Source organism: Pholcus phalangioides, unplaced genomic scaffold (genome assembly GCF_987345545.1).
Source record: "Pholcus phalangioides strain wild (caught in Gottingen) unplaced genomic scaffold, Ppha-v1.0 ptg000017l_1, whole genome shotgun sequence".
Lineage (NCBI taxonomy): Eukaryota > Metazoa > Arthropoda > Arachnida > Araneae > Pholcidae > Pholcus > Pholcus phalangioides.
This window is the reverse complement of record NW_028301610.1, coordinates 39484411-39593170: the sequence shown is the minus strand read 5'-3', so window position 1 is coordinate 39593170 and position 108760 is coordinate 39484411. Positions and strand designations below refer to the sequence as shown.

The 108760-nt window shown below is 36.8% G+C and overlaps 3 protein-coding genes, 1 long non-coding RNA gene, 5 other non-coding genes and 1 pseudogene across 9 annotated transcripts; 7 read left to right on the top strand and 3 right to left on the bottom strand.

Annotated features, from left to right (window-relative positions):
- Positions 1-11763: 11763 nt before the first annotated feature.
- On the bottom strand, positions 11764-16957 carry LOC149073050 (uncharacterized). Its single transcript, XM_089247264.1, has 2 exons — positions 16876-16957; positions 11764-12687 (listed from the first exon to the last, which is right to left on the bottom strand). Exons 1-2 carry the CDS (start codon positions 16900-16902, stop codon positions 11764-11766), a joined length of 951 nt encoding a protein of 316 aa, XP_089103390.1. The 5' UTR covers positions 16903-16957.
- Positions 16958-18578: 1621 nt separating this feature from the next.
- Positions 18579-23292, top strand: LOC149073048 (uncharacterized). Its single transcript, XM_089247384.1, has 2 exons — positions 18579-18606; positions 22764-23292. The coding sequence occupies exons 1-2, from the start codon at positions 18598-18600 to the stop codon at positions 23244-23246; spliced, it is 492 nt and encodes a 163-aa protein (XP_089103510.1). The 5' UTR covers positions 18579-18597; the 3' UTR covers positions 23247-23292.
- Positions 21396-21681, top strand: LOC149073049 (signal recognition particle RNA; annotated as a pseudogene).
- Positions 23293-27518: 4226 nt separating the features above from the next.
- Positions 27519-32402, bottom strand: LOC149073047 (uncharacterized). Its single transcript, XM_089246656.1, has 4 exons — positions 32300-32402; positions 30494-30884; positions 28960-29358; positions 27519-27776 (listed from the first exon to the last, which is right to left on the bottom strand). Exons 1-3 carry the CDS (start codon positions 32309-32311, stop codon positions 28976-28978), a joined length of 786 nt encoding a protein of 261 aa, XP_089102782.1. The 5' UTR covers positions 32312-32402; the 3' UTR covers positions 27519-27776; positions 28960-28975.
- Positions 32403-45762: 13360 nt separating this feature from the next.
- On the top strand, positions 45763-46066 carry LOC149073046 (signal recognition particle RNA). Its single transcript, XR_016194545.1, has one exon.
- Positions 46067-46664: 598 nt separating this feature from the next.
- On the top strand, positions 46665-46967 carry LOC149073045 (signal recognition particle RNA). Its single transcript, XR_016194544.1, has one exon.
- A 1995-nt stretch (positions 46968-48962) lies between these two features.
- On the top strand, positions 48963-49265 carry LOC149073044 (signal recognition particle RNA). Its single transcript, XR_016194543.1, has one exon.
- Positions 49266-51261: 1996 nt separating this feature from the next.
- Positions 51262-51564, top strand: LOC149073043 (signal recognition particle RNA). The gene has a single exon (XR_016194542.1).
- A 1292-nt stretch (positions 51565-52856) lies between these two features.
- LOC149073042 (signal recognition particle RNA) lies at positions 52857-53161 on the top strand. Its single transcript, XR_016194546.1, has one exon.
- Positions 53162-57225: 4064 nt separating this feature from the next.
- Positions 57226-87505, bottom strand: LOC149073041 (uncharacterized). The gene is made up of 4 exons (XR_016194439.1): positions 87466-87505; positions 63342-63366; positions 58372-58438; positions 57226-57314 (listed from the first exon to the last, which is right to left on the bottom strand). It is a non-coding gene; the product is annotated as an uncharacterized LOC149073041 (long non-coding RNA).
- Between the last annotated feature and the right edge of the window lie 21255 nt (positions 87506-108760).

Sequence of the window (108760 nt, the reverse complement as noted above, 5' to 3'; positions counted from 1 at the left end):
ACTGTCGAACAGTCGTACTGATCGCTTTAGACTTCGAAGCACGTTTTAAAGGCTATTTATAGGTATCATTCCGATTACAGCGCCATCTGTTAACATTTTTTGTAACTAAAGTTTCGAAATTTCTGTACAACATTCTTACAGTTTTGCTAATAAACGTACCGTTTACCGCATAATTCTATTGATCTTTGTTGTAGAGATATTTAATTTTGAAATAAGGGCTTATTCGCTGATCACCCTGTATATGTAAACGTGTTATGCATAATCATGAATTGTATCAATAAAAAAAGCTTGATTTGAATGATTTAAAATTTTACCACATTCATGACTTTCATCTGCGATTATGCATAACTCCTAAAAAAAATGGAAAGTGTGATAAATATGGAGAAATTGACATCCTTTCTTCTCTTCATTAAACCAATTAATAATTTTTACCCGTACATACCCACGCACTACTTATTTTGCAATAAAAATTGAATTAAATTAAAATAAGTGTGAAGAAGATAAAAAGCCATTCATAACAATATTATCAATCTTGTTATGTTGGCTTTTTTCACACCGTATCAACAGAACTAACATTTTCATCCTGAATCACCATCCTGGGCCATAGTTATGTTCTGTTAATCAAGTAATTGATTACTGGATTATAATATTTACTAATACGGGCTTGGGATGCGGGCTTCTCAACATAATCACCATTGAATATGACAAATTCTCGATTAATGGACAAAAATTAATAAATTAGTCTTGAAAAAAATTAGAGTTCGTTTGATTTTACTGTCCGCTAACGGGGAGTGAAATACATCAAAACCATATTCCACGGGTCCGGGGATCAACGAAGTGTCCGTTAGGGGAGGTTCCACTGTAAAAATACAAACTCCAGGGCCACAACAGGTAAATTGCCCAACAAAGTAAATGAAAAAATAAGGTCAAATATGAAATATTAAAAAAAAAAACACGAAATTTTAGAAAATATGTTTCATAACTCATCCAATTGCTTTTATCATGTTGCGCTGTTATCGTAAGCAGATATCCCATAACACTAGATTGTAGACGCCCACGTAGAGGGTGCGGGTTACCGAAAAAGTTAAGGTACCGTTAAGAAATTCCAAACAAATTGGTGTGTGACGGATAATGTACATAGCGTTTCAAAAAGAATCACCTGATTTGAAATGCGTATATTACGAAAAATATTGAACATAGACACCTAAGATTAATTTTATATTACATGGTTAATCAAAGTTTTTTACAAACCAAATTAAAGGTGCTCAATATGTCCACCATGCATTTGTATATAAGTATACAGTAGTCAAATTCGTCCCAAACTTTTGCGAGCATGTTTGCATCTACTGCTTCCACGGCTGCTGTTATGCGTATCTTTAGTTCGGTCAATGTAGCTGGAAGGGGAAGCACATAAACGTAGTCTTTTATAAACCCCCACAAGGAGAAATCGCACACTGCGAGGTCCGGCGATCTTGGAGGCAGTGATGTTTAACTGAATCTCACCAGGTCCCATACGGTCGATCCAGCGTTTAGGAATGCGATTGTTCAAAAATTCTAGAACGTCCAATCTCCAGTGTGGTGGTGCCCCTTCCCGCTGGAAAATGAAGTCAGGAAGGGAGCGGACCATACATGCTTTCAGAACTTAATACTATTTTTGAAAAATGATTAGCACAAACCCAGTTATAGTGAAACTGCAAGAGGATGCATGTAAATGGAGTTTTCTTATTTTTCTCAGTTAGGTATTCATCTTTTCAGTCAATGGAGGCAGGAAAATAAAATAATTTAACGTTTTTTAGTTTCTTTTTAGAGGAACAAATGTCATTTAGGAGAATAGGCGCTAATGTAAGTAAAACTTTGATTAGGGGAAGCAATCGCTCCCCCTGTTTCCCACCCCTCCCCCCTGCTACGCCACTGGAAAAAATATATGTTAGGCATCAAAAGGAGAGACAGAAAACGAATCACTTGGATAAGAAACCACACAAAGGTATATCATATCATGGAAAGAATTAAACGTTTAAAATGGAAATGGGCTAGACATATTGCAAGAAGACAGGACAACAGATGGATCACAAGTATTCTGGATTGGTACCCCCGTGGTGTTAAACGTCCGAAAAGGCGTCCCCAAACAAGATGGATTGACGAGATCTGAAAAGTGGCTGGAGTCAACTGGATGGCAAAGGCATGAGACAGAGTCAAATGGAAAAATTTAGAGGATACCTTCATCCAGCAGTGGATTGAAAATGGTTGATGAGATGATGATCACCCAGCTGAATGAAGAATATAGTGGGGTAGTCTGTATTTGGACCACGCAATGCACACATCACCGAAGAGGCTTCAGGAGCCGAAAAATCTTACCATTGCTAAAAAAAGTCATTTCGCTGAACGTTTTTCTGAGCTAATGTGTTTATAATGGACATTTCAAAAGGAGCCATAGGCTAGAAAACACAGTGAATGTGACATAGGAAATTAAGAGCAAAAATCATGGAATGACTAGCACCATTACCAACTATACCAGGCTGTTATACGGGCTGAAAATATTGTGCAGCCCTTATGAAACTATGTACCGGCATGACAGATTGAAATCGTACAAGTTAATCGTGATTCGATGATGGCATATGGTGCCGTCTTGCCCTTTTCCTATGAAGTTTATTTTTCTAACATTTATTTTAATAACGTGATCATTACGGTTTGTCCAGGGAATTAAATTAGACCCGTTGTTCCCAAACTATGCTCCGTGGAGCACTAAATGCTCCGCAAAGAGATTAAAAAAGTAAAATAAAATCAATTTTTCTAAGTACAGGACGTCCATAATTAAAAGACCCTATTTTAAAGTAGCCTACAGGCGAAACCAGTCATCAGAAAAGTGTGAAATTTTGAGGAGGACTTCATGAAGTGATGGGAATTTGTTTCGGGGGAAAAATTAGTTGTACATGTCGCCACCAGAGGGCATTTCACTTTGAATACCTGTAGTAAACATGTAAATTTATGTGATGTTACGCAGAGCTGTTATAAAACCTAGAAACATTCGCGGAGATCTTGTTTCTCAATGTGTTCGCTGCTCACATTGACGATAAGTTTACGAGATCGCGCTTTCTTGGTCAAATTGTTTTACCAAAACAGCAATTCCGCAGTAACTGTGGAATTGCTGTTTTGGAGATATTGGACGGAGATAACAATCTACGGAGATATTGGACTTGGAAGAGGATTCGAAAAGGTCCAATGAATGTTAAAAACCTTCGGAGTATGATAACGGATAACGGAATTTTAAACCACAACAAGGATCGTTGGCTGTTCGTCCTGGAAGAAGAAAACCCGTTTCTGTAGACGGGGTTGGGTAGATAGTATAGGAGGTTTCGCTTCATGTGGAAGAGGACAGAGCTTCAAATTCAATGTCAGGCGTTTAGAATAGGTCACGTTCAACTGTCCATAAGATCATGCGGAATATCCTCCGCTATTATCAGTGCAAACTTTTACTTGTGCAGCGGTTGCTTCCACATGATTATGACGCTTGACTCCGGTTTTTACTGCAGTTTCTAGCTCGCGTTGAGGTCGATTCAGAATGGCCTTGGAACATCCTCTGGACAGACGAAGCGCATTTTCACTTATATGGTGCAGTCAATACTCACAACTTCCGAATTTGGGAACCAGAAAATCCGCGCGCAATCTTAGAGGTTCCGTTGCATTCACCAAGAGTGACGGTATGGTGTGGATTTACTGCATCATTTATTCTCGGTCCCTACTTCTACGAGGAGTTACGTTCTACAGGTCCAGTGACACGTTCGATCATCGGGAAACGATATGCATTGGTGTTACAGAACGAAACTGTTCCGGTTCTGCAAGCACGTCACTGCCTTGCAGACACAATCTTTATGCATTCTCCTCCACACATTGTAGTGTGTGTTAAGAATGTTCTTAAAACACATTTTACAGAAGAACGTGTTATCAGCCGGCACTTCCCTAATTTATGGTCTCCCCGATCCCCGGACCCATCCATGCGATTTTTGGCTTTGAGGGCCATTTGAAACGTCTGGTAAGTCGTGACAATCCAAGAATTTTACCTGACCTTAAAGGCAGCAGTTCACGCCACGTGCTAAACATTTCCCGCACACACTTCGGTCAGTTGTGGAACATGCCATCTTGCGATTTCACATGGTATCTGAAAATGATGGCCATCATGTGGAACATGTTTTGTTGCAGGAACAATTGTAAAAGTGTTTAAAAATTGTTAAAATTGCAAACGTTTGTCTAAATGTGTAATTTCTTAATAAAACGGCCTCTGGTGGTGACATGTGCAACTAACCCCCCCCCCCCCCGAAACAAATTCCCATCACTTCATGAAGTCCTCCAAAAAATTTCACAATTTTCTGATGACTGGTTTCGCCTGTAGTCTACTTTAAAATAGGGTCTTTTAATTATGGAGACGCCCTGTATTTCAAAACCATTCAAAGCTTGGAGCTATATTCTTTTTGAATGAACGAAAGCAAATGTTTTTAATATGATGAAATGTATCGGAGCAAACATCGGAGGCTTTGTTTTTGAACTGAACTACATTTATCCAACCAGACGGTGACAAATTTACGGAGTTATTTCTTCTAGAGTTGGGTCCATGCGTTTATGCTTCCGGTACCACTGGGACATATGCCCCCTGGGAATTTTTTATACCAATGGCGCATATGTGTTCCACTAAAAAATACCAATGGGACATTGGTATGTCTCTCCCCGATGATTTTTTTAAAAAGTTTTTCAGCAAAAGGAATGTATTTTGGGCTAATAGAACCTTTTGAAAAAGTTCGGGAAGACTACCATTTTAAGGTAGTCTTCCCGACAATTTTGAAATGCTTATCGCAGCATCGCCTTTCAGAGCATGAGCCATTAAACATTAAAAAAAAACAAACAACCGCCATCTTTTGATGATGTGAGACACAGAAGTTAGCGAAACGTCGAGTGAAAAAAAAAAATTACAACCCGATTCCCCACTCGCCTGTCTCATGTCTAAAACATGTCTCCATTCTCCAGAACACGATCAGATACTTGTCAACTCCCGAAGGTACACAGTTCGCTACACGATTGAAAAAAAAAATATCGATTACTTCGCTTCGATCGTTATCATTACGTCACTGCCTTTATTATAAGCAGCGTTTGTATTTGCGTGTCCCACTGGTAGAGATTGTCACGCGCATGTTTTGTATTCAATTTCATACTACTCATTAAAACAAAAGCGATAGATTAAAAAACAGCAATTACAATTAAGAATCCATTGTTTTCGGCGATTCAGTTAATTACAGGCTTAAACATTCAATTAGTGATTGCAGAGCTATCTGGTCAATCAACAAAGTTTCATACACACGTGCATGATTATTTCGGAACAGACCACTGGAGTGAATTCTGTTTCGTCAGCGAAAAAAAAAAAGACGCTGAGCCACGCATCTATTTTCTTTCCCCCTACAGTCTGTCTTGTCCATCTTATTATTTTTTTAATATTATATTATTGAGGTTGTCTGCGAATTGAAGGTACCGCCTTTGTTTGACCTCCGGTAAGGTCTGTAGGTTGATGCTGGATTGAAAAACCAGGTCACTTTCTCTTTCAGTGGAAGATCCCGCCCTGACCCGAGGCCTAATATGACGCTCGGTTTTTTTTTTACTATCTGGTTGTGAGTGCCACTTGTTGAAAAGAAATATAAGAAACTCACAATTCAGCTTTTTCTTCAATGGAATGGGCAAGACAAACGAATCAAAAGTGTTTTCTAACCTTTACCGAAGTAATGGGGGTTGGTGCATTCAAATTTTCCAAAAAAACACATTTTCGAATTTTTCAATTTTCAAATACTCTAAGAAATTTTCTGCGTCTAACTGTGTTCGAGTTTTTGTTCTGCCCTGTGCTAGAAATATTTTTAAAATACTTAAAAACTGCTGTCAGGCATTATATATGCTAAGATAGGGAACATTTTTTCGCACACCAGTCATTCAAGTGTCTTGAAATTTTCTGTGTCTCTCAACACTATGGTTTTACATACTTTAACACGAGGATTTTTAATTGAAATTATTTAAAAACATTGTTATGTCACAAAACATTGCTAAATTTGAAAAAAAGACTGAAAAAGTAGCATGTGTTGTGTCGAAGTCAAAAATTCGAGAAAAAAAAACCCATCAATTAAAATCTTAAATGCTCGTGTTGAATTGTATAAAAATATCTAGTATTTGTGAAAGAAAATGGAGTGCCTAAATTGAATAGAAAATTTTTAAATGTTCCTTAAAGGAAGGAGATTATCCCCATAGGAAAGCATGGAAAGCCAAGATCGTACACCAAATCTCTAAACCTAATGCTTTATAAGCGCACAAACAGAATTTCGGAATAACTATATATATACAGTGCGTACGTATTCTGATTATGGCCGTCTCTTATTCCATCTGCTATCTACCAAGCAGGGCCGCCCTAACCAGACGCGGGGCATCCTTATACCCGGTCTTTTGCTTCTGTGAAAGAGGGGAATCGAAAATATTCAGAAAATGAAATCATGAAAATTCCGAATAAATGTATGAAATAATTTAGCATCCACATGAAAATTCAGAATAAATGAAAGAAATATTGTTTCAATGAAAATTTTCAAAACTCCAAAATTATAATAAAAATTGAGAATCAAAGAATTAAGGAATTGATTTAAGTTCAAAATTGCAGATTCGATGAAAATTCAGAATTCCAATAATGATGAAAGTCCAGAATTCCAACAATGATGAAAGTCCAGAATTCCAAAAATGATGAAAATTCAGAATTCCAACAATGATGAAAATTCAGAATTCCAGAATTGACGGAAATTTAGAATTTATTAAAAAAAATAATTCCAGACATGGTGGAGATTCAGAATTTATGAAAGAAATAAAAAATGCAGATTTATAGAATTGATGAAAATTCAGAATTTATGAAAGAAATTTATTGTTACCGTAAATGCAGGGGCCAGGCCATGGCCCCCACATCCTGTAGCGGGGCCCCTAGGCTGGGATCTTTTGCGGGCCCCTCAGTCAGACTTTTAACGGGCCCCTTCTGTAGTTAATTTGTAGCGTGAAAAAGTAAAAAAATTATGATAACCGTCCCGGGCCCCAGGGCTAGAGCCCTGTCAGCCCCCCCCCCCATGTGGGGGACATGGGCCAGGTGCGACTACACCTGTCACACACTCCTAAGGGCGGCTCTGCTACCATGTGGAGCTATGAATATAGTTTAGTTTTGTTTTATTCCTCCATGACTCTACCTACTATATTCTGTTCAGACTATATTCTACTCTATTCGGTTCTACTCTATTCTACACATAGTGGCTACAAACGAATTCAAAATCAATTAAATTTGGCTTTGTTCTAAGCCGTCTACAGTCTTAAATACTCATTAAAAAATTATAAAACCTTGGGAAAGTCTTAATGAAGGGATAGGTAGAATTTTCAAAGCACTTGACCGGAAATCTCTGCATACATTTTGGTGCGGAATCAACGTGTTCGTAAAAGAGTTTCACTAGCAAAAACACTTTCTCCTAAACTCAATGCCAGACTTTTTAGTAAAGAAAAATAAGAATGTGGAAATAGTTTGTATAGGAGATTTTTAATATCCCTCCACATTAAGCTGGAGCAGTTGTTTTTTTCTCTCAATTTTCCCAATCATTTCATTGAGGCGTTTCCAAAGTTTCATAACTTTCTGATGAATAATTCGAACGATTCCATCATACGGGGCTTTAAGCAGCTCTGAAAAGGCGAATTTTTATTAGGTACACCTTGTATTTTGATTACGTAATTTGTATTTGATGTTATGGGGCAAAACCGTAGCCAAGGGTGCGGAAGTTTCACCCCCCCCCCACACACACACACCAAAATGTTAGAAAATCACTGCTATTGAGAGATGAAGTGACACAATTAAGCTGTTTCATCACTTTAGTCTAGTAGTTTTAATCAATGTCCAGTCGCCAGAAATTGCTGTTTTTTGCCGCCTGGCAGTCCAGTGGTTAGGGAGCTAGCTCCTGACTGTGCAGGTTTGGGTTCAAATCACGGTTCGGGCATGGATGTCTACTAACAAATTCCATGGGCAGATTTTACAGATCCCTTGGGAATACGTGAGGATCGTTACTATAAAAAAAATGTGTCGGAAGTGTTTCAGATCTGTGGGTGCTCGGCTTGATCTTTATATAGGAGATTTTGATTTCTGAATTAATTCTGGGGACTCGAACAGCACCTCCTACAAATAGAAGGCCTCCGCACGGGTTGCCAAGTTCATCTGTAACGTCATTAAGACTACCTAGCAAGTTTGCCACATTTTGAACCTCAGCATCCTATTTCGTTTCTTCTTATTTTGGCGTAGAATCTTCCTGGTTGGCTTACAAATACCACATGGTGATTGGATGTGGGGCATAGAAATCGCCGATTCTGGGCCCGGTCATTTTTTTCCCCCGCACAACGATGATACTGGTACGAACAGGGAATTTTTTTCCCTGAATATTCTGAGGGGAAAATGGACTACTTGCGGACGTCACGAGCACCGTGCGGAGGCTTTCTATCTCTAGGAGGTGCTGGCTCGAACCGTTGATCGAGCACCACCGGCTCCGACACCATTGCCGTTATCCACCTTCAGTAAATAATTTTTTGTTGTTAGATTTATTTTATTTTTAAGCATGAAAATAATTATTATTTTTCAATAAAATCACAACATTTGCTGCTTGTTTTTCCTAATTTATTTCCATGGTTCTGTGCTAATGGGAATCATGAATGATGGATTATACAGTTTTTTATTGACTATCGTGAAATCAGCTTATCGTGTATTTTTTTGCTGTAATTTCTCAAGCCGGTAGCCACGTTGTTGGCACACAAGCTTTCGGTCAAAGCCTACACACTAATCTTGGGCAGCAGTGTCAGCTGGGATGCATGAATACTTTTGCCCGTCAATTAGGAATCAACTCTAAACTATAGGTTCTAGTCTAATCTAATCCAATCGTGGCAGCTCAAAATAACTGTAGTATGTCATTTATAGAAAGTCGAAGTGGACTCCTGCTTAAATAGAAATGAATTATCTTTTGGGTTAGGTAATACAATTGAAAGCCGACGTAGATGAACCCAAAATTACAAAAGAATCACGGCTATACGCGTTTCGGAACTATATGAGGTTCCTTCATCAGTAGCAGAAACACAAGGAGAATCTTTTTCCATCCTTTTTCTCTACTCTTTTGGTGCCGGTTCATTTTGAATTCGACTCTTTCGTCTACAACATAGGCGGAGATAGACTTGGAAGTCTGGGGGGGGGGGCAAGATGATGATGATATCAATTCATATATACATATATACATTAGATCAGCTGACTCCATCTTTGACGCTGGAGGCATTGCCCCCCTACGCCCCCCCCCCGTATCTCCGCCCATGGTCTACAGCAGCGAGTAACTCCCGCTATAAGGAGTTTTTCTTCTTTGTTTCTGCTACTGATGAAGGAACTTCATATAGTTCCGAAACGCGTATAGCCGTGGTTCTTTTGCAATTTTGGGATCATCTACGTCTGCTTTCAATTGTATTATCCTGCTTAAATTTTGACTAGATTAACGCTATTCACGGTAATTTGAGTCTCGAAACTTCGAGGTTCCAGATAATCTAAGGTGCTAAAATTTTTTGAAATTCCTCAGAAAAATATCTCATTTTCGCCAACCTGAGTTTGTTTCATTTTATCTCATTTTTCTTACGAGTGAAAGTAATTCCTTGATCTTGATTCTTGCCCTAGGGTGTTTGGTGGACTCCCATGCCAGAACTTCTCACAAGCCCTTCTGCATTAAATTTATTGTGTGAAACAGAAAAAATAACATTCATATCAAGCCCCAGGACTGAAGCCTCTGTTAGCTTTCCTTAAAAAGAGGCCATTGGTCTTAGCAGTTGTGTAATGAATTAAGTACATAGTTGAATTGAGGGCAAAACAGGTAAGAATAGGTAACCCCCGCCCCCTCGTTTTTTATTACTTTTCGGTTAATCTGAGGTGGTCTCGGTCCCGTTCACCTCGAATTATCGAGACTCTACTGCATTGAATTTAATGAAAATTCCTTGAACATAACTTGTATGGAGCAATTTCATTAGGAAGCTAAGGGAAAATCTCGCGAGCACTAAACCCGGCAGAAACATTGACCACCCGTAAGATAAAGTTTAAATATATTTGAGTTTTTTAGTTAACTCTATTTTTTTCTCCATATCTTCGAAAAGAATATCTGGCTGCATGATCCCCACATCCTGTAGCAGGGCCCCTAGACTGGGATCTCTGGCGGGCCCCTCTGTAGTGAATTTATCGTGTGAGAAAAGAAATGAGAATCGCCCCGGGTCTCCCTGTCAGCCCCACCCTTGTAGGGACCATAGTCTGACTCTTGAGTCTGACTGTCTTCTCGTTATGTGAAATTAAAGACTAAACCGGAGGATTGCATAAACAATACGGGGAGAATGAACTCCTGAACTTTGAAAATTTGATATTTTTCTCCCGTCTGAGAATAACGAGAATAATCTAGTTCCCGTACGTAGTAAAACTAAAGAAAAATATTTTTTGTGCAACTTAATTTATGTCTGGTTTTAAAAGTTTTGGTAAATTGAATGTAAGGCATTGTTATAAAAAACTCGGAGCTGGTCCTCAATTGCAGCACCGTAATTAACATACACATGTAGCACATCGTTAAAATTTTTCCTTAGCAACAATAGATGTTGAAGTCAGGTTAATTAGCTGACAAGTAACGCGTGTTTTATGATATTGTCCTTTAATTAGGAAATGTCCCTCCAAAGTATAGGAAGTTTCGTAGCTTTCTTCATAATGGTGACCAAACTAGTTCTGCTCCTAATAAACGCCATTCATAAGTCTGCAAGAACCATGATACGTGCGTATTAGACGTGAGGTTTAAGACATTTCATGCTCTTTCACCCGCTGTGTTTTTTTTTTTACATTATTTTTTCTAGAGGCGGTGTACGAACCTTTTTTGCGCTCGTCACGTGTCTTGAAGGGCTAGGCTAGGCAAGGCTCGGTCTTTTGTTTATGGCAGGAGGTAAACAACGCGTGCAAATTTCCTGGAACACCTTGAGCAAAATAGTTGGAGTTAACATAGGATAATAAATAAAGATTGACACCGATTTATCGAGAGCAATTAAAGCTGACATTCGTAGAAAACGAGAGTACGTACTATATACTCGTAGAACATTCATTATTTTTTTTCCCCCGTCATGTCTGTTGCGTGAAAGTTGGCAACACCCTGTCGGAAACAAAGCTTCTGATTCAGATACATGAAAGTTTAAGCTTCGTGGTAACAAATGCGCGAGCGCGCGAGAGTGTTTTAGATAAGTTTTTACTGATGTTGATTGTGCTTAATGTGGAATTTAAGGTGGTAATAAATTAAAACGCACGCACAATGAATAAAAACGCAATCCAAAAGAAGTTAAAAAAATCTTTAATTGATTTTCAGGTGGCATAACAAAAAAATACAGACTTTTACAGAAAAAAGTAATGTATTGTACAAGATCTTTCTCTCTGGAACGAGAATTAGAGATAAATCTCTTGGTTGAACTGCGATCTATTCTCTACCCTGAAACGTTACAACAGATTTCTCATCAAAAACTTTTCTTTTTCCGTCTATTTTAAAAGTGGAAATGTTTATAGATGAGATCTTTTTGGCAGCGTAAAATGATGATTTCTGCATTCAGTCAATACTTTTAAATGTCACTAATAAAGCTACACTACACGATTTTGTGATGACTTTATCCAAATAACTTCATTTGACCGAATCCTTAGCGACTGAATGGCAAAGTTGCTCCGGCAGTGACGCCTTTACCGTAACCAGAGGAAACCAAATTACCATGTCCAGCGCCAACTCCAAGTCCAGCAGGTCCTGCAACAGCTCCAAGTCCAGCACCAGCTCCAAGTCCAACATGTCCAACACCACCTCCAAATCCAACATGTCCAACACCACCTCCAAGACCAGCATGTCCAACACCACCTCCAAGACCAGCATGTCCAACACCACCTCCAAGACCAGCATGTCCAACACCACCTCCAAGTCCAGCATGCCCGGCACCAGCTCCAAGTCCAGCTGTTCCGTAACCAGCTCCAAGTCCGGCATGCCCGGCACCAGCTCCAAGTCCAGCTGTTCCGTAACCAGCTCCACCACCGTAACCACCATTTCCAAATGCCGCAAGATTTCCAAGGTTAGCAAAACCAGCAGCATTATGCAAGCCACTTTGAGACCCGAATCCAGCTCCAAATCCTCCTTTAATACCACTTCCGAAATTTTTGTTGTGAGAGAACACTTTTTCTTTGGAAAAAACGTTGGCATTGCCACCAACGTACTGGTTTCCAAAACCTCCTTTACTTCCATACGCTCCACCGTATCCACCGAACTGCCCATAACCACCTGTTGTACCACCTTTATGAAGTCCTTGTTGTCCAAATCCATGAAGACCACCAAATCCTTGTCCAGTTGCACCGAGACCTTTATAGCCACCAAGCAGTCCCGGTTGTAATCCACCGAGACCTCCTAATCCTGCATAACCCAATCCTGCAGGGAATCCAGCGCCGTATCCAAGACCTGATCCAGGACCGAACACGTATGGTGAAACAAAGAAAGGCACGCTCTGAACTGCAGAAGTGTCCATTGGGGTCTCTTTCTTCGGTTTTTCAGCATAAAGGATATTTATGCAAGATGACAATATCATCTAAAATTTATAAAAATAAATTTTATTAGAATCACATAATATCCCACATGATATACAGGGTGTCCCGTAAGTGCAAATGCGGCCTTTATCTCATCAACCGTCCATCGTAGAGGTATAGTTTCAGTTCAAAAAATGCTCGAAAGGTGTTCAAAAATTACCCTGTACCAGTTTCCAGAGTGAAAATACAGTGTGTAACGAAATGAATAAAATCTGAATTTTTATACGGTCCCCCCTTCCTCTAACTTCCAATGAGAAACTTGTTACCCTGTCTCTTCTGAGCCCAACAAAATAAATTCCAAGTTTCTAAGGGCGATATTCGCTGAGATATTCGAGTTCAAATATCGGAGAAAAGTTGGGAAAGGACAGCATAAATGAGGGAAAGGTTAGTTGCTGCTGTTCTTTCATAACTTTTCTCCATTTTTTGAATTCAAAAATATCTTAGAGAATATTGCACTTAGTGACATGGAATTTTTATTTTTGTTGACCTCAGGAGATACCGGGCAACAACTTTCTAATTGGAAATTAGAGGACAAGAGAACCGAATAAAAATTTAGATTTTTTTATTTTGTGACACACTGTATTTTCACTCTGGAAACAAGTACAGGGTATTTTTGAACGCCTTTAGAGCAGTTTTTAAACTGGAATCATACCTATACGTAAGACGGTTGAGATAAAGGTCGCACTAGCACTTACAGGACACCCTGTACACAGGGTGTATAGCTACAGGCACGCACCGCATTCGATTCTAGAGGCATACTTCCAATTAAAAAAAGTATCCAAATAACGCGTGGAAATCAGATGTGTCATTCATGTTGCAAGGGGTTGTATAGTTACTAAAATAAATGCGGGAAAAACGTATTTTATATCCCTTTTATCCTGTTATTTCCCAAACGTTTCTCCGCTTTCTGAATTCAAATATCTCAGTGAATGTTGCACTTGGAAACGGAATTTTTTGTCGGCATCGCGAAATACAGGGCAACAACTTTCTCATTGGGTTTTTGAGCCCGGGGTGTCCGTGTAAAAAATTAATTATTAAATTTTAATAACTAACTATACAACCCTTGGCAACATGAATGATGCATCTGAGTTCTACACGTTATTTGGATATTTTTTCCAATTGGAAGTATGCCTCTAGGATCAACGGTTTGCCAGTAAAATGCGGTGCGTGCTGGTAGCTATGCTTCCCGTATAACATAAACGTCGTGAAACATATTCAATAGAAATACGGTGTATCACAGTTTATAGTTGGAATTATATATTGATGTTCAGCCAATGTTGTGAAAGAGAATGAAAATGATGTCTTAATCTCTATGTAAGGGTGTGTGTATATCGCTGTATTTTGATATCAAACTGAAAGAGTTCAAACATTCTAAAGCCTTGGGAGAGTTACGTAAGTACTTGTGTCTTTTCAGGAAAAACAAAGAAAAAGCTAAAAACGTATTGAAAAACTCCTTCGAAAAGAAATGAAATACGGTCATCATTTATCTTTTAACAACGGTCGTAATGAATACGCATACTAATTATAAAACTTCGGGTTAAAGCAGCAACAAAACACGTGGTATCTTACAGATGCTTTCGACCCATACATAGTAGGCATTTTCACAAAAGTATTCCTTTCAATTGCTTTTCTTTTTTAACAAGTTGGTCACAGAAAAATTGCTTAAGGCGCTTGGTATGTAACGATGGATGAGAAAATTATGCGATGTTCGAGAAGAGTGTGTGGTATAGATGCATAATAAGGTCAATAAGCAACACTCTGAAGAAGATAACCCTGTTGAGGTCCTCAAAAGTTCAAAGAGTTGCGAAATTCGACTTGTAAATTCATGTTACAACATCGTCAACTCCTGTAATTTAGCATCTCACGAATACACTCTTTTTCTCACCATTCATTATTCGGTAATTATGTCTACTCTTGCTCGAGTCGAAGACTTGTCAGACGTTGTACGTTACGATCATGCTAATCAGTAAAAGAAAATGTTTCTTTTTCGATGATCTGATTTCAACAGTTTGGAATATTTCCAATTTCATTAATTTCTTTCAGCTCTAACCAGTTCATTTTAAATGTCCTATCTTTCATCTTCACTAATTTTTTGTTTCTGGTATTAAGTGGTAACTAAATTTGTAAATAACCCGATTGATAAATTATGGTTCTGTATCTCAGTTCGAGCTACAGTCAAACATAATACTGTAACACCTAAATTCAAACAGATTTCTAGGACTAAGCCAAAACTTCACAAATTTACCACTGTACAGCGTATATTCGTAATTCCATCTGGTCCTATATACTACAATTATTGATCCTGTATTTTACTTTTACTGATATACAATGAAACACGCGTACATAACGATATTCAAAGGACTAGAAAAAAGTATCGTTATAAAGGAGTTAATCGTCAGTGTCGTCTTAACGCATGGGCCCACCCGGCCACGGCCAGGGAGCCTGAAGAGAAGAGGGGCCTCACAAAAATGAGAACTAATTGAAATTTTCTGGAATTTTCCAGGTAGGGCCTCAAACAAATCAATTGCCCCAGGGGCCCATGATTCTCTTAAGACGACCTTGGTTATCGTTAAAGAAGGAATATATCAAAAATATGAAAGTTCATCGGGATCAGAGGGTAACATCATTATATATGATTTTCGCTGTTTTTTTTTCCCTTTGATAATGCCACAGCATCATCCGAAATTATTAGATTCATAAATTATTAGATTCACTTAAAATAATCATTGTGTGGTCATAGATTAACTTAACATCGTCATAATTACAACCCGGAAGATTGTTTTGTATTAATAAATGAGCTATTGAATATGTATTTAGTCAATGAATGTATCAATAACAATAGTCGTTTCACGCACATGAATGAGCTCTTATGTTTAAAAGCGATTACTTCGAGTAACCACATGAATTCTCTCAGTAATAAAAGTTGATCCAGATCTGAGAGATCTTTATGAGCTAAACTTTAGTGCACCGACTGATTCAGCTGCAAAGAAATATTTGTGCGAATTAAAATGCAAACACAAAGGCCACGACAGGTGAATTACCCAAAAAGATGGCGGAAATAAAAATTTTTTAACAAGTATAAATTTTGTGTATCTACTGTATATTATCTTTATGCGGTAACCCTAAATTAAAATTAAAAAAAACTAAAAACTTTAAAACAGCGTACTGCTTATAAAGATACGGTTTTCATGGCCCCCACATAATGGAGCAGGGCCCGTAAGCTGGGATCTTTTGTGGGCCCCGGGTCAGATTTTTCAAGGACCCTTCAACAGTTAATTTATAGCGTGAAAAGCAAAAAATTATGAGAATTGTCCCTGGCCTTAGGGCTAGAGACATGCCAGCCCCGCCCTTGTGGGGCCCATGATGGTTTTCAAAAGATATGTATTCCACGTTTATTCCCTAACCATGTAAGAAACAACAATTCTCCTACGACACCACAAACTGGAATTGTCCCTAATCATCTGATGCTGGCATACCCGGGTGAAAACTCAGGATTAACGATGTATAAGTAATTCATGGTTCAACCTATTCCTCTAATTGAGAAAATTTAATCACTTCGGTCTCATTTTCACCTGATAAATCTGCTTTTTCCATGGAAACGTTTAAAAATGAAGTTTGTCTTTATAGCTGAAGCCCTGTGTACGAATGAGTGACCTGGTAGATCTTCTTCGCACTCATCAATCGATATCCTTCTCGGTAGGTACTATCTCTCTGAAAAATTACGGCAATGCACTAGGTTTGTACTAGAAAGAATTAAGCCGCGTTAACGTGGAAGGATGACTTCTTGGAGAACGAGAAGAGGCGTTTATAAGTATGGAACCCAGTAATATCTGTTTGAGTTTTTTTTATACCACCGCAGAACCACGTCCTTTGAATCTAAATGCTCATCAACGAGAATTCACAAGTCAGTAAGTCTTGTCCCATAAAAAAAGTTTAAATATTCAACTCGTAAGTAAAATATGGTTAAAATCAAAATGAGCAATCCTGCCCTTGTCTACACTACCCTTTCAGACCCCGGTGCCACAAATGTGTGCTCAGGGAGTTAAGCCCTGACTTGAAGGATTGTATAAGTTTTGAGTTAGAAATATATGGTAAATACGAACTTTGAAAATACTAATGGGGCCTAAACATTTCTTTGGAAAACTAGAGATTTCTTGAAGTATTTAGACATATACGATAGTTTAACTTACCAATGTGAATATTCCAATAGCATCCATGATGTTGGAAAATAGTATTATCCCTTTTGATTGTAGAAAACACACAACGTTTAACTTCTCGATCCTGCTCATGAAGTGAGTGTGCGTCCCTTAGCTTTTTATTTAAAGTTCCATCCACAAAAACATTTTGGTCACGTGACAAGCCGGAAGAAATGATTATTGTGCGTTCGTTCTTAATTTATAGATATAAAAAATTAACTGGGAGAAAAAAACTGTTGTTTTTTTTTATAATCACACTAAACTTACTTTCTCTCGGTTCAGTTCTTTTCGACTACAACAAATTAAACTCTTTTTTTTAATTTTAAAATTGCTGGATACCGATACAAACAGTGGACATCAGGAAGTTGACTTGGGTCAGTGTCGTACGCTTTGGACATAGGTCTCCACATTTCACGTTGGTCTCGGATGAAAGAAGCTGCTCTTAACGTTAATGTAGTGTTGGTATAGATGGTTGTCATCACAGTAGCGTGACCTTTTTTTTTTTTGTTTTTGGACTTGACCGTACCTTAAATTTTTGGGTGTTTCATTAGCCTCCTTTCTGCTTCTTGTTCTCATTGAGTGAAGTTTGCTTGTCTCCATCCCTGAATTTGTTTGAAAACAGACTGAAAAAAAAAAGACATTTAACGACTTCCTCAATTCTATATTGTTTTGTGTGAGTCTCATTTCGATTAAACTGGACACAGAAAATGGATCAGCCATGTTATGAACATAGGCGATGATAGACTTGAAAGTCGGGGGGGGGGGCGCACGGTTATGACGATGACGATGTCAATTGATATATATTCATATATGCGAATATACATCAGATCAGTTGGCTTCGCCTTTGACGCTAGGGAGGGCAATGTCCCCATGCCCCCCCCCCGTATCTCCGGCCATGGTTACGGGCATAATCAAGTCTGGATAAAATTAATGTAGTTTTTTAGGGGTTCTGGACTAATTTTAGTTCCAGACACTTATTTATTGTCTTTCATATTTTGTGATTGAAAAATGAGTTTACTGTTAGGATTTCTCCTCCCGCAGTAGCCAACCAAACTGAAAAAAAACCAAATTGTCAACCATATTGCACCGAAAATGTCACACCCATCAGGTCACAAAAAACAGTGAATCGGTACATCAATATTGTCCACATTGCTATTTTTCTTTTAACCATACAAGGTCACAATCCAGATCTCCTTGACTGTGATGGCTGAAATTCTTGACAATGATAACGCAGCACTGCGGTTCCGTTCCTTATGTACGAATAGGAGTTGAAGTTCATCTAGAGATGACAGCGAAAACAGGAAATGAATTAAAAAAAATTTTCAAACCATAAACTCAAACTAAAAAATAGCTCTTTTCTATTGCTATTCAATCATCATTAATCCACGTTTAGGGTTTGACCGTACCTTTCTTGCTATTTTCTTATATCTACGCGAGAATAATGACCTTCCAATATCCAGTCTAGTCTTTTGAAGGACGGGGAAGTTTGATGGTCGCACTAAACTATAATCGAAACAAGAGACGTTTAGGGTTTCAATATTGTAAATGGGAATAACTTCCTTCTCTCATCACGGAAGCCCACGCTCATTTTACCACAAGTACTATGGAAAAGAAAAGAAAAATTAAGGATGGACCTTGTTGCTTGTTATCTATATAAAAGCAAATTCACAGATTTTTAGACATGGTTGTATTGAAGATAAAGGAGTAAACATCAACATGAATAAGGTGAGTTCTCTGTATTCCAACTTATCTTTGCTTATAACATTAACAAGTAAATTCTATGAGATAGAGTAAGTAAAGTCTATGCCTTCACGATATCAGTCAAAGTATACGTCCACATATCTTGTCATTACTTTTACTAAAGGTGGGTAGTGATCCAAGTTTCTTCGAAATATTTAATTGCCAGTTCATAATTTCAATCGAATCTATGTGTTTTTCAAATATGAAGATAGTCAAGAATTCATGAATGGAAAAACGAGATCAGGAAACGTAATTGAAGTAAAATTTTAAAAAAGTTTCTTTGTTATGAAACAGCGGAAATATATGGACCATTCTTCCGCATGGTTGACCACTAACACGTTGACCATTTCGATAGTGAAACTTCTTTTTGTTCTTCTTCGCGATCCCCATTGTAGCATTTAACTTGTCAGAAAAATAGCCCATGAAGTTCATTCATGAGAGAAATTCCTAAAAAATAAACTCTTTCGATTAATTGATTTGTTAAGATTTTATGCATCATCAAGACAAGACTTTTATAGTTAAGGATATTCATAAATTACTATCGGGGGAGATGTACACACATAATTAATAAAAATAGGTAATTAAAAAAAATTGAGTGTGCTTAGACATACTATCACCGTTTCGACAAATATGAGTCTAAATCCCCACGACATGCAGAAATTATAGGACATGTTCTGAATATCAATACATTACGCCATTATTTTTGTATCCTTTTTCATTTTCTTTTATGAAAGAGCAAAATATTGGCTACAGATACCAATTTTCATCACGTATATTTAAGTTTAACATTAACTATTCTAAGAGATTTCACTATCACGTAAGTAATTAATTTTTTTTAATCATATCTACAAGAAAAATACCTATATTTTTCATCAGATTTACCGGAAAAAATAACTGTTCTATAAGTAAACTCGAATCGAATCAATTCAAAAAATCAAGAAATTAAATTGTTACATTGCAGATACATGTAACTTATATGAAGCATTTCGAAGTCTTAAATCGAGAAGCATTTCCATATTGAAACGGCGAGAAAAAAAAACAGTAAAACTCGTAAAAAACCTCTCAAAGACAAAATACCGAGTTCTCAATTATGTAATTGTGTCAGAGAAAATCGATTTATCTCAATTAGTTATGAATGTTCGCACGTTATCGTGTAGAATAGAGTGTCTCGTAATCTGTTACAACCACATTATTGTATATAATTTTCATTATTCAGAATATTTAAAAAGAGACACTATATAATTTTTTTTTAAAATCACAATACTCAGCTAAACCATATCGGGGACAGCTCAACTGGCTGGGAATCGCGGCGCATTCGTGTAATTTAACACAGCTTCGTTGGGAGTTGACGGCATGAATTGAGGTTGAGGGTTCCTTGTCACTATATCTGGTTACGTTGATCGGACGTCCAAGCTAAACTTGGTGTTGATATGGATATATTGGAAGAACCTCATGCGTCCATGTCGAATGCTAAGGAGGGTGCACCACCTCGGGGGGGGGGGGCGTCTGGTGGTGCACTATGATAATGGGCTGCCTCCCGATATAACGCTAATCAATATTACAGATTTTTTTTAGGATTTTCTTTTAGTCCTCTCTTATATCGAGATTCTATTCATTAGTAATTATAATTGAATTTGAGTTTACCATTGTTTACATACAATCTACACCTCACCATGTACTGATGGTACTTATAAGTATCAGTCACAAACTTGCTTGGTATTTGAAACATAGGTATTATTTTACAAAAGTGGTGACACGGGACGAAATATGGATCAATAACGAGTAAGGAAAAAAATATATTAGCATTTCACATCAACTATTTCCTTCCAACTACAGTATAACTGATTACAATTATGACCACGAAAGTGAACTTTTATTCGAAAATCTAAGTAATATTCAAAAAACACGAGTTGTCCCACACTTTTGCTGTGATCTGGTAATCAATCGTAAAGCAGTTACAGTTATACAGCTTCCATACTTCAAAATCCCAGCTCCCAACAACGAATGTAAGGGGTATTACGGTAATTAGACGTTAGTGGTATATATGCTACGATGCCATTAAAGTACCGTCAGAACTGAAAGGGTTAAATGAAAAATACTTTTAGTGATTGCCTGGCTGATATAGTCGAACCCGGATCCTGTTACTTCAAATAAAAACGCTTTTACATGTGTAGAAGCTATAACCATTTCCTTTAATAGGCATACATTCAGGCCCGCAGCCAGAAATTTCTTTCGGTGGGGGATCACTTTCATTTCGGGCTGGGGGTGATAGAACAATATATTTGGCCATTTTTTCCCTTTTTTGGTAATTTTCTCTCATTTCGGGATTTCGGGGGGGGGGAACCAGACCCCCCCAAGTCATCCCCCCCCTTCGCTACGGCTTTGCATACATTTGTAAAAATATAAGCACCCAGTTTTCTGTAAAAAATTGAATTTCGATTCACCGAAGAAAATTTTCCTTCATATCCATGATATTTTGTTTGGTAATTTTAAAATTGGTTGAACGATGATAAAAAAAAACCGTACACACACATCAAGAGTATTCGTATACAGTCGAGTCTTATAATAAAGTCTTATAATAAATCTTAGTTTCACAAAAAGAAAAAAAGCTTCGCACTATATAATTTTTAATGTACAGTAACGCTAACGAAAATATGTGAGTATTCGGGCAAAACTCTTGTTATATAGAAAATTTGGATTTTGTGCTATTTTGGATCTTTTAACCATTTGGGAAATTATCGAATTCTAAATACTCAGCTAAATAATATCAGAGCTTTATTCGTGGCGGATTCGTGTAACATAGCATTGTTGGGAGGTTGCTGGCGGATGACTTGAGGTTAGGGGGGTTTCTTGTTGCTGTCTGGCTTCGTTGATCGAACGTCCAAGCTCGGTGTCGATATGGATACGTCGAGGGAGTCTGATGTGTCCAAGTCGAATACTAAGGAGGAGTGAGCCAGCTCTGGACGGGAACGTAGCAGGCAAAAGCTCTCATATCGAGCAGTAGTGGGACAACGTTCGTGAGTAACTTGTGGTGGTAAACTGGATGTATAATTCCCACATGGCATGTCTTCCTGCTAGTTCGGCCCAGTTTGTTGGTTTTTTTTTGACTTAATAAAAATGTCATTTACATTAAACTGATACAAAAAAATCCTAATAATGGCGATACCTACTTCAAAGTTTATAAAGTAGCGATTTTTTTACAGTAAATTTGGATATTTTAGCTGCGATGATCTCGCCCAATATAGTCGGACGCAGCTCCTTTTTTTTGCGGAAAATCTAATATTCAAAATGTCGTAACAACATGAACTATTCGGTTTTATGTATATTTTCTTTGATTCAGTTCGAGGGTGCATTACATTTAAGTAATATTTGTCTATTTAGTATATTTGTTGCAAATATACCTCTCATATGTATGAAGTGACCGCGATGCTATAAAGATTAAATACACTAAATATTGACTCTTTATTTGTCCGTGTTGCTCCCCACAACACATGTGAGTTTCTTATCTTTTTCAAATAAAAGCGTATATTTTGAGCTCATTTCGGCATTGATGCTATCTTTTAAGCAACTCCTAAACATTACATTTTTACTTGTAAGCTATTCATGAAGTTTCTATAAGTACCAGCAGAATGGCTTAAAGGTACACGTGTTTCCTGTTTCTTGGCAAGTCAAGCAAGAACGATTTCTGACCATTGCATTTTGAAGGGAAATAAAATGTATGAACGAGAAACATATTGTTGTGTGTATTATTCAAAAATGATAGAAAAGTAAATTGGCACACAATAAATAACATTTTTATACTATTCAAATCTATGTAAATCATATACATACAGTATATTTCCTGAAGTGCAACATCCCTTAATTTTTAAATATTGAAAATAATTTTATTTTTGTCATGTAATAGCATTGAGGGTACCTCATTCGCTTAAAAAATAATCCTTCAAAAACCTTCTCCTCTGGATATTTTAATGCTTGCCAATTATAGGGTTAAATTTGAATTGATACAGAGATACACACGTGATTTTGATAAAATTAGAGAATCATTATTTATAACATTAATTAATCAACTTAATTAACTATTAGCATTTGTTATTCGGACAAAATTTATCATTTATAATATCGTCTTGGTTCCTTATTCCTAGATAGTCTTTGTTGCACTGCTATCCCTGGGCTGTGTCTTGGCTCAAAGCTCCGAAGACTCGTCTGGCTCCGTTCCCGATGCTCAGGAGGACCATTCGGCGCTGGTCCAGGAACAGGCTAACCAAGATTACAACCATCACCAGCATCAGATCCAAGACCACGACCAACGATCTCAACAAGGAGGCATCGGTAGTCGGGGTTATCAATTCGATTTCAACGGCAAAGCCGGGGATGGCTCTCTCGACTTTAGGTTCGACAACAACCAAAAAGACCATTCATCTAGGGATCGCGGATATGGTTTCGAAAAGGCCTACGCCTACTCTCGCGAGACGACGTTCTTGGACTTCCTCTCAGACAGACCAGTGTTGAATGCTAAAGATTTGGTAGAAAACAAAGGCAATATTGGGTATCTATCAGCAAACAAAGTTCAAGGATATGGACATGGTGAAGACTTTGATCTCGATGCCACCGAACACCAGTCTTAATGATCCTGAAGATGACAGCGCCGGCTCTGTTTATTGAGTCCTGTATTCCGATGAACGTATTTATTAGTGAGAATGACTATCTGTATTTATGTTTTGCATAAAATTAAAATTAATTTATTTCAAAATTTTGTGTAGCACTTTAATGCGTTCCTTTTGACCGAATACTAATTAAAATCTAATAATTATCTGATCACATGCATTCAAAAAACAACAAGAAACCATCGTTAGTTTCTTATTAAAGGGTGAAATCCATTTTAATTCTGAAGCAAAAATTCTCAACAAGTTAGACTCGTGAAAGGCAGAGAGATGACGTCAGACTCCATTATACTAGATAGAATGTGGAAATGCATTTTGGAAGGTCTCTGTGCTGGGAATCAAACCACTCGCGTAATACGAACGAGTGCGCTAGACCACTACGCTTCAGGAGCACTGATCTGATAGAAGTCGAATAACAAAAAAAATGAAGAAAATATGAATACTTTTTGGAACTGAATTCTGATTTAGAAACTGAAACTATAAACTCAAGTTTTCTCAATGACCGGGCATCGGGATTTATTTAACTGTTTAAGCGGCATGGACGAGATATCTCGCCTTCTTAAAGGTCTCTTATTTTAGCATTGGTCAGCCCAGATATTTTATTATTATCTTATCCAGATATTTTATTATATATATTTGGAACAGTTTTCCCTTCATTCTCTTGGTTGGCACCTGCTGAAAATCGGAAGAAAGCCTCTACTTAATTAAGAAAGATATGACATTTTATAAAGGGGTTTAATGATTTCTGCTTATGCCGCTTAAAGTGTTCACCCATTCCAGACCGCTCATCCGATTCGTGACCGAAGTTTTACATACATGAGTTAATTAACTAATACTTCTGAAGTTGCAAAAAATTAGCCGCTATATCGCTAATCAGGATAAGATATAATTTTTGAAAAATCATGAAAATTTTAATTTTTTTGTAAATTAATTATAATAAATACTATGGCACTCGTGTGATCTTTCAATTTCCGAAAATGATCGTTTCTTACAAAAATTTGCATGAAAATTACTTGAAAAAATTTGTTAAACAAAAAGCTTCTTTTAAATATACAGGGTGGGCAAAAAGTCCACGCGCGTAGAAACTTTAGAAATGAATAAAAACCGAAAAAAAAACCGAAATAAAAAACGGTTTGCAGAGTTAACATCACTAGGTCACGGGAATATTTTTAAGACGGGAAAAAAAAATAAAAAAGCAGTCGATAGGTGGCGCTGGTACGAGTGACTTTGGTGGAAATATGCAAATGAGACGGTTATAAGAACTTGCGCTCGTGTATGTGGACCTGCTGCACTCTGCCGTTGCTGGATTTTTGACTCGCCTGCAATGTGCAAAGCCGCAACTAGGGGGGGGGGGGGCGCAGGTGGATCTGGTGCCCCGGGCGATGGACCCGGTGGGGGGAAATTCCATTCTGAAACCTCTCCTTCAACATTACAAGGCGGCGTCATTCCCCGGGTGACCAAGCATCTAGTTGCTGCCCTGGTCATGTGGAAATAAATGATGTGTGTGTAATAAATGATTTGGAGGCATTCTGTTTGTTATTTACGTATCTTTTCTTTGACTTGTGTACGTCAGCGCCACCTATCGGCTGTTTTTTAGTTATTTTTTCCTGTCTTAAAAAAATTTCCGTGACCACGCGATGTTAACCTTGCAAACCGTTTTCTTTTTCGGTTTTTTCCGGTTTTTATTCATTTTTAAAGTTTATACAGACTTTTTGCAAACCCTGTATGTCTTATTACCTATTACAATCATCCAGAAAAGTAATACTTTAATGAAAAAATTTCGTTACTTCCAAATTCCAAAAGATGAAGCCATTATTTATCAGTATCATCAACCAATACAAGATGAAGTTGCATGTCAAATTTTACATGATAATTTTGGTTTGGTCACCTTTAGCATTGCTCTTGAAAGTTAGAATTGACAAGAGATATTCATGCTTATTCTCTCTCTTAGATCTCTAAAATTTTCACGGGAGATGATTGATTTTTTTCATTTTATTTCAATAATGAATAAATTCATTACTTTGTCTTAGAAACTTTCCTATACAGGGTGTCCTGTAAGTGCTGATGCGGTCTTTATCTCATCAACCGCTCGTCGTAGAGAAATAGTTTCAATTTAAAAAATTCTCAAAAGGCGTTCAAAAATCACCCTGTATCAGTTTTGAGAATGAAAATATAGTGTGTCACAAAATAAGAAATCCAAATTTTTTATATGGTCTCATTAATTTGCTCTCATTCATCACTCGAATTCAAGAGATATTCGAATTCAAAAATCGGAGAATAGTCGGGATAGGCTAAATGAGGGAAAGGAGAGTTCTCCGTTAGTTTTTGCTGTTCTTTCATCCATTTTTTAATTCAAATATCTTAGAGAATATTGCACTTAGTGACATAGAATTTTTTTTTGTTGGCATCAGGAGAGACAAAGGCAACAACTTTCTAATTGGAAGTTAGAGCACAGGGGACCGTATATAAATTGAGATTTTTTTTATTTTGTTACATACTGTATTTTCACTCTCAAAACTGGTACAGAGTAATTTTTGTACACCTGTTGAGCATTTTTTAAACTGTAATCATAACTCTACGACGAACGGTTTATGGGATAAAGACTGTGCTAGCACTTACAGGACGCCCTGTATATATATAAACTATATCAGAAATACAGCAACCCAATAAAAGCAATAAAAAACCAATATGTGTGATAAAATCTAAATATACTGCCATAAAAAAATTATGGTTGTTTTATCTAAGAATGGATAGCTTCTCGACTTATCCCAATATGGTTATCGTATTTCTTTTTAAACGTGTCAATCGTGTTAGAATTCACGACCCATGGAGATAATCTATTCCATTTATTCACGACCCTATTAGAGGAAAAACTCCCTGTGACACACCACAACCCGACATCTGCGCGCTTACAATGTAAACATTTTCAAAAAATCAAGTGTCTGTTCATAGATTAAGCCCCGTATACCATCAAGAGCACGTGTGGCTCTTCTCTGCACCCCCTCGACCAAGTCAATGTCCCTCTGTAAGTATGATGTCCAAAACCTGACGGCATACTTCACTCCAGGACGAACTAAGCCCCGGAAAATAGGAAGGATCACTTTAGGAGAACGCGAAGAAGCCTTTTTGAGAATGAAACCGAGCATTCTATTCGGTTTTTTAACCACCGCTGAACAAAAAATGTTCAGAAAACCTAAGCCGCTCATCAATAAGAACAAGTTTATGGTGACGATTGTGATGAGTGTTGTGGATATTTGCTATATAAGCATTTTTGACAAAAAATCGATTATTTTATCCCTGAAAGAAGTATATAATTTTTTTTCCCAATCTATACATATAACATGTAATGACATACAAATAACATGTCCTGACTGATTCATTATCGCCGAGCGGAAACATCTGAAGCTACAAATATGAAATTTGGTCAGTAGTTTCATTTCATGATGCAAAGACTCGCTAAAGAAGGGGTTTTCGACATTTTACCCATGAAAGGGTCTCACAAAGTGGTTTAAAGGTTATAATAAAGGGGCATCACGCCGAGCTGAAACCACTGAAGTGAAAAATATGAAATTTAGTCAGTACTTTTATTTTGTAATGTAGACTCTAGGATTTTTCAAAATTCAACCCCTAATGGGGGGTTCAAAGGTTATATGAAGCAGTCATCACTGAGACGAAATCGCTGAAACTATAAGTATAACATTTTGTCAGTAATTTAATCTTATGATCAGAAGACTCACTTGAAAATCCAACCCCCAAGGGGATCATGATAAGTTCAAATGTTATATGGGGGGAATCATCGCCGAGTAATTTTCAGATTACCAAATCCACGCGGGCGAAGACGCGGGTAACAGCTAGTTTTCACATACTCTGCATTCTAGATGAATGTCAACTTTTTGAGAAAACTATTTCAGCGCTTAAAACGTAAAAAAAAGGTATAGAAATCAATAAATTCAATCACTAAAATCTCAGTGAATTTTCATTCAGTCGTTACCGGGTAAAATTCCTTACGGTATAATATAGAATGTCGTTGGTGCTGAATGAACATGACAGCTAAAAGGCTAATTCGATATCGTAATTATTCACATGATTCGCCCATTCGAGTTATTTTCATATCTTTTCGCATGTCACGTTTCATGTTTGGAAATTTATTTTGCTTTACGATATGTTAATGTGTGTCCTCTATTCAGCAAAGGAAGAACAAAAATTCTCGAAATGAATTAGAAACCAAACTTTTTAAAAAAAGAAAAAAAATTTAATTTTTTTTAAATACTTTTCATGAATAAATAACAAAATACAAAGTAAAATACAAATTTGTAGAACAGACAGTGTATTTTTTTTTTATAAATATATTAACATCGTTTTTTATACACTTCAAATGCCGTTTTTACGACTTTACTCTCATTTCAACAGATATATCAAATAAATAAGACTGAACATTTTCGGCTAGACTTTCATCTGAGGTTTCGAATACCGATTGGACTGGCTTTGATACACCTGTAAAGAGCAATAGCAATAACTTAAGTCTATATTCAATCAGACAATATAGATTACAGAGGAAAAAAAATTGAGTTTCCAGAAATACTATATACTGCATTGTCTATCACCATTTTTTAGCTCATGGGCCCCCTTTCCACCAAATTTTCTTCTTGTGGGCCCCCTGTCTTATCCTGGGCCTCCTATCCACAACCAAGAGCGAAATCTTTTCTACTTACCGAATTGAATTCAATCAATACTAAATTTATGGCGAAGAAATATTTTATAAATAAGATCGATCACTGGGACCCTGGGGCATTCACGGATCCAGAAGGTGGGTGATCATTCTTCCCAAATAACGGAATTATATGGGAAAATAGGTAAGTGCAAAATACGGAACTAACCAACATACCTACACAATAAATCGAACCTTCTGACACACAACCCTTGGTCCGTGTCTACCCTGGGCTAGAGCTCAGTGAGCTTCCTTCTTGTGAGGGTTTTATGCATGGCTTTCTCAACAGTATGAGTCCCCGATAAAAGTGACGTTCTGGGAGCCCATAATTAGCTGTAAATAACACCTCTTACATACCAGATTGCATCGTGTAGGTTCTCTTTTCAGCAGGGCAAGCATGCATTACGCCTCCCTCGTGTAATTTTGAATAATTTTAGAAAAAGAGCTTAGGTCCTTCTTAGGTCTAGCGTCCGGGACACCAGATCCACCCGTACCCTTCACTTTGTTAGTGGAGGTGGGGGGGGGGACGTTCTGTGAAAACCCTAGACCAGAGGGTTCGATGTCTGAATTTTAGTTGTCTTGGACAAAATTTTAAGCTATTTGCTTTGTTAAGAACGTTAATGTCAAAACATAATCAAAGTGTTTTCATCCCATTTTGCGGCACCTAAAATTTAGCGGCCCTATGCGGCCGCACCATTCGTACCCGCCCAAATCTGGCCCTTCCCATGGATTAAAATGGCTTTTTTTTCTATGGACAGCTCTATTGGATTTTGAAAGTAGTCACATTTTCCCCCCACCATATTTTATTTGAAAGCTTTAATTCTCCTCACCGTTCTCTGTGGCCCCCTTCACCACTTGTCGTGGCTCCACTTTAATCTGATTTTCACCCGTAGCCTCTTTACAATATCCCAGGACCACGAAGGGGGCTATATGACCCCAAGTTGAAAACCACTGCTATACTGTACTTACTTTCTAGAAGTTTTCTTTAGTGGTAACCATATCCATAAACAGGTGAGTAGCTGTATCCTTGTTGGCTTCCACCCTGAGTGTATCCGTATTTGTCGAAGACTGACTTGTCGTAGCCTTGTTTGCTCTGGCCGTAACCTGAAGCGGTGCTGTGAGCTCCGTGTTTGGCTTGATCCTGGACGGAATGGGAAGCGGCATCATGGTGTCCCTGTTTGCTGGCAGCAGCCTGGCTGGATTGGACGGCAACGTTTTCGGCGTTTATGTCATGATGTCCAGAAGCCTTGTCGAAGGAGTAAGACTTCTCGTATCCACTTCCCTGGTTCCTGGAGTAAGATCCAGTATTGCGGTATACTCCGTGCTGAACAGCTTTGTCAGCGTGAGATCCGTGGCTACCGTATCCTCCTGTTAGAGAGTTGAATACCATTATGAATTAATTAAATGCAAAAACACTAATTATAATAACAGTAGAAATCCGATATACATATAATAAGTACGGCTTAATAACGAGAATCTCGCTATAACGAGTGATTTGCAAGTGATTGTCAAATAGCCAATGTTAAAGATACAAAAAATATTCGGTTGTTAAAGATACAAAAAATATTCGGTTATAGCGAGTTCAAAATGAAGAAGCATTCACTACAACGTCAAAAAAATTGTCAAAAATGTCAGTATTTCCTTCTCTGTCTTCAAGAATTGAACATGAGGACTCATATCATAGAACATGCTTCTCAAAAAAATTAATCTGACGTACTTCCAACAAAAAATGGACACAGAAAAGTGAAATTTTTTAAACCTTTACTCTTTTAATAATCGGGCTTTCCTACTATACACATGGGTTATGGGATGATTTTATTCGACTTCTATCTCTGCTAGTGACTAGGAGTGCGAACATACGGCTGGTTCCTGATTCCCCAAGTCGGCGCCGTTAATGATTGGTTAAAGAACTCTAAATTCAGGTTTTTAACCAATCCGTAACAGCGCCGACTCACAGAATCGAAAACCAGTGTGCACTATGTTCGTACCCCAAGAGAATAGAATTTACAGTTCAAAATCGTTTCCGACTGACTGAACAAATCGTGCCGAAAAAACTTTCCGATTAGCAGCAAAGTGTTTACGAATCCATATAGCCATGGAAGTGAGCAATAATATAATATTTAAGAATTTTAATTTCTCAGTCGACTAAATCAATTTGATAATTAGAAATTTTATGCAAAAATGTGTGTGTGTCTTAGAGAATCACCAACTGGGGGACCAAAAACAATAAATTTCATTACTACAGTTCTGAACATTCAGAACGAAATGATCAAAAACGCTTTAATGCAGGTAAAGCAGCAATTTTCTACAATTTTATACCCTGACAGAGCAAAAATTGGAAATACGCTTATAACGAGAAGCCCGCTTTAAAAAGAATTTTCCTCGTGATTTTGAACTGGTGCCGCAAAAGACTTTTACTGTACTTGTTCTTTTTTAAGAGTTTGAGATGACTTTCGTCAGTCGAACTAGAAAATATAAATTTTATGTGTGAAAAAAAACTTACCGGTATTGTGAGCAGCGTGTCCAGTGTAACCTCTGGCTCCATGGGCTGCCTTGGCCGCTTGCTGACCGTAAGCATTAGCGCTGTGGCCATTGGCTTGCTGTCCGTAAGCACCGTGTTTCTCGGCTCCAGATGCAACGTGAGTGGCTGCGGGTACTGGTGCGGGAGCGGCGTAGTATTGGACTGGAGGCTGTTCGTGGACTACGTAGGTGGTCTGCGGTACAGCTTCATAATGTGCTGGAGCGGCGTAATGTGCAGGTGCTGGGGCATAGTGAGCTGGGGCTGGTTGAGGAGCGTGTTGTGGTGGATAGTGGTATTGGACCGCACCGTATTGTGGGCCTGGGTATGAAGCAGAAGTACAAGCCAACAAGGCGAATGCCAAAACAGACAAAAGCTATAAACAAAAAGAAAAAGGTTTCTATTATTTCCACATCAAAGAAATTGGTATAGAGAAAAAGACAAGCTAGAGACAATTACATATGCTAAAATCTGTGACGTAATTTTTAGTGTTGCAATGTGAAAAACTATACACTAGATTGAGATTAGCAAGAACTTATTTATTCCACATAATGGAATTCTTTGTTATTCACAGCAATATGCCATTCTTTAGATCGACGGTTCTCAACATTTTTTTGACTCGCGGAGCCCTTTTCATTGTATAGTTTCTATGGCGGAGCGCTCGTGGGCTTCTTTTTTCATTTATCAATCTTACTGATTTATTTTATTTTCCTCGAGCTGTCGCGGAGCCCCTGGTAAGTGCACACGGAGCACCGGTTGAGAACCGCTGCTTTAGACTTTGATCAATGCTAACCGCACTTCTGGAGTATTTAGGTACTATGGCGCTATCCATATTTGTTATCTGCTTCTTTTCTATGTTATTTTTATTTTTTCAGCCTTGGCCTTCCTCGTTGGGCCTATCTATTATTGCCGTAGAGGTTTTTAGCATGATACCAAAGCAGTGTCATCTTAACGCCCCCCCCTCCTTCCGGCATGACCGGGGGGGGGGTCTTGGAGAAACAAGATCTGATTAAAAATTTCAAGAATAAGCACTCAAATTGGTAGACAGGCATTTCTAGCCAGGTAGGGGCCTCAGAAAAATAACTTTACCCTGTGGCAAATCATGCTCTAAAGTAGTTAAGGGTTGGTAATTGATTTAAAAAAATATTCAGAGCTTTTTAGAGATGATGGGAATAGTTTAAGCACTACAATATTTTGAGCAAAAACTGAAAATTTAATACTAAAGACATAAAATGATATATATCTTGCATTCAATACTTCAATGTAATCAGTGAAAACGATTCGATTATTTACTGTTCGTGTCGCCAAGATGTTTAGAATTGCACTAAATTGAAGTACGTACGTAAATAAAAGATTTACTCTAGAAGTAAATTGCAAATACGTAACAAACTTGTTATTTAAGAAGTTAAAGATAGAGTTTTTTTAACATTGAAAAAAAGAAACTAGAATTTGTTCACTATCATCATGGCGGAAAACTTCAAAAGTTGCATATTTGTATACAAAGTAGCACATAACGTACGTATGTGTATCTAAATATTTTGTGTCTGCGTTGTCTATGATACGGAACACTTCGCGATAAGTTAACTCTCGAGAAGTAACTTAAGCATTAATCTAAGCTTTGGAGTGACTTAGCCTTACCTTTTGATACAGGCTATCCTAAGAAATTAGAAACTTAACAATGTCTAGGACGGATCTGTCTGAAACACTACATACTTACTGGAAATTTATTAGGAGTTATTCCACTAAAATGTTGATATTAAAACGAAAAGGTATTAGACAAAAATTTCTTACTTGGTATTCCATGGCTTCCGTTATTCCTTATTTTTGCTGCAAATGTTATGCTCAAAATGAGAATGGAGAACTAGTGTGTGGTAGCTGGTACCATTCCCCAGTTTATATACTGATTTCAATCGACTTTGCGCGAGGCTTGTTAACATTGGTATCAGTTTGCATCAAGGTTATTGGGTCCTTCAACCCTTTTGTATACGCCCAATGATTTGATCGTCCAAAGATTTGTTAGTTTTCTTAGTAATTAGGTTAAGGTAACCTTGGAAGAGGAGAAAACAACCACGAAATGGCTTTTTTGGGTGAGTATCCCGTCCATGCCTTCTTCGCAGAAGGAGAAAGTCTTGATGAATATAAGTATCGCGCGAAATAAGGGAGAGGTAAAAGAGAATAAGAATAATAATAAAACCGGAACAGTAGCTTCACCGCACGCCATAAGCACGTACGCTGTCACTATAACATTTTGTATGACCAGCCAACTAGTAAAAAAAAAGATTAATCGTCTCGATCATACCACTAGGTCACGGCCTATTATCGACTATTGTGACAGACCACACCATACCACGGACCCCAAAAAATACAGGAAACCAGTGGGTGATAATGGTCATTTTTACACGTATGAAGTCGAAAAAATGGTGTAATAATTATTGATTTTTAGATCACATTGTGAAGGGGTACTTCAAAAACCAGCAAATTATACTTCATTAAATGTATTCTTCGTTCTAATAAAATTTAATAGTATTTCAAAGAAAGAATTGTAATGACAAGAAACGGTAGAATACGCACATAAGTATTTTATAGCATCGAGGAAACCATAAATTTGCATTTCTTATGAATGAAAACTTTGTTACTCCTACTGTAAAATATCAGTAATTACTTCTATTGTATTTTGACCACTAGTATTTCAGCAAAAAAAAAGTAGTATCTTATTTACAACATTTATATTAGTTGATTACAACCAATTATATTAGTTGAGTTCAAACTCTTTTCATGCTTCAAGTGAACTTCTGCAAATGCGTATGTGATTTTCGTATCCTTCTTTACACAAAGCGTTTCATAAAGTATCCGAAATTCTATGGCTGATTCAAAAATTGAGAAAACTGATCAAAAGAAAGAGAATTATTCAGATAATGATAATGATTCTGTGTGTGAAATCCCACATAATTGCGAGAAATACAAAAATTTAAATTTTTGTACTGCCTATAATAAAATAATGCCAATATATGGGCAGAATTTACGTATCTCTTGATTGTATTGAGAGAAATTTACCCCGTAAAATCGTGTTAAAAATTTGTCGAGATAGATATGATTGAAATTGTCGGTTTTAGCCGAATTTTTACATGTTAAACTAACTGTTTCAAATATTTTATAGAATTCAAAAAGACGTGAAAAGTGCCGAAAATCAAGAATTTTCATCACCGATATTTCAGTTAATTTCCCTCACCGGGTAAATATTTTTTAGTACAATCAAGAGATGCGCAAATCTCACACCAACTGGCATTTTTATAAGACCGTATAAGAATATTTCCCTCAATTATTATTGTACGGAAGTGCCACTATCACAGTTGAATTTCTCTCTTTTCACTAATCATATATTTTTCGCTTTTCTCCAATTTTAAAATCAAACGCGGAATAGTAATTATTAATATCCGTAGTTCTTTCATTTTCCATTTTTCTCCCAATTTTTTCCGAACATGGAATTTTTTTTCTTTCGGACACTCCTCGTGAAACACCGCATAATACAACTAACGCTCTGAACTTTTTATCAACCCTTTAATTGGCAAGCATAGTATAAATATCCATAAATATAAATATCCAGGAGAGAAAAATTTTGAGGGGTTATATCTGTGGTACTGGGATACTTCAAGGGGGCCACGGAAGAAAATGGAGAAAGGGGCCATGACAGGTGGTTTGGAGAGCTGAGAACAAAAATTAAGGTGTGAAGAAATAAAGATTTTATATTAGTGACTAATACTTATACAGTGAGAGAGAGAATCCAACAAAACCACCCATAAAATCAGGGCCTTCTTTAGGGCATGGACCCACCCAGGCCTCACCGCCTACATTTTGCAACAAGTTCCCTAAGATGGGGTTTTTCTCAAGTCCCCGGCTAAATTTTTCAGACCCCCTTCCCTATATGAAATTTATTGTATGAAAAAAAATGATGAAAACCATATTAGGCCCCGGGCTGTAGCTCTGTCAGTCCCACTCTTGTGAGGGGCGTCATGCCCATAAGTGACCCCACCTTATGATATTTTGTATAGTACAATTAATTTTGAAAATAAGTAGAAAATATGTAGGCTGTTTATTTCCAGCTAAAGTATGGGACTACCATAGCATCACTTTGCCCAAGGAGGGGGGCCCCATGATATTGAGACGGTCCTGATAGAACTCGGACTAGCGGGAAGATCAATAAATTCTAGGCTAGTGTCTAGGCTAGTCTGGAGGCCAATTTTCTTTGCAAAATTTTCGTTCAGTATAAATTCACTGAAAAAAATCATTTCAATACGTATAAAGTGTCTTGCTTCTAAATGAGAGTTGAAACTCTGGGTAAGACAGGGGAGCCACGAGAAAAAAATATGGTTCAAAGGGGGCCACGGGCAAAAAAAGGTTAAGAAACACTGGGTTATATTAAGCAAATGAGGGGTGTCCTGAATGTCATTTTACATGACCAAAAAAACTTCAGTGTCAATATTTAAAAAAATACGGGGCGTTGAATTTTTTTTAAGCAACACACTGTATTTATATGATTTACATGGATTTGAATAATACAAAAAGTTCCATTTATCGCTTGTCAATTTACTTTTCTATCATTGTTGAAGAATTCGGAGCGATATCTCTCCTCTACACATGGTATTTCACTCCACATGCAAAGGTTCAAAAATCGTTTTTGCTTTTCTTGTCAAGAAATAGGAGACATGCGTACCTTTGAGCCATTCTGCTGGTAATTATAGAAATTTCATGAACAGCTCACAAGTAAAAATCTAATGCTTAGCAGTTGCTAAGAAGCATCAATGCCGAAACAAACTCAAAATATAAAATGTGTCTACTTGAAAAGTATGAGAAACTCATGTTGTGCTTGATAGCAACATTGCCAGATAAAGGGTTAATATACCGAATTTCTGGCTATCAGTTATTATTTTTGGATGGCCCATCACGTAGTCCAAAGATAGTGTTTTCAAACTCTTTTATCCCGCAACACAATTAAAACAAGCTGTCATTATTTTAATTTTTCAATAGTACACTTTTTCAACCTCCATGATATACCAAAGTGCCATGCCACATCAGTAGAAATTCTCTGGCAAAGCATACCATGAGGCACATTTATGGTTTTGCCGCCCTTCTCCCATTATAGTCTAATTTTCTTTCCTACGCTTTCCTTGAATTCGCCACCCTTTGTTATGACCGATTTGGCCTCCCCTCCCCCACTCCTGCAAGTACACCTAAGTTACTTTTTTGATCACGCTCATAGTCACACATTCTCTAAGTCATTCTTTTAGTCATTCACTGTCATGGTTCCTTGCTTAATATAGATCACTCTTGTTCATTTACACTTTTACACATGTTCTGTGTGTCAGTATTTTGGACATTCACATGCTTGCGCACACTTTTGATCATTTATACTTTTACACATGCTCTGTGCCATTGTTTTGGACATTCACATGCTTTCACGCTCTTTTGGTCATTCATATGCTTTCACACTCTTTTGGTCATTCATATGTTTTCACACTCTCTTGGTAACTCTTTTGATCATTTGCATTTTTACACATACTCTGTGCCATTTTTTTAGATATTCGCATACTTTCACACTGTCTAAGTCACTCTTTTGGTCATTCACATGCTTTCACAATCTCTCTAGGTCACGTTTTTAATCATTTACACTTTTACACATGCTCTATGTCATTTTTTTTGGACATTCGCATGCTTTCGCGCAATCTAAGTCACTCTTTTGCTCACTCACGTGCTTGCAAACTCTTTGGGTCACTCTTTTGCTCACTCACGTGCTTGCAAACACTTTGGGTCACTCTTTTACTCACTCATGTGCTTGCAAGTTCTTTAGATCACTCTTTCTGTCTGGGCAGAGGAAGATTAATCGAGATTTATACAAAAATTTTGTCGTTCTCCTCCCATTCTACTAATTTTCTTGGCCATTCATTTCCTCAAATTTGCAATTTGCCACTTCTCTGAACTCGCCGACCTGGGGTACAGCTCGCTAAGCACCCCCCCCCCCCCGTAAATATGTCACAGTGCATACCACAAGTCGGAAACCCCACAACGTGAATAGTTATTCCTAAAGTCATGAAAATGTGTATTTGATCACTTTTCCATTCTCTCAAAAATAATTCAATTAAAAATGCAAGTAAAAACCACAGATGATTCATGCAAATTCAAACGGCATCAGACTCATTAAAACAGGACTCACGTACTTCATTTCCATAATGAGAAACGGTCAAGTTCATTGCACCCGATAATTTCAAGGGCGATCTGTCGCAAAACTATCACAAGGTCTCTCTCTCTCTCTCTCCCATTGCCTTCACGCCGTTTTAATTTACTTTAATAAGTGTCTTTATACAGAAGGAAAAAAAAAAAAAAATCAATCATCCTTCGATGAGGTTTCTCATTCAGATCCATTTCTCACCAACGTGTCCAATGAAAGTGTATGTAAATGAGATGAGATTGAGGTGTCTTGAGGAATTGCCGTCGGGGTGGGGCAACACGTGAAATAGGAAAGAGGGGATATTGATATACAACGAGAGAAAAGATCCTTCGTAATATATCTCTCTTAACACATATAAGGAATTATTATCTTTCTCTTTTACAAACAAGGCCAATAAGGTCAAATAAATGAGCGAATGAAGCAAGTGTTTAAAAAAAAAATCCGATTATACGGATCGTGTTGAGGATATTAAACATCTTCGGATATTAATTATTTTCGTATTTATTCTTAGTTGTCTCCAGAAATAATCTGTATAAAAAAAAAAAATGGCGTTGTGAAATTTCACTGTCCCGTTTTTTTATGATGGTGATAAATCTTTTCCGTCAGGTTTTTTTTCGCCTTCACCGGTTTATTAATGTTAATGTCGAGGAGAAAAATGTCCGATGTAAAATGCTCTAGTTCTATTTTTATGTGTAGGGTTTTGTTTTTTCTGTCGCCATTGAATACATTACAGGGCTTTTTACATTTAATTTGATCACTTCCAAATTATTCGATATAGTATTTTTATTTACTGGGTGTTCTGTTAATGGACCGACAAATTCGGAGGGTTGTTGTTGGCAGGCATCAAGAGGAACAAAAATTGCAATGGAACGTGGTGTCGCGAAACACGTTGAGAGGGTGAAAACCGTGGGAAAAGGATGCCGGTTCCGACGACAAAAAGTGCAATAGTAACTGCGAAAAGATTTATTTGATTGATTACAGTCGAATCCCGTTTTAACGAATACCGTTATAGCGAAAATCTCGTTTTAACGAACACTTTTCCAATCCCCCGGATAAGTTTACGTAGGGGACAATGCAAAAACCCGGAATTCCTTTATAACAAATTTTCGTTATAACAAAGTGATTTCTCTGGTCTCTTGGAGTTCGTTACAACGGGATTCGACTGCATTACAAGAGTTGTTGGAAGTGGCGGCCGCTGACGTCATTGCAAAGTCTACAACGACTTAAAAACGATTCCCGGGCGCGCTCAAAGATACCAGGTATGCTTTTGATGTCGTCCGCAGCGCGTGATCCTACCCCAGCGCATGCGTTTCGCGACGCTGATTACGTCAGATATGGTGAGCGAACCCACGAAAGCATTCAGCGATCAACTGACATCCACCTTTGGTCTCCTCTGGACTTAGAGCCTGCATGCGTTTTCCGCGATTTCACCCTCTCGACGTGGTTTGCGACACCATGTTCCATTGCAATTTTCGTTCCTCTTGATGCCTACTAACAACCCTCTGAGTTTGTCGGTCCATTAACAGAACACCCCGTATACACAATTGGTAATTATTTGAACAAAAAAAAAAGGAATACAGGATTGAGTTTATGCAAGAGGGAAATAGAACCTATGCCTGGGTCGCCATCGGGGGGAACCCTATGCATGGTTCGAAGAGAGTACGTGTTTCTGAACGGTGGCTATGCCTAATTGCATTAAAAATGCCAACCCTTGACCACTGGTTTCTCAAAAACATGTTTGGACGAAGAGTAAAAATATAATTGAAGAAATATACAATATTTGAAAATATACAGAGCTTCAGGTTGGAAGCAAAATGAAAAATGAGAAAAAATATATACAAAATTACGAAAAATACAGAAATTACATGGAATTTTATAAAAAAATCACAAAAAATAAATTAAAGCATTGAAAATGTAGTCAAAAATAACTGGGTATACCTTAAGAAGGGGTTTGTTGTTTTGAATGTGTCGTGGAAGAAGGCAGTGGGTTATGCTGTTACCAGATCAGTACTCAATCTTAATAAGAATTCCTCAATCTCAATCATAAGTAAGTAATTACGCGTTGTTTATGTGATTAATTCGTCAAATTAATGAAATCACACATACATCGATTAATAGGTATCGATTTATTTGTGTTTAGTTTGGGATATTAACGAGCTCGAAGTTTTTATTGAGTAACAAAGATGAAATAATTGTGCAAGGACTCCCGGAAGAGTCCAAAAATGATTGGTGTTGCTTGCTGCGTCCCCCTAACATTTGGTTTCTATATATGGGGTGACCATATGTCCCGCTTTCAACAAAAATTTCTCGTCTTTTGGAGCTTTTCGTCAAATTGTGCGTCTACCGAACTGGAGTTTTTCTTCTTCCGGCTAATTTCCGGCTAATTTTTTTTATTGTAGGAATGATAGACAATTTTACATGTTCTTCTTCCATGAGTTACGTCATTTCTGAGGATTTCCCTCGCAACCAATAAGTTCTTCCAAGATTTTTTCACCATTCCTTCCTCCGATATCTCAGAGGTTCCAAAGAAAATCAAAGTTCTCCGTCTGTATGATTTATTCATGCCCCACACCCATATCATACAGCAAGGCCCCTATGCTGGGATCTTAGGTGAGCCACAGGCTAGACTTTTCACGGGTGAGTTTATGCAAATTAACAACCTCTGAACCCCGACCAAAGCCGTATCTTTGCTACCAGAGGCGTCGGGAGCGTTTTGAACCTGTGGGTTTGTTGTTTTTTTTTATCTTGTTCTTAATAAGGAAATATTATAGGAAATTTTGATTTTTTTCTGTGAATCAATTCTGCGGGTAGAGGGGGGGGGGTGCTCGGACACATGCCACAAATACCCACAGAACCTTCGGCTCCGACGTCCCTTGCTAAATCCATGACCTGCAGACCAAATGTGGCCCGACACCTCAAACCTAATTTTGTAAAAATTAACTAAGCAGGACATTTAGAGATCGCTTAAGTGATCCGTGGCACGATTCCAGAGCATTTAAGCAGACAGTGGTGCATTCATAGATCACTTAAGTGACCCGCGACACAGTTTCAGCACACTTAAGCCGTCCGTGGCACATTTAGAGATTCCTTGAGTGACACGAGGCAGTTTTAGGGCACTTAAGCGGCCGTTAGTGCAGTTCTACATCACTCAAGTTATTCGCGGCACATTTCCAGATTGCGTAAGTGATCCGCGGCATACGGATAATTCAAGTGGCGCATAGTTCTAGTGCACTTAAGCGGCCCGTGACACATTTCCAGATCACTTGAATGATCCGCGGAACATTTAGAGATCACCAAAGTGGCTCTATAGAGGATTTATCACAACAATAAATAGGGAGAATGTTAGTTCAGATGCCCGCAAACTAGCGAAAGGTTTATCTCGTTTTTGGTGCACCGAATAAAATACCATTATGACCATTTCATATTTCATATTTTTGCGGGTGGTTGATGACGTAAGCATCATTAAACCCCCCCCCCTCCCTTTGTCGATGCTGACGTAATACTTGAATGACCCCTAATAGGCCGACGGCCTTAATACAATTAGTAAAAATATAATATAATCTACTGCGTACAGCGCCACCTGTCGACAGCATCTGTAACTAATTTTGAAACTTCTGTATCAGATTGTTACGGTTTTCAAAATAAACCCATACATGTACAACTTTTTTTAAATTCTTCTGTCGGCCAACCGTTTCCGAATTATTTCATTTTCAAAAATCAAGGAGTCCTTTATGGGACACCTTGTATGTATATGTTATAGATTTTAAAAAAAATCGAAATTCAAAATCCCTTTGAACTCAAAGAAAAATTTATAGACTGAACCAAACCAAACAACATTAGAACAACCACGATCGGCTGCGAGTCGTGGCTGATTCGTGTAACCCAGCTTCATTGGGAGGTGGAACTGGCGGATGACTTGAGGTCATGGTATCCTTGCCGCTCCTCGTGGAGGACGTCCACACCAAGCTAGGAGTCAAGATGAATTCTTCTGGGGCGCTTGATGGGTCAAGGTAAGAAGTTATTACAGGGCTTTACAGTAACCATCCAGAGCGAAGGGGGATTTACAGACCAAGTGTTCCTCAACGAGCAGTAATGGGACATCGTTCGTGACAGGATACCGAGGGCAAGGGTGCCAGATGAGTCAGACCCAGTTCCTTTTGTACAAATTCATCATTTGATCGTTAGTTTTAAAGAGTCTCCTGCCTTTTAACAGTCAAAAAATATGCTGTAGTAGAGAAATATTAAGAATATTATTTATATAACACACACCCCAATTGATTTTTTTATTTAAAAATTTTTACACACATATTTTCAATTGTATATGCTATGCCGAGACAATGTTTTACTTACCTCTTTATATTAACACACGCTTCCTTTTTTCCCTAGCACTTATTGCTCAGCGAATTTTCAAACATGAAAAAAATGTATTATTAACATCTTACGAGCATGATAAAATAGCATTACATCCATGTAATTGAGCAAAAATTAATTCAAAAGTTCAAAAACTGATAGAAATTTCACTAACTGAATCTTATTTAAAATTCAAATTTTTAAAAATTAAAGATATATATATATATTTTAATTAATCAAGCATTTATGAATTGATCTCAAATACAGTATGAGTGTAATTTGTTGTGCTGTCTAGCACATAGAAATGCTTTAGCAAACGTTAGCCTGAATGAAAATTTTTTTAAACGTAGAGAACTAACTTTGAAAAAGCTAGAGTTTTTTTCCCTTAGGCCGGTATTACACTATAAAAGTTTGATAAAATCCCTTTTATAAAACTTGAAAAATCTAACCAATAAGGTTATTGGTTACATTCTAGAAAATGCAACCGTTGACGTTATTGGCTGCATTTTTCAAGTTTTATAAAAGGACTTTTATCAAACTTTTATAGTTTAATACCGGCTTTAGAAAAAAATTTTCCCCCATAATGGTGAGAATACAGTGATATCTCGGCTAACGAACGCCTCGGGATGCGAATTTTTCGGCTAACCAAGATTTGTGTGTTCGTGATTTTTCTGCTCTCTCTTCCTGAAAGTTTTCTAACTATTTCATGTGAAATGAAAAATTCAACTAATAGATAATGCATTGAAACACAAATAGCCTACCGTAGGTACCGGAACCTAGGGGTTGAGGTCAGTTGATCCTCCCCACAATAAATTTTGTAAGGGGGCTGACCACCCAATAATTTCTGAAAACGATGCAATGCATCCTACTCCTCCTGCGTACGTACTCGAGTGCGGTAAATACGGGACGATCAGAAACTTTCAGCCTCTCCAATGTTTTCTTCATGTCGGTGCCTCTGGAGCCTACGTTTTCAGAGCAGGCGCGCAAGATTCCTAGCATCAAACTGAACAGGCTGAACATTCTAGGGCAGGGGCAATAGTTCTCACACAATCTGGGACCATATGGCCCCTTTGCAGTCCTCGGATATTCTAAGGGGGCCATAAGTCAAAATCAGATGAACTGGGAGCCACGACAAGTGGTGAAGGGGCCACAGAGAGCTGTCAAGAAATAAAGCTTTTTTAAGTGACATGATAAAAAAACATGACAACTTTCAGAATCTAGCAGAGCTGTCAATATAACCAGGGACATATTAACCAATGGGTACATGTGGACATCACCTGGGGCTTTATATCTATAAGGGGCCGTTCAAGTATTACGTCAGCAATTTTTCAGCCATTTTTGACCCCACCTCCTGGTGGTACCAAAAACTGTACGCGGGATGGGGGACATGGGGGGGGGGGGCTCTTGCTCTCCCTAAACGATCAGAAAATCCTTTTTTTATGCAAAAAATATTTTTTTTTTAATCAAAAAATTACGGAAGAAAATACCTTTATAGTTATTATAATCAATTTCTGTTCATTTCAATGCTATTCGAAAGCTAAGAACTCAAAATTTCCTTTTAAGAAATTCATTGTGGCCCACCCTCTAAGCCATATGATGATAAATCCTTGGCCCGTGGACCAAATGTGGCCCAGGGGGTTATCTGATGTGGCCTGCCCCCTCAATCCCAATTTTGTAAAAATGAACTAAGCGCCACATTTACTGATCGTTTAGGTGACCCATGCCACAATTCCAGAACATTCAGGCGGCCCGCGGCACACTCCCAGATCACTTAAGTGATCCGCGGCATAATTACAGATCACTTGAATGATGCGTGGCACAGTTCGAGAGTACTTAGGCGGCCCAAACACATTTCTAGATCACTTGAAGGATCCTCGAAACATTTAGAGATCACTAAAGTGGCTCTCTAGGAGACTTATAAATAGGGAGATTGTTAGTTCAGGTGCCCACAAACACCACAGTTCAGGATGCCATTAAGAATATTTCATATTTTCGTAAATGGTGGTTGATGACGTAAGCATCATCCAAAACCCCTCCCCCTTGTCATCAAAAGTCAGCAAATCGGAAACCCCCTTCCCATCGATGCTGACGTAATACTTGAATGACCCCTAATGGAAAGTGGAAAGAAGGGGGGGGGCTGCATGATGAGATCCGGGGTACTATGTTTTGTAGATGTAAAGCTGTGGGTTCCAGCTGAGTTTGCCCGGGAACCCATGATGATATCGAGACGGCCATGCATAAAACACCCACAAGAAGGAAGCTCATAAAATTCTAGTCCGAGTAGGCGCGGACCCAGGATGATATGCCGGGGTGGGGGGGGGTCGATTTTTTGCGCAAGTTCGTTGGATCGTCCCATATTTTGCGCAAACCTATTTTTCCCATGTCATTCGGCTCTTGGGAGGGATGATCAGTTGATCACCCATCTTCCGAGATGGGTCGTATAAACCCATTCAAAGCCGAGTATTCTTGAGCTATGGGTCACGACGGAAACTTTATTCGCAGTCTTTTCAAAATGAATCGTAAAGTTGAAAATCTACTTTCAGAGCCAAAGATTCTCGAGCTTTTTTCTTTCTTTCAAACCGAGCACAACTCAGGGCTATCACCATCTATGGGCGATAAAACAAGATTCTTGAGCTATGGGTCACGATCCAAACTTGATTCACAATAGCTTCCGAAATGGGATAGGTCGTACAAACCCTCTTGAAGCTAGGGATTCTTGAGCTATGGGTCACGACCCGAAATTGATTCGCAGTGGCATCCGAGATGGTCCGTAAAAACCCTCCTACTACAGCCGTGTATTCTGGAGCTATGGGTCACGGCGAAAATTTTATACCAAAAAATGGGTCGTAAAAAATCTACTTGGAGCCAGGGATTCTTCAGCTATGAATCACGACCCAAACTCGATTCGCAGGGGCTTCCGAGATGGGTCGTAGAAATTCATTTATAGCCAGGGATTCTTGAGCTCAGACGCGCCGACATGGAGAAAACATTGGTGGGGGGGGGGGTGCTGAAAGTTGCTGGTCGCCCCGTATATACAGAACTCAGTCGCGTACGCAGGAGAGGGAAGGTGCATTGCATTGTTTCTCAGAAATTACTGGGGGGGACTAAGCCCCCTTAAAAAATTTATTGAGGGGAGGGGGCTTGAATGGCCTCAGCCCCTAGGTTCCGGCACCTATATATATGTCTGGGCTATTAGTCAAGACACAAACTTGAGTCGTAGAGGCTTGCTAGATGAGTCTTCCGAATCCGCTTACAGCGGTTCGAAATTTTACAGCTTGTATTTATTGTGTTAATGGTTTCACTCATTTCAAATAATAAAGTCCTATGGGTCGCGAAGCTGATTTTGTTGATTTTGATTCACGGCCGAGAAAGGTTAAGAACCCCTGGTTTGGGACAACGAGTGATGTCCCGTATTTTGCTTGTTATGATCTTTTTTCGTATTTTTTAAATTAAAAAAATTAAAATTTAAAATTTAAATTTTCTGTATTTTTTACAATGCAATATGGTAACTCAGGGGCGCATTTATGGTTTTACCGCCTGTGGGCTACATGAATTTGCCGCCCTTCCCCCCTCTAGTCTAATTTTTTTCACCATTCATTGCTCAAATTCGCCTCTCTGTGCTATGGTCCACTTGTACCGCTATGTACCCGCTTGGTCTTCCCTACTTCTGCACGCATACCCGTGTCTCTAAAAGTCACTCTTTCAGTCATTCCCATGCTTGCACACTGTTTTGGTCGCTCACATTCTTGCACATTGCAGACTGTTTTGGTCGCTCACATGCTTGTACACTATTTTGGTTCCTCCCATGCTCGCGCACTCTCTAAATCATTTACATGATTACACACTGTTTTGGTCCCTCACATACTTGCACATGCCCTAGGTCACTCTTTTCGTCGCTCACTGACATGGTACTTTGCTTTATGCGTCACTTTTGATCATTTATACGTTTACACATGCTCTATGTCATTTACATGCTTGCATGAGTTCTAGATCCCTCTTTTTGTCATTCACATGTTTTCACGCTTTAGGCTACACACTGGCCTCGTCCCCTCGCTCTATAGACCATTCTTTTATTCACTCACATGGTAGCTCACACTCTAAGTCACTCTTTTCCTTACTCACGTGCATGCAAACTCTCTATGTCATTCTTTTCGGGTCTTTCACCATCTAAGGGCGATTTACTACCTAGTGTGAGTTGTGCCGGAAGTATAACTGTGTGTGTACCTAACAGTCTGAGTGTATATGTAGTGTTGTGTTTGATTTTTCAGTGCTGCCATTTGTATTTCAGAAGGGAAGTGAGTGATATGTTATGATTGAATTACATTTTTACTGTTTATAGGTCTGTTGCTCTCTGTGGCGAGACATTTTGAAGGGGAGATCGCCTTGAAGTTGGAAACCACAGAAAACCAACTTCAGCCGACCACCACTATGGCGACGGTAGGGTTCGAACCCGGGTCCTCGCGATGCGAGTCCGTCACTATGACCACCATAGTGGCTTCGCGTTACGCCTAACAAAGATTTTAGCTTACGAATGCGATTCCTGGACAAATTATCTTTATTAGCTGAGGTGTCACTGTATCTAATTTTTTCATCAAACCGAATCAATAGCGAAAGACTAACCACGCTCACAAATTCTAAATTCACAATGCTCAACTGAATACTATCAGCACTAGGAGTACTGTCTGAGAACCACGGCAGATTCGTTTAACCAGCTTCGAAGGGAACCGGAGCTGGCGGATGACTTGAGGTTGGTGTTTCCTTGTTGTTCTCTGACTACTCGTTGATCGGACGTCCATGCTAAACTCGATGTCGATATGGATACGTCGGGACAGCCTGATGTGTCCAAATCGAATACTAAGGTGGAGTGAACCGGCTGAGGGCGGAAACGTAGCAGGCAAAAGCTCCAGCATCGGACAGTAGTGGGACAACGTTTGTGAGTAGTTTGCAGTGATAAGCCCAGCTATTATAATCAGACTCAGTTCGTTTTGTTTTTAAATAATGCAAAAGTCATTATTGGTGCAAAGTTGGGGAAAAAAGCGGTAAATGCGGAAAAATGTTTAACACTGTTTTTTCCCAACTTCCCTCCGTTTTTTGAATTCGAATATCTTGGTGAATATATATTGACTTAAAAATGTGGAATTTTTTTCGTTGGGATCAAAAGAAACAGGGCAACAATTTTTTAATAGGGTTTCTGAACACACGGGGACTGTATAAAAAGTTAATTCTTACATTTCCTTACGTGTACGACCCCTGAAATAAATTTTCAGATTTTAAGTAATTGCACGTCATTTGAAAACTTTTTGTGATTGAAAGTATGTGTGTGTTTCTAAAGTCAATGTCTGAAGATGAAAAAATATCTGTTATAGAATAAGGGACACATATTTTTTGCAGTTATCCGTAGGTGGAATGGATGATGAAACAATGTTAACAAAATGGTCATTAAATTTATCAGGAAATAATTGGGGTTCAATGAAATGTTATTGAAATCATAATGAAAAAAAAATAACATGAAAATAATCCCCATGGTCGAAAATTTTCAAATTCACGAAACTCAACCGATGAACATCAGAGATGACAGAACCGGCTGCGAACCGTGGTGGATTCGTGTAACCCAGCATCATTGGGAGCCGGAACTGGCGGATGACTTGAGGTTGGGGATTCCTTGTCACTGTCAGGCTGTGTTGATCGGACGTCCATTCTAAGTTCGATGTCGATATGGATTCGTTGGGGGAACCTGATGTGTCCAAGTCGAATACTAAGGAGGAGTGCACCGGCTCAGGACGGAAACGTAGCAGGCAAAAACTCCCGCGTCGAACAGTAGGGGGACAGCGTTCGTGAGTAGTTTGCGGTGCTAGGCCTGGTCAAAATAGTCAGACCCAGTTCCTTTTGCTTTTCATGTAATACAGAGGTAACTACCATATTACGTATAATTAATAAATAAAATCTCCATTTTGCAGCATTTTATTTAATAGACAATAAATCTGTTCCTGTATTAACTTTTATTGGATAACAGTTGAGGTCCCACAAAAAATTTTAAATTCCCATCAAAGAAATGTGAGTAACGAGCGAACGTGATCATTTAGTAGACAAATCAATCGAGCATATGCATTTGCATATTTTGGTCTTAATGCACAGATGTTTCTTATTATTATTTGCGTATAATTGCAGAAATCTAAAGATTTTAATCTAAACCTTTAATCTCTAACTAAGAGATTTTAATCTAAAAATTTCTTTTTTTTATTTTCCTCGAGCGGCCGCGGAGCCCCTGGAGAGTGCACAAGGAGCCCCGGTTGAGAATCGCTGGTTTAGATGGTGTTAGTAGAACTCGTATCATGTATGGGTAAAAATAATTAATTGGTTTAATGAAGAGAAGAAATTGTATAAAAATTGTATCCATTTTTATCAGATTTTCCAACTTTATTTGGGAACTATGCATAATCGCCGGTAAAAGTGATAAATGCTGTGAAATTTAATTGAACTTTCTCTCTCTATATATATATATATCGAGACGATTGGTGATTATGCATAACCACCGGTGCATCACTTTCAGAGAGATAGAGAGTAACATATATATTTTGGCGTCAAAATGTGTGTAGGAACAAATTGTGACCGAAGAGCCAAGCGTCATATAAATGTGTAAGTCGTATGAACGAGCTTCCGCTGTATATCGTACCTTCCCATTAGCAGACAAAATTTTTTGTCCCATGGCTGTCCGTTATCGAGAGGTGCTACTGTATCTTGTATTAACAAGTGGAGAGGACATCTTTATTTACATTCCAATCATTAGCCTACCTTATATATTGGTGAGGCCCGGTTTTTTTTTTTCATCAAAAGTGACTATCAGATCGCGGATCTTTCTGACTGTCGATTGGATGTTTCGACGGTGCCATGCAATGGAACTAAAGAAATGAAAGTAAAAAACATGACCAATGCTACCAAAACCCTTCCTAAATCATGATAGTTTGATTTTTCTCAATCTATTACATTTATCTCCATCTAACTGTTGCAACTTATTCATTTGGCCGCTGTGGTGGTCGAGTGGTTATAGTGACGGACTCGCGATGCGACGATCCGGGTTCGAACCCCACAGTGGTGGTCGGCTGAAGTTGGTTTTCTGTGGTTCCCAACTTCAAGGCGCAAATGCGAGCCGATCTCCCCGTTAAAAAGTCTCGCTACACAGAGCAACAGTCCTACAACGATAAATTATTCAATCATAGCACTTCACTCATAGTTTGAAAAACTGGTGGCAGATGGCAGCGCTACACATAACAAGCATTACAGAGAAACACAAAAACTTCACGTCAGGTTTCACTACACGTACACGCACATTCTCGCATGTACCGATTCGTTGGGAGTTCCGCGGGGGGGGGTGTGCATGTGTGGTGTAGCAGTAGTAGGTAGGGCCTCCAAAAAAATGGCTCGGGGATCCATGATGTTCTTAAGTCAGCCACCTCGTTGGGCAATTTGCCTGTTGTGGCGTTGTATTTAGGAAGCAAACTTTTATCACCCACGGCTCCTCACAATAGTCTAATAAGAAACAATCGCTCCAAAGCAACGAACTAGCCTATATCAATATCGGCAGCTCATCGCGTCGACTCTTGGAGCCGCGACACAAACTTTGAGAACCACTGATTGAGGGAACCAAATACAAAGGCCACTACAGGCAAAATGCCCAACGAGGTCACTGAAAAAAAGATGCCTATGAAACAAATGGATACCAATTATATCAAAATACTGAAATCTAAAATTATGGCAATTATCAATCAGGAGTGATTGAACATCGAAATTATAATGAAAAAAAAATAACCTGAAAATAATCCATGGTCGAAAATTTTCAAATTCACGAAACTCAGCCGATGATTATCAGAGATGGCATAAACGGCTGCGAACCGTGGCGGATTCGTGTAACCCAGCATCATTGGGAGCCGGAACTGGCGGATGACTTGAGGTTGGGGATTCCTTGTCACTGTCAGGCTGTGTTGATCGGACGTCCATTCTAAGTTCGATGTCGATATGGATGCGTTGGGGGAACCTGATGTGTCCAAGTCGAATACTAAGGAGGAGTGCACCGGCTCAGGACGGAAACGTAGCAGGCAAAAACTCCCGCGTCGAACAGTAGGGGGACAGCGTTCGTGAGTAGTTTGCGGTGCTAGGCCTGGTCAAAATAGTCAGACCCAGTTCCTTTTGCTTTTCATGTAATACAGAGGTAACTACCATATTACGTATAATTAATAAATAAAATCTCCATTTTGCAGCATTTTATTTAATAGACAATAAATCTGTTCCTGTATTAACTTTTATTGGATAACAGTTGAGGTCCCACAAAAAATTTTAAATTCCCATCAAAGAAATGTGAGTAACGAGCGAACGTGATCATTTAGTAGACAAATCAATCGAGCATATGCATTTGCATATTTTGGTCTTAATGCACAGATGTTTCTTATTATTATTTGCGTATAATTGCAGAAATCTAAAGATTTTAATCTAAACCTTTAATCTCTAACTAAGAGATTTTAATCTAAAAATTTCTTTTTTTTATTTTCCTCGAGCGGCCGCGGAGCCCCTGGAGAGTGCACAAGGAGCCCCGGTTGAGAATCGCTGGTTTAGATGGTGTTAGTAGAACTCGTATCATGTATGGGTAAAAATAATTAATTGGTTTAATGAAGAGAAGAAATTGTATAAAAATTGTATCCATTTTTATCAGATTTTCCAACTTTATTTGGGAACTATGCATAATCGCCGGTAAAAGTGATAAATGCTGTGAAATTTAATTGAACTTTCTCTCTCTATATATATATATATCGAGACGATTGGTGATTATGCATAACCACCGGTGCATCACTTTCAGAGAGATAGAGAGTAACATATATATTTTGGCGTCAAAATGTGTGTAGGAACAAATTGTGACCGAAGAGCCAAGCGTCATATAAATGTGTAAGTCGTATGAACGAGCTTCCGCTGTATATCGTACCTTCCCATTAGCAGACAAAATTTTTTGTCCCATGGCTGTCCGTTATCGAGAGGTGCTACTGTATCTTGTATTAACAAGTGGAGAGGACATCTTTATTTACATTCCAATCATTAGCCTACCTTATATATTGGTGAGGCCCGGTTTTTTTTTTTCATCAAAAGTGACTATCAGATCGCGGATCTTTCTGACTGTCGATTGGATGTTTCGACGGTGCCATGCAATGGAACTAAAGAAATGAAAGTAAAAAACATGACCAATGCTACCAAAACCCTTCCTAAATCATGATAGTTTGATTTTTCTCAATCTATTACATTTATCTCCATCTAACTGTTGCAACTTATTCATTTGGCCGCTGTGGTGGTCGAGTGGTTATAGTGACGGACTCGCGATGCGACGATCCGGGTTCGAACCCCACAGTGGTGGTCGGCTGAAGTTGGTTTTCTGTGGTTCCCAACTTCAAGGCGCAAATGCGAGCCGATCTCCCCGTTAAAAAGTCTCGCTACACAGAGCAACAGTCCTACAACGATAAATTATTCAATCATAGCACTTCACTCATAGTTTGAAAAACTGGTGGCAGATGGCAGCGCTACACATAACAAGCATTACAGAGAAACACAAAAACTTCACGTCAGGTTTCACTACACGTACACGCACATTCTCGCATGTACCGATTCGTTGGGAGTTCCGCGGGGGGGGGGTGTGCATGTGTGGTGTAGCAGTAGTAGGTAGGGCCTCCAAAAAAATGGCTCGGGGATCCATGATGTTCTTAAGTCAGCCACCTCGTTGGGCAATTTGCCTGTTGTGGCGTTGTATTTAGGAAGCAAACTTTTATCACCCACGGCTCCTCACAATAGTCTAATAAGAAACAATCGCTCCAAAGCAACGAACTAGCCTATATCAATATCGGCAGCTCATCGCGTCGACTCTTGGAGCCGCGACACAAACTTTGAGAACCACTGATTGAGGGAACCAAATACAAAGGCCACTACAGGCAAAATGCCCAACGAGGTCACTGAAAAAAAGATGCCTATGAAACAAATGGATACCAATTATATCAAAATACTGAAATCTAAAATTATGGCAATTATCAATCAGGAGTGATTGAACATCGAAATTATAATGAAAAAAAAATAACCTGAAAATAATCCATGGTCGAAAATTTTCAAATTCACGAAACTCAGCCGATGATTATCAGAGATGGCATAAACGGCTGCGAACCGTGGCGGATTCGTGTAACCCAGCATCATTGGGAGCCGGAACTGGCGGATGACTTGAGGTTGGGGATTCCTTGTCACTGTCAGGCTGTGTTGATCGGACGTCCATTCTAAGTTCGATGTCGATATGGATGCGTTGGGGGAACCTGATGTGTCCAAGTCGAATACTAAGGAGGAGTGCACCGGCTCAGGACGGAAACGTAGCAGGCAAAAACTCCCGCGTCGAACAGTAGGGGGACAGCGTTCGTGAGTAGTTTGCGGTGCTAGGCCTGGTCAAAATAGTCAGACCCAGTTCCTTTTGCTTTTCATGTAATACAGAGGTAACTACCATATTACGTATAATTAATAAATAAAATCTCCAATTTTCACAGCATTTTATTTAATAGACAATAAATCTGTTCCTGCATTAATTTTTATTGGATGACAGTGTAGATCCCACAAATAATTTTAAATTCCCACCAAAGAAATGTGAGTAACGGGCAAACATGATCATTTATAGACGGTAATAATTAGATCCCTGGTTTTTATATGCAAATCAATCGAGCATATGCATTTGCATATTTTGGTATTAATGCACAGATGTTTCTTATTATTATTTGCGTGTAATTGCAGAAATCTAAAGGATTTTCAGAACAAGTGCATATTTTTTTGAAATTTTACAAAAGCTCAATCACATTTTTATAGTTTTCAAATGAATATAGCTCATAATATATATGCACAATTTTTTTTCCCACACATGAACAATGACTGGTGGGAAAGTGTTTGTATCTTATCTACATAAAAGAGAGAAACATTTACGGAGGGGGAGGTGGTATTCAGTTAATTATTAATAATGTTTGTAGCCTCCGATGGCAGTCGTTGTCAAGCTGGGAGAGAGAGAGAACCTGGAGGTCTGATTCAAAATTATTTCATTCCATCCTGCTTATTGAACTAACGCTAATTTGATGTGTTTTTTTTTTTTTTTTTGCGTGGTTACTTGATTTTTAAATACATATTTTCTCAGTTTTAGTAGTAATACTAACATTATACATATTTCGGATTTTTTTAGTGCATAGTCAAAGATTTTTAATTTATATCTCACGATTTTTAGATTTCAAGATTTTTTACTGTATATTATGGCATTTTCAGCGCATATTAGTATATTTTTAGAGTATATTTCAATGCATATAATCCGGGCTCTAGTTAAAACAGTATTTTTTTATACTCAATCACTTGTAAACGCTCCATTTTCTGTAAAAATGGAAATTCGATTCATCCCAGATAATTTTCATTCATATCCATAATATTCTTCTGTTTGGCAATTTGAAACGCAGTTGTGAATTGAGCGACCTCTCACACGTCATCATGATTATTCGTATACACACGCAAAGGAGTCTTCACATAGTGACGTTTTGAGTTTCATCAAAAAATTCGTAATATTAAAATAATTCTCACTGTATAGTAAAAAATAACGGAACTGTCTGAGAGTTCGGCTAAAACTTTCGTTATGGGGGGTGGGGTGACTTTGCCGTATATTAGGATTTTTCAACTTTTCGGGAGATTATCAAATTCGCAATGCTCAGCTGAACAATATCTGAGCTAACGTGCATGGCTGCGAGTTATGGCGGATTAGTATAACCCAGCTTCTTTGCAAGCCGGAACTGGTGGGTGACTTGAGGTTGGGGTTTCGTTGTCCCTATCTGACGGGTGTTGATTGAACGTCCATGCTAAGCTCGGTGTCGATATGGACACATCGGGTAAACCTGATGTGTGCCCAATTCGAATACTAAGGAGATTGTACCGGCTCAGGAAGGAAACGTAGCTGGCAAAAGCTTCCGCATCGACCAGTAGTGGGACAGCGTTCGTGAGTCGTTAGTGGTGATAAAGTCAACTAATATAATCAGACCCGGTTCTTTTTTTACTTGGTTTTTAAATTATACGAAAATAATCAGCGTCATCAGTAATATGAATTTCTTCATTTTCCATTGTAGGATTGCAATTCAATCAAGGACACACTCAATCAAAGCACCTACTTTTAACACATTTTTCAGTTATAAATTATCTAAAATATACCTCGAGATCGGACAAACTGAGAAACACGTTTTTCTTTTGCCTAATTATCCTCATGATTTATCTCTTTCTTTGACCGTATAGTTGTCAGGCAACATGGTTTTCTTGATATTTTCACGTAAAGGCAACTTTGAGTTCGTTTCAACATTGTTGCTTCTAACAAATTCTAAACATTCAATTACACGCATGTGTGGAGGAGACATATTGCTGTGCATTTTTCAACAATGACAGGAAAGTAAATGAGCAAACAATAAATGTCCTTTTCATACTATTCGGATCTATGTAAATCATATAAATACAACGTGTTCTCTGAGTGAAGTGCAATATCCTATATTTTTTTTTTAAATATTGACAATAATTTTTTTTTTGTCATGTATTAACATCCAGGGCACCTCATTATAACCCCTTAGAATTTTTCTCAATTGGATATTTCAATGCTTGTCAACTAAACGATTAAAACTAACGGTCTTTCAGGTTTAAGTTGTTACCAAAATAAATGTAACTTAAGCCTGAATCATTATTTGGAAAAGTTCTCGAATCAATCCTGGTATACGTATGTTGGTTGAATGGGGTTTCTGGTACTAGCCGTTGATGTTTCAAAAATCAAACCTCGTGAAATACTGTTTTTAAATAGCAATGGATTCATAGAATGTGCTCTATATAATTATCTATAACTTTATAATATCTAGTATAATGATTTGCGGTTTCTCCTAAACAACAATGGTATTGCACGAAAGTATAATATCCATTATGTCCGAGACACATTTTACCTTCAATGTTTGCGGTTTTTCCAAAAAATTAAAAAACAGAAAGCTGTTAATGGATCGAGATGTTGTGCCTGTGCTGGGTAGCAAGAGTGGTGTGGTGGTAAGGTGCTCGTCTACCACCGTGAAGGTTGCCGTCAGGTCACATGGCTCGAATCGGGGGGAAAGGATATAGATAAGATATATTTCCTAACGAGACTGAGGTGACCACCGGTAGATGACGCTTTTATTTCCAACCCAACTTGTTAACGGCAATAAATTTCAATGCAGTGATATGGCCGGATTTGGCGTGTGTGTGTGTAGTGAAGTAGTTCAACTGTTTACTCAAAATTCAAATAAAATATGAAAATATCGCCATAAAGAAGGAAAATTTTCCGTAATGATCGAAGTTCCTTTTTTAGGAAAAGTCCTGAAATTTTTGAGATTTGTTTTTGTGAAAAAAATTGGCAAACATCAAGAATTCCATGATATCTTCCATGAACTTTCATTGAATTGTTAAGGAGTGAATGTTATTATTCTGCATACTTTACCAATTGATATTTTTTCATTGGTGGACCGTACATAAAAGTTTTAATTTTCGTATTTTCTCTACTAATAATTAATTTTTTCAGGAGTGGGGGGTTCAACTTTCATTGAACAATCGTACTCTTTTTGCTGATCATTTTTCAGAGTACACTTGAATTTCAAAATGAATCGTAGAGTTTATATTCCTCTCGAACACTGTTCATAAAACGCTGTACAGTCAAAGTTCTTAAAATAGTGATCAGTTATATATACTGTATTATATATTTTTTGCTCCATGAAGCCCTAGTATTTCTTTGGCCTCATAGGATATTATCGACATTTTTCTTGTGAATACGCTGAAAAATTCGAATATGTTCGGGCACTGTGAAGAAGCCTTTCAACTTTTGTCATGTTGTGCTGCATTGGAGTTTGTTTACTGTAACAAGTCTTATATATATACTCGCGTCGGGTCTGATTGCCCTATCTGAGTGTATAAAGTTCCGTGGTTTCAAAAATTATGAAAATTTATTAGAAATATGAATGAAAAGCATGATATTGAAGGTTCTTTAAGATTTTCCAGCAGTCTTTGAAGGTGAGTTTGATCGTGGTTTTTTAAGGTGCGAATACCAGTACTCTGCCACAGGACTTGGTCTGGCTTTGTGGCAACTAACAACCGAAATGGCATGAAATTTCGTATAGGAACCAATAAAGACGTGGGTAAATATCATGAAAAAAAGTAGTTCCGAAATTCACCGATAGGGCAGCATTTAGACAAACTAGACGACGCTTACTAATGCTTAGACTTTGAAGACGACGATTTTCATTGCTTAAAGACTTTGAAAAAACGAAGCTTTCCAATGCTTAAAGACTTATACAAATACAAAGGCCACAACAGGCAAATTTCCTAACGAAATGACTGAAAAAAGATGTCCATAAAAAATATAGATGTCAAATATAACTAAAATACAGCAACCCAATGATATATAAAAGCATATATCGCGAAAAAATACTAATAATTACTAATATAAAATACACTGTCCATAAAACAGATTATAGTTGTTTTATCTAAGTATGAACAGCCTCTCAATTCTCCTTCCATTATAAACATCGTATTTCTTTTTACGTGCCAATTGTGTTAGAATTCATGACCCTCGGTGATAAGCTATTCCAGTTATTAACAACCGCATTGGAGAAAAACTCCCTGCAATACCACAACTTGGAGTTGTCCTTTACTAAACACTACTGGTGTACCTACCTTGCCGAAGCAATTGATTGACGGTGCACAACTCATGGTCCATCCTATTTTATCTCGTTGAAAATTTTAAACACTTCGATCATATCTCCCCGTGATACCTGCGTTTTTCTAATATAAACATATTCAAGAAATCAAAATTATCTTCATGGCTCAATCCTCGTGTGCCAACAGTAGCACGTGTAACTCTTTGTATCCCCTCAACCACGTCTTTCTTATGTCCCGACTTTAAAGACGACGCTTTCCAATGCTACAGTGATCAAACTGAACCGAAACATCATCTTTTATTCAGGACTTTGTAAGAACAAAAGCGAATAACTTTCCGCAAGACCGAATATCACATCATAGAATAACTCATATTCAATTGTTACACAAATCCGCGGGCACTATTACCTGCAAAGCTCTCCTGTGCATAATCAAATATCCCAGTTGTAATTTTTGTAATTGTCTCCTGTGGGTACAGGTTTCGTAAAGGCTGAACTGCTAGCGATCCCCGTTTCTTCAAACTTCTGCTGATTCACCAATTTCGATACGTTCACTGAAAGTGGACCCTTGAGCTTAAGTTTTGACGGGTTTAAAACACGTGAAGAGCGGCTTTTATATTGGGGACTGGAAAGTAATTTCACTAATAACGCCCATTGAGGTGCACGCAAAATTGATAATTAGAATGTCTGACTGAAGTTCCATTCATTTTTACAGATCGAATAACCAAGAATTAGCTTTTTACGGTTAAAAAAGCTGTATTTTCTACAATTTTTCCGCTACGTACGCTCTCTATCGTGAAAAATTTCAGAACTTTTTTTTCGTCGATTCCTTTTTTCATAAGTATTTTTTAGTCTCCGTAATTTTGTGTCTTCTCCGGTTTTTAGATTGAGCTACAGGTGGCTTTGAGTAGTGTTAGTTTAAATATGGCCACCTTTTATACTGAGCAAATAACAAAATTGAGATAATCCCTCTGTTTCATCCGCTGAAAAATTTAACAATCACTAAAATTGGTAATTATTCTGTATGACAATACAGTAACCTTTAATTAATGGGAAAAACTACCACCATTGTGAATTGAAGTTTATCATTCGGGGGGGGGGGGGACCACCATTCCAAATTGGTAATTCTTTTGTCTGACAATAAACTTTAATTAATGAGAAAAATCTGCCACCTTGATTTAGCGTAGAGTTCTTCGAACTGTTCAATATAAAACGCTACGAAAGGTACCAGTTATTCCGGCAATGGGTAATAAAGCCTAAATTAATAATCTTCTTCTATACGTTAACGTATCGTTCGAAGAAAAACATCAAACACATATTTAAAAAGAAATAAACTTTATTTACAAAGCTATGATTGCCTTTAATTACAATTTCTTTGAAATATGGATAAAAATACAAGCCAAAATGCTGCATATTCAAATTTATTCCAAATCTGTTCCAATAGATGTCCAGTAAAGCGACCCGAATCTTCTATTTCCTAACTTCTCCACTTCACCTTTGAAAAAAAATAGGAATTTTAGTTACTAAATAATAGCCACATCATTGAACCCATTATAATGTAATTGAAGACAAATTCATCGCCTTTTTCTTCTAAGGCCGGTCGTTCACTCGAAGCGACAATACGCGGCAAGCAACGCGAGTGACAACAACAGACATTGAGTCAGACGACTAGGGGCGTTTGACGTCGTCCACTGAAAGCGACCTTTGTACGCTATTAAATTTGCAGGACCTGTATTTATTAAATCCATACTCAATGACACATCCGACACAAACTCGAAGAAGGCGGTCGTGTTGTGAATAAATAATATTATTTAATCGATTACTTCTTACCATCACAACAGACAGGTTAGTTTTACCCTACTGTTGGATATTTTGCTCTTGCGTGTAGGGTAGGGCTTCAGGTTGGTACTGCCGTTATGTAGTGCTAAGCCCTGCGGTCGAAGGCTATAGCTCTGTAGCTGTAGCAAAAACCACACGACAGACATTAAGAGGGTTGGCACTACCCCTCGAACCTGGCTCTCGATTCGGGAATTATTCCCATTTCGCCCAGTAAGATCTGTACTGAGTGGGATGGCGACGTCCAGTTTACGAAGTTTACCTGAATACCCTTAGGGCTGGGACAGGGGTGTGTAGATGCATTACCATCTCAACACATGAACGGCAGTTAACAAATTTGCAGGTTCAATGTTCACGCGGGAAAAAAAAGGAGGGGGAGAAGAAACTGAGATCAAAGGAGAAAAAAAAACGGAGTAGGTGACACGAAAAAAAGTAAACAATCGTTCTACACCTTCGCAGATAAAAGATAAGACAAGACACGCATGATTCCATTTAACTCGGATTTATCGGTCGTCTGCTGCTGTCTCCGGAAAAAATCGTTTCTAGTGGATGACGATCTCCTCCTTTCTTGCATTGGGATCAGTTTTGCGAGTACAGACAACTCCGCGCGACTCGTTTATCACTTTAAGTCGCTTTCATTGGACGACCGACCCAAGTCTTGCTTTAAGCTTTTATTGATGTGCAATGTCACCTTTAAATAAAGAGCATCGACTCACCTCTTGTCCTTTTCTTATGAATTGATCATGTACTCTCGAGTCATTCGGCATCTAATGAGCATGCAACCTAAAGCATAGAACGTGACAAGTACAATTTCAGATGTAAGTCGAGAAATCACACGCACACATTCTTCTTATTTCAACAATGAAAATGGATGCATTTATGTTCCATTTTCCTCTTCTCCTGGCATGAAATGCACGCTCACCCTCAATAACTACTGTCATACTAATTAGATTGTATCCAACAATGTTTAATGAAAAGCGAGACCTCTCTAAATAGGGAAGCGGGTGCGGCGATCCAGGAAGGGAGGCGATTGCAGCTTTGGGTATAACATAGGATTCCATGGGTTAACTTGAGTTGGGGACGATGAGGGAAAAAAATTTCTCAAGGTAGATTCCCTAACTTTTTGTTTAATCGCCCCCCCTCTTCAACATTTTTTGTTCTCAGCGCCCCTCCCAATTCATAGGATCCTATACTAAACCCAAATCTTCTACCGCCCCCTTGGACCATTCACTATTGCTCACTTTGGGAAACACTGATATACAGGGTGAAAACGTATGTTTCAGCGAGAATAACCCGTGAGCCGGTGGTTATACAAACATACTTTCAGTTAGAAAAAGTATTCAAATAATGTGCCCATTTTAGATGTGTCATTAATTTTACTAGGGGTCGTATATGCAATGAACAGTGGCGTCAGAGCCACTGTGGGTGCTCAAGCACCCACGTAAATTTGCGATAAGTACCCACAGAATTGATTCAGAAATTAAAATTTCCTAAGTAATGCTCAAGACGAGCACTCACAGGTCCGAAACACTTCCGACGCCCCTGGCAATGAAATACAAAATTTAATTTTTTTATAGGATTCTCTGTTCCTTAACTTTCAACCACAAAGCCGTTGTTCTGTTTGTACTGATCCCAACAAAAAAATTCCATATTTTTCTCTCTCTCAATGATGTTTAAATTCAAATATCTTGGCCAATACAGCACTTGGAAACATGGAATTTTTTTTTTTTTGATGGGCTCATTAGAGACAGGACAACAACTTTTTAATTGGAAGTTAGAGGACAGGGGAAACATATAGAGAATTAGATTTTGTACGTCGGTACATATACGGTCCCTAGTAAAAGAAATGACTTACCTATATGAAATAGGCCCTTTATTTGAATATTTTTTTCAACTGGAAGTATGTTTCTGTAACCAACGGCTCACGAGTTATTCAAGCTAAAACGGACTTGAGTTTTTTCTCCCTACATGTGGGGAAGTAACACTGCAGTAGCTTTCACCTCTTAAGCGTATACAGCAACGTTCCTCAACCTTTTTGAACCCAAGGGCCGGTAAAATGCATGAAACAATTCGATGGACCACTTGTGTCCCGTATGCGGCATTCATCTCATCAACCGTTCGGCGTAGAGGTACGATTGCAAGTTAAAAAATGCTCAACAGCGTTAAAAAATTACTCTGTACCAGTTTTGAGAGTGAAAATACAGTGTGTCACAAAACAGGAAGCCTAAATTTTTATACGGTTCCCTTGTCCTCTAACTTCCAATTAGAAAGTTTTTGCCCAGCTTTTCCTGAGGTCAATAAAGAAATTTCAAGTTTCTAAGTGAAACATTCGATGACATAATCGAATTCAAAAATCGGAGGAAAGTCGGGAATGGACAGTATAAATGAGTGGAAGGAGCGTTGTCCGTTAGTTTTTGCTGTGCTTTCATAAATTTTCTCCGATTTTTGAGTTCAAATATCTTGGCGAATATTGCACTTAGAAACATGGATTTTTTTTCTGTTGGCCTCAAGATATACAGGGCAACAACTTTCCAATTGGAAGTCAGAAGACAAATGGACCGTATATAAATTTAGATTTTTTTTTATATTTTGTGACACTCTGTATTTTCACTCTCAAAACTGGTACAGAGTAATTTTTGAACGCCTTTTGAGCATTTTTCAAATTGTAGTCGTACCTCTACGACGGACGGTAGATGAGATAAAGGCCGCATTAGTATTTAAGAGACACCCTGTATAATGCAAATCGTAATAAACAATAATTATGCACTGTTTGTGCTCCATTTTATGTTATGTCAAGTTTTTTGTGATACAACGCCACCTGTGAATGAAATATTGAACTATGTTTAAAAATTTACATATATAAAAAAAGAACTCTAGGGGCTATATATATGATAAGTATTTTAGTCGAACCGCGCCTTTTTTGTCAAATGGTTAATTTTTTATTAATTTTTAAAATGCGTCCAGGACTTTTTGCCCACCCTGTACATTTCAGCTATAACAATACTAAAATTCGACTCAGCACTGATTTCCTTTCCATGCCTTGAAAATACTAAGAAATGGCGCCGGACTGCAGAGCTGTGATCTAGAAAAAATCCGTCTCCTAGGCACATTCTGACCACAACTACAATAGATATCTTCGGTAGAGAGTCGCCTATAGGCAGCCAAAAAGATCAGATCGACTCAACTTTCGTATCCACTGAAGATAATTGATACAGCTGTGGACGAAAGTTTGGCAGTCAAATTTTCTCTGGATTATTTTCTCTTTGCTTTTTTCTTAGCCAGAAATCATTTTTTGTTTCTGAACAGCCTACATCAGTGATGCGCAAACTTTTTAGGAGAGGCCAAAAAACAAAAATAAAAAAATTGGGGTAGGCTGCGCCATAGACACGGGAACAAGTTTAGACGTGAATACGCGCTTTTCGTACTTTAGATTATCATTGGCTTTGTGTTTGGAATAGTTAAAAAACGACATGCTAGCGTCTTCTATTTCCGTTGTGAACTGCTCGAGATATAGCGAAAAACAATTTGTTACGAATCAGGGCAGCGGGCCTGGTGCCCAGAAGGGCAGAGACTTTTAAACCAGAGTGATATCTTTGTATTTGTCTTTTCAATGTGCATTTGACGAGATACCATTGCGTTTACGAAGGTTTCGACAGCTGGCTGATTCGAAGATAAATCCAGGAAAGAAAAATCAACTAGCCTTGCGGGGAATCGAACCCACTTCCTCTTACTTGCCGGGTGAACGCACTATACTACAAAGCCAACGAGTCCTCCTTCCTTAGAGCTCGTGTGCGCCGAACGGGGCCGAACATGGACAGAGCCAGACCTAACTGAGGACAAAGCTCACGATTTCTGACACTCACCATATGGTGACTTATCCGGAGATGATGTCACTCTCCGCTATTACTATTATCTTCGCATCAGCCAGCCGTCGAAACCTTCATAGTAATAGCGGAGAGTGATATCGCATCTTCGGACCACTGCTTTTGACTTGCGTTGGATACTTCCTAAGATATGAGCGTTTAAAAAATTTTGTGCCGCAACTTTTTACGAATGCTCTCAGTATCGTCACATGATTTAAAACATGCATTCATGTCAAGGGCCAGGCATATTCTGACATTCATTCATAATTGGAATTTTTATGCTTAGAAGTAAAGTGGCGGGATATGTTGTATTTTTTTTCACATTGTTATAAATGGTCTATCCTTCACAACTGTGAAAATAAATAAGTATATTTTAATAACTTCATTCATATTTGAGGAGCTTATTTGCAAAAGGAGACATTTCTACTTCTTTTCGAAACGCACTTTTTAACGATTTCCGAATCTTTGGGATGAGCTCTGTTGGATTATACAACAGTTTATTCAAACGGGGGAATTTTGCAGTACAACTCATAATGTAAAGTTGGTCGTTTCTACTAGAAGGGAACACATATTCAACTTGTCTCGCTTCGGTATTTTTCATTCAAAAGGGAACATAACGAAGCGGTTGTCTTACTGGTGTTAAGGAATTTTTCAAAACGGCACATTTTTCAGAAGCACTTTCAAAGCCGTGTTCTACAGTAGAACACCCATCGATGTCGGATACCCATGGGCCAGAAAATTTTGCCCACTAAGAAGTGTCCGTTGAAAGATAGTAAAATACATTGAGTTCCTGTTGATGTAATTAAAAAAAGTGTCCGTTAGTGGAGGTGTCCGCCAACGGGATCGTCTGTTATGGGAGGTTCCACTGTAGAACGATCGCGTTTCATATGTTACTCACGAGAGAGTAGTAAGGGTATCTTCTCCTTGGCTTGGTGAAACTTTCTGGAATATACAGGTGGCGTAGAAATTTGCAATTTTTCAAACTGAGTCCAGCTCCAAGTTTGATCAAAATCATGATATTAACATTTCCAATAATTTTCGTTCAAAACTAAACATTTCAAATTTTTAAATGTAGATAACTGCCTTAAATGTTGATCAAGAAACATAATATTTAAATACAGTTGAATCCCATGATAACGAACTCCAAGAGATCGGACAAATCATTTCGTAATAACGAAGCATACATTGGCTGTAAACTTATCTGGGGCATTTGAAAAGTTTTCGTTAAAACGAGATTTTCACTATAACGGTATTCGTTAAAACGGGAATCTTATACAACTTCCGTATGCTACCTGTTGAGCTATTTTGTAAAGCAGCCCATTCCAGATAAAAAAAAAGGTTTTTCTTACTTCTACTGGAAATTTAGTAATTGTGGAAATGTTTCCTTTTGAAGATAAGCTCCTCATTTATCAGAATGTGTTCCATTTTTTGCATATGCAAAAGTTTCTGAATCAATTTCTATCTAAATCCTCACAGTTATACAGTATTTTGCATTTTCAAAGAATGGTACAGCCCCTTAAATGAATTATATCAAAGCACTGAAATTGAAAATTTTTACACTACAATTTTTGGCGACCCGAATTGAACCTCAAACTGGGCTGCATCAGGGCCGCAGGCCATAGTTTACCCATCACTAGCCTACATTATTCCCCTTTATACTAAAAAATGCCCAACTTCGCAGAGAACATTGCGTAGTACTGTACGTTTATTAAATGTTTTAATACGGTACTTATACGGTGCTTGTACACATTAGAAAAATATTTAATCGTCGCATTTTACATTCAGTATATTATTATACATGTATAACAACGTAAAATACTTACAGGAAGGGTTTCAGGGTACTGTTTCCTGCGTATATGTGATATAAGTAATGCATTAGAAGGAAAAGAAAAACAAAATTAAACGTATGCAAGATAAAACACATTTTTTATATGCAAAACAATTAAAAATAAGAATGAAATTATTGATGCAGAAAATAGTGAGGATGTTAGAAAATGGTAATTTTTTTTCAATGAAACTTGGTGAATTTACATGGTTGACAGTAGTGAGAATGAGATTGCTTTTTTCCTCAGCCCAATACATCCAGGAAATAGATCTTTTCCGGATATTATGCCAAGGTGAAATCAAAAAAGTCATCTGTATCCGCCGGGAATCAACCAAGGTCTTCTTGAAAACCACCAGGGTCGTGTTTCCAGGGTCGTGTTTCCCGGTTTGCAAGAGGACCTGATATAGATTCCCAGTGGATGGCTTTTCTTTCCGAGTCCATCTTGGTATAATATCCAGAAAAGTTCTATTTCCTTGGTTGACATCAGTGTTAGTCGTAGATGTAATTATTAATTAAGGCTACGAGACGTTGTAGCTCCTCTTCCCCCATAACGATGCGTAAAGAGACGCCCAAAAAAATAAATACAAATTCTGATTCGTAAGACATTGATCGATAATTACGAAATGGTATTCATTGTCCATTTTAAAAAAATAACGCAAATTAACGTATCAGAAATAAACGAGCCTGATTGAATGGTAAATAATTTGAGCAATTTAAGGTGAAAGTACTGTGATTCCCGGAAGATGAGCCGCTCTAGGGTACAAGCTTCATTTGCATTAAAAACCGTAAGAGTTGTGGCTTATGTGTAGGGAATTATGGCAAAGCACTATATTAAGAACACTGATACTTTGGAAAAATTATGCGAAAAAACACTGAAATAAATGTCTCAGAATCTCCCGTATTGTCATATTACCGTATTCCTCAAAAAGTGACTCTACTGAGTCATTGTGGCATGCGTCGCATCAGCATATGAACCTCGGTGAGGATTTTTTTTAGTATGCCAGCCTTGGGTGCGCACCACACAAGTGGGTATATCCACCAGACAGTTTAATATTCATTTAATGATTGTGCAATGAAAATCATCCCATTTTCCATAAACGATTCATCAGAATTTTTTTTTTTTTTTTGATAATCAATAACAGCTTTTTTCTGTCAAATTTTCACCCATTCCGGTGCCAAGCAATTTTCGATAAAATCGGTGAACATGAAAACTAGCCCGCTTCTAGCAGTGAAGGTGTTTTTGTACACAACGTTATGTGTACAAAAAGGAAATCTACTCATGCTTTGCATCAAATGATATGGCATGAGTAAAAACAAAAGGAGATAGCAGAAGCAATGACGTATAACAGAGAAAATAAATGTGTACGAGAAACTAAGAGATAAGAGATAAGTCAAGAAAAAGTGATAAAATACATGAAAAAGTAAGTCAGTAACGTGTAAGAAGGTATAAAAATTTATGGAATGCATACAAGGTGCATAGCAAACGAGGGTATGGTATTTTACTGGCGAACCGTTAAACCTAGAGGTATACTTTCACTTAGAAAGTATACCTCTAATTTTTCCAAACTATATACCTCTACCTTTCCAAATAACGTGTAGTACTCAGATATGCCACTCATTTTTCAAAGGGTTGTATAGTTACTTACAACAGAAAAAAATTAACTTTTTATACAGTCCCCCTGTGCCCCAAAATCTAATTAAAAATTGCTGCCCTGTCTCTCCTGATGGCAACGGAAAAAATCCATGTTTATAAGTGCAATATTCACTGAGATATTCGAATTCGAAAAACGGAGGAAATTTGAAGAAAAATAGCGTTAAATGCGGAAAAACCGATTTACCAGCATTTAACGCTTCCCCCCCCCCCTCAACTTTTCTCTTTTTTTCAAATTCGGATATCTCAGTGAATATTGCACTTAGAGACATGGAGTTTTTTTGTTGGCATCAGGAGAGACAGGCCAACAGCTTTCTAATTGGGTTTGGGGCACATGGGGAGTATATAAAAAGTCAATTTTTTTTTATTTTAATAACTATGCAACCCCTCTTGAAACATGAATGACATATCTGAGGGCACGGTTGCCCAGGTGAGTAAGATACTCGCTGAAAGTACCAAAGGATGTTTAGAGTTGAAACGAGCTCGAAACCCGATTCGTCCTTTTCAGTAACTTTCCCGACACAGGGGTACAACAGAAACGGTGACATGGCCACAGAAAAAGACTGCTACCGTAAAGTAGTCCCACTATATGAGTAATACACGTTATGTGAAACTTTTCCTAATTCGACGTATACCTCTAGGATCAACGGTTCGCCAGTAAAATGTTAAACCCGTGTTTGCTATGCACCCTGTATATTTTTCGAGATAATATTTAAATAGGGAGATAAGATGATGGAATGAATAGAAAAGGGAAGAAGAATAAATGAGAATGATAAGATAGAGAAGATTGTAATAAAGTAGAGGATAAAGAAGAAACTAGATAGGCCTACTCAAGATACATGTACATACACTCATATAACAGATATGAAAAATAGGTAAAAAAAATAAAGGGGATAGATAAAAGATGAAAAATTAAACATATGTAAGCTAGAAAAAAAACACACAGAGAGAGAGAGAGAGAGAGATAAACAGTAGGAAAAGACAGCAAAATAGCTAGATGGTAGAAAGGATCGACGAAAGAGATAGAAGATAAAGAAGCCAGATGAAAGTCATGAAAGTCAATAAAATATAGGGAATATAACTATAAAAAATAGAAGATTAAAAAATAGGGGAAATAGAAGATGTTTTTTATATAGAAGAAAAAAATATAAGGAAGATAGGAGACAAAAAAAAGATATAGCACCAAGATTAGAACGTAAAACATAGAGAACTAAGATAAAAGACAGGTAAGGAAGATAAAAGATAGAGAGCGGCATAGAATATGGAAGACGTGGAAGATAGATAGGAAAATGAAAAATTAATTACAGGAAAGATAGATAGAGAATTAAAAGACAAAAGAAAAGAGACAGGTGAAAAATAGAAGTCAAGAAATTGGGAAGATAAAAGATAAAACATAGGTGGGGAAGATAGTAGATAGGTGGGAAGATAAAAGATAAATCATAGGTAAGGAAGATAGAAAATGAGAAACAAAAAAATAAAGCATCTGTAAGAAAGATGTAAGATAGGGCACAAAGATAAACGATAGGGAACGAAGATAGAAGATAAAAGATAGGTAGGGAAGATAAAAGATAAAAATATAAGAAAGATGGAAGATTTCAAATAGAGAACAAAGATAGAAGGAAAAATATAAGGAAGATAGAAGATAAAAAAAAAGAAAATAGATGAGAAAAATAAGCTAAAAGGTGAGGAAAATAGGATAAAATATAGTTGAGGAAAATAGATAAAAGATAGGTGAGGAAAATAGATAAAAGATAGGTGAGGAAAATAGATAAAAGCTAGGTGAGGAAAATAGATAAAAGCTAGGTGAGAAATGTAGGAGATAAGAGATAGGAAGCGAAGATAGAAGATATAGTATAAGGAGCGAAGATAGAAGATAAAAAATATAAGTAAGATAGAGGATAAAATATATGGAAGATAAAAGATAGAGAAACAAGATAGAAGACAAGAGATAGAGAAACAAGATAGAAGACAAAAGATAGAAAAACAAGATAGAAGACAAAAGATAGAAGACAAAAGATAGAGAACCTAGATAGAAGATAAAAGGTAGGTGAGGAAAGTACAAGATCAATGACAAGGAGCGAAAATAGAGCATTGACGATAGGGAGCGAAAATAACATGGAACACGTGAAAGATAAATAGGAAAATAAAAGATGAATTATAGGAAAGATAGATAGAGAAATAACAGATAAAAGAAAATAGACAGATGAAAAATAAGATATTAAGAAATGGGGAAGATAAAAGATAAAACAAGGTAAGGAGGAGAGAAAATGGGAAACGAAAAAGACAAAAGGGTAAGGAAGACAGAAGAGAGGGAGCGAAGATAAAAGATAGAGAACGAATATAGAAGATAAAAGATGAGAGAGCGAAGATAGAAAATAAGAGATAGGGAGTGAAGACAGCAGATAAAAAGATAAAATATAAGGAAGACAGAAGATAAGTTTAATTTCAACCAATTAGTACTTTAACAAAGCTCTGTTGCATAATCCGATTAACTCTTTAATCTAACTTACATCGACCCATTGGAAGGAATTATAGTCCCTTGGGGTCACAAAGTGTCTGTCATTGCAATGTCATTTTTTTTGTGGTTTATTTTGTGTTTTTGTCAGTTGTTTTGATTGTATGTTTTATGTGTTGTGTTCAGTCCAATAAACAAAAAGATAAAAGTTGGAACGAAAGTAGAAGATAAAAGATAGAGGGTGAAGATAGAAGGGACGAAGATGTTAGCATAGGCGGTGATAGACTTTGAAGTCTGGGGGGGGGGCACGATGATGATGTCAATCCATATATGCATATATACATTAGATCAGTTGACTTCACCTTGGATGCTGGGGAGACAATGCCTCCCACGCCCCTCCGTATCACCGCCCATGGATGTTACATGAAGGATAGAAAGAGAACATATTAGATGAGACATGGGGAGCTAAAATAGAAAATAAAAGATAAAGAGTAAATACAGAAGATAGAAAATGAAAGATAAAGAGCAAATATAGAAGATAGAAAACAAAAATATGAGGAAGATAGAAGGTAAAAGATAGAGCACCAAGATTAGAACATAAAAGATAGAGAACTGAGATAGAAGATAAAAGATAGAGAACTGAAATAGAAGATAAAAGATAGAGAACTGAGATATAAGATAAAAGATAAGTAAGGAAAATAGAAGATAGAGAGCGACATAGAATATGGAAGATGTGGAAGATAGATAGGAAAATGAAAGATGAATTATAGGAAAGATAGATAGAGAATTAAAAGACAAAAGAAAAGAGACAGATGAAAAATAGAAGTCAAGAGATGGGGAAAATAAAAATAAAACATAGGTAAGGAAGACAGAAGATGGGAAACAAAAAAATGAAGTATCTGTAAGGAAGATAGAAGATAAGGCACAAAGATAAAAGATAGAGAACGAATATAGAAGATATAAGATAAAAATATAAAGAAGATAGAAGAGGAGCGAAAATAGAAGATAAAAGATAAAAATATAAAGAAATAGAAGATAGGAGATAAAAGATGGAAGAAGAAATATAAGGAAGATAGAAGAGAAAATATAAGGAAGATAGAAGAGAAAATATAAGGAAGATAGAAGAGAAAATATAAGGAAGATAGAAGAGAAAATATAAGGAAGATAGAAGAGAAAATATAAGAAAGATAGAAGAGAAAATATAAGGAAGATAGAAGAGAAAATATAAGAAAAGTAGTAAAAATATCAGGAAGATAGAGAAAAGAAAACAAATAGAGAGCAAGATAGAAGACAAAAGATAGAGAACCGAGATAAAAGATAGAGAACCGAGATAGAAGATAAAAGATAGCAATCCAGTATAGGAGACAAAAGAGAGAGAGAACCAAGATAAAGGATAAAAGAAAGATAACCAAGATAAAAGACAAAAGATAGATAACCAAGATAGAAGACAAAAGATAGAGAACCAAGATAGGAGACAAAAGAGAGAGAACCAAAATAGCAGATAAAATATCGAGAATCAAGATAGGAGATAAAAGGTAGGGGAGGAAAATAGGAGATGAAAGTATAAAATAAAAGATGGGGGGGGCGAAGATAGAATATAAAAGATGGGGGAGGGAGAAAATGTTAGATGATAGATAGTGAGTGAAGTTAGAGAGCAAAGATAGAAGATAAAAATATAAGAAAGGTGGAAGATAAAAGATAGAGAGCGAAGATAGGAGATAAAGGGTAGGGAACAGAGATAGAAGAAAAATATAAGGATGATAGAAGAAAAAAGATAAATCACCAAGACCGAAGATAAAAGATAGGAAAGGAAAATAAAGTATAAGAGATAGGAAAGGAAAATAATGTATAAAAGATCAGGAGCGAAAATAAAATATAACAGATAGGGAACGAAAATGAAAGATAGAAGATAGGGAGTAAGACAAGATAAAAGATAGAAAAATTGTAAGATGAAAGATAGAGGAGAAAGATTAAGAAAATAGAAACACAAAGATGAAGAAAATAGAAATACAAAGATGAAGAAAATAGAAATACAAAGATGAAGAAAATGGAAATACAAAGATGAAGAAAATAGAAATACAAAGATGAAGAAAATAGAAAAACAAAGATAAATGGGAGATAAGTAGGTAAATGGAAGATAAAATATAGAGTATATGATCAATAATTTAGAATTTGAAAAACAAAAAAAATAAAGGCAATGAAAGTGAGTTAAATAAAAAACAGATAAAAGATATAGAAATAAAGTAGTTTGGTGACATGAAAATTAGCTGAGAGATGTAGAAGATAAATGAAGATAGGAAGCCAAAAAGAACTATAAAGATGAATGAATGATAGGCCCGATTGATAGAAGACAGACAGGATAGCGTAGACAAGATGAGAAATACAGTACTACTTGATCCAAAAAGAAAAGCGTGCGAGAATAAAGAAAAAAGTTAAACGTGAAAAGAAGAAATTGTTGTAGTTGAAGGGGTTGGTGCACGCAAATTTTCCAAAAACACATCTTCCAATTTTTCAGTACTATTAAATTTTCTGCGTCTGTGTTAGTTTTTGTTTCACCTGTGCTAGAAATTATTTTAAAATATTTTAATATGAACTGGTGGCAGGCATTATATATGCTAATGTTTTCCACTAAAATTCTCTTTTCTCAAAACTAAGTTTTTTTTTGATAAGGAACACCATTCATTCAAATGTCTTAAAACTTCGTGTGTCTCTCACCACTATGGTGTTACATACTTTAACACGAACTTTTAGGATTTTAAGTGTTGGTTATTTTTTTTCTTGAATTTTTGCATCTTTTTCACCAAAATGCACCCATATTTTGTGCCATGAACTTTTTTTAATGTAACACCATAGTGTTGAGAGACACAAAGTTTCAAGTCATTTGAACGAGTGGTGTTCGAAAAAATCTTCCTTATCTAACAAAAAAGCATTTTAGTGTAAAACATTAGCATGTGTAATGCCTGCCAGTAGTTTATATTAAAATATTGTAAAAATATTTTTATTACAGGTAGAGCAAAAACTTTAACACAGACGCATAAAATTTCATAGTATTTAAAAATTAAAAAATTGGAAAATGTGTTTTTTGGAAAATTTGTGTGCACCAACCCCCTTAAAGAAAAGGAAGAAACAAACAAAGAAATGGGATAACGGAAGCAATAAAACCGAAAAGTGAGGATGGGAACAGAAAAAGAGATAAGAAAAATCAACAGAGCGAAAGGGAAAACAAATCGGAGGTTTTAAAAAAAAAAAGAAGAATAACGAGGAAAAATGAAAAAATGAAGAAAGAAATAAAAGAGTCAAGTAGTAAAATTGTGATAGAGTGAAAAAAAGACAAGAAATGAAGAAAAATGTTGAAAGGGGCAATAGAAACACAAAAAAGGAGAAAAGTGCAAGAAAAATATAGCAAATGAAGGAGAAAGTCAGAAAGTGTAGAAAAAGAGAAAATGTTTAGCAATGAAGGAAGAGAATGAAAGAGATGAAGAGAAGTCAAGAAAAGAATTACAGTAATGGGAAAGGAGAAGGGAGAATAAGGACAGAAAGAATAAGAAGAAAAATAAGAAAGAATATGAAAAGTAAAGAATGTGATCGATTAGATAAGAATAAAATACAAATAAATACAAATACAAATACAACGCCACAACAGGCAAAATGCCCAACGAGGTGGCTGATAAAAAGATGCCCATAAAAATATGGTTGTCATATGTTTCAAAAATACAGCAACCCAATTAAAAATGCAATTAACACAAATTACAAACAATATATACACATGATAAAATATTATACAATGCCCATAAGGAATACTTATGGTTGTCTTATTCTAAGAATGGATAGCTTCTCGATTTACCCCAACATGTTTATCGCATGTTTATCGCAAAGTTATAGGAAAATATTGATTGGTTAAAGCAAAAAGGAGAACACTCTATTAAAACTAAAAGAAGTGGTTTAAGTGCCAAAAGATTAAAAAAATGAATAAAGCAGAAACGTAACGATTGAAAACATTGAAGGAGTAAAGAAATGAATGTAGAATGAAGAAGTAAAGAAATGAATGAAGAATGAAGAAGTAAAGAAATGAATGAAGAATGAAGAAGTAAAGAAATGAATGAAGAATGAAGAAGTAAAGAAATGAATGAAGAATGAAGAAGTAAAGAAATTAATAAAAAGGGCAGGGAAAAAAATATAAGTGTGAAAGAAATCAACGAAGAATAGTGAGAAAATTTAAAAGAGACATTAGTAAAGTTGTATGAATGAAAAGACGAGAGAAGTTGTAGATAAGATGGAGTATAAAATATAAGGATGAGTTGTAAAAACACAAAAGAAGTGGAGAAAATAAGTAAAGAGTGGAGGAAGAAATAGGAGACAAGAGAAAACACGGGAAATGTTGAAAAACTGAGAGAAGAAATTAAGATACAGAATTATAGAAATGTTGACGAGGGTAAAAGAAACGAAGAAAGAAAACAGAAAAGGGAAAGTAAAGACCGGAGAACTGAGGAGAAAATTGAATGAGAGACTAAATAGAAATAACAGAGTCCGGAACAAAAATACGGGATACAGAAATCGACAGACTAAAAAAGAAAACAATCAGAGTTGAAGAAGGTTGTACCAAGAAGAAGTTAAGAGGAGATTTAATTTATAAGGAGAAAAATTGATTAAAGGAGCAGAAGAAGAGTAGAAAAATGAAGAAAAAGGGCAGTAGTAGCAGGAAAGTTAATATCGGATTACCAATAAAGAAAAAAGTCAGAGATATAAAAATAGGGAATAATTGAGAAAAATTGCATCAATGACGAAATAGATTGAAGAAGCGGGAGAAAAGAAATAAGAAGAAACGGAAAAAGGATTGGGAGTGAAAAAAAAACAAGAATTAAAGGCATGAATAAGAAAAGTCTAGGTGAACCAAAGCAAAAAGTTTTTAGGATGAAGAAAACAGTAGAAAGATAAATGGGGGGGGGGGTAAAGAAAACAGCAGAAAGATTAATGGTAAAGAATCAGGGGTGTGAAGAGAGGGATAGAAAAAATTAGAAATTTATTTAAGAAGCAATGAGAAAATTCAATTCAGTTTAAAAAAATGATAATAAAAGAAAAGAGTTATAAAAAAGAACGTTATAAAAAAACGAGAAGGAATACAAGAATATATTAAAAAGAAATAAAGGAAAGCTATGGAAGAGTGCAAAAACATCATAGAATGAACGTGAATGGATATCTTAAAGGTAATAACATATACGAAAAAGCAAAAGATTAAAGAAAATAATAAAATAAATACTGTGAATAGTTCATGTAAAGAAAGTTTGTAGTGAGCGAAAAAATGAAGTGAAATTACTAAATGAAAAAGAACTAAAAAATTAAAGGTAAATGGAAGTAAGAGAATTAGAAGATTTAAGTAAAATATATAACTGAAGCAAAAAGTTGTGGAACGAAAAAAAAAAAATCAGAAATGGGGGAAAATATACAAAAAGTCAAGAAAAGAAGAAAAATTAGGGGAAGGTGAGAAAAGAATAAATAAAATAAGGATAGAGAAAATTATGGAATTTAATGGAGGGTGGTGATAAACAATTAGAAAAACCAACACGGTAAAGAAAAATTTAGAAAAATTCTAGAGGTCAAGGAAGAGATACCAGAGAAAGAGAAATAAAAAAAAGTAACGATAAAATAAGTGAGAAAAATGGAAAGTTAATAATAGGAATAAAAATAAAAGAAGAAAACTATAAGACTAAACTAAAGTGTAGCAAGAATAAAAGTATAGGAAAGAATAAAAGTATAGGCAAGAATAAAGTGATACTAGAAACGGATAAAGAGAGATTTGAGAAGATTAAAGAAAAGATGAAAAATCGAGCAAATTGAAAATTAAAAGATAGAAAAGCATTAGAAGGGAACTGTAATCACTTAAAAATAGGTAGCAGAAGTGAAGAAAGTAGCAAAGAGTAAAGAAAGGGTAAAAAATTGTAGTAGGTGTGAGCGTAGAGCGTTATTCACGTGAAACTCAACTTCTGACATGAATTCGTTCTTTGTGCCTTGAATCGCATGATAGGACATAATGAAATTGGTATTACAAATAGCTAATAGACAATAGCAATGTCGTCTATTTGTGTTGCAAACTTCTCGAGATATTTCACAGAACAATCTCATTACGAATGTAGGCCTTGAGCTTGGTGCCCAGACTGAAAGACGTATTAACATCCGTACGGTATCATCGGATTTGTCTTTTGAATATCTAACAACACATGCCATTGTCTTTTATTTTCGTTTCGTTGTCTTCTGAGTTATAGAGTGAAACAATTTTGGTGTGAATGAGGGCCGTGCTACTGGTGATCACTAGATTTTTCTTATTGAGTCTACCTGAAGACATCAAAAACACTGTTATATTCTGAATACTTCCTGAGATCCTGGAATATGAGCCTCTAAGTGGATTCGTTAGGCAACTTTTTGCAAATGCACCCAGTATCGTCAAATGACGTAAAAGTCGTATTCACGTCAAAAAAAACGAAATGGTGAAAAAAGGAAAAGAAAGGAAGGAGTGAACTGTAAGAAAAAGAAACGAAGCAGCGAAAGTAAGAAAAAAACATGGAAAGTGAAGCGAAAGAAATAGAAAGAAAGAAATATCCAATAGTAGGTAAAATAAATGGAAGGATAAAAAATTTAATTGAAAGAGAGTTAGAGGATTAAGACAGAGATAGCAGGAACTAGGGTAAAAATCAGTGAACGGAAAAAGTACAGTATAGATAAAGGAAGAAAAAAGAGAAAAAGGAAAAGATAGCAGAAGTAATGGAGGGGTAAAAAGAGGGATGAAGATAATAAAGTTTCAAAACAAGAGGAATGAAGGAATGTATAGCCGAGATAAAGTAACAGAATAAGTAGAATGAAAAAAATAATAGCAGGGAGAGGGATAAAAAGAGGATGAAAATGATAGCGAGGGGAACAAAAGGAAAATATATCTTCGCATCAGCAAGCTGTTGAAAACCTTTGTATGGATAGCGGAGAGTGACATCATCCTCGGAAAAGGAAGAGTGAATAAAAATATAGCAAAGATAGAGACAAAATGGGAGAGTAAGGAATGGATTGCATAGGTGGTAAGAGTAAAAAAGAGGAACGAAGAAAAGGATAGAAGAAATAAAGAGACAATAAAGAAGAGTGAAGAAAGTGACAGCAGATATAAAGTGACAAAATGAAAGGAATGAAGAAAAGGATAGGAGAGATAAATAGACAAAGAATGAGAAACGAAGAAAAGGATAACAGATATAAAGTGCCAAAAAAATAAATGAAGAAAAGTGTAACAGAGGTATATAAAAAAAGTATAGGGGTATAGAAGAGGAATAAATAATGGGATAGCAAAGATAAAGAGGAAGTGTGACAAAAAAATAGTAGTGATGAAAGCATAGAAGGGAAAAAATCTGATAATTCGAGAAAAAGCATAGAGAATTAAGAGAAAAAGTAGAAAAAGTTGGGATAACAAGAAAAGGGGGGGGGGCAGAAAATTTTGATAAAAGGGAACAAGGGAAAAATCAGTGAATTGAAGTAAATGACAGAAAAGATAAAGGGGCAGAAAAAGAAGGATGAAGAAAAGATGTCAGAGATAAAAAGGCAGAAAAAAAATAATAAAGCAAAGTGTAGCAGAGATATAGAGCATGGACGGAGATACGGGGGGGGGCATTGCCCCCCCAGCATCACAGGTGGAGTCGACTGATCTAATGTATATATGTATATATGAGCTGACATCATCATCATCGTGCCCCCCCAGCAATAATGACCTTGCCCCCCCCCAGACTTCCAAGTCAATCTCCGCCTATGATATAGAGACTAAAAAGAGGAATGATTGACGACATCCATAATTTTTATAGATATTTTTTGTTTTATTTTTAGCCATCTCGTTTAGCAGTTTGTCTGTTGAAGCCCTTGTATTTGCATGAAGAAAATGATAGCTGTGATACAGAAACAAGAGAAGGCCGGGACAGGTCTAGCAGTAGTGACCAGTGTTGTCATCTGGGGCGCCCCCATAGGAAGAGCGCCAAATCAGGGGTAACAATAAAAATAATTGCAAAAAAATTAGAATAATGTTTTCTCTGTGAAATTAGAACGATTAATGTATTAGATAGACTAATTTGCAGAGAAAACTGTAATTTTCGGTGCATACGCATTGCGAATGCAAATTAGCGAGTTTTCCAGGTGATTTTACTGTTCCGCTTTTTTTCGCCGAAGGTACATCAGAGAGGTGTGTCAGGTGAGCAGTTTCCCTTGAATCATCTTTGGAGAGGGAAATGCATAGCAGAGATAGAAACAAGAAAGGGAGATGAAGTAAAGGATAGTAGAGGCGTGGGAGTTAAAAAGAGGAATGAAGAAAATGTTAGCAGAGGTAATGAGAGTAAAAAATGGAAATGAAGGAAAAAATAAGAGAAATAAAGTGCCAGAATAAGAGGAATGAAGAAAATGATAGCAGAGGTAATGGTGTGGACAAAGAGAAACAAAATAAATAAAAGAGATGAAGATACAAAAAAGGAGAAACAAGAAAAGGGTAGCTGTTAATAAAGGGACAAAGAGTAGTAAAGAAAAGGATAGCTGTTAATAAAGGGACAAAGAGTAGTAAAGAAAGGGATAGCTGTTAATAAAGAGACAAAGGATAGCAGAGTAAAGAAAAGGATAGCAGAGTAAAGAAAAGGATAGCAGAGTAAAGAAAAGGATAGCAGAGTAAAGAAAAGGATAGCAGAGTAAAGAAAAGGATAGCAGAGTAAGGAAAAGAATAGCAGAAATAAAGATCCGAAGATTATGTCTCTCTCCGCTATTTACACCAGCCAAGTGTGAGAACGTGGGTTCGATTCCAAGAAGAGACAATTGCATTTTCTTTCCTGAATTCATCTTCCAGTGGTTGAAACTTTCGTCAGAGATAAAGAAACAAAAAAAGAAGAATACTGTAGCAGAGGTTTTGGGGCTTAAAAGGAGGAATGAAGAAAATGATAGTAAAGGTGATTGGGGTGAAAGAGAGGAATTAAGAAGAGGATAGAAAAGATGAAGAGAAAAAAGCGAGAGGAAATAATGGATAGCAGAGGAAATGAGGGTAAAAAAAGAGGATCAAAAATAAAGGATAGAAGAGATGAGGATACAAAAAAAAAGAGTGAAGAAAAGGATCGCTGTTATAAAGAGGCAAAAAAAAAGAAGAGCCAAAAAAAGGGTAGAAGAGATAGAAAGGCAAAAGGAGATGGAAAAATTAAAAAGTTAAAATCTCTTAAGTTACTGGAGTAATAAGAGGAATGAAGAAAAAGATATCGAATGCAAAGAGAAAAGAAAGAGAATGAAAATAAGAATAGAAGATATAAAGAGACAAAAAGAGGAATGAAGGAAATGATAGCAAAGATAAAAAGACAAAAAGGTAAGAAAGAAATAGATAACGGAAGAACTGGGGAAAGAAAGAGGAATAAAAAAGAATAGAAGAGATAAAGATGCAAAAAAGAATGAAAAATAAGATAGCAATGGTAAAGAGACAAAAAAGGGAATAAAGAAAATGATAGCAGAGCAGAGATAATAGGTGTGGAAAAAAGAAATTAAGAAAATAATAGAAAAAATAAAGAGAAAAAAGGGAGAGGAAGAAATCGATAGCACAGGTAGTAGGGGGAAGAAAAAAAGAAAATAGAGGAAGAAAAAAAAAAGGATAGAACAGATGAAGAATAAAAAAAATAAGGAAAAGGATAGCTGTTATAATGAAACAAAAAGAGTAGCAAAGAAAAGGATAGAAAAGATAAACAGACAAAAAAGGAGATGGAAGAAGGTAGATCTCTTAAGTAATCGGAGTTATAAGAGGAATGAAGGAAAAAAAAATCAGATGTGAAGAGAAAAGAGGAAGAATGATAATAAGAGTAGAAGATATAAAGAGACAAAAAGAGGAATAAACAAAATAATAGCTAACATCAGACAATAAAGGGAAGAAATAAATAAATAACGAAAGTACTGGGGGTAAAAAGATGATTGAAAAAAAGAATAGAAGAAATAAAGATAAAAAATAATCAAAAATAGGATAGCAGTGATAAAGAGACAAAAAAGGAATGAAGAAAATGATAGCAGAGGTAATAGGGGTGAAAAAGAGAAATTGAGAAAAGAATAGCACAGATAAGGAGAGAAAAAGGGAGAGGAAGAAATTGATAGCATAGGTAGTGGGGGTGAAATTGGATCTAAAGAGATAAGAAGAACAGGACATATAAAGAGACAAAAGAAGCAACGAAGGAAAGGATAGCAAAGATAAACAGGCAAAAAAATGGGAGGAAGAAAAAGATAGCGGAGGTAATGGGTGGGGGTATAATCAACCCACATGGGTAAAAGGCTTATATCCCGGGAGGGACAGAGTCTGGGTCGTGTCTGGTCTGACGGGCGGAGGTATAAGAATTAAGAAAAGAATAGCGGATATAAAGAGAAATAAAATGGAAAGTTAAGAAAAGAATAAAGCAGAGATGAGGAGACAAAGAGGAAGCAGAGATAATGAGAAAAAAGAGAAATGAAGAAAAGGATAGAAGAGAAGAAGATTAAAAAACAAAGACTCAAGAAAAGGATAGCATTTAATACAGATACAAAAACAGGAATAAAGAAAAGTATAGCAGAATAGCAGATGTAAAAGAGACGAAGCGAAGAAACGGGCAGCGGAGGTAATATAAGTAGAAAAAGAATGAAAGATATAGCAGATTTAGAGACAAAGAGAGGAATGGAAGAAAAGGATAGAAAAGATTAAGGTGCAAAAAACAAAAAAAAAGAAGAATCAAGGAAAGGATAGAAAATACAAAGAGACAAAAAGAGGAATGAAGAAAAGGATAGCAGAGATAAAGAGACAAAAAGAGGAATGAAGAAAAGGATAGCAGAGATAAAGAGACAAAAAGAGGAATGAAGAAAAGGATAGCAGAGATAAAGAGACAAAAAGAGGAATGAAGAAAAGGATAGCAGAGATAAAGAGACAAAAAGAGAAATGAAGAAAAGGATAGCAGAGATAAAAAGATAAAAAGAGGAATGAAGAAAAGGATAGAAAATGCAAAGAGACAAAAAGAGGAATGAAGAAAAGGATAGCAGAGATAAAGAGACAAAAAGAGGAATGAAGAAAAGGATAGCAGAGATAAAGAGATAAAAAGAGGAATGAAGAAAAGGATAGCAGATATAAAGAGACAAAAAGAGGAATGAAGAAAAGGATAGCAGATATAAAGAGACAAAAAGAGGAATGAAGAAAAGGATAGCAGAGATAAAGAGATAAAGAGATAAAAAGAGGAATGAAGAAAAGGATAGCAGAGATAAAGAGACAAAAAGAGAAATGAAGAAAAGGATAGCAGAGATAAAGGGATAAAAAGAGAAATGAAGAAAAGGATAGCAGATATAAAGAGACAAAAAGAGGAATGAAGAAAAGGATAATAGAGATAAAGAGACAAAAAGAGGAATGAAGAAAAGGATAGCAGAGATAAAGAGATAAAAAGAGGAATCAAGAAAAGGATAATAGAGATAAAGAGACAAAAAGAGGAATGAAGAAAAGGATAGCAGAGATAAAGAGACAAAAAGAGGAATGAAGAAAAGGATAGCAGAGATAAAGAGATAAAAAGAGGAATGAAGAAAAGGATAGCAGATATAAAGAGACAAAAAGAGGAATGAAGAAAAGGATAGCAGAGATAAAGAGACAAAAAGAGAAATGAAGAAAAGGATAGCAGAGATAAAGGGATAAAAAGAGAAATGAAGAAAAGGATAGTAGAGATAAAGAGACAAAAAGTGGAATGAAGAAAAGGATAGCAGAGATAAAGAGATAAAAAGAGGAATGAAGAAAAGGATAGCAGATATAAAGACACAAAAAGAGGAATGAAGAAAAGGATAATAGAGATAAAGAGACAAAAAGAGGAATGAAGAAAAGGATAGCAGAGATAAAGAGATAAAAAGAGGAATCAAGAAAAGGATAATAGAGATAAAGAGACAAAAAGAGGAATGAAGAAAAGGATAGCAGAGATAAAGAGACAAAAACAGGAATGAAGAAAAGGATAGCAGATATAAAGAGACAAAAAGAGGAATGAAGAAAAGGATAGCAGATATAAAGAGACAAAAAGAGGAATGAAGAAAAGGATAGCAGAGATAAAGAGATAAAGAGATAAAAAGAGGAATGAAGAAAAGGATAGCAGAGATAAAGAGACAAAAAGAGAAATGAAGAAAAGGATAGCAGAGATAAAGGGATAAAAAGAGGAATGAAGAAAAGGATAGTAGAGATAAAGAGACAAAAAGAGGAATGAAGAAAAGGATAGCAGAGATAAAGAGACAAAAAAAGGAATGAAGAAAAGGATAGCAGAGATAAAGAGATAAAAAGAGGAATGAAGAAAAGGATAGCAGATATAAAGAGACAAAAAGAGGAATGAAGAAAAGGATAATAGAGATAAAGGGACAAAAAGAGGAATGAAGAAAAGGATAGCAGAGATAAAGAGATAAAAAGAGGAATCAAGAAAAGGATAATAGAGATAAAGAGACAAAAAGAGGAATGAAGAAAAGGATAGCAGAGATAAAGAGATAAAGAGATAAAAAGAGGAATGAAGAAAAGGATAGCAGATATAAAGAGACAAAAAGAGGAATGAAGAAAATGATAGCAGAGATAAAGAGATAAAAAGAGGAATGAAGAAATAATAAGCAGATATATGAAGAAACAAAAGAGTAATGAAGAAAAGGATAGCAGATATAAAGAGACAAAAAGAGGAATGAAGAAAATGATAGCAGAGATAAAGAGATAAAAAGAGGAATGAAGAAATAATAAGCAGATATATGAAGAAACAAAAGAGTAATGTAGAAAAAGATAGAAAAGATAAAGAAACAAAAAAAACGAGGAAGAAAGAGATATATAGCTGAGGTAGTGGGTGTAAAAAGGAATGAAAAAAGAAAGGGATAGCAAATATAAAATAACGAAAAAGGAAGGAAGAAAAGGATAGCAGAGGTTATAGGAGGGGATGAGGAAGAGGAGATAGCAGTGGGATATCCAAGATAAAAAAAAAGTGAGGCAAAAAAATAGTAGTCACGAAAGCATAGAAGAAGAAAAAATCGGATAATTTGAGGATATAGGTATATCGGATATTTGAGAAAGGGATGGATGAAACAAGGAGAAAGTTAAAGCCAAGCTATGAACAATTAAAGTGATATAAAAGCTAATAATTTCGATAATCAAAACAAAGAACCCTAAAGAAAAAAACTATGGCATGGATGCAAGAAATTTTCGGTTTGCAGATGATATTTCATTTAGGATTACTTTTTCGGGCTGTATCCAAAGATGAAATGTCGAAAACAAAAATGACAGAACCAATATTTACACATACTCTTTGCAGTTTTCTTTCTACACAATTATCGCTCAGCAATTCCTACAAACGGGTAATGCCGGGAGCGAGGCAAAACTAGCTATATTTTTAAAAATGCATGAATTCGAACAAACTGTTGTGGGAGTATATGGTTTGTACCGAAATTCATGTTATAAATTTGAATTTTATTTTTTAACCAAAGAATTAGCTCGAAATTCGATAAGTCTCAATGTGTCACTGGCTCTGTCATAGTATTTTTCAGATGTAATCTGTGTTCAAGATAGATTGGATGTAATCTGTGTTCAAGATAGATTGGATGTAATCTGTGTTCAAGATAGATTGGATGTAATCTGTGTTCAAGATAGATTGGATGTAATCTGTGTTCAAGATAGATTGGATGTAATCTGTGTTCAAGATAGATTGGATGTAATCTGTGTTCAAGATAGATTGGATGTAATCTGTGTTCAAGATAGATTGGATGTAATCTGTGTTCAAGATAGATTGGATGTCAGCTGTATTAAAGATGTATTGGATATCGTCGGAACAGTTCAAGTAGAAAAATTCAACCAGCAATGCCTTATAAAACACAAATCAATTTTAAAAGAATTCTTCAAGTCTGTATGGAAGCCTTTTTTAATGAAAATTTCATTTGCATATCATGGTCTTATCGAAAGTACTTCCAATCGCTAAAATTTCACTATTTGTAACTAATTAAAACTTAGAATCATACTTTTCTTGATTGTCTTCAAGTTTCTATCACCAACGGTTCAAAAGATAAAAGGTGTATAAGGATATAACTTCACATCCAGTATGTATATTATGCTTCACAACAAAAACTAAGTACAATAGGGGCCCACATTTAGCGAAGAGCTTGTAGCCAATATTCAAGTCGAAAAATTATAATAACAGTATCAAAACGAATTAGAGGGTTTGAGTCTGTAAAATTATAGTCAATAAAAATATAGCAATTTCTCAAAGTTCTTACTCTTTAGGGCAGGCATCTTCAACCTGTTGCTCGCGGGCACCACGGTGCTCCCTGAATGCACTCATATGCCCGTGTCCGATTTCGTGCTCGCAAGCACTTAATCAACGTTCGATTTCGTTACCTTGTACAAATTGCATTCATGAATAAAAATCACCCTGATTTCATGCATTCGTACGTCAAACTTGCCGTAAGAGTGCTCTTCTTTTGATGATGGATGAAGGCAGCGCTTGCGACTAGAAGAAGGTTGAAGATCTCTGCTTTAAAGCATCCTGGAGAATAATGGTAGAATCTTTTGCTCGTTTTTTAAAATTTATTAAACCTATTTATTAAATATGTCATTTCACCGCTGATCGGACAAGCAGGTCTATGGCATATTATTTATCTGCCGGTCTCTTTCTCTCGTGAAAGCTTTATTTTCTAACTAAAATACAGTTCTCTCCTAAAACTTTCGCACCAGTTAGAAAAGTAGCATGGCACAGCTTAGGTATGGGAATAAAGAATTTCGAATAGAGCGAGAGAAATAGTTGAGTTATAAAATAAGATCTGGTAAATCAGAAGAATGAGAGGTGCAAAGACAAAGTAGAGATATATAGAATTATGTATATATATGAATTACTTAAGTAAAAGATGACTCTTAAAAAAGTTAAATATCCTTGTAAGAGGAGCGAAAGAAAAAGTAAGAAATATTTTGGGAGAAATGTAAGCATATGGACAGCTAGAAGAAAAATAAATCACGTAGATAATAATATCAGAAAAAAGATGAAAGTACAGTCAACGATGTGATTAATGGGAATGATCGTATCTACTGAATAAGTTGATAAGTAATAGGATAATTCATCAATTATAGAAATGATAGTATAAAAATATAAGACACCTTTCGATCAATAAAACACCTCCGGATTGACTTTTCCGATACATGTGTCGGTGAATGACACATCTAAAGATATGAAGTTTTTTTTTTTGCTTACATTCTGTTATTTTGTGTATAATCATTTCCTGGATTGATTTTGCAGCAGGTTATAAAACATAATATATTTATGTTATGATAACCTATTTCATTTCATACTGTCAATTTTTTTTAAATTTAAACAGCATTTCGTTGATAAACTAAGTCTTTAACTTGTCAACCAGATTTCTCTGCCTATTTTGACACTTATTATGATCTATGATCTGGTATTACGAGTTTTAAAGCGTGATCTGCAAGCAAAATTGAAAGAAAAAATAGTGATTGAGAGAGAGAGAAAAAGAGAATAAGTAAAAAAAATTGAATATTTTTAATAATCTTTAAATCTACGTTCACAAGCAAAAGCAACATGCGTGATGCAACAAGCAAGATAAGCATGTAAAAGGTTCAAGATCGTCAGATAAAGATACACTGGGTAAGGTTTTGATACTTAGAGCCACAGGGGATTGTATTTTTAAAACATAAGTGGCACAGATGTTTATATAGAGACAGCCCAGAGGCAAAAAGAAACAGTTGTACCAAAGCCACAGTAATGTACGTATGAGACGGAGAGTTTTGCAACAAATATTAAGCACGTAAGATAAACAAAAAAGTAAGATCACAAAAAAGAAGAGAAAGTTTTCATACCATAGAAGATCACGTGTACAAAACATAAGTGATGCATATAAAGTACAGGGGGATTTATGTTGAACCGGCCCCACAAAATGAGGTGTATCACAAAAGATACCATACATGTAATTATATGCTTGATATGTAACTGACCTTGGATTGTGTATTGTACCCCTTCGGGTGCCATTCATTAGCACATCCATATTAGAGCAGGTGTCGAAAGTGAGTGCCGTTTTCTCTAGAAGGCAAGCTCCCACTCGATATTTCATAATCTCAGTGATGTGTCGAAGTGCACCTTTGGTGATTGTCCTGATCGCAAGAGAAATGCTTTTCTTCAGATTTTGTAATATGTGAATGTGAGGTCTGTTTGTGTACATTCTGGGGCACCCATCTTTTGGGAACGCTTCGATACTTCTCTGAGATGTGAAGCAGGGTGTCTCCGGTCTTTTAATATGTTCATTGTGTACAATCTGTTTTTCGGAAAAACCCCCATAAAAATAAATCAAAACTAATGAGGTCTTGAAGCATTATGTGTTCTTGAACTTGTACCGTATGTGCTGCCACCTGTTTGCGCCATTCGCAAATTATTCAACTATCCTACTCTACAAAGCCGAGAGATTAATGTCCTGATGCTTAGCGGTTATGCATCAACTACCGAATTCTTAGCCAATTCATTGGGCCAGTTCTATAAGAACCACCCTTTGCTTAGTGATAAGGCGATGAAAAAGAACTAACCAAGAACAGGACTCCGCGAAAACGCAGCAGTACATTGTTTTCAAATGCAGCATAAAAAATTTCTTTACAGTGGTGCAGCTGGAATTTCATTATTTCAATCCCACAACGTTTATTTTACTATACTGTCAGGCAGAGCCGTCTTAAGAGTATCATGGGCCAAGTGGTTTATCGGAGGCCCTACCTGGTATATCCTGGAAAATTTAAACCGGATCTCATTTTTGTGAGGCCCCTCTTCCCTTGAGGCCCCCGGGCCGTGCCCGGGTGGGCCCATGCGTTAAGACGGCACTGCTGCCAGGGCCGCAACTAGATATTTTGTCACCCGGGGCAAGCCGGCATTTTGGCGCCCCTTGTAATGTAGAAGAAGCAGTTGAAGGGTGAATTCGGAACCCCCTTCTGGTTCAGCGCCCGGGGCACCGGATCCGCCTGCTCCCCCTAGTTGTGGCCCTGTATACTGTTGTATAATTAATATAATAGTAAGAGTAGCGCCTACAATTTTTACCGAATTCTATACAGGTATATAAAAGGCACCTATTTTCCGGAGCCAAGATAAACTAGGACACAATTATTCCGAATTTCGATTGGGCCTCTTCCAGTTGCACTGCCAGATTGTAAAATAAAGACAGATGGGCGCGGTAGCCCAGGTCGATAAGATACTTGCCTGAAGTACCAAAGGATGTTCAGAGGTGTCGCGAGTTCAATACCCGGTTCGTCCTTGTCGGAAACTTTCCTGACACAGGGGTACAACAGAAACGGCGACATTACCAAAGAAAAATATTGCTACCGCAGGGAGTCCCACATCAAGGGTTTAGCGCATGAACCTCTCGATGAGTATAAAAATGGCTGCCGTTTGGAATCGGCAGAAAATGACCGTGGCGTGACAAAAATGATCAAATAAAATACAGACTGTTAATGATTCTAACTTGAAACGTTGCTAAAAAGATAAATTCTAATATTTTAGGCAAAAATTTGAATACAAACATATCGCATCTTATATCGATTTGGGGTTGAGGGGGGGGGGGCAACCCGCAATGTAAGGAAGCGGCGTGAAAGGAAACAGAGGTTGTAGGTTTCTGAGAAAAATTACTTCACAGGCTTTCATAAACAACAGAAATTGTAGGTCAAACTTTTCGATTAATTTTAAGACATGATGCGAATGGTCATCGCAAACGGCACTTCATTAATAAAATTCCGTCCCCCAAACATTTAGTTTTTGTCGAAAAAAATTCACTTTCTGGACCTCTGAGAGAAAATTCCTGCAAATCTAGGCCCATTAGCAGGGGATTGAGTTGGCACCATGCCGGTAGGCATAAAATTTGCATAGGAGAAAATCTCAAATTGATTAACGAATTTTTTCTGCAGGTTTGCTTTAGAATTTGTAAGATATTTTAATATTTTCAATATTACTTTTTTGAGGAATTTACTCACTGCACCAATGAACTATGGTAAGAACACATGAATAAAGGAAAAAAGTGAAGCAAGAGTAAAAGATAACTCTAAAAAGATGATTTTTAATAGATTTACAAACAACATGCTACAACCCATAAGAAAAGGCAACATATTCAATTATAAGCAAAATTAGGTAGAAGCGGAAAAATACAGGAATGTAGTGGATAATAGTAATTTCATGAAGAAAAAGAAAGATGCACACACAAAACAAGAAACAAAGGTAAACAGAAGCAAATTAAATAGTTTTGATAGTGGTTACAATTCATAATAGTTTTGGAAACAGAAGAGCTTGAAAACAGAAAAGACGATGTTTATAGTGGCCATAGAAAGCAACGTTATCCAAGTATGAGTGAATTATGTTTGCAAAGTTGCACGAAGACATTCACCAGAGAGATGAGAATACAAGATAAAAGAGGTAAAAGATATAGAATAGCAAGTAGCCTACTGTATACAACAACAACAAGAGCATCTCACGTTGGTTTAACGTTTAAAGTTAGAGGATAATAGCTTTATTATTTTCAATATTGTATACGAGAACAATATCAGCACTACGAAAACAAATAAAGACATACTACCTAAAAGTGCATTGTTATAAATACAGTAATTCCTATAATCATGGCTTAAATTTAATACACAAATACAACTACAAGGGCCACAACTGGCAAATTGCCCAACGAGGTGGCTGAAAAAATTGTCCATAAAAAGTATGGATGTCAAATATAACCAAAATATATTTGTAAAAAGATATCTCGAGGAGCTTACTTTCAAAAAGGGGCATTTCCACTTTTTTTCGAAATGAACATTTTAACGACTTATGGATCTTTGGGATAAGCTCTGTCAGAGATTATGCATCCGGGATTATTCAAACTGGAATATTTTTGGTAAAAACTACGATCCGAAGTTAGTCGTTTCTATCAAAAGGGAACATATCCACCTTTTTTATACACTTCGGTATTTTTCATCTCTCGATAACGGACACCCACGAGACCGAAAATTTTGTCCGCCAACAAGGACTGTCCCTTAATGAATAGTAAAATACATCGAGTTCCGTCGATGTAATTTAAAATTGCGTCCGTAAGTGGACGTGTCCGCTAACGGGAGTGTCCGTTATAGGAGGTTCCACTGAAGAATGATAGTGTTTCTTATGTTACTCACGACAAAGTAGTAAGGGTACCTTCCTTGGTTAGACCAAACCTTCAGGAATCAACAAGTGGCGTAAAAATTTGCAATTTTTCAGACTTGACCAGCTCCAATTTTAATCAAAATATATTTCCACTAATTTTCTTTCAAAACGGAACATTTCCAAAATTTAAATGTAGATAACTGCCTTGAATGTTAATTAAGAAATATAATATTTAAACATTCTTATAACACTTCAGTATGCTATCTGTTGGGCTATTTTTCACTTTCGTAAAACGGTCTATTCCAGAGAAAAGGGTTCTTTACACCTACTGTAAATTTACCAAAAGTAGAAATGTTCCCTTTTGAAAATAAGCTCTGCAATTGTTTCCGAAATTACTATTATTACTAAAAAACTATCAAAATATAAGATTTAGTCTTAACTATGTGGATGAATTTTTTTAAATAATTAATGATGAACATGTATTTTAAATAACCAGTGCCGTCTTAAGGCATGGGCCTACTCACGCACTGCCAGGGAGGGGGCTCACAAAAACGAGATCTGGTTGAAATTTTCGAGAATTTACCTGAGAAAAATCACTTGGCCCGGGGAGGGCCTATGATGCTCGTAAGACTGCCCTTGTCAAACCTCGTTTTTAAAGAGTTTTTTTACGAAATTTCAAAAAGGGATACTCAAGTTCAAAACTGTTTTGTACAGTTAAGAAAAATCAAGTTTATATATTCATCTACAATGACAGCAAATATTTGAAAAATATCTTGATACCAAATTGTCGAAATTAAATGTAAAGATTCAAATACAGAATCTACAAGTTAATATGAAAATATACTTTTTAAAGTCATCTGGATGTGTAATTTCAAGAAAAGTAGCTTACTTCTTCTAATGGACCTTTCCCTTCTCGGTTGAGATCCCGCTATGAGACTAGTAGACTCTAGAATAACGATGTTGAAACTATATATACTCCTTAATTTAGCTGGTCTGTATGCAGAAGACGCCTTGAAACTGAAATGTGGGTCACGGAGACCTTCAAAGTTTGTTGGCTAAGAAAAAATCAATGGAATCGTATGAAGTAACGGATATATCAAGGCAACTCTTTGGTCAATAACCCCTAGAAACGTACGGAAGCGAAAAATGTCTCTTCTTCGGGAATACGATTATCTTTTTTGCTTATTCCTATCCCTTCAACTGAAAAAAAAAGTTGAGTTAGACCAGGCTCATTTTTTTAATGTTATAAATTTGGTTTTATACATTTTTCTCCATTATAATATAGGAGAAAGTGAGGGCTATATATATAATGGAACAAATTTTAGTTTTTGATTTTTTTTTGTAGTGTGATAAAAATATTCAAAACAAATAATTTCAGTTGCTTTTGCAGCGATGATCAATTTTGTTAATCAACTCTGATGTCCCATTAGACAATGAGGTCGGGGTCTAATGGGACAAATTTGATAAACACTACGAAATATTATTATTTTAGCATAATTTTTCAAAATTTTTCTATTCCAAAGATAACGTATAATGAACTGGAATCTCTTTCTAGTATCAATTTCCGTTAAGCTATGGTATAGCTTTGATGCCACTACCAAATACGGGTGTTCTGTTAATGGACCGATAAACTCAGGGGGTTGTTAGTAGGCATCAAGAGGAACAAAAATTGCAATGGAACTACACTGGAGTCGGATGAAGATTTTATGGAATATCAAAACGCGAAATATATTTCCCTAATGTTGATTGTGGTCCAGAGTCGGACCAGCCTATACTACTCGTGATGTCGCAAACCACGTTAAGAGGGTGAAAATCGCGAAAAACGTATGCAGGTTTCGAAGCCACGCTGGAACAACAAAAAGTACAATAATAACTACAAAAAGATTTATTTGATTAATTATTACTTGATTGATTATGAAGATTTCTCTAGATTACCTACACTTCTGTTTCTGAAATTTTTTGAGTCATTTCATATAAAATAAAAGATTCAGCTAATATAAAATGCCTCTTAAAAAAAAGAGCCTATGTTTTTAGAGCACGCGTTCTTTCAGTGCAAGACTCTTAGCATCAAACTAAACAGTCTGGACATTCTATAAGCTTATCTTTTCCAATCTGCACGTATCATACACGGAAATGAGCTGACCAAATCACGAATGAATGGGAGCGACTACAAAGTCGACTTGGTCGTGTCAACACTAGCTTTAGTCTTCTAAAGCCGGTGTTGGTTGCGTACGTAAGTGTAAATTAAAAATATATTCAGTATCTCTCTTCTTTCGGTAGATTCTCATGTATCCAATTTTGAAGCTGTCCATTTTAGCCATCAGTCAGTTTTTGTTTTTTTTAAACGTTTCTTGGTGTTTTAAATAACTTATCTTTAAATTTTGGGCCAGAACCTGAAACGAATCAAACTATTTTCCACAGAAACCTATGAGAAACCACGTTTCGGCTGACGAACGTGATTCCGAAACGGATCATCTTCGTTAGCCGAGGTATCACTTTATACCAATTATCAGTATCTTCACCAATGAACAGAAATTTAATATTTCAAAATAATGCAAAAATAAATTTCAAACTTACTTTCCAGGTTGAAAAACTGATTTCCGTCTTTCGTGTTCTCTAATGAACAGGAATGGTTCACTTCTTTTGATTAATGACAGCATCTTGATTGTTGTCACTTAGATGTGAAAGAAATATTTGAAAACAGAACAAAACAAATACTGAAATTTGGCCTTTTCCCATTAGCCCCCACTTACCCTTACTCGTCAATATCATATCCTTTTAATACTAATTTTAACAGATTTCGTTGAAAAGAAGCTTGATAGAAATTTGTTTTTTTTCAGTATCATGTGGTCCTTCTATGCATTTCTAGCAACTCCCATCGACTGATCATACCGTGGCATTAAATCTATTGTTGACATGAATTGTGGAAAGACACATAAGTTTGGATTCCAACTAAATCTTTGATGAGAAGGGTGGTAGAACTAATACTTAACTGCCAAACCATTGATGATTTAAGTATAGTTGGTGTGCAGCATTTCTCTTTATAACTTGGAACAAATACAGTATATTGTTGCGCGATTCGTAAAAACAAATAATAATCATACACGATTCTGCAGCTCTATGAATCTGTAAAACTGTGAACGATTTTTATTTTTAAAACAAAGGATGATATTTAAAACCCGTTGTACTTTATTTTATCATGAAGACAAGAAGGAATCGCTATATCCACGAAACTAAGAAGATCGTAGTCACATTAAATGCTACATTGCAACAACGATACCAAAGGAAGAACTTAAAATAATGATCATACTCTGAGACGACTTTAACTTGACGACTTGGGAGAATTAAAAACTCGCCTCTCTCTCGCATTCATTGAGAAGAACAATAGAACGTTCTTCATCAAAAACTAAATACAGTACAATAAAACTTGTCTGAATTGAACACCTGCGGTTCCATTAAAATCTTCCCAAGTTAGAGAGATACCATAGATATAGAGGTACAGTATTGGGAACGTACGTTCTGCGGTGTTATATCGTTCGATTCTTTTCAAAGCCGTCTAATGTAGGAAGATGTCCAGGATACAAAGGTGTCTAGGTTGACAGGCTTCACTGTACAAGAAAAATGGACACATGCAAGTTGTCTACATGATCTATGCAACAAGTGTCGTCCACATAGCAATTTTGAGATGCAGTTTATACAAATCTGGGTAGACGAATTCGGAAGGCTGTGAGTTCGCAATTTATCAGGACTGCACTGCTCGTACAAGTTAAAAGGTGTGCAGCATTTCACCAGGTTTTGTTTATAAAAAAGGAATTAAAATAAGGAATTGAGTAAAACTTCATAAAATAAGGAATTGAGTAAAACTTCATAAAATAAGGAATTGAGTAAAACTTCATAAAATAAGGAATTTAGTAAAACGTCATACAATAAGGAATTTAGTAATGCGTCATAAAATAAGGAATCATAAAATAAGGAACTGAGTAAAGCGTCATAAAATGAGGAATCATAAAATAAGGAACTGAGTAAAGCGTCATAAAATAAGGAATTGAGTAAAGCGTCATACAATAAGGAATTGAGTAAAGCGTCATAAAATAAGGAATTGAGTAAAGCGTCATAAAATAAGGAATTGAGTAAAGCGTCATAAAATAATTGAGTAAACCGTCATAAAATAATTGAGTAAAGCGTCATAAAATAATTGAGTAAAGCGTCATAAAATAATTGAGTAAACCGTCATAAAATAATTAATTGAGTAAAACTTCATAAAATAAGGAATTTAGTAAAACGTCATAAAATAAAGAATTGAGTAAAACTTCATAAAATAAGGAATTTAGTAATGCGTCATAAAATAAGGAATTGAGTAAAGAGTCATAAAATAAGGAATTGAGTAAAGCGTCATAAAATATGAAATTGAGTGAACCGTTATAAAATAAGAAATTCGGTAAAGTGTCAAAAAATAAGGAACCCGTGAAGCGTCCTAAAAGACGGAATCCTTTGAACTGTCATAAAATAAGGAATTGAGTAAAGCGTCATAAAATAATTGAGTAAACCGTCATAAAATAATTGAGTAAACCGTCATAAAATAATTGAGTAAACCGTTATAAAATAATTGAGTAAACCGTCATAAAATAATTGAGTAAACCGTCATAAAATAATTGAGTAAACCGTCATAAAATAATTAATTGAGTAAAACTTCATAAAATAAGGAATTTGGTAATGCGTCATAAAATAAGGAATTGAGTAAAGAGTCATAAAATAAGGAATTGAGTAAAGCGTCATAAAATAAGGAATTGAGTAAAACGTCATACAATAAGGAATTTAGTAATGCGTCATAAAATAAGGAATTGAGTAAAACGTCATAAAATAAGGAATTGAGTAAAGCGTCATAAAATATGAAATTGAGTGAACCGTTATAAAATAAGAAATTCGGTCAAGTGTCAAAAAATAAGGAACCCGTGAAGCGTCCTAAAAGACGGAATCCTTTGAACTGTCATAAAATAAGGAATCGAGTAAAGCGTCATAAAATAAGGAATTGAGTAAACCGTCATAAAATAATTGAGTAAACCGTCATAAAATAATTAATTGAGTAAAACTTCATAAAATAAGGAATTTAGTAAAACGTCATAAAATAAAGAATTGAGTAAAACTTCATAAAATAAGGAATTTAGTAATGCGTCAGGAATTGAGCAAAGAGTCATAAAATAAGGAATTGAGCAAAGAGTCATAAAATAAGGAATTGAGTAAAGCGTCATAAAATAAGGAATTGAGTAAAACGTCATACAGTAAGGAATTGAGTAAACCGTCATAAAATAATTGAGTAAACCGTCATAAAATAATTGAATAAGCCGTCATAAAATAATTAATTGAGTAAAACTTCATAAAATAAGGAATTTAGTAAAACGTCATAAAATAAAGAATTGAGTAAAACTTCATAAAATAAGGAATTTAGTAAAACGTCATAAAATAAAGAATTGAGTAAAACTTCATAAAATAAGGAATTTAGTAATGCGTCAGGAATTGAGTAAAGAGTCATAAAATAAGGAATTGAATAAAACGTCATAAAATAAGGAATTGAGTAAAGCGTCATAAAATAAGGAATTGAGTAAAGCGTCATAAAATAATTGAGTAAACCGTCATAAAATAATTAATTGAGTAAAACTTCATAAAATAAGGAATTGAGTAAAACGTCATAAAATAAAGAATTGAGTAAAACTTCATAAAATAAGGAATTTAGTAACGCGTCATAAAATAAGGAATTGAGTAAAGCGTCATAAAATATGAAATTGAGTGAACCGTTATAAAATAAGAAATTCGGTAAAGTGTCAAAAAATAAGGAACCCGTGAAGCGTCCTAAAAGACGGAATCCTTTGAACTGTCATAAAATAAGGAACTTAGTTTTGCGTCATAAAATAATTTTGTTTTACGTCATAAAATAATTTTGTTTTACGTCAGTATCTGTAAAATTAGGAATTCGATAAAGCGTCCAAAACATTAGGGAATTCGATAAAGCGTCCAAAACATTAGGGAATTCGATAAAGCGTCCAAAACATTAGGGAATTCTGTGAAGAGTAAGGAAGGTTCTTCATAGAGTAAGGAATCCTTTGAATCGTCATAAAATGAGGACTTTAGTAAAGCATAAAAAATAATTTAAAAAAGCGACACGCAATTAGGTATTCAACAAAGCGTCAATAAATAGGAAAGTCGGTTAATTGTCAATAAATAGGAATGTCGGTTAACCGTCAGTAAATGGGAAATTCGGTAAATCTAGGATTTAACCTCCTTTAGGAGGACATGTCCACCTTTAAGATGTTATTTCAAACGTCCTCCTACGTTTCAGAAAATTCATTTTTTTTGTCCTCCTTTTCATGTGTTTCCGGAATTATATTTAATTTTTCAAAGGAAAATTTTTTTTTCTCCACTTTGAAACACAAATTTCTTCATTTGTATGAGTGTTTTGTATTTTTTTCCCACAAGTAAATTCACCAATATCCGTCGAAATTCCCAGAATTTTTTGTGTTTGCTTTTTTAGCGGTTCTGTTTTAAGAGTTCCGAAAAATTGTTTTTTTTTGGTTTTATTGGTCTCAATAGCGGCGCCATCTATTGGGGAAATTGGGATAAGTGACGTCAGTCATAAAATAAGAAATCCTGTAAAACGTCATAAAATAAGAATTCCTGTAAAACGTCATAAAATAAGAATTCCTGTAAAACGTCATAAAATAAAGAATCCTGTAACGTGTCATAAAATAAGGAATTCAATATCGTGTCATAAAATAAGGAATGCTGTGAAACGTCATGGAATAAGAAATCCTTTGAAGCGTCACAAAATGAGGACGTCAATAAAGCTTCAAAGCGTGAGGAATTTAATAAGACGTCATAAAACAAGGAATTAAATGAAGCGTCGTAGAGTAGGAAATCAAGGACCCTACCGTCCCCCGTGCTTATAAAAGGATATCCGAGAGAAACTGACTTGTCTAGTTGTCTAGCACTCGCGATACTATAGGTGTCCATTCTGAGACAGCATGTGCATTAGAGACAAATGGATGTTCGAGAATTGATATATTTAATTACAAGCGGCCAGCAGGAATTGTACGACACAGAATCAAAGACAACAGAAAGGTTCATAATTTCGAATCCCAACTGAAACTCCCTCTCTTTCTTTACTTTTTCTGCTTTCCTCCGAATACACGGAGGGAAAACGATGTTTGTTCAAAAAGTGGAGGGAACCACTGACTGATATTCGGATTGCGGTATTTTACACTCGCAATAGCATTGCGTTTGTGAAAAATGCATTTTTATTTATTTATTTTTGAGAAAAATAATGACAATACTATCACAAAACCTATTTACTACGCGAACAGTAATAAAACGTGTATGCGGCGGCTGACCGATACGCCATCCCCCCGAAACAAGCGCATCGTGACCCCACACACCTCCGGAAATGTCGGGACATTTAATAATCAGTTTTAGAGTGCAAGTGAAAAATAAATAAATAGATACGTAATCATTCAAAAAATTAAAGATGTAAGGTGAAACAGTGAAAAAAATAGCATTAGGAGCGGGATTCGCACCATGAACATTTCGGTTCCGCGTCCCCGTCGTCGTACCAACTGCTCAACTGTCGCTGGTAGCCGTTCGTAATTAAATATGCCAATTCTCGAACATCTATATGTCTCTAATGCACATGCTCTCTCAGAATGGACACCTATAGTAATCGCGAGCGCTAGACGTCAGTTTCTCTCGGATATCCTTTTATAAGCATGGCGGGAATGGTAGGGCAGGAAACCCTGTAAAGATATCCTTATACAATAAGGTTTTTAGTAAAGCATTAATAAATAGGGAATCTTGTAAAGCGTCATAAATAAGGAATCCTATAAAGCACCGATATTCTCAACCTTTTGACTCATGCAGCCCTTTCCAGTATATAATTTCTATGGCGGAGCCCCGTGGGCCTCTTTTATTTATTTACTAGCTGTTACCCGCGACTTCGCTGGCGTGGATTTGATAATCTGAAAATTAGTCAGCGATGATTTCCCCATATAACATTTGATCGCCTTATGACCTCCTTGGATTTGAATTTTCAGAAATCCCGTCTTAGTGAGCCTGTACATTACAAAATATAATACTGACCAAAGTTCATATTTATAGCTTCAGCGAATTCAGCTCGTCACGATTTATCGATATAACTTTTAGACCACTCCTCCTTATGACCCCTTATATATATATATATAGACTTACCAATTTTAATTTTATTTTCCTCGAGCGGTAGTGGAGCCCCTGGGAAGTGCATGCGGATCCCAATTGTTCCGCGGAACACCGGTTGAGAACCACCGCCTTAGAGAGGTTCAATTTCGAAAAAAAAATCCCTCTTTAGTGGGTCTCTGCATTAAAAATAAAGCTACCAATAAAATTTCATATGTATAGCTTCATTGGTTTGAGCTCAGCGATGGTTTCCCCATATAACCTTTGAACTCCCCGCTTTATGACTCCTTTGGAGGTTGAATTTTGAAAAATTCGTCCTTAGTGAGTCTCTAAATTAAAAAATGAAACTACTTACCAAATTTCATATTTATAGCTTCAGTGATTTTGGCTCAGCGATGATTTGCCTCGTATAAATTTTGAGCCCCCTCATGACACCTTTAGGGGTCGAATTTCAAAAAATTCCTCCTTTCCTTGTACTGAATCTTTACATTCTAATATAAAACTATTGATCATATTTCATATTTATAGCTTCAGCGGTTTCGACTCGATATAAATTTCTCTATATAGCATTTGAACCACCTTAGGGTCACATTTTGCAAAACCCCCTTCTTATTGTGCCGTATATCAACTCAGCAGTTGATACTTGGAGGTTTTCTTTAAGATGATGGAACGTAACCCCCCCAACAGGACAGTTAGTAGAACTCTGCCTAGTGCTCGTTACCTTTGAGGAAACACGTCAGAGAGGATTTGATAACGCGGTGGAATTTCTCTACCCCCCCTGGCCGTTGCACTTTGGGTTGTAGGAAGTGGTGCGAGATTTTTCGATGCGCACAGACATGTAAGAGAGCGAAATAGATCGCCCTTGAATTGACGAACTTGTTCTGTGGTTGTGCCTAAGATACAAAGGCAGCCAGTTTTGGGGACCTGAAAATTTTTAGACCCTGAGCACGAGTCCCGTTCACCCATGCGAGAAACAGGCCCTGGGCTCACTACCTGTAGATGTGAAAGGATGCGCGCACCACATTTTACCTGGTGATCCAGTATGTCCTTAAGATTACACGGAACTAGATTTGTGATATATGCATTCGTATTACTTGAGTTACCTTCTTCAACCAGAATATCGGTATTTCGGTTTGAAGAAGTCCGAGTCGGATGCGACATGGAATGTCACAACCTGCCATGTTGAAATTTAGAAATGAATGCTTCTCTATTTTTGCATAAATAATAATCGTGTCCTGATGTGGAACCCCCTCAACGGCACAACATGAACCCGACAATCACATATGATACATTTTTACCATTTAGAATTATTAGGGTTGGCGTAGCTTAGTCGGTTGAAGTTTCGAGGTGTCTGTGAGTTGACATAAACTTCGAAAAAGGTTCGTCACAGTCTTTCAGAGAGCATACGTTAAATATGCATTCAGATACAAACATAGAGACTACAACGCACAAGTTGCCCAACGAGGTGACAGGAAAAAAATTGAAAAAAAGGCCAATATCAACCTTCAAAAGCAATTTTTGTGTTCGAAAAGGCGGTATGGTGAGAAAATATTGTAGTAAATTATTTTCTGTTGCTAGAAATAAATGAATGTAAATAATCTGTTTACCAGGAAGTCTGCCGTTGAAACCAATACCTCAAACAATGATTAGAAATTCAATTTGATACATTGTACTTTTACCTAGTCAGGGCCGCAAAAAATCTCCTCATAGGCCACCTGTTTTCCAACTTTAATACAGATCATACAGCATCAGGCAACTCCTGGGGGTAAACGTCGGGTGTGGATCGATTCCTACGGCGGGCTTCCTCTGCCGAAAGGCATTTGTTCATGTATGCCTTGCACATGATTTGAAACTTCAAATCCGCGGTATCAAATGTATTAGGAAGCAATACCAAAGGTAGTTACAGCTATCTGAAACAGCCTTTTCAATAATAGCAATGGGAAGGAGATAATGAAATTTCTACCATTCACTGAACGCTATGAAATGTATATCCCGAGACAACGAACCAAAGTACAATGAACGCTATTATTGCTGATATTCTTTCACGACCTCTATCAATGTCAAGAAACTATTGCTGACAGTTTACTGGACTTTATGGTATGACAGACGGTCATTAACCCTCTTTAAACTCTCTCGATAGTTCATTCAAATTAATTTTCAAGTCTTCAGACCTCACAGCAGAGAAGAAGACCCATTCTAATTTCGATTCAAGGATAGGGTAATGAACTTCTTAGTAAAATTACATGTTGGCTTATGAGTAAATCTCGATACATAGGAAAGCTAGGAGATCGGTTTTAGAAAAAGAAGTGGAAAATTTGAAAAGGTTGCAATATATTGCCCTTGACCGAGACAAGAGGAGAAAAGATATACTATGTTTTCTTTTCACTTTAGTTGTAGGTCAATGGGTTTCAGCGGATAGGTACGCACTTGACAAGCATATTATTTGTTCAGATGTGGTTTTGTACTCAACCATTGACTTTTTTCCGACGTAAGAGTATTTTTGAGTTTTCGATTTTATCTAAAAAATGGTAAGCGGAAACTCTTGGTGTAATGATGGCTGAGCTTCATTATAAAGACAATGTTCATTGCGATGTATAATTTATAAAAATAACTACAGTCGAGCCCGCCCATAACGAAATCGGATACTACAAAGTATCGGTTATAATGAATTTTTTCCATTCTAGTGAACCTGCAGCACTAAGTAATGTTAAAAATATCGCTTATAACGAATGTTTACGAATATGGGATGTAACGAAGTTCTCTGTAAGAATGGAATTTTTTCATAAGATTATATAAGATTCATAAAATCAGAAATTCTCTTTCAGAAGCAAAGTCCGAACGTGGAGTACTACTATACTCTTCCGAGAAAAGCTGGATGTGTTCTGTCTTAGCGTTGTCTATAGCTAAAATGGTTATCCCTAACTAAAAATAGCGCTGGATTTGATCATTCGCAGAATCGCTGGAATAAAGAAGGATCGGCATAACCTCGGTTTCGTTAACGTCAGTGTCTTTCAGTCTTTGTGAACTCCACGACCATTAATGTCTGTTACAGTTTTAACGGACCACTTAAGGAAATGATAGACGGAGCATTCGACGCACACAAAAGGTAATAAAATGTCTTGCTCGACGCAAATAACGTTTTTAATAATATTTCAACGTAAGAAAGTTTTTTATAATGTTAAATGGTAGAAGAGACCCCCCGCCCCTCCCTTACAGTAATTCTTTGTACGTGGATTTCATGAGTTTAACAGAATATACATTGATGCTCAAAAGTTACTCCACAAAAGCAAAAACGGTCATAAAAGCAGAATTTTTTTTATTTTTTTTATTGGCATTTGCACAGAACATAGGATAAAGCTAAAGACACTCTCAAGTGGAATCACAAAGAAAATAGAAAATCAAAACTCAAATAACAGCCGTAGAAAAGAGCAATCGTAAATTGTTCAATGGAGGAGGTCGGTGAATATGGAATGTGACCTCTGCTGGATACACACGCTCCACAATCGATCGAGTACAAGTAATAAGATGGGTTATGGGTGCCATAACCCCTATTAATAGCGGTTTCGGGTATAAAGGTCCATTCACATAAAAGACATGATGCGGCTCACTGAGGCTTCTGTGAGGGTCACGTCTTCCAAGGATGACCAATACATGCTACACATTGTTCAAGTCAGAAGTAATGAGTGACAGTGTGAGCATATGGTGCAAGGATGTCATCTTGATAAGGCTCTGAACACCTCTAGTGGAGACATGAAATTCAGGGCGGGAGCCAATAGCAATTTCTATCCAGATCGTTAAACCACCATCACTGTAGGCGTGCCTTTTGTGGATGTGACGGGTCTGATATCGATTTTCAGGCCAGGCATTTTCCGCATTTGTATCCACCGGGAGTTGCTGTGTAGACTAAGAATGATCCCGTGTAAAGCAAATTCCCTATTGTTTTGAGGTCCAAAGAAGGTGATCTCGAGACCAGGTCAACCTTGCTCTATGGTGTAAGGACGTCAACGAGATGCCGATCACTGGTTGCCACGCATACAGGTAACCCTCGTGGAGCCGTCGAGAAAGTGTTTAGTGTGATACAGCTCTTTTTGTTGCGCTGTAAATCACGAACCAAGTTAACAAGCTGTGTACGATCGATCTGCGACGTCGTGCTTAAAAACGCAAGTAATGATCATTGCGAATAGCTGTGACTCTTGAACGTCCTCTCACGATTCTTCGGGCTCTATCCTTTCATTCTGATAGTGATTTATTGGCGACTAATGTTGACTTTAGGGCTCGCGTTACCTCAGACTCACTGTGCTCTCTCCGAGACGTCCTGTCGCTGCTCATTCCATATCATCATTTAAAAAATGTCATGCATTCGTCTTTTAAGAGATTTGGCTATTCGACTTCCCTTTTGCAACAACGCAACAAGAAAATACAGAACATGTTCAAATGATGCCATTTGTGTACCAAATTTATTGCCACCCTGAAAATCCTGCTATGCAAATTTTTTGCTACGTAATATTTACCGCTTATGTGTGCCTGCAACGTATGCAAATAAGATAGACTTCAGCTTTTACTGTCCGCCAAAGTAACGGATTTTCAGTTGGTTGCTTAAATTTTGAGCAGCTGTGTGAGATACAAATCTTGGTAAAATTCGTTGAGTATCATACAGATGTTAGAAAGAGATTACCTTTTTGGTGAAACAACAAAGATGTGTAGACAACGTATATACAGGGTGTCCACTCTTACCGTTGAAGAGAAAAAAGGGGAGAGAACAAGATAAAGTAACGGACAACGCTCCTTTCCCCTCATTTACGCTGCTTTTCCCCCTTCTCTAGTTTTTTGATTTCAAATATCTCAGTGAGCATTGCACTTAGAAGCATGGAAATATTTTTGTTGGCCTCAAGAGAGACGGGGCAACAACTTTTTAATTAAAAGTTAGAGGGGGGGACCATGTAAAAATTTAAATTTTGTACTTTTTTTATCAATATTTTTTTTTTCATTTAATCGGCATTTAAGATGATGGGCAACATCATTTGAAACACTTTTTCTAATTGAAAGTAGTCTCAACAACCAACGCTTCAGGAAGTAGCCATTAATCAACCTGTGCGGACACCCTGTATATAAATCCGAAATATGGTGAGAAAAAACAGCTACACGCGTTTCGGAACCATGTGAAGTTCCTTCTTCAGTAGCAAAAGACATAAAACACAAAAAGAAAACAAAAATTAACCCCCATATAGCGGGGGATGTGATCCGCCATTTTTCGTTCCTCTGCCTTCTCACGTACCCGGTAATTTTGACTTGGGGTCTTGACAAGCGAGTCATCTCCGCTATATGGGGGTTAATTTTTGTTTTCTTTTTGTGTTTTGTGTCTTTAGCTGCTGAAGAACGACCTTCACCTTGTTCAGAAACGCGTATAACTGTTTTTTCTCACCATATTTCGGGTTTATATACATACGTTGTCTATACATCTTTATATAGATGTTAGTTTTTTGCTTGTTTTGATTTACCGTTGGATTGCGTCAAAGCGTAAACAAAATGTAACGACTTAATTGGCTGGAACCAGCGAAGTGACCTGATCAAGTGTTAAACAGATACCCCCATAGATGTGCAACGGGTGAAGCATTACATTTTAAATTCCTTGCTATATAGCTGAACTTAAACAGATACTAAAGGATCAGCCCCACCGTGTCGTTCAGTCAGTGCCATTTTAACCATTTTAACGCATGAACCCACACGAGCATGGCCCGGGGGGGGGGGGCTCTAAAAAATGAGATCTGGTTGAAGTTTTCTAGAATTTACCAGGTAGGGCCTCGGGAAAAACAACTTGGTCCGGGGCCCCCATGATGCTCTTAAGACGGCCCTGCGTTCAGCATTAGGGGTCGAGAAACGGGATAAAAATATGTGTGTGAGCCTACACAGTATTTCATTTTGATATTTCAACAGCTGAACAAAACTCTAGCTTTATAAATCCCATCAACTTATACATACGTAATATCATATAAAAAATGATTTAAACCTTAAAAATGATGAAAACCTTACGCCTCACTCTAAAAATCACATATACGGATATCGTAAGAGGGATGCAAAATGCCCACGTCCGCCGCTGCTATTATGCGCTGTTGAATGCACATATAGTATCAAAGTTCTTTTATATGTTTCCAACTTGACTGTTAACATTCCACAAAAGCCAAAAAAAGACTATTCACACAAAACGCTTCTTAAGTTTTATACACTGCCGCCTGGCAGTCGAGCTAACCACTGTCGATGTTACCCCGTTACCAATTACTGAGCGATGTATGATACAGATGTATATTCGTCGGATTTTGCAATAATATAATCAAGTTAAAGATCTAACAATTTTTTTCCACAGAGCTCTCAATTAATAAAACACGTTTCGTCACCATTTCAAGCTCGAATGTTATATTCATAAAAGAAATGTATTGTATTCGTGCTAGACTGGTACATATACGTGGAAGTTGCTTTGAATGACTGCTCGTATGTAGAACATAGACCTAATTTTCTAACAGACATCAAAGATAAGAAACGCTGTGTGAAAGATAAAGAAAATTATGGATATTTTTTTTCTTTCGAAGAATTGTGTGTCTGTGTGGTTATTCAGCACAAGTCATATAAGGTCTTTTTATACGCATAATGAAAAATTGAGTTTTATAGGAAGTGGCATGATATCCTCAAAACCTAACATGCAAATCAAGTTGCTTAGTTTCAAACCTTCGTAGATTTCTTATCGACTATAATTGAAGATTTGAACTAATCTAATCTCGCCATCAAGCCTCTGTGATGTGTACATGAGCATTAATTGGCTTGAACTTCAAGCGTAATTGGCCATAATCTTTATGTTCGCATAGATTATTTATTGTGAAACAAAACTATCTTCCGCGTTTTAGATTTGTTACAGACACATAGAGGTTAGTTTTATTCTTTTCAGTATCGGAGATAAGTAAGTTTATATTTATGAATTTGAGTGAACCCATATAGACTATCTACTTTAGGAAGTTTAAAACTGTGATTCTCCGGATTATATACAGTGTGCTGCATATTAATTCGGCCTTTATCAAATCGTCGCAGAGGTATGGTTCTAGTTTAAAAAATGCTGAAAATGTGTTACCCTGCACCAGTTTTAAGAGCAAAAATATAGTGTGCGACAGATTAAAGAATCTAAATTTTTATACGCCCGTTCTCCACCTTCTAATCTGAAAGTTTTTGCCCTGTCTTTTCTGAGTCCAACAAAAAAAATCTTATGCTTTTAACAGCATTGTTCGCTGAGATATTTGAATTCAAAAACAGGAGAAAAGTTTTAGAAACCTCTTCGAAATTGATGGAAGTACAGAAATATTACAGGATATATAAGAGTGCTGTCACAAATTAAACTGCAATAGGGTTACTCTTTTTTGTCTCTTTTTCTTTGCTGTTTTACCATGATGAACGGGTAAGCTCCGGAAATTTTGTATCTTCAACCTAACCTCAGAAACATGGCCATTTAAATAAAATTAGTCTAGTTCCAAAGAACACCATAACACTCGTCTTCAATGGAAACCAATGCCGGTAGTTTCGAATCTAATTCCACTGTGTAATACAGTGGTTCTCAACCTTTTTTCCGCCATACCCACCTAAGCAACTTCTGATGCCGCCCTCCCCCCATGAAAATTCCCTTTTGAAGGTTAAAACTCAAAATTTCCCCTTGGGGAGAATCTCTGTGCTTCCCTCAAACCATAAATTAGCCTGTGCGCCCCCTCAAAAAGTGGATCCTGCTTACGCGCCTGTCTTCTTTTCGTAACATATAGTTTTTATTATTGAAAAAAAGAGAACCCGTATCACCATAGAGGAAGCCTAAAAGAAGACTTACCTTGGTCTAAAGCAGGGATTTTCAACTTTTCAGACATTGTGGGCCAAAACAATTCCTCCACGAAGCCCAATCGCCAACAAGTCATACATTGTAGTGTAGTATCTAGATTCACACAGTGACATCTTAACGGGTAAGCTTAACGGTGCCCGGGGGTTCGAGTCAAACAAGGAGGACAATTTGATTTATATACAGGGTGCATATATAACAGGGCGTATGATATTTTACTGGCGAACCGTTGATTGGCATACTCCCAATTAGAAAAAGTATTCAAATAACGTGTAGGATTAGGATATGTCGTTCATGTTGCAAAGGGTCGTATAGTTATAAATTTAAAAAAACTAACTTTTCATACAGTCCCCGTGTACCCAAAACCCAATTAGAAAGCCGTTGCCCTGTCTCTCCTGATGACAAAAAGAAATTCCCATGTTGCACTTAAAGTGCAATATTCACTGGGATATTCGAATTCAAAAAATGGAGGAAAGTTGAGAAGAAAAAAAAAATAGTTTTAAATATATAATGGGTAAACCGTTTTATCCGCATTTAATGCTGTTTTTGCCCCCAACTTTCCTCCGTTTATCGAATTCGAATACCTCAGTGAATATCGAATGTCTTAGATACGTGGAAAGGAACAACTTTCTAATTGGGTTTTTGTTTTAAGCACACGGGGACTGTATAAAAATTTATTTATTTTTAATTTTGATTACTATACAACCCCTTTCAACATGGATGATATATCTGAGTACTACACGTTATTAGGATACTTTTTCTAATTGGAAGTATGCCTCTAGGATCAACGGTTCGCCAGTAAAATGCCATACGCCCTATTACCTATGCACCCTGTATAATCCATATTTCCATTAAATATGAATTTTCATCAATTCGAATTATTTTTCCATCAAATAGCAGTTTTTATCAATAATTTTCATAAATCCTGATTTCTCCCATTAGAAATAAAATCCCCCCCCCTTAAATAGCATATTGTCTCCTTGCCTCCTCCACCCCCCCCCCCCCGAGTATGGCGCGGGTTACACGTTGGGAAACACAGGTGTAATAAAAGTCTTGGAAAGCCATCATATATGTGTATTTCACCATCCCCTCACATTAAAACTTAAGCACCGCGATAACTACTGCCAGCATTTCCTCCAGGCATGCAAGCATTTACATCTTATTCTTAATATACACGTTGCCTTTGAACGAATACGTTCGGAGATAAAGTATATATATTTAGGGATCAACGACATTTTGAAAGGCATCCTTGACCTACTGACTTACAATCGAATCGCCGTAAAGTAATTATTCAGAAACGTGATTCGGTGACCTTCACGATTCAAGAAGGGAAAAACATCCTAAGAAAAGTGATTTCTTAATTCTTTTTCAGCCGAAAAAGCGAAAGCCTTCACTATAATCTTTCCTCTGGCGGAACATTGAAACTAATAACTCGTAAGCATATAACAGTTGTTGAAACAGTTAAAAATACATTTTTATTGCAAAAAAAAAAAAAGAGAAGAACTGCATTCGGCAAAGCATAGAAATATATGGAACATTTCCAAGTCACGTTCTAGTAGAAAATAATGAGGTTCCATAGCTTGAAGCCAGGATTTTAGACGTTTTTAACCCAGTTTTTGATTCACCGAAGGAATCCAAACATCGAAAAAGAAAATAAATACTTAAATCTTTGTAAATGAAACATATATCACGCAATGCATTATGTCACGAAGTAAGAGTTTTACACGTTGTCGTAATGATTCACTTGTTGTTCATTGTGATTTCGCAAGTACGTACCGTATCTTAAAAACGACGCATTATTATTTTTTTTAACACTATTTCATCATGCTCAAATATCCAATAAAGATATTTTTAATCTTTTTTTTACGATGTGGATGTGATGTTTTTATAATATCTCAACTTATTTTTGAATCAAATCCTAACGAATAAGAGCGCTGATAATGAGGAAGAGGTTTATGTACCCAGTATTCCCTTTTTGTGGAAAATAGAAAACGTGACTCATTTTTTTATGATTTTTGTAAAGTAAAACAAGGTTGGAAAAGTACATTCGAGATCATCTAGATCAGGAATGGCCAACAGCTGGCCCGCGGGCCAAGTGCGGCCAGTGAGGTGATTTTGTGTAGCCCGTGACTAGCGGAAATTACTGTGTGTTGAATTGATTTTCTTATCGTTATTAAGGAATCCTTTTCAACTGCAAACCTGATTAACAGAATGTGGCTATTTATTATTTCCAGTGACTATAATAATTAGCCATGTTCTCATCACACTACCATTTCGTATACACATATTGCTCTTAAAGTTTGTTATGGGCATTTCTTTCCCCTACCTCGTTGGGCAAGTTGCCTTTTTTGTGGCCTCTGTATTTGTAGCTGAATGCACATATTTGGTGTTCTACTCACAGTGACGAATTTTTTTCAAAGTAAATGACACCTCGAAACTTCAACTGACTAAGCTATGCAAGCCCCAATAATTTCAAAGAACAAAAATGTGTCATATGGGATGGTCGGGTTCATTTTGTGCCGTTGAGAGAGAACAAGAGAGTTTTATACTCAGACACGATTTTTTGTATCAAAAACACAGAAGGGATTATCTCAAAATTTCGACATAGTAGGTTGGCAGGATCATTCGATGATGCCGACTAATACTTTTTTAAAAACAAAATACCGATATTCTGTTTCAAGAAGGTAACTCAAGTAATAAGAATACATGTATCGCAAATCCGGTTCCATGTAATCTCATGGACATACAGGAGTAGCAGGTATTGGTGCGTGCGTGCATCCTTTCACATCTACAGGTGATCTGCCTCGTCCATGCGAAGTTAGTCTATTTTATCTCGGTATCATCACGAATTTAGCCATGATAATCAATACTATCCACACGACCGGCTTTTAGCACGCTTTCCACCCCCAATAATAAAACTCATTTCAAGTCTACCGGTGCGTGAATCAATATTCCTTGATCGTCATCAATTCGACCCGTGCGAACCCATCGGTTGCCAAATCAGGAATGAGGGATAAAAATAATTGCAGAAAAATGTAGAAAAAAAAATTTCTGTAAAATTCAAACTATGGATGTAATTGAATGGACTAAGAAACAGTAATTTTTGATAAATTGCTTCTATACTAGCTGGAAACCAGATAAACAACAGATATGTTTCAGTTTAAACGGAAGAAATGGAGCCCAGGGTAAAAATTTAATGACTAAATTGCTCGTTTTTTACTATATTACTTAAGGCAGACACAAATCTGCGAGTTTTCTGGGTAATTATATGGGTGCTGCTTATACACCGGAGAGTGTTGCCCTGGGGCGGCCTGACCATTATGTTGGCCCTTGAACAGTGAAAAGTTGACCACCCCTGATCTAGATTGAAAAATATAATGATATATACAGTAAAACCTCGATAAGTCGTCACGTCAATTTATCGAAAAATTATGACGGCTTAAGCGGAGTGACGACTTAAGCGGAGTTCCGTCAGTTTTAATGTTCAATGTTATGAAAATCGTATAAATTTAAAGTAATATGACATTTATTAAAGTATGAATCAAAATAACAATATCAATAAAATTTATAGATTGCGAAAGAAAACATAATAGCAATTTTTTCGACGCAAGCTTTTTTATCCCTAATTACTTAAATTATTGTGGTGAAATGAACTGTACACTTTGATTTATACTAGTAATTTTTAATTTATTGACTAACAGAGGTACTGTTTGAATAAGTAGCTTTTCTTCATAACAGAACTCTCTATAGCACATTAATTTTACATAGACATGAAATTTAAAAAAAAATTTTAGTATTTTAATTCTTCATCAGTAGTTCATGATGCAACTACAAAGTAATCTCGAACACTTTTGACTTGGTGGAGGGGCCCCGGGCAGGGAAAAGTAAACACAAGGACGTCATTTTAACATTTTCCAGGGGGGGGGGCAAAACACATGTATTCAATGTATGTGTATATATATATCTGTATATATATATATATATATATATACAATTTTTAGTCTATTTTCAAAAGACAGAGGGGGCAACGGCCCCCCCCCCCCACTAAATGACGGCCCTGAGTAAACAGAAGACCTCAACTTGGGAAAGAATGTCTAATTTTTTTCAACAAAGATATTTTGTTTAAATTTCAAGCCCTAAATTAGGGTTTACGGAAAATTCATCGCCAACAATTCACCGCCGGAAAATTCACCGACAACAGTTCACCACCATGCAATTCACCGCTAGGAAAATTCACCGACCAACAATTCACCGCCATGCAATTCACCGCTAGGAAAATTCACCGACCAACAATTCACCGCCATGCAATTCACCGCCGGAAAATTCACCGACGACAGTTCTATGCGAGTCAGTTAGCGAGGGAATGAGCGATTGAGTTACTGAGTGAGTGACCCAGTGAGTAAGTGATTCAGTGAGTCAGTGAGCGAGTGAGTTACTGATTCAATAAGCGAGTAAGTCAGTCCGTAAGTGAGTGAGCGATCTAGTGAGTGAGTGATCTATTGAGTGAGTAAGTGTCATATCCTAAAGATATGGCGGAAAGTTTAAATAATGACTTTATGAGAAGAAATTCAGATGATACGGATTCGGGTTGCTGTATTTTTCAATTATATGACATCCATATTTATTGTGGGCATCTTTTTCTCAGCCACCTCGCTGGGCATTTTGCCTGTTGTGGCCTTGTATTTGTATAAATTACAAATTGCTGTTGCCCAATACAAGATAGTATATTCAACAAAATTTCATTAACTCTGTTTTACTCAGAAACTTCTAATGGAATGTTAAAAGGGATAATAACAGAATTAAAAGATAATAAAGTAAGTGGATACGCGATGAATTAACTTCCTAAAAATGCTTAAAATCATCTCCTGTTATCACTTGGATGTTATAAAAAACATTGCTGATCATCAGTAACCAATGGATTTTTTTTATGCTTAACTAGCTGTTACCCGCGATTTCACGTGATGAACTTTCAGGAATCCCGCCTTAGTGCGTATCTAGTATATGTACTCTATATTTACTATATACGTATATATATACTTCCTATGCAACGGAAATTAGTGACGATTTTTTTATTACGGGAGTCGGTGACGTTTTTTGAGTGATGGAAATCTGTTACGTTTTTGTGTTACGGAAGTCGGTTACGATTTTGGGATCAAGTTTTCATTTAACTCTTGCATATATCGGGACCAAGTTATGTGCATGTACCCAGAGGTTCCCACATCCTACAGCAGGTCCCCTAAGCTGAAATAGATGGCGGGCCCCCAAACCAGCGTTTTCACGGGCCCCTCTGTGCTTAATTTATAGTGTGAAAATATCACAAAGGATAAGAAACGTTCCGGCCCCTGTCAGCCCTGCCATCGTGGGGGTCATGCCGAGAGGTATGTATACGTAAAATATACATGTATCACCAGTGCTCCCAACATACAGGGTCGGGGTACCCGGGAGATTGCACATACACCTTCATGGGGAAGTTAAAAGGTTTCATTTCCAGGGGTCCTTGAAGTAACTCATTGTTTTCTTGCTGGTTTAACATTGACAAATTTACGATAGCGGAAGCCCAATGTATATCCAGTCTCAGGTCCCATAAAATTTGCGAATTCGGTCACGGGTAATTGCGTGGGGGGGGGGGGGGCTGGATTTTATTCGTTGGTAAAATGAATATTTGCAGTGGCCTTCACAGGGGATGCCCGATTAGCTTCCGAGTCAGGGGTCCCGTTCCATTTTGGGGGCACTGGATGAATCTCATTCTTTTCTGTTGTTTAACATTGTAGAATTTTCAACAGCACAAGCCCGAGATAAATCCAGTGTCTGTGTGCCCCACTAAAAATCTGCGTATGGGGTCCCCGTTACTGGATGTGGGCCCTGGATTTTATTCGTTTTAAAATTGATAAAAATTAAAAATTTCCGTGCCCACTCACAGGGGGTATGTCCGACAAGCCTTCAGGTCGGGGCCCCATGGAAAAGTTGATAGGTTTCATTTCGGGTGTCCCTGGATGAATCTCATTGGTTTTTGTTGTTTAACATTGTAAAATTTGCAACACATCGGTAGCCCGAGATAAATCCAGTCAGGGCCACCCCCCTAAAATTCAATGAATTGGAGTTTGGGGACCCCCATGGGGAAGTCTGG

Bases quoted from the DNA above. Each gene is read 5' to 3' on its own strand.
- LOC149073050 (XM_089247264.1), bottom strand. From the start codon at position 16,902: ATGGATGCTATTGGAATATTCACATTG. The intron at 12,688-16,875 runs GTAAGTTAAACT...TATAAATTTTAG, and splicing joins CTATTGGAATATTCACATTG to ATGATATTGTCATCTTGCAT.
- LOC149073047 (XM_089246656.1), bottom strand. The intron at 29,359-30,493 runs GTAAGTTTTTTT...ACTCTCTAACAG, and splicing joins ACACGCTGCTCACAATACCG to GAGGATACGGTAGCCACGGA.